This window comes from Vicia villosa, unplaced genomic scaffold, assembly GCF_029867415.1.
Source record: "Vicia villosa cultivar HV-30 ecotype Madison, WI unplaced genomic scaffold, Vvil1.0 ctg.000530F_1_1_3, whole genome shotgun sequence".
Lineage (NCBI taxonomy): Eukaryota > Viridiplantae > Streptophyta > Magnoliopsida > Fabales > Fabaceae > Vicia > Vicia villosa.
The window spans coordinates 7,188-139,415 of NW_026705245.1; the positions used below are offsets into that span (position 1 = coordinate 7,188).

The 132,228-nt window shown below is 36.6% G+C and overlaps 4 protein-coding genes across 4 annotated transcripts; 1 reads left to right on the forward strand and 3 right to left on the reverse strand.

Annotated features, from left to right (window-relative positions):
- Positions 1-21,957: 21,957 nt before the first annotated feature.
- LOC131629157 (uncharacterized) lies at positions 21,958-22,923 on the reverse strand. The gene has a single exon (XM_058899952.1). It carries the CDS (start codon positions 22,921-22,923, stop codon positions 21,958-21,960), a length of 966 nt encoding a protein of 321 aa, XP_058755935.1.
- A 4,197-nt stretch (positions 22,924-27,120) lies between these two features.
- LOC131629158 (uncharacterized) lies at positions 27,121-28,086 on the reverse strand. Its single transcript, XM_058899953.1, has one exon. It carries the CDS (start codon positions 28,084-28,086, stop codon positions 27,121-27,123), a length of 966 nt encoding a protein of 321 aa, XP_058755936.1.
- Positions 28,087-34,999: 6,913 nt separating this feature from the next.
- On the reverse strand, positions 35,000-39,125 carry LOC131629159 (uncharacterized). Its single transcript, XM_058899955.1, has 3 exons — positions 38,399-39,125; positions 35,939-37,582; positions 35,000-35,853 (listed from the first exon to the last, which is right to left on the reverse strand). The coding sequence occupies exons 1-3, from the start codon at positions 39,123-39,125 to the stop codon at positions 35,000-35,002; spliced, it is 3,225 nt and encodes a 1,074-aa protein (XP_058755938.1).
- A 2,793-nt stretch (positions 39,126-41,918) lies between these two features.
- On the forward strand, positions 41,919-81,935 carry LOC131629160 (uncharacterized). Its single transcript, XM_058899956.1, has 6 exons — positions 41,919-42,433; positions 42,543-42,668; positions 42,754-42,857; positions 43,067-43,624; positions 79,678-80,641; positions 80,768-81,935. The coding sequence occupies exons 1-6, from the start codon at positions 41,919-41,921 to the stop codon at positions 81,933-81,935; spliced, it is 3,435 nt and encodes a 1,144-aa protein (XP_058755939.1).
- The last annotated feature ends 50,293 nt before the right edge of the window (positions 81,936-132,228 follow it).

The window sequence follows — 132,228 nt, forward strand, 5'->3', positions numbered from 1 at the left end:
ATTGGGAAGGCCCCTATCGTGTCCGAGCGAGGACAGAAAATGGGGCATACTACCTGGAGAGCTTGCAAGAAGAAGAACTCGCTCGACCCTGGAATGCTGAGAAACTCAAACAATACTGTCGCACACTCGCGAAAATGAACAGAGTCGCCACCAATATATTTATCCCATAAGGGAAAGGAATATCAGAAAACCTAGAATAAGGATAAGAGAAGGTCTTGCGACCAGAGAATCAAGGTACGGGAGTCGGTTACGCAAGGGGAAGGTATTAGCACCCCTCGCGCCCATCGTACTCGATGGTATCCACCTATGTTTGTTGCTATCTAAAGGGTGTATAAATCTAAAGCTTAATTACTAAGGGAATGCATGCAAATGAAGGAAAAGAAACACGGGGAAAATAAGGTTTTTAAATAATTGTGCTCGCTTAGGCCCCGCGACCTAATGCCTACGTATCCTTTTCAGGAATCAGAGCGCCGTAGTTCGGCTCTATATTTTTGTTTGTTTTTGTGTTTTTTAGTGGACAAAGTTACATTCGCACTCCGCTGCTCGACCTCTGGAGTCTTAAGCTGGGAATGGAGCGGCAATAACGTGTCCGATTAAAGAATGCCTCGGAGGCGAGATAGAGAAAAGAGTTTGAGCGTTCAAGTGGCACCCTAAAGCAAGGGAGACTCGAGTTGCTCTTTGGTTTGTGTTTTTTAGAAGTTGGGAACTTACGCCTGAATGGAACCCTAAAGCAAGGGAGATCCAAGCACTCGAACGTTCCCTAAAGCAAGGGACATTCAAGCTTCCATTCCCTTTTCAAGAATTTTCACTTTTTTATTAGTGTTTTTTAAGTGTTTTCTTTGTATTTTTTAAAGGGATTTAATTCAAGCATTTGTTAAGTATTTTAAAGTTGAAAAGGAAAAGAAACTAGCCTAAGCATGAAGGGAATTTCTAGATCCTAATGTTATCATGGTTTCTACCTAAAGGTTAGGAATAAAAGAACATGAAAATAAAGTCACAATTAGAAGTCAATAGTGAGTAACACAATGGTGCAAAGCTATACACAAGCATGAAGTAGCAAGTCAAAAACATAGTACAAAATGAATTAAAAATACTACTATTTTTTATGTTGATTTTTATGAGGGAAATTGAATTACAAGTCAAGTAAAAAGACTAAAAAACAAAATAGCCTAAAACTACTACTTTTTAGTGATTATTTTTATATGTCAAAAATCATGTGTTAAAAGTCTAAAAAGAAATAGAGGAAAATTAGTGTTTTTATTGTATAAAAGAAAATAGTAAAACTCTAATTAAAACTTAAATTCTAACAATGAACAGGGGGTGCAATACTGATATTGTGGTGTGAAGAGCAATTAGGGCGCAGGGCCCAGCCCAAGGGCGTTTTTGTTACATGTCTCCTTTCAGCCAAAAAACCTGAGTGTGATGCTGGGCTTAAGGGGTGTGGCTAGCAATTTGCGCGTGGCCCAACATCATTATACCCAGATTTTGTTATTTACCATTATTATTCAAAAAAACAATTAAATAAAATAATGAAATGAAAATAACAAAAAGAAGAAATAGATTGGGATTAGGGTAAAGGGATGTGACGGTTCAAATTACTCAGCTCTTCTTTCTCCCTCTCATCTCTCATACTTCGCCGGAAATCGCTCCGCCGCGCCGGAGGCGGCGGAGCTCAACCAAATCTCGAGATCCCGACCTCATTCTAATCCTCTCTTCGCCCTCTATCACAATCTCTTACCTAATTTCTGCAGATCTTCCCTAAAATCGAAACCCTAAAATACTTTTAAAAACCGAATTAGATGATGAAGACGGAGTTACAGGCTAGGAGACCTTAGGGGAAAGACTCAGGGGTGCTTGCTCTATGTGATGCTAACAAGAAACGAGCGAAGAAGATGAAGAACGGAAAGCTCGTAAATCTTACCTGAGGTGCGGATCGTGAGGATGTAATTGGCGAATTTCGTCGGAGAACTTCAATTAAGGTAATCTCACTTCTTTTCTGCTTTCTTCCACTATCTGCTTCTTCTTCTCGTCTTCAATTTTGGATCTTTGATTTGCGATTCTGGACCGACTTTGCTGATTGCGTGATGCTGTTGTTCAGTTGAAGACGATGATGACTTCGAAGCGTGATTGAAGATTGAAGATTATTGATACTTGTTGATGTTGTTCTTGAATGGAAGAAGGCTTCGAAGGTGAAGAAGGTATGAGATGCTGCGAGGTTGAAGTTGAATGAAGAATCGCGATAACTGAAGTGAAGGTGTGTTTCAATGGAGTTCTGAAGATTGGAGGGATTGGAGGCTGAAGAATGTGAAGGTGATGGAGAAGATGAATGTGAAGGTGAAGAAGATTGTGGTGAAGATGCAGAGAGGTTGAGAGTGATGGATGCTGAAGAATGATGGTGGAGGGAGCTAGAAATGAGAGAATGAATGGAGAGAATGGGGAGGAAAGTGATGAATTTGTAGAAAATGGTGTGGAATGATTGTGTGCGTCGAAGGGAAGAAGAGAGAGGAAGATCTGCATTTATAGGTAAGAATCTCTTCCACTTTTCTGTTATGCAGTTAGCTGAATCTGTTAGCATTTGTAACTGAATTTAAGAGTTTGTTAGGAGGTAGTTAGGAGTTGTAACTGACTTTTGAAGTTAGTTGGGTCAGTTACAAAATCAGTTAGAAGGTTAGTTGAAAGTCTGTTATAGGTTGGTAACTGAATCAGATTGGGTTCTGTTAGGTTGTTAGAGTTTGGTTCTGTTATGATTTGGTTTTTTGCTATTGGTTAAATCGGTTAGGGAGAGTTTGCTGAATCAGTTATGGTTGTTATGTGGTTAGTTAAGTTCTGTTTTTTCTGTTAGGAATTAGTTAAAGGGAATGGAGAGTTAATTATGGTTTGTTTGAAACTGAGTTTGATAGTTACTTGAGAAGAGGGAGAGTTAGTTATAGGACAGGTTTAAAATTCAGTTAGAAATGGGGCTGAACTGAAAAAAGCTTGAATCTGAATGTGGTTTTTTCCCTTTGTTTTCAGTTTTGAAGATTGGTTGGAAACAAATATGTCGTGGCTAGCTGATAATTGAATAATTTGGCTTCCTTGTTGATCCATGAATGCAGGTTGCAGGGCTGTTTTAGTGGGTTGGATTTGTGGAATGCAGCAGATACATCGGCACTGTTTTGAACCGCATATGGCTAGCAACCGACATAACTGAATCAAATGCTGCAGAGTGTGGTGTCTGTTTGGTTTATGCAGGGTTGAATATGGATTTGGTATGGCTATATGATACAAATGATGGGGCAAAGATGAAGAGAATGAGAATGTCCAAAATGTATTTTTGTGTAAATGTGGATGAATGGTGTAATGTAATGAACTTTTGTGATCTTTTTGTAATGGATATTGATTCATAGATAGACTTTTATTTTAAATATGAACTCATGAATGAATGGTAAGTGATGTAGCTGTATTGAGATTTTTGTAATGAAACGTAGTTTTGATGGAATTTTCTTGAATCACCAATGACACTTGTCTAAATCTTGAATGAAAACCTTTGAATTGAATTTAGTCCAAACTCAATATTGGTGTCCTAATTGAATCTCAGATCCATGATATTTTGTACTTGAAGTTAACTTGATATGCATAAGACTTTGGCTTGATGCGTTCACCCTTTCTTCAATGGTACCACAATATTAATCTCACGACTTAGACAAAAAGATTTTGAATTGATCGCTTTGTAAAGATCCAAGCCTTAATTATTTGGAGAATATATCAAAACCTCCTTAAGAAAGCCCACATACGCAAATTTGATAATTTACTGAAAGTGAAGTCCATAAATCAGATAAAACTCCAGCTCTTCAAGATTTTTGATCCTGATGCCAAATTTATTAATTAATGATGCATGTGTTATGCCAATGACCTAATGAAGGTATGCGAATGAAATGTGCAGCTTAAGCCAATTAGAAATAAAATTAGATGGGCAAATTTTGGGGTGCAACAGCTGCCCCTATTTAATCGTCTTAAACCTGAATGAGATTGGCGTCAGCTTTTCAAACATTCAAGGTAGAAGATGATTAAATATCAAGTGAACCTGAAAATTTGCCTTATGAGAGATAGAATCCACTGGGGAAAGTGATAGTGTCATTTATTGAGGAAAACTGCGTCAATTCTGGATTGAACGAAGTAACTCTGGGTTAGAAATGAAATAGAATTCAACTCTGAGTTGAAGAAGAAAAGTGGGTCAACTCTGGGTTGAAGAACGGAGAAAAGTCAACTCTGGGTCAGATAAAAGATAAACATCGATTCTGGATCGAGAAGGGAAAGAAGAACATCAACTCTGGGTCGAAGATAAGATGAGGATATCAACTCTGGGTTGAGAAAAAGAAAGAAGAACAATTAGGGATGATCATCAACTCTGGGTTGAGAAGAAAATAAAGAAAGAAAACCGTCAACTCTGGGTTGAGAAAAAAATCAGGAAAGAAGACCGTCAACTCTGGGTTGAGTAGGAGAGGTAAAAGATAACTATCAACTCTGGGTTGAAAGGGAAGAGAAACAAGACAACCATCAACTCTGGGTTGAGTGGGAAAACAGATAAGGGATCAACTCTGGGTTGAATAAAAGATAACTGTCAACTCTGGGTTGAGTGGGAAAGAGATAAACATCAACTCTGGGTTGAATAAAAGGTGACCGTCAACTCTGGGTGAGTGGGAAAGAAACAAGACAACCATCAACTCTGGGTTGAGTGGGAAAAAGATAATTAACTCGGGGTTAAAAGATGAAAGGAAGGTCAACTCTAGGTTGAACACAAAGACACCAACTCTGGGTTGAAGCAAGATGAACATGATTGACTTGAGGAGATGGCACCACAATGGTAACTCTGAGTGCCCCAGTGGAATATCAATTGATTGCTTGTAGGGAACACATATGATGAGTAACTTGGCTTATGCTTCACATGCAAATGTTTGATTTATTTGTGCACTTCTGGAAATGCAATGCAAGGGATTCTATATGCAGTGTACTGATGCATTGTTCAGGGTTTCTGCTTTGATGTGGAATAGATTAGGTGGAGTTCTGAACTCTGCTTGATTCAAGATGGGGTGGATGGCCCTGCTTTGTTGATGATTAGATCATGCAGGTGAAATGATAATGAGAATGCAATGATATGCATGATGATTGTATGATTATGAATGGGATGATAGTCTCCAAGATACCAGGAGTGGATGGAGTATGCCCTTGTGGAAGGTTGTTGCTTGAAGGACAACACTTGTGAAGGTGAGGTGTTTAGTTTGACTCCTCGACACTTGTCTTGATATCTGACACTTGCTTGGGGATGGAAGAAAGAATTGTCACTAGCTTGCCCCAGCTTGTATGACCTTTTGAGGTAGAATTTTGACATGCTTGAATCATGGAGATGTGCAATGGTCTGCCCCAGTGTTGATCATGGAATGAATGCCCCAGATTGAAAGGAACTCTTCCACCCAATGGATTTCTTCCGATATTTGCTCAGTGGATGACCAACCTTTGCCTTTGTAAGATTACTCGATGGAATTTCAATGTTGAACTTTCCTTGGTATCAAGTACTTACTTTCAAGTTTAGAGACAATTCTGTTTTGAAAAAGATAATGAGAATGCAATGCACATGTTAATCTCAAAGAAAAGTTTTTATTTGACACAATGTTATATTGATACTAACACAAATGACAAGCAACATTAGGAGTCAGTTTGACATGATTTTACAGTTTGTATGCTTTCGGAACGAACCCTACTTCAATTAGGACTTTTGAGGGTTGTGACGTGGCTGGGTTCACGGTTTGAGAAACAAAGGATAAAGGCTCAAATTCTACTTAACCCACCCCTCTTCGTGATGTCCTCCAGTCCTACGTTCAGCTAGTTCGACACGAGTATTCGCCTTTCAGGAAGGATTGTGATGGACGAGGATCCTTTATGGCTTTGATGGAGGTGGCAGTCACCCTTTGATGCTTTCGTTTGGTCATAACAACTTTTCCCTTGGAGGATTTCTTTTGCTTTTGCCTTTTGTTTTCCCTAATTTTTGCCTGGACAAAAAGTTTCTTTTGATTTTAGCTTCCGTTGTCCAGCGGGATATGCCCTAATTTTTGCCTAAGTCATTCGCTTCAAAGCTTTTCTTTTTGACTTAGCGGGCTATTGCTTCTTTCTTTTTGATCATGATTCAATACTTTCTTTTCGTTCTCTTTTTGCCTCGTTCGGGAACAAGTTGTATGACTTTTGTGATTGACTTGAAGGAAAGGTTGTGATTGCCCTCTTCTTAGTGAATGGGAGACATCCATTGTGGATTGTGCTCTTATGTTGTGAGATATGAGATATGATTGATCCTCTGATGGAATACCTGAAAGTTGAGCGCTTGGTCGCACTAACTGAAGATTACCCTTCCCCTTGGTTAAGATTGAGGGTTTTGTATTTTTGAAAAAGAAACTACTTCTCCTTTGGCTCAAAAGGGTTGACGAAGGTTTCACTCCCTTATAACTCCAGTGTTTGGGAATCGAAACAATGCATGTACATCATCAGCAGGATCTTGTTCCAAAAGCATACAATTAGTGATTCATGTGTTTTTGATTTTCCATCATTCTCCTTTTTTAGTTGCTTAAGACAAATGAGTGAAGTATCAATGAACATAATGACAAAGATGAAATGATTCGAGAAAAACACGTATATTACATTTTATTTATTCAAACAGAAATGAGTTTCTTACAATGGATAGTACTTGATAACAACAAAAGTAATACAATTGAAAATACTAAAGAAATCTATACAATGGCAAGTTTGGCCTTATTCTAATGCAAATGAAATGTTCTCTGACAAACAGAAGAGTCTTCATGTTCCACTGGCGGAAGCTCCATTGTGAGGTGGCATGGGGTTGTTGACCACATTAGGTGCCACAGGTGTGAATGTAATCTCCTTTGCATCAATCAGATCCTGAACCTTGTCCTTGAGAACTCTGCATTCTTCAGTGGTGTGACCAGATCCTCCAGAGTGGAATTCACACTTGGCATTAATCTTGTAATTTGGAGGGAGAGGATCAGGAGGAGGCCTCGCTTCAGCTAATTGAATCAGTTTTTGATCAAGCAAGGCGGCGAGAAGTTGGCTATAGGTCATTGGTACACGATCATACACCCTTTTAGGCCTATTCTGCCTCTGTTGACCTTGTCTCTGCTGATAACCTTGTTGTTGGAAACCTTGTTGTTGTTGTTGGACATATTGTTGATAAGGGACCCAAGGTTGTTGACCAACAGGTGCCACATAAGCTTGAGGAGCGGTGGCGTTCACTTGATAGTAGGGAGCTTGATCTTGAGCAGAAGCAGCACTAGTCTCACCTTCTTTCTTTTTGATGAAATTACCTTGAGGTTTTTTGTACCCATATGGATTAGCAGCAGTAGCATTGGTGGGATTCTGAATCTTACCAATTTTCAAGCCATTCTCAATTCTTTCACCAATCCTAACTAGATCGGAGAAGCCAGAAGAAACACTACCCACCATCCTTTCATAGTAATGTCCTTGAAGAGTGTTCATGAACATATCAACCAGCTCGGATTCAGAAAGTGGTGGATTAACTTGAGCAGCCATTTCTCTCCACCTTTGGGCATATTCTTTGAATGTCTCATTGGTCTTTTGTGCTTGATTCTGAAGTTGCAACCTAGTCGGTGCCATGTCGATATTGTATTGGTATTGCTTGAGAAAGGCATCATACAAATCCTTCCAAGATCGGATCCTATTACGCTCCAGATTCATATACCAGTTCAGAGATGCCCCAGACAAGCTATCTTGAAAGCAATGGATGAGCAATGGTTCATTGTGAATGTGAGAAGCCATCTTACGACAGTACATGATAATGTGGCTCTTCGGACAGCTTAAACCCTTGTACTTCTGAAAGTCGGGAGTCTTGAACTTGGGAGGAATAACCAAATTAGGAACCAAGCACATTTCTTCAGCGTTCATCCCATAGGCACTAAAACCTTCGATAGCTCGGATCCTTTCCTCAAGAATCTTATACTTCTCAGCAGATCTCTCAACAGGTTGAGCTCTTTCAGCAGTTGGTATTGGATGCATTTCTGGATTAGCAAACTGAGGACCACAAAAAGCAGGATGAGGAACTTCTGAATGAGGAGGTGGAGTAGGAAATGGGAAAACAGGCCCATTCATAGTTAGCACTCCAGAGGTTAAGGGCATGGACCCTCCTTGGTTTGAAGCTCCAAGAGTATCAGCAGTCATGAAGCTAAATGGCATCCCAAGAGTAGCATTAGTCCTTGGTTGGAACTCAGGTGGATTAGTAGAAGGTGGAATGACATCAGGTTGACTAGCAGCAGCTTGATTAGCATCAACAGGAATCTCTTGTGCAACAGGAATCCTTTCATTCCTCAAAGCTTGGAGGGCTTCCAAAATAGCATCAACCTTGCCCTTCATTTGGTCCATCTCTTCTCTAATGGCAGCTTGATCTTGTTCATAGTTCTCCATGATTCTTCTTCCGTGAGCTCTTGTCAGATATCGGTGTGGAGGAATCGTCTTGACTGATCTGAGGGAGAGGAAGAGTGGTAAGAGTCTCAGTAACCATGAATGCATATGCATGAATGCAAAGATGTTAATGAAGATGCGAATGTATTAGGATCAAGGATCAAGGCTTCTAGGACAACAACTTTTCATGGCCAATAAGATATGGTCGACCCTCCAGATTCAGAGGTTCGACGTTGCTCTCTGGATAAATAGCTTGTGCATAAGTCAAAGATGGTCGAACCCTCCAGATTCAGAGGTTCGACGTTGATTCTGATAGATAACTGATGTAGAACTTCTGTATAAGTCAAATGTCCCAGGATCAAAGGTTCGACGCCTTTTATTGAATAGCAGAAATCCGGGTATGATGGAGGTCAAGTTTCCTGTCCCACCCCAATCTCACGGGTATGTAGTCTAGACACGGACAAGTGGTCCCTAATGGTCACTAGGGTCTACAGTTCCCATGGGGTACAAAGTGTTTGAGGCAGCAAGGGTGCCAGACACAGTGTTCCATGAAAGAACCTCGCCCAGTTGTGGTACCCCATGTTGAACTCGATCGTAGCAAGGGCCACGGGAGTCAACATGAGCATCCACGCTAATCCTATGTGTCACTGGCCTGGGTAGTGGGCCTTTTACCTCACAAAAATCCCCACCTGCAAAACAGAACAGAAGACCCCAAGGAACACAAAATATAATCCATATGCATGATGTGCAAGCAGAAAATAAACATGCAAACATATATACAAGGTATAGACATAAAACAAGTAAACACCCAGTAAATAAACAAACAAACGCAGGCTAGGATCGACTCGCTAAGAATGGACCCGCAATAGGTCTAGCAACTTCCCCAGTGGAGTCGCCAGCTGTCGCACGCTCGCGAAAATGAACAGAGTCGCCACCAATATATTTATCCCATAAGGGAAAGGAATATCAGAAAACCTAGAATAAGGATAAGAGAAGGTCTTGCGACCAGAGAATCAAGGTACGGGAGTCGGTTACGCAAGGGGAAGGTATTAGCACCCCTCGCGCCCATCGTACTCGATGGTATCCACCTATGTTTGTTGCTATCTAAAGGGTGTATAAATCTAAAGCTTAATTACTAAGGGAATGCATGCAAATGAAGGAAAAGAAACACGGGGAAAATAAGGTTTTTAAATAATTGTGCTCGCTTAGGCCCCGCGACCTAATGCCTACGTATCCTTTTCAGGAATCAGAGCGCCGTAGTTCGGCTCTATATTTTTGTTTGTTTTTGTGTTTTTTAGTGGACGAAGTTACATTCGCACTCCGCTGCTCGACCTCTGGAGTCTTAAGCTGGGAATGGAGCGGAAATAACGTGTCCGATTAAAGAATGCCTCGGAGGCGAGATAGAGAAAAGAGTTTGAGCGTTCAAGTGGCACCCTAAAGCAAGGGAGACTCGAGTTGCTCTTTGGTTTGTGTTTTTTAGAAGTTGGGAACTTACGCCTGAATGGAACCCTAAAGCAAGGGAGATCCAAGCACTCGAACGTTCCCTAAAGCAAGGGACATTCAAGCTTCCATTCCCTTTTCAAGAATTTTCACTTTTTTATTAGTGTTTTTTAAGTGTTTTCTTTGTATTTTTTAAAGGGATTTAATTCAAGCATTTGTTAAGTATTTTAAAGTTGAAAAGGAAAAGAAACTAGCCTAAGCATGAAGGGAATTTCTAGATCCTAATGTTATCATGGTTTCTACCTAAAGGTTAGGAATAAAAGAACATGAAAATAAAGTCACAATTAGAAGTCAATAGTGAGTAACACAATGGTGCAAAGCTATACACAAGCATGAAGTAGCAAGTCAAAAACATAGTACAAAATGAATTAAAAATACTACTATTTTTTATGTTGATTTTTATGAGGGAAATTGAATTACAAGTCAAGTAAAAAGACTAAAAAACAAAATAGCCTAAAACTACTACTTTTTAGTGATTATTTTTATATGTCAAAAATCATGTGTTAAAAGTCTAAAAAGAAATAGAGGAAAATTAGTGTTTTTATTGTATAAAAGAAAATAGTAAAACTCTAATTAAAACTTAAATTCTAACAATGAACAGGGGGTGCAATACTGATATTGTGGTGTGAAGAGCAATTAGGGCGCAGGGCCCAGCCCAAGGGCGTTTTTGTTACATGTCTCCTTTCAGCCAAAAAACCTGAGTGTGATGCTGGGCTTAAGGGGTGTGGCTAGCAATTTGCGCGTGGCCCAACATCATTATACCCAGATTTTATTATTTACCATTATTATTCAAAAAAACAATTAAATAAAATAATGAAATGAAAATAACAAAAAGAAGAAATAGATTGGGATTAGGGTAAAGGGATGTGACGGTTCAAATTACTCAGCTCTTCTTTCTCCCTCTCATCTCTCATACTTCGCCGGAAATCGCTCCGCCGCGCCGGAGGCGGCGGAGCTCAACCAAATCTCGAGATCCCGACCTCATTCTAATCCTCTCTTCGCCCTCTATCACAATCTCTTACCTAATTTCTGCAGATCTTCCCTAAAATCGAAACCCTAAAATACTTTTAAAAACCGAATTAGATGATGAAGACGGAGTTACAGGCTAGGAGACCTTAGGGGAAAGACTCAGGGGTGCTTGCTCTATGTGATGCTAACAAGAAACGAGCGAAGAAGATGAAGAACGGAAAGCTCGTAAATCTTACCTGAGGTGCGGATCGTGAGGATGTAATTGGCGAATTTCGTCGGAGAACTTCAATTAAGGTAATCTCACTTCTTTTCTGCTTTCTTCCACTATCTGCTTCTTCTTCTCGTCTTCAATTTTGGATCTTTGATTTGCGATTCTGGACCGACTTTGCTGATTGCGTGATGCTGTTGTTCAGTTGAAGACGATGATGACTTCGAAGCGTAATTGAAGATTGAAGATTATTGATACTTGTTGATGTTGTTCTTGAATGGAAGAAGGCTTCGAAGGTGAAGAAGGTATGAGATGCTGCGAGGTTGAAGTTGAATGAAGAATCGCGATAACTGAAGTGAAGGTGTGTTTCAATGGAGTTCTGAAGATTGGAGGGATTGGAGGCTGAAGAATGTGAAGGTGATGGAGAAGATGAATGTGAAGGTGAAGAAGATTGTGGTGAAGATGCAGAGAGGTTGAGAGTGATGGATGCTGAAGAATGATGGTGGAGGGAGCTAGAAATGAGAGAATGAATGGAGAGAATGGGGAGGAAAGTGATGAATTTGTAGAAAATGGTGTGGAATGATTGTGTGCGTCGAAGGGAAGAAGAGAGAGGAAGATCTGCATTTATAGGTAAGAATCTCTTCCACTTTTCTGTTATGCAGTTAGCTGAATCTGTTAGCATTTGTAACTGAATTTAAGAGTTTGTTAGGAGGTAGTTAGGAGTTGTAACTGACTTTTGAAGTTAGTTGGGTCAGTTACAAAATCAGTTAGAAGGTTAGTTGAAAGTCTGTTATAGGTTGGTAACTGAATCAGATTGGGTTCTGTTAGGTTGTTAGAGTTTGGTTCTGTTATGATTTGGTTTTTTGCTATTGGTTAAATCGGTTAGGGAGAGTTTGCTGAATCAGTTATGGTTGTTATGTGGTTAGTTAAGTTCTGTTTTTTCTGTTAGGAATTAGTTAAAGGGAATGGAGAGTTAATTATGGTTTGTTTGAAACTGAGTTTGATAGTTACTTGAGAAGAGGGAGAGTTAGTTATAGGACAGGTTTAAAATTCAGTTAGAAATGGGGCTGAACTGAAAAAAGCTTGAATCTGAATGTGGTTTTTTCCCTTTGTTTTCAGTTTTGAAGATTGGTTGGAAACAAATATGTCGTGGCTAGCTGATAATTGAATAATTTGGCTTCCTTGTTGATCCATGAATGCAGGTTGCAGGGCTGTTTTAGTGGGTTGGATTTGTGGAATGCAGCAGATACATCGGCACTGTTTTGAACCGCATATGGCTAGCAACCGACATAACTGAATCAAATGCTGCAGAGTGTGGTGTCTGTTTGGTTTATGCAGGGTTGAATATGGATTTGGTATGGCTATATGATACAAATGATGGGGCAAAGATGAAGAGAATGAGAATGTCCAAAATGTATTTTTGTGTAAATGTGGATGAATGGTGTAATGTAATGAACTTTTGTGATCTTTTTGTAATGGATATTGATTCATAGATAGACTTTTATTTTAAATATGAACTCATGAATGAATGGTAAGTGATGTAGCTGTATTGAGATTTTTGTAATGAAACGTAGTTTTGATGGAATTTTCTTGAATCACCAATGACACTTGTCTAAATCTTGAATGAAAACCTTTGAATTGAATTTAGTCCAAACTCAATATTGGTGTCCTAATTGAATCTCAGATCCATGATATTTTGTACTTGAAGTTAACTTGATATGCATAAGACTTTGGCTTGATGCGTTCACCCTTTCTTCAATGGTACCACAATATTAATCTCACGACTTAGACAAAAAGATTTTGAATTGATCGCTTTGTAAAGATCCAAGCCTTAATTATTTGGAGAATATATCAAAACCTCCTTAAGAAAGCCCACATACGCAAATTTGATAATTTACTGAAAGTGAAGTCCATAAATCAGATAAAACTCCAGCTCTTCAAGATTTTTGATCCTGATGCCAAATTTATTAATTAATGATGCATGTGTTATGCCAATGACCTAATGAAGGTATGCGAATGAAATGTGCAGCTTAAGCCAATTAGAAATAAAATTAGATGGGCAAATTTTGGGGTGCAACAAATACTACAGCTAATAAGGTGCGGCCCAGTACGAGCCGAGCACCTCTAACTGAAACAAAACAACGGGAGCCCGCTCTCTTAATCGAGCAGACTCTTTGTTCTTCGAGGGGCCCTAAATACAGAGCATCCTCGTCGTAAGAACGTACCATGACGGCAGAACGCCCCTGTGGACCGTCCTTTCGGGCCATACCCCTCCGTGGGTGGGATACGTGAACTGACTCTTTTTTGTCGATCGGACGCTTTCGCGTCACTTTTGAAAAAGTTTACAGAGTCGCCACCGACCTTTTATTTTATCCAATGAAGGAAAGGTTTATAAAAGAAACAGAAAAAAGACCTTTGAGAGATTCTGGGTAAGGGGGTAGGTTATACAAAGGGAAGGTGTTAGCACCCTTTGTATCCATGGTTATCCATGGGCTCTTTAGTTTGCTTAGCTCATTTGCTTTACTTTTCAATTGATTCGGAATGCTTTACCTGTGTTTTTGAAATACCTTTGCAAATAGAATTTGTAATGATCCTTGTGCGGATATATACAAATGCTTGTTTATCTTTCGAAAGATGTTTTGAAAAGATCGTTAATTTTGTAATGATCCGTGTTTGGATGTATACAAAATATTGTCTTTTGGAAAATTCGTTTTAAAAAAACAACAGTGTATGAGAATTTTGTTTGTTTTGATTTTGAGCAAGCAAACTAGGAGGTCTACCCTGAGTTAGGAGGTCTTTATCCTTGTTCCCTTTAAAAATCTATCCATTCGTCGGATATAAACAAAAGGTTCGATTTTGTACTCGAAACAGTAGAAATGTAACTTTGATTTTGAAAAGAGTGAAAAGGGGTTACCCTAGGAGGTGCAAATGTGATTGTGATTGAATTCAGATATTTATCTTTGAAGTTAGTGATCTGACGGTTCAGTTTTATCTTTGACATACACGCAGTTTATATGGGTGCTGGAAATTAAAATGCGGAAATGTAAAGTGCAGAAAGTAAATCTACGCTATTACATCGATTGTGCGGGAAATGTAAACTAGCCTATTTACATGAATTTGACATCCTATACATTTATCTAGGAATTTTAAATTGCAAGAAATAAAAGGCATATTTTTGTATTTTTGTGATTTATTTTAAATATAATTAATGCATTATTAATTAATTTAAAATAAAGAAAAGACGGAAATATGATTAAACCTAGCAAATAAGTTTAAGAATATGTACAAAATGTTTGTTAATTGATTTTAGAACAAAACTAATTTTTTTGGAATTTTTGAAATTTGTTTTTGGATATTTTAAGTTAATCAAAACATAATTATACAAATAATTACACAAATAATTAAAACTTAAAGAGAAAATTATCCTAAATATGTACAAAATTAGTTTATGATATATAAACAATATTTAACACAAAGAACAATTTTTTTTATGATTTTTTGACTAATTAAAATAATTAATAAGCAAATATACAAATACATACTAATTAATTATGAAAAATATTGAAATTTTGAAGAAAAATAAAATATTTTTGTTTCATAAAATAATATATTATTTTAGAAGTTTAAAATATTTTTTGTGGAATTTTTGGAAGTTTTTAACTATTTTTAATTAATTTATCAAAGAAACTAAAATAAAAATAGAAAATAAAATTAAAAATATAAGGATACTGATCTGGTGTGGCAATTAATGAAGGAGCATGGTGAGCTTGCATGTGTGAGGCGTTGGATTGGCTTTGAGATTGATCCAAGGGCACAGATTTGTAGGTGCATGGTATGATGGTGTACACTGAATCCAAGGGGATTCAAAGTCTTTGCAGGGGCCCACGCTGGATTGACCAGCGAATAAGATTTGAGGGAAGGGCCACCTTGGCGCGCTGAAAAGTCAGACGAACCACGCTTGGACGCGTGGTCGTCTTCAACCTCCAGAAGTGAGGTTTTCAGCTTCAAATAGCGGGGGTTTTTAACCTCCCCTATTTGGACGTTAAAATTCCAGTTTTTTAACAACCTATGAACCTGCAAAAAATACGAGTTAGCAATAGAAACAAGTGACCCAGATCCACTAATTAGAGTGTCCTGAATCCAAATATGTCATTTGTTTTAAGGTTTGAAGCTCCTAGCTATGGATACGAAGAAGATGAAGCTTAAACACTCATGGACTCGTTTTAATGGTGGAGCCTGATCCTCACGTTGGAACACTCATGCTAAGGCCCAGATCACACATATAGGTCCCCATAAGGATGTTAGGGTGGTTAGTTTGCAGTGAAATTAGTTGCATATACAAAAACGAAAATAAAACTCATATGTACATGAAGAGCTTTAAGTGCTTTATACGACTCTCATATGTCTATATTTAGAGCTCAATCTTACTCTATAATGTTTGAGGAGATGATTAGAAGTGTTTATTGGTATTGATATTGATTGGAAATTTGAATTTGAAAATTACAAAGTATATGCAAATTTTGAGAATTTTTGTGATATTTCTTGCTATACTCTTGCCCTATTTCGTGTGTCCCCCTTTTGCTGAAGTATGATGCTTCTTTTATAGCCCAAAGTTGCTTGGAACTCAAGCTAAGAAGCTTTGTTGTCTTTGTTGAAAGTTTGATTTTTAAAATATTAAAAATCTTTGAATTGTTGACCAAGCTTGACTCCATTCAATGCTCTTGTCTTGCTCTTCAATTCTTGCAGAAAAAATGAAGATTCCTTGAAGTGAGTCATACTTGGAGGCCAAGCAACCATTATCCATGCATTTTCCTTTTAATTTTAATCTTAAAGTAAGATAAAATTATGCAAAAAATGGCCAATAAAGATGTGGGCTTTGTCTTGGTCGTGGGAGGCCCATAGTAACATGGCAAAGATGTTTGGACCATAAAAACTTGGACTCATTTGGAAAAAAAACATTTTTGAGCAATGTTGATTTCATGCATTTTCCCAAAATTTAGCCAACTTCAACAAGGTGTAAATCCTTCAATTTTTGTCATATGAAGGAGATCTTGCACTTTTTGGAAACCTCAAAGAGTCCTCTAACCAATGTCTTTGGTCTCATGTCAAAATGATTTTTGGTTCTCCTTGTGTGTCCATTTGAAAAAAGTGTCTTTTTGTTGACTTTGAAAATGACCTGTAATGTCTTTGGCCATATTTTTCAAATGGTGAATGCTATGACCATGGGATCAATTGCATTTGAAAGATAATTGAATTTCCTTCAAAATGAGCTTTGGTTGACATTTTTTGGATGAAGGATGAGAGAGTTATGATCAGTCAAAGTTGAGTTGACTTTTCAGGCAAAAACCCTAATTTTGAATCTTAGGGTTTTGTTGATTTTTGATCTTTCCTTGATGAATTGTGATCATCCAATGATCAAATGTTGAATCCTTTGACAAAATATGGACTTTGACAAAAAATTTCATTTTTGACTGTCAGTTGACTTTTTTGGTCAAACGGGTCGTCTGTTGACTGTTTGAGCTGCTGACGGTGCGTCTGAGTGAATTGAAGTTTGAAAATTTGTATGATGGTACTTTGAGATGTATGGATGTATATGAAATCCATTTGAGCTCTCAAAACTTGTTGCTCCTGTTAAAACAAGAAAAACCCTGATTAGGGACTGTTTGTATAGGAGGCAGTTAAGCGTACCTGATTTTTGTGCAGTGTTGAGTTTCTGCTAATCATGTGATATTCAGAAGACTTCTAACACAAAAATCTTGGAAATTTGAATTGTGAATGATTGATTTGATTGATTGTACAAATCACTGTGAATTGTACTGTCTGCAGTTTGTCTGTCAACCGACTGTTCGTGTACTGAAGCAGCAGTTAAAGTGAAAAATCAACCGTCAAAGTTAATTTTCTTTTTTTTTTTTTTTTTGTTGTTATTTTTGTTTTTGTTTGGTGTGAAGCATGAAAATTTATTTACATGACTTGTTAGAAAACAGAAACATAATAAATAACTGATATTTACGGTATGCGGGCAAAATTACCGATAATAACCTGAAAATTATTTAATGCACAGAAATAGAAATATATGACTGGCAGAAAATACACAAAATATTATCTTAGTAATTAAGCAATATTATGACAACTAGTACAACATTTAATACTGACAGTATAAATATTACATACTATATTGAAAAGTACGACGAATAAACGGTACGTTTAAGAAAATAAGAAACACGACAAATTGGTGAATGTGGAAATAGCTGTCTTTGCATCCATGAATCGGTTGTGAGAAAAGAATCTGCTAAGGAAGTTTCTCTCTAACACATTCCAATTGGTCATGGTTTCTGTTGATTGATCAAGGTACCAATCCTTTGCTTTGCCGATCAAAGAGTGCGGGAATAATCTCATGAAAACGGCTTCCTCTTCAGCTTCTGGTGCACCTAATGTACCAGCTATTTCGTAGAATCGGGTGAGGCGAGTGTATGGATCTTCATGATCCAAACCTGCAAAAGGATTAGCATAAATAATTTGCAGCAGTCCTGTTTTCATCTCAGCTCGTCTTGCGGCTGGATTGTTGGTGAGATGGGCGAACCGCCTTGGGCTACTTTCACAAGGACCATTAACAACTTCAGCCATTGTTTCTTTTGATGAATTTGATGAGGAAGTTGATGTAGATGCTCCTTTCTTTTTCTGTTTGGATTTTTGTTTCTTCGTTTGCCTTTTATTCTTTCGGATTGTTCTTTCGATCTCGGGATCAAAAAGAAGTTGCTCCTTTGAACTTTTGCCTCGAAGCATAAACAGAAATTTTTCCACCTATCCAAACACTTGAGCAAACGTTGCAACAAACAGAAAAATGTATACAATATATAAACAAATGCACAAAGCTTAAAAGTATAGAAACGATTGCGATGTTTTAATATCTTAAACGCCAATCCCCGGCAACGGCACCAATTTGATGTTGTAGAAAGTACAATTCAAATGTAAGTATTTTATATTATCGTATCCACAGGGATTGGAGCGATATCAAAACCTTTCAACAATTTCTATAGTTCTAAGCATAAGGTTTCGAGTTTGTTTGGTTTAAAGTTACGGAAAGTAAACGTGCGTAAATAACGAAAGATAAGTTTCAGAAGAATAGACTTGTTGGGAATTGGTTTTCATCCACCGATTCAATAAGCAAATCTTGGATCAATTATACACAATATATGCTTGTTTCATTATCATCACCTATTGCTCACAACAAAGTTCATGTCTAAGCGTTTGTTGAGATTTCTACCTTATAGTTTAATCGACGATCTCTCAACCTATTAAACGATACGGTAGCATTAAGATTCAATACTTAAAGTGAATATTAAACCTAAATTTATGTCTAGCATTTAGAGTTTAATAGATGTTATCTTGGATCAAGATTAGAATTGTATTTGTCAATATCAATTCAATCCATGAAATAAACGGTAAAACAAAGATAACAACGATAATGATTCAAACATAAATTATATATAATGCCATGATCAAAGAAAATACATACTGTTTCGGTGAACTACGACCAATCCCAATAAGAGAGGGATTTAGCTACTCATGGTAGCTTGATGAACAATGGAAGATTCGAGTTGGAATGACATCAACGAAGATTTCCCGACTCTTGATGTGTATCCACCTCTCTCTACCTAAAAACCTCTATTCCTACTTCTATTATATCAGTAATACAAGATAAAAGTGAATGAATGATTTCTGAAATGAGTTCTTCTCCTTTTATAGCAGTTCTGGCCGCCTGAGTTCGCTATGCGAAAGGAGTTTCGCTGCAGCGAATGCCTTGCTTCATTGTTAAGTCTTTGTTCTGAACGCCAGAGTTCGCTACGCGAATGATATTTCGCTGCAGCGAATGTTTTCTTCAGCTTTAAGGAATTCAAATCTTCTAGAAACCGCCAAAGTTCGCTACAGCGAAATATGGTTCGCTGCAGCGAATGTACTTCGCTTCTGCTCGCTGCTAGCAAAACTGGAAAGTTTGCTTCTGACTTCGTTCGCTACAGCCAAATATGGTTCGCTGCAGCGAATCGGGCCTTCGCTACCATTCGCTACCTTTCGCTGCAGCGAATGCTCTGTTTTTTGGACTTTTGCCTTTGAGTGCCTGGAGTACGCTACAGCGAAATATAGTTCGCTGCAGCGAAAGCCCTGTTTTCTGGTTTTTGCTTTAATACTATAACCTGCACAAATGCAAACTAAACCAAGTAATTTTGCACAATGATACTTTATTCAATAGTTGAGGGTTTTTATGTGAGAAATATGTCAAATAAGCAAGATAAGTGCTATGTTATTATAAGTCATTTTAGCATGAATCAAGCACTTATCAAACTCTCCCCAACTTGAATCTTTGCTTGTCCTCAATCAAAGTAAAAACAAAAGCAAGAGTTTCTAAACCAATCTTCACATGATTAACCAAATTTCTCAATGAAGTATAGGAGGCACATGGCTCTTTGAAGTTTGAACATCCAAGGATAAATGTTTTATGACTTTCTTTAGTACTTAGACATATTCATGAAACAAGTCTTCCACATAAAAACCATGTCAATCAATCCAAAGCACTAAACATGTTAATCATGAATCACACTTACCACACTTTTTGTATAAGTGAAAATGATGAGGTATGTTGATCTCTCACATGACAAATTTGCTAACATCTAGATCAATTCATACTTTCATCCAAGCAAGATATGTTGATAAGCAAGAACATAGATCACTAAGGTCTTTCATGGTTGTAATGTGGCTAAGGTACCAAGGAAGTGTTGTTTCTAGGGATAATGGAAACAAAAAGTTTGTTGATTTTTCTTTTTAGAAGAGCATTCATAAATTGTGATTCTTCTACACATATTACTCATCTTACCTTCCTTTCTTTCTTTCTTTCTTTTTTTTTTTTTTTACATTCTTTCTTTTTGTTCATTTCTTTTTTTCTTACTTTCTATTTCTTCTTTTGATTCTCAAATCTTTTTCTTTCCTTTTGAAGAAAATCTTTTTCTCTTTTCTCCCCAACTTGAACAACACCTTATTTTCTTTGAATGCTCATTATGATTTGGCAAAAGATATCACGGTTTCAAGGTTTTATTCAAGGAAAAATAGAATCTATCATATATGAACTTTTTATGATTTTCAAAGATATAGAACAATATCCACTAAGTTGTTTACTTAATGTTTTGTTCAGTTCATCAATGATAGATTCATTGTAATATGGCTCAAAAAGGGGTGCAAAAGATCACTCACTCACAAGGGACAATGAGGCTATATTTGGCTTAGTAGTTATGCTCAATTTCAAAGAATTGCCTTGATCCCTTCTATGTCTTTGCAGTTACCAACATAAATGCAAGACTAAGCATGAATCAAACGAGTTAAAACAAGAATTTGTCAGTCTCCTTAGCATATAGTGAACAATGGAAGGTTACCTCACTTTGTATGATTTGGAACTAAATGATTCATAAGAGAACATGTCATGGCATAGGATTGAATGAACTGGTTTTATGCAGTCTACTCATGTCATGTATATGCTAAATTCTAAGAAAGCTATAAACATGTACCTTGGCTATTTTTATCCTCTCAAGTCATAACCTTCCTCTTGTATCTTTAGTTTATGTGGAATTGGTCCTTTACTCCATGCTTCTTCTTTCAATTCATTGTTAGAGGATTACCAGTATCATGAATTGGTCATAAGTCACCCATAGCTCATAATGAAAACACACAAAAATTCAAAATGAAGAAGATGGCATGATTGTCAAGGGTTTTTGCTGAACTTGTTGCATTCGCTGCAGCGAAGCAGGGCTTCGCGTAGCGAACTCTGCATAATTCTGTTTTCTGCAGAATTTTCTTTGCTATGTCATGCCATTTTCTTCCTACTAATCTATTAACTATGCATAAAGGAAATGAAAGCAATGAAAATTTGGGTTACCTCCCAACAAGTGCTTGTTTAACGTCATTAGCTCGACGCCTATTTCGAGTAAGCTTTATGGTGGTTTGTATGAATTCGTCAAAATGTTCTTGCCACCATTATTTGGCCTTTCTTTCTTATCCATTCCTTTCAATGCTTCCAGGCCTACTTCATCAGGAGCTTTATCTTTGGAATCCTCTTTGTGTTGAAACAATGTGAAATTGATTTCTTCATCTTTGTGCCTTATTTTCATCTTCCCTTCATCCACGTCAATCATCATTCGGGCTGCTTTTATGAAGGGACGGCCTAAGATTGGAGGACTATCTTCATCATTGTTCATGCTTATTACCATAAAATCAGTTGAAAATCGAAAGCCCTCCAGTTTGACCATTACTTCTTTCATTACGCCGATTGGTTTTGTGGTTGATTTGTCAGCAAGTTGCAACTTCATTGTCGTAGGGTTCAACTGAAGATCTTCAATTTTTCTCACGGCGGATAATGGAAGAAGATTGACGCTTGATCCAAGATCAACCAAAGCGTTATCAAAATAGATATTTCCAATGGTAACCGGTAAAGTAACTTTTCCAGGATCCGCATTGTTTTCTTCCTCCTCCTTACGTTTTCTTTTTTCTTGATTTTTATCTACCAAGATACCTTTTGAATTCTCCCCAACTTTGTATTGAACAATGTCATCGCCTTTCGTCATGATTGGATTACAAGTTTCCTTGGGATTAACTTGAGTGGTGGCAGAAAACGTACCTCTTTGTTGCTCACTTAGTTGCTTCGCAATTTTCCCAACTTGCGTTTCAAGATTTCTAATCAACGCATCGGTGTTCTTTTGTTTTGCCATGGATAATTGCATGAATTGATTCAAGGTATCCTCGATCTTTGAAAGCTTATCTGGCTGCGTGTAACTTTGGTACTAATTCGGTCGGTTTTGGCCATAGCTTGCGTAGTTGTTGTGTGGATAACCTTGATTGTACGGAACTTGCCTTTGTTGTTGATTTCCCATATATTTTACCTCTTCGTTGATTGGGGGACAGAAACCAGTTGGATGATCACCCGTACAAAGTTCACAAAAAGCTACTTGTTGTGATGCGTTTGACGAACCGTGCACATCTTTGAGTTGTTGAGGAAGCTTGGACAGCTGTTTTGTCAATTCCTCTACGGTTTGAGTGAGCAATTTGTTTTGTGCTAGGATTGCATCATTTGTACCCAATTCTAAAACTCCAGGCTTCTTTTGTACGGTACCTCGATTGTGTTGAACTTGGTGATCTGTGAGAGCCATCCTATCAATGATTGAAATTGCTTCTGCTGCACTTTTTGCTATCAAGGAACCTCCAGCTGTTGCATCAAGTAAAAGCTTCGGTTGAGGTAATAATCCATTACGGAAAATGTGGATTTGTGACATGTCATCGAAACCGTGGTTTGGACACTTCCGTAGCATGGATTTATAGCGTTCCCAGGCTTCACACAAAGTTTCATTTGAAAATTGGGTGAATGTGGAAATAGCTGTCTTTGCATCCATGAATCGGTTGTGAGAAAAGAATCTGCTAAGGAAGTTTCTCTCTAACACATTCCAATTGGTCATGGTTTCTGTTGATTGATCAAGGTACCAATCCTTTGCTTTGCCGATCAAAGAGTGCGGGAATAATCTCATGAAAACGGCTTCCTCTTCAGCTTCTGGTGCACCTAATGTACCAGCTATTTCGTAGAATCGGGTGAGGTGAGTGTATGGATCTTCATGATCCAAACCTGCAAAAGGATTAGCATAAATAATTTGCAGCAGTCCTGTTTTCATCTCAGCTCGTCTTGCGGCTGGATTGTTGGTGAGATGGGCGAACCGCCTTGGGCTACTTTCACAAGGACCATTAACAACTTCAGCCATTGTTTCTTTTGATGAATTTGATGAGGAAGTTGATGTAGATGCTCCTTTCTTTTTCTGTTTGGATTTTTGTTTCTTCATTTGCCTTTTGTTCTTTCGGATTGTTCTTTCGATCTCGGGATCAAAAAGAAGTTGCTCCTTTGAACTTTTGCCTCGAAGCATAAACAGAAATTTTTCCACCTATCCAAACACTTGAGCAAACGTTGCAACAAACAGAAAAATATATACAATATATAAACAAATGCACAAAGCTTAAAAGTATAGAAACGATTGCGATGTTTTAATATCTTAAACGCCAATCCCCGGCAACGGCACCAATTTGATGTTGTAGAAAGTACAATTCAAATGTAAGTATTTTATATTATCGTATCCACAGGGATTGGAGCGATATCAAAACCGTTCAACAATTTCTATAGTTCTAAGCATAAGGTTTCGAGTTTGTTTGGTTTAAAGTTACGGAAAGTAAACGTGCGTAAATAACGAAAGATAAGTTTCAGAAGAATAGACTTGTTGGGAATTGGTTTTCATCCACCGATTCAATAAGCAAATCTTGGATCAATTATACACAATATATGCTTGTTTCATTATCATCACCTATTGCTCACAACAAAGTTCATGTCTAAGCGTTTGTTGAGATTTCTACCTTATAGTTTAATCGACGATCTCTCAGCCTATTAAACGATACGGTAGCATTAAGATTCAATACTTAAAGTGAATATTAAACCTAAATCTATGTCTAGCATTTAGAGTTTAATAGATGTTATCTTGGATCAAGATTAGAATTGTATTTGTCAATATCAATTCAATCCATGAAATAAACGGTAAAACAAAGATAACAACGATAATGATTCAAACATAAATTATATATAATGCCATGATCAAAGAAAATACATACTGTTTCGGTGAACTACGACCAATCCCAACAAGAGAGGGATTTAGCTACTCATGGTAGCTTGATGAACAATGGAAGATTCGAGTTGGAATGACATCAACGAAGATTTCCCGACTCTTGATGTGTATCCACCTCTCTCTACCTAAAAACCTCTATTCCTACTTCTATTATATCAGTAATACAAGATAAAAGTGAATGAATGATTTCTGAAATGAGTTCTTCTCCTTTTATAGCAGTTCTGGCCGCCTGAGTTCGCTATGCGAAAGGAGTTTCGCTGCAGCGAATGCCTTGCTTCATTGTTAAGTCTTTGTTCTGACCGCCAGAGTTCGCTACGCGAATGATATTTCGCTGCAGCGAATGTTTTCTTCAGCTTTAAGGAATTCAAATCTTCTAGAAACCGCCAAAGTTCGCTACAGCGAAATATGGTTCGCTGCAGCGAATGTACTTCGCTTCTGCTCGCTGCTAGCAAAACTGGAAAGTTTGCTTCTGACTTCGTTCGCTACAGCGAAATATGGTTCGCTGCAGCGAATCGGGCCTTCGCTACCATTCGCTACCTTTCGCTGCAGCGAATGCTCTGTTTTCTGGACTTTTGCCTTTGAGTGCCTGGAGTACGCTACAGCGAAATATAGTTCGCTGCAGCGAAAGCCCTGTTTTCTGGTTTTTGCTTTAATACTATAACCTGCACAAATGCAAACTAAACCAAGTAATTTTGCACAATGATACTTTATTCAATAGTTGAGGGTTTTTATGTGAGAAATATGTCAAATAAGCAAGATAAGTGCTATGTTATTATAAGTCATTTTAGCATGAATCAAGCACTTATCAAACTCTCCCCAACTTGAATCTTTGCTTGTCCTCAATCAAAGTAAAAACAAAAGCAAGAGTTTCTAAACCAATCTTCACATGATTAACCAAATTTCTCAATGAAGTATAGGAGGCACATGGCTCTTTGAAGTTTGAACATCCAAGGATAAATGTTTTATGACTTCCTTTAGTACTTAGACATATTCATGAAACAAGTCTTCCACATAAAAACCATGTCAATCAATCCAAAGCACTAAACATGTTAATCATGAATCACACTTACCACACTTTTTGTATAAGTGAAAATGATGAGGTATGTTGATCTCTCACATGACAAATTTGCTAACATCTAGATCAATTCATACTTTCATCCAAACAAGATATGTTGATAAGCAAGAACATAGATCACTAAGGTCTTTCATGGTTTTAATGTGGCTAAGGTACCAAGGAAGTGTTGTTTCTAGGGATAATGGAAACAAAAAGTTTGTTGATTTTTATTTTTAGAAGAGCATTCATAAATTGTGATTCTTCTACACATATTACTCATCTTACCTTCCTTTGTTTCTTTCTTTCTTTTTTTTTTTTTACATTCTTTCTTTTTGTTCATTTCTTTTTTTCTTACTTTCTATTTCTTCTTTTGATTCTCAAATCTTTTTCTTTCCTTTTGAAGAAAATCTTTTTCTCTTTTCTCCCCAACTTGAACAACACCTTATTTTCTTTGAATGCTCATTATGATTTGGCAAAAGATATCACGGTTTCAAGGTTTTATTCAAGGAAAAATAGAATCTATCATATATGAACTTTTTATGATTTTCAAAGATATAGAACAATATCCACTAAGTTGTTTACTTAATGTTTTGTTCAGTTCATCAATGATAGATTCATTGTAATATGGCTCAAAAAGGGGTGCAAAAGATCACTCACTCACAAGGGACAATGAGGCTATATTTGGCTTAGTAGTTATGCTCAATTTCAAAGAATTGCCTTGATCCCTTCTATGTCTTTGCAATTACCAACATAAATGCAAGACTAAGCATGAATCAAACGAGTTAAAACAAGAATTTGTCAGTCTCCTTAGCATATAGTGAACAATGGAAGGTTACCTCACTTTGTATGATTTGGAACTAAATGATTCATAAGAGAACATGTCATGGCATAGGATTGAATGAACTGGTTTTATGCAGTCTACTCATGTCATGTATATGCTAAATTCTAAGAAAGCTATAAACATGTACCTTGGCTATTTTTATCCTCTCAAGTCATAACCTTTCTCTTGTATCTTTAGTTTATGTGGAATTGGTCCTTTACTCCAGGCTTCTTCTTTCAATTCATTGTTAGAGGATTACCAGTATCATGAATTGGTCATAAGTCACCCATAGCTCATAATGAAAACACACAAAAATTCAAAATGAAGAAGATGGCATGATTGGCAAGGGTTTTTGCTGAACTTGTTGCATTCGCTGCAGCGAAGCAGGGCTTCGCGTAGCGAACTCTGCATAATTCTGTTTTCTGCAGAATTTTCTTTGCTATGTCATGCCATTTTCTTCCTACTAATCTATTAACTATGCATAAAGGAAATGAAAGCAATGAAAATTTGGGTTACCTCCCAACAAGTGCTTGTTTAACGTCATTAGCTCGACGCCTATTTCGAGTAAGCTTTATGGTGGTTTGTATGAATTCGTCAAAATGTTCTTGCCACCATTATTTGGCCTTTCTTTCTTATCCATTCCTTTCAATGCTTCCAGGCCTACTTCATCAGGAGCTTTATCTTTGGAATCCTCTTTGTGTTGAAACAATGTGAAATTGATTTCTTCATCTTTGTGCCTTATTTTCATCTTCCCTTCATCCACGTCAATCATCATTCGGGCTGCTTTTATGAAGGGACGGCCTAAGATTGGAGGACTATCTTCATCATTGTTCATGCTTATTACCATAAAATCAGTTGAAAATCGAAAGCCCTCCAGTTTGACCATTACTTCTTTCATTACGCCGATTGGTTTTGTGGTTGATTTGTCAGCAAGTTGCAACTTCATTGTCATAGGGTTCAACTGAAGATCTTCAATTTTTCTCACGGCGGATAATGGAAGAAGATTGACGCTTGATCCAAGATCAACCAAAGCGTTATCAAAATAGATATTTCCAATGGTAACCGGTAAAGTAACTTTTCCAGGATCCGCATTGTTTTCGTCCTCCTCCTTACGTTTTCTTTTTTCTTGATTTTTATCTACCAAGATACCTTTTGAATTCTCCCCAACTTTGTCTTGAACAATGTCATCGCCTTTTGTCATGATTGCATTACAAGTTTCCTTGGGATTAACTTGAGTGGTGGCAGAAAACGTACCTCTTTGTTGCTCACTTAGTTGCTTCGCAATTTGCCCAACTTGCGTTTCAAGATTTCTAATCAACGCATCGGTGTTCTTTTGGTTTGCCATGGACAATTGCATGAATTGATTCAAGGTATCCTCGATCTTTGAAAGCTTATCTGGCTGCGTGTAACTTTGGTACTAATTCGGTCGGTTTTGGCCATAGCTTGCGTTGTTGTTGTGTGGATAACCTTGATTGTACGAAACTTGCCTTTGTTGTTGATTTCCCATATATTTTACCTCTTCGTTGATTGGGGGACAGAAACCAGTTGGATGATCACCCGTACAAAGTTCACAAAAAGCTACTTGTTGTGATGCGTTTGACGAACCGTGCACATCTTTGAGTTGTTGAGGAAGCTTGGACAGCTGTTTTGTCAATTCCTCTACGGTTTGAGTGAGCAGTTTGTTTTGTGCTAGGATTGCATCATTTGTACCCAATTCTAAAACTCCAGGCTTCTTTTGTACGGTACCTCGATTGTGTTGAACTTGGTGATCTGTGAGAGCCATCCTATCAATGATTGAAATTGCTTCTGCTGCACTTTTTGCTATCAAGGAACCTCCAGCTGTTGCATCAAGTAAAAGCTTCGGTTGAGGTAATAATCCATTACGGAAAATGTGGATTTGTGACATGTCATCGAAACCGTGGTTTGGACACTTCCGTAGCATGGATTTATAGCGTTCCCAGGCTTCACACAAAGTTTCATTTGAAAATTGGGTGAATGTGGAAATAGCTGTCTTTGCATCCATGAATCGGTTGTGAGAAAAGAATCTGCTAAGGAAGTTTCTCTCTAACACATTCCAATTGGTCATGGTTTCTGTTGATTGATCAAGGTACCAATCCTTTTCTTTGCCGATCAAAGAGTGCGGGAATAATCTCATGAAAACGGCTTCCTCTTCAGCTTCTGGTGCACCTAATGTACCAGCTATTTCGTAGAATCGGGTGAGGTGAGTGTATGGATCTTCATGATCCAAACCTGCAAAAGGATTAGCATAAATAATTTGCAGCAGTCCTGTTTTCATCTCAGCTCGTCTTGCGGCTGGATTGTTGGTGAGATGGGCGAACCGCCTTGGGCTACTTTCACAAGGACCATTAACAACTTCAGCCATTGTTTCTTTTGATGAATTTGATGAGGAAGTTGATGTAGATGCTCCTTTCTTTTTCTGTTTGGATTTTTGTTTCTTCGTTTGCCTTTTGTTCTTTCGGATTGTTCTTTCGATCTCGGGATCAAAAAGAAGTTGCTCCTTTGAACTTTTGCCTCGAAGCATAAACAAAAATTTTTCCACCTATCCAAACACTTGAGCAAACGTTGCAACAAACAGAAAAATATATACAATATATAAACAAATGCACAAAGCTTAAAAGTATAGAAACGATTGCGATGTTTTAATATCTTAAACGCCAATCCCCGGCAACGGCGCCAATTTGATGTTGTAGAAAGTACAATTCAAATGTAAGTATTTTATATTATCGTATCCACAGGGATTGGAGCGATATCAAAACCGTTCAACAATTTCTATAGTTCTAAGCATAAGGTTTCGAGTTTGTTTGGTTTAAAGTTACGGAAAGTAAACGTGCGTAAATAACGAAAGATAAGTTTCAGAAGAATAGACTTGTTGGGAATTGGTTTTCATCCACCGATTCAATAAGCAAATCTTGGATCAATTATACACAATATATGCTTGTTTCATTATCATCACGTTTTGCTCACAACAAAGTTCATGTCTAAACGTTTGTTGAGATTTCTACCTTATAGTTTAATCGACGATCTCTCAGCCTATTAAACGATACGGTAGCATTAAGATTCAATACTTAAAGTGAATATTAAACCTAAATCTATGTCTAGCATTTAGAGTTTAATAGATGTTATCTTGGATCAAGATTAGAATTGTATTTGTCAATATCAATTCAATCCATGAAATAAACGGTAAAACAAAGATAACAACGATAATGATTCAAACATAAATTATATATAATGCCATGATCAAAGAAAATACATACTGTTTAGGTGAACTACGACCAATCCCAACAAGAGAGGGATTTAGCTACTCATGGTAGCTTGATGAACAATGGAAGATTCGAGTTGGAATGACATCAACGAAGATTTCCCGACTCTTGATGTGTATCCACCTCTCTCTACCTAAAAACCTCTATTCCTACTTCTATTATATCAATAATACAAGATAAAAGTGAATGAATGGTTTCTGAAATGAGTTCTTCTCCTTTTATAGCAGTTCTGGCTGCCTGAGTTCGCTATGCAAAAGGAGTTTCGCTGCAGCGAATGCCTTGCTTCATTGTTAAGTCTTTGTTCTAACCGCCAGAGTTCGCTACGCGAATGATATTTCGCTGCAGCGAATGTTTTCTTCAGCTTTAAGGAATTCAAATCTTCTAGAAACCGCCAAAGTTCGCTACAGCGAAATATGGTTCGCTGCAGCGAATGTACTTCGCTTCTGCTCGCTGCTAGCAAATTTGGAAAGTTTTCTTCTGACTTCGTTCGCTACAGCGAAATATGGTTCGCTGCAGCGAATCGCGCCTTCGCTACCATTCGCTACCTTTCGCTGCAGCGAATGCTCTGTTTTCTGGACTTTTGCCTTTGAGTGCCTGGAGTTCGCTACAGCGAAATATAGTTCGCTGCAGCGAAAGCCCTGTTTTCTGGTTTTTGCTTTAATACTATAACCTGCACAAATGCAAACTAAACCAAGTAATTTTGCACAATGATACTTTATTCAATAGTTGAGGGTTTTTATGTGAGAAATATGTCAAATAAGCAAGATAAGTGCTATGTTATTATAAGTCATTTTAGCATGAATCAAGCACTTATCAGACTCACCCTTACATGTTGTCATTTTCAGATTGAGGAGTAGCGGCATTAGTTCTTGGTGAGGATGACTCATAGAGTTTATCCGTTTATGTTGGGTCGTGTCGGTCATGCTCTGATCTGTAACATTGGGGAACGATAGTTATAGAAGTTTTTTATGAAACTATCCATTTTATTTGATGTTGAATTATGATTCCATTTGGTTGTATTTGATGATGTTTAGTATTCCGCTGTGATAAACATGATTTATGTTTTGGTGAACCGTTTCCTAATGAAGCATGACTTTGACCTTAGTTGATTTATTTACTTTAAATAATTGTGGCACCCTTGTGCATATGTTTTTACTCTGATTAATTTTTAAAATTGCCGCGGGGTTTAGATGGGTGTTACATGGGTTAAATAAATTTTTGAGCCTTATATCCTTTGTTTCTTAAACCATGAACCAGGAAAAGTTACAACCTTCAAAAGTCCTAATTGAGGCAATCTTAACTACGAAAGCATATTACGCAGGATTTTGTTATACTGACTCCTAGGGTTGTTGAAAATGTTCCTAACCACTACGTTTCTTCAAACATTCATTTCTAATCATCAAATTCATAAAGGACTTCGATTTCAAAACTTGCATGCGCATCGCATTGGAGTTACTTCTCAAAGGGCACGACATCATCCACGAATACACACTTAGCATCAAGGAAATCTCGAAATTGGTTTAATCAGAGGCAATCATTTCTAATAAAGACTCTTGAATGGGGGAACCACGTCGAGAGGGTTCTCCTAAACAGGGGAAAAATTTCAAGGATTACAAGGGCATACAATTAAAGATCCTATTTACTAGGGGCATTCATCCTAAGGTTTAATCGACTTGGGTTACATATTGAAGCAATAACAATCAGGTTCATGTCAAACATGGGAGAAATTTAAACCAAATGGATAGAACACAATGGGTAGCCCTCCATATCTTGGAGATCAAGGGCATACCCTTCAATCTACACGTCGAAGCATATGTATCGCATTTGTATGACAAGGTTATCTCTCGAGATACTTCCTTCATGGCTTGGAGATCAGAGGCATCTTTTTCCGCAAAACTAAATATTTGGGCAATAGATATCAAATCCATAGGGTGAACAATTCAAAAGGTTAAAGGGGTGGAGAATTTAAAAAGTTTAAAGGCGTGGAGAAATTCAAGAGGTTAAAGGTGCGAAGAATTGAAAAAGGTTAAAGACATGGAGAAAGTCAAAGCCGTGGAGTAATTTAAAAAAACCAACCTAGGGCAAGATGAACAACAAAAGGAAAAGGCATCCTCACACTTTACTACCTCTAACAAATCTTTCTCCTAACCGCGATCTTCAAGTTCAAAACAGGTATTAGGAAGTCATGTTAGCATCATATTCATTCATACATGAAATAATTCCAAGGTACAAACATCCTTTTACCCGTTATCTTTTGAGTTTACACATTGATCTCTTTGTTATACTCACTTGTTTACTTTGTGATACATATTATCACACTTGCACTTGAGGTATCCATGATTGATTTCTTAGGTTGTTGTTGAAATATCCAAAGGAAATGGGAATGGTATTGACTAAAATTGTCACAGTACTCAATCTCTTTTCCAGAATCTCTTTTATTTGTGTGGTTAGTATTATTAAAGCTTTGCACCCCACTTGTTTTTTAAATAGTTTTGTATTGTTAAAGCTCAACCCTTTTTAAAATCAACCCTTGGTTTTGTGTTTTTAAAGTTCAACCAATCCTTTTCAAACCTTGGTACTAAGAGGTGCATTATTCCCGGTGAAACTGCTCTTAGACCATTTGGCCTTGTATTGTTAAAATTTGGTTCCTTTTATTAAACTTGTTAAGTACTACTAAAGCTTAACATTTTAAAAACCCATTGAGTATTTTTAAAACTCAACACCCAAAAAGATTTTGGCCACTTGGATTTTTTATTTTCCTTTTAAGAGGAACTACAATAGCTTTGACTTCTCTATTGTTAAAGGGGTATGTAGGCCTAAGATGTGATGTCTTATCGAGCTCACTTTTAAAACCTTCTTTTCTCATCCTCCCACTCTATTTAAACAAAAACACAAATGCATTTTAATAATATATATATATATATATATATATATATAATAATAATAATAATAATAATAATAATATTTTCAAAGAGGTTCCTACGGAGTACCATAGATGTGAGAGGTGCTTAAAACCTTCGCCTTGCATAACAAACCCCCCGTACCCAAATCTATGATAATTTTATTAGTTTTGATTTTAAAAAATTATGTGGTTTTATTCGCTCTTTCTCCCATTTCCATTGGAAACAATAAAGCGCCGTGGCGACTCTGTTTAAAACATATGGGCTAATTCAATTCAATGGCTTTATTCTCACAAATTTTACTATTATATTTGGTACGAGGTGTTAAGAGCCCGTTATGGCGATTTCCATGAGGGTGTTTTGCGGAGACTTTAAGGAGAAAGACTCATTATCTAAATCCGTGTGGTGGTAGGATATTATAAAAATAGGTTCTTTTTCTTTTAAAGAATCTATGGTAGATTATTGTAAGTTTGATATTGGTAAATGTTATAATACTCCTTTTTGGGAAGTTAAGTGGTTGGGGGATTTTATTTTAAGGGAGGAATTTCTGGATTTTTTTTTGTTATCTTGTTTTAAAAAGGTGTTGCTTGGTAGAATGAGAGGGTGGAGTAGTTGTATGTGGTGTTGGGGAGATTTTGGTTTTGAATCCGGATCTCCATAATTCTATTTCATCTCTTCGTTTGAAATTTGTGAATGTTGACATTGGTTTGGAAGATTTTGACAAAGTGAGATGGCGTGTGGAACCGGTGTTTTTTCGGTAGCTTCTTGTTATCTTTTTTATGCTAGTTGGAGGTGGAGGACAAGCTTTGGAAGATGGAGGTTCCTTTCAAAATTAAAGCCTATTCTTGGAGATTTTTTATGAATAGACTACCTACTAAAGACCTTTTAAAGATTAGAGGTATTTCTTTCTTTTTAAACTATTTAAAGTCTTTTTTTTATGATATAGAGTTTGAGTGTAGGAATTATGCCTTCTTAAATTGTAAAGTGGTGAAGTTAATTTGGAATGATATTGCTCTTTAGATTGGTAAACCAGTTGGTTTTGAGGAGGATTGCCTAGTAAATTTTTTAGATTGGTATTTGCTTTGTAAGGGTAAGAAGATTAAGGAGGGGAAATGGGAAGTTGTTTGGTTGGCAACAATGTGGTCCATATGGTTATTACAGAACGAGATTTGATTTCAGAATGATGGTTGGAATGTTGATAATACGGTGAGGAATATTAAGACTTTAGTTTGGAAGTGGTCTTTTTTGGAGAAATTACTAATTCCAATTATAGTTTTTATGAGTTTACAAAGGATCCAATGCTTTTCCTTTCGTAACTCAGTATTGTTGGTAATTGGTTGGTAATTTTTCTTTTGTTTTTGCCGGGTTGTTTTGCCTCGGTTCTTCGTGTAAACAAGTTTGGAGAACCCTTAGAGTGTGTTTGGATGGAGCATTTTAATGAGGGAAAGTAATGTTTTGAGGGAATTTAAAATGATTTGACCAAAATCCATTGTTTGGATACAAAAATGAAGAATTGTTAAAATGATGGAAATTTATGGAGTATTTCATCTAAGTTAAATTTAATCATTTTGAAATGACACCAAAAACCAAAGAATTTGAAATTCCTCTCATTTCCATATAATGTATTTGTTATTATTATTTCTTCAAGTTTTACAAATTGATCCTCATATTTTTCAAAATTATAAAATTGACCCCAAAATTTTTTTAAAAATTGCAAATTTGTCCTTAATAATTTTTAAAATTTATAATTTGGTCCTTCAAATTTTTAAAAATTGCAATTTGGTCCCTACTTTTCAAGTTTTTAAATTGGTCCAAAAAATTTATATTTTATAAAAAAATACCCAAAAAATCTAACAATGAATTACCTTAATATTTCATCCAAACAAAATAATTTAAAATGAATGGATTTCAATTGAATCATTTGAATTGCTTTGAATTTTAAATTCCCTTAAAATTTCTAATTACCTCATCCAAACACACTCTTAGTTCTCCCGTTTATGTATTCTTGATTACACAAAAAAACGTTATTATTGTTACTAGCGTCCAAACAGACACTCTCGTGCCAGTTTGTCCACTTTTTAAATGTGCATAACGTCAAAATATATGCGTATCTTTTATTTAATTTTAGTTTTTATTTTCATTATTTATCTTCTTAATTTTAATTAAACTAATTATATTTAAATAATAATGTTTTTAATGGGATATATAACAAAATTTGGATGAAAGAGGCGCGCTCTCTCAATAGAACTTTATTAATTTAATACTTAAGAATAATAAAATTACTATATCTAATAAATTTCCTAAAACACTTTTAAAACATACATTTATCATGTTGATTTTAACTCTACTTATTCAAATAATATTATTTTTAAAGCGACGTACAATAAAAACCTTATAAAAAGATATACACATATTTCTCTCTCCCTCTAGGCTCTAGCCTTTATTTTTATCTCTTATATATTTCTCTCTCCCTCTAGGCTCTAGCCTTTATTTTTATCTCTTATATGTTCTATCCTTTTTATATCTTATGATCTTTGAATCTTAGTTTCCCGATTCCCTATAAATAAGAGTTGTTGCTTTTCTTTTATTACATTGGTGTTAAATATGCTTTTGTGTTCACCTAACTATTTTTTTTAGTTCAACTTAGTTACTGCATAAAATCTTAGGATTACTTTACTCATTAATGTTAATTTCACTTCATCAAGAATTAAAACTCATAGTAGTGCACTCCATCAATGTTGAAAGGTAACCATGATATGCTTCAATTCTAAGTGTACTTTTATTTTTATTTTTTTTGGTACAATTCTAAGTGTACTTTAAACTAATAATAACAACAATGTATTAGAACCTTGTTTTTAGTCTTAAAGAATTTACAAATACATTAAACAGGTCCAAATTAAAATCAATCGTTTTAAAATTATTTGTATTTTAATTTTAATTACTTATTTTTCCATTTAAAAATAAAAACCTCTCATAACATCTCAAGTTTTATTTGGTCTAAAATTCGTTAAATTAGAAAATTTGTCAAAATATTTTTGAATCAAATTACTTATATAATAATTCAAAAAAATCTGTTCTTACAAAGCGACCATAAGGTCCAGCTATCAAAACAAGACTATAGCATCAAAATAGCCATATAAGATCTAAGTCCAGGGTTAGTCCAACCCCTATACACAATCATATCAAGAATACTCAAGAGAACACTTTTTGAATCGACCACTTGCCCAAAGCTAACAGCATTCCTATAATGCCACAGCCCATAAACAACTTCAGCAATAGCCATCTTCAAAACACTAGCTTTTGTTGATTTTCCATTGCACATTTGGATCATCCATTGTATTTCAAATGCCCAGTTCTGAGGAGTTCTATCAATACCCAACCATTTTAAAACCAGTTGCCATATCACTTTTGTTTCATTGCACTCAAAAAATAGATGATGTTGAGTCTCTTCCTGCAAGCAAAAACTGAATTGAACATAATCAACAAACCCAAATCTATGTAATCTACTTCTTGTTGCCATTTTCTCATGACAGGCTAACCAAAGTGTGAGGAGAGCTCTAGGCCTTGCACTATTGCCACAAAACATCTTGTACCACGACACTTGGATCTCAGTAGCCCTCAGCTGCTTGTAAACCTGTTTAGTTCTAAACTGCCCCATACTTGACCAGTTATGCACTTCTGCAGTTACTTGTCTCTGCCTTAAAATAGCCTTAAAAACCCAAGAATATTGACTTCTCTCCTCAATCTGCATAATATCTCTGCCTTTCAAATAATAGCAATTCATCCATTTCACACATATGGTATCCTTTTTCTTGCTAATATTCCATAACAGTCTCAGCATAGCCAGGTTATTCCAAATCTTCAAATCTATTATGTTTAGGCCTCCACATTTCCTAGGTTTACAAATATCTTTCCATGCAACAGGGATTTTTTTTACTAATAATAGCACTACCAGTCCACACAAAGGATCTGCAGATGGCATTTATATGTTGAATGACATTTTTAGGTAGAGGTACGCATTGAAGCCAATAGTTAGCAGTAGAGAAACACACACTTTTTACTAACTGTACTTTCCCAGCATAACTCAAAAGTCTACTGCTCCAATGGGTAATTCTAGATGTAATCCTATCAATTAAAGGACAAAATTGGTGAATCTCTAACCTCTTGCTTGACATAGGAATACCCATATACTTGAAGGGTAGAGTGCCCTCTTGGAAAGTAGTCAAATCTTTAATTCTAAGACAAGTGTCAGCATCAGCACCTCCAATGTAAACCTTGCATTTCCTTGGGTTTACCACCATTCTAGTTGAACAAGAGAAATCCTGGATCACTTGCAGCAGCATCCTAACAGATTGTGTATCAGCCCTAGCAAACATAAGAACATCATCAGCAAAGGTGATATTGGTGAGTTGCAGCTCCTTACATTTATGATGATGTTTGAAATCAGGATTTTTTTGCATCTTATGGAGGAGTCTATGGAAATACGCCATCATAAAGACAAAGAGAATAGGGGATAGGGGATCCCCTTGTCTTATCCCACGTTTTTCTTGTATATGACTAGTATATAAACCATTCAAATTAAATCTGTATGATACAGATTTCACAGTGAGCATGATCCAGTTTATAAACAGATTAGGTAGACCTAGCTCCTTCATTATCAGTTCCAAGGCCCCCCAATCTACCATGTCATAGGCCTTTTGTAGGTCTAGTTGTATCATACATCTAGGAACCCCTCCCTTTGTAGAGTAACCCCTCAATAGCTCATAGGTTAGTAGGATGTGATTGTGTATTTGTTGCCCAGGTACAAATGCTGCCTGATTGTGAATGACGATGGATCCAATCACTTTTGCCAATCTACAAGTGAGAATCCTAGATATTATCTTGTATAGAGTTGTACAACCTACTATGGGCCTATAGTCCTTTATAGTCCTTGCTTTAGCACTTTTTGGTATCAGTGTCACACTAGTACAGTTCACTGCCTTGTACAGATCACCTTTATCAAAAAAGTCCCTCACAGCATTCATCACATCCTGTTTGATAATCTGCCAGCTTGCTCTATGAAATTTTGCTCCAAAACCATCAACCCCTGGTGATTTTAGATCTCCAATACCCTTCAAAGCCTGTGTCACCTCCTCCTCACTAATAGGACCAACTAATCTTTGTCTTTGCTCAAAGGTAAGTTGTGGGCCTTCTCTTAGAGCACTGATATCTACCTGTATGATGTCTCTTGCAGCTGTACCCATAAGTCCTTTGTAAAAGTCCACTAATGTCTGCTCAATTTCATTTTGATTAGTGATAACAGTACCATCATCCTTATGAAGAATATGCATACCTTTGGCAGTGTGTTTGGCTTTAATAGTAGCATGAAAGTATGAATTATTCCCATCTCCTAATTTAAGCCATTCAATCTTCGATCTTTGCTTCAGAATTTTCTCTTCAAGTTCATTCAGAGCTATCACCTTTTCAGTACACTCCTGCATCCTTTGAACTTTGCATTTATCCAAGGGATCATCATTGACATCATGATGGGCACAAGCTAACTCGTCTCTGGATTTAACAATGTCCTGCTTCAGTGTGGTCAACAGCTTATTTAGTTTCCTCATAAGGGGTTTCAGTCTTTTCAATTTTTCCCACACCACATACATAGCTCTACCTGTTAATGGCACATTCCAATTATCTCTCACAGCCTCCTCATACCCTGCCATATCCATTATACAATTAATGAATTTGAAATGAGAACTAGGCTTGGGGGCATTCTCCTTATTTTTTAGCCATAGCATAGCATGATTAGATACTCCAGGGTGCATAGTATGTAAATTAGTGTCCAGGTGGAGTTGGAACCAATCTGTGTTAGCTATCACCCTATCAATCCTAGAGTAGGTAGGGTTCTCAGCTTGTCTGTTGGACCATGTATAGTATTGTCGTATGCTATCCATCTCATTCAGATCACAATTCTCCATCATATTACTAAGGTCCTGAATCTCAGCTTGTGTCACTTTCTTTCCTCCTATTCTGTCATGAAACTTTGCAACATTATTGAAGTCGCCAAGAAGTACTCAAGCGCCATTTTGATCCCTATGTAATTTCTCAATATCTCTCCATAATCTACGTCTCTCCTGAATGTTATTGACAGCATATATAGCAGTAAACCAAAAAAGGAAATCACCCTTAAGATCATACAATGCACACTGAAGAAGTTGGCTAGTACTATGGTTAACATGTAGATTAATCATATTGTTGGCCCAATTAATCCAGATCCTACCATTATAGTGATTAACATAGTTATCAACAAAGATACCTCCATGAAAAAGCTGTTTCCTGATCTCCTGTGCCTTATTTTCCTTGACTCTTGTTTCCAGCAAAAATAGTTATTCTAGGATTGAGACTCTTGAGGCGGAAGCTAACCTCTCTTAGCTTACCAGCTTTATTTATCCCCCGTACGTTCCAAGCTACAATCATGAGGCATAATCCCGATACACTAAGGGATTATTCAAGTCCCCTAATGCAGCCTAACCATTCCAACAATTTGTGACAACCTGTTCTTGTATGCTCCTCTTACCCCTATCTCTTCCATTCAGAACCGTTTCCCATTCCTTTCCTATATCTTCAAGTCTAACCTCTACAGGTTTGATAGCTTCATTCGTAGCAGGCTTTGGGGTCTCCTCTACTACAAGCACAGGATCTTGCTTCCCTTCAGGCAGAGGAATCATTGGCTGCCATTTTTTTAGCACTTTCTCCTTACAGTTGTGACCAAACATTTGGCCCTTTCCACAAAAAAATGGTTTCCATTCATACTCTACTGGTTGTATCAATATCCTACCTTCAACATCCTTAATGTTTATGCAATTCCTCAGTTCTTGAGTGACATCCACCTCCACTAGAATACGTGCATACGAAACACGGGCCTTACTCGCAGTGCATTCATCCGTTAACAGCGGATTCCCCAGTGCACTCCCAATCTTGTTCAAACTTTTGAATCCCCATATATGTAATGGCAAGAGTGGCAGCTTCACCCAGATTGGTAGCGTGCGTAGCATATCTTCTTTCAAGCTAAAACCTGGCCTCCAATCACAGAGCAAAATAGGCATATTCCGCAGAGTGTATGGGCCTTTCATCAACACTTCCTCATTATAACTCTGAGTTATGAACTTTAGGATGAAGTATCCTTCCTCATGGTACACCATTTCAGGTAATTGCACAAAGTTCCACATCCTTTCCATATAGTGCTTCAACATGTTCATACTTATGTCGCCCCCAAGCACATACAGAATCAAAGCTGAATCCCAGTAGAGCAATTCAGATTCGATATCTTTCTCTTCAATTTAAATTTCAATTTCTCCATCAACCAATTTTGGTGCTACATACTCCATGGTTAATCCCTTCTCCAGATTACGATTATCACTCAGAACATCCACCCATAGCTGCTTTTCAGGCTCGTCCCCTTTCTCTTTACCTTTGATTAGGGTTTCGGTATTGGTAACAATTGGAACTTCAGTGCTCTTCTTCTGTTTGGAAACAACAGTAAAAGATTTACCTCCAGATTCTTCATCACTTTACACTAGCATCTCCAATTGCGCTTGTTCACCCGTGCGAATTTGCGGTGACGATGACACCGATTTTTTCGGTCGTCCTCGTCCTCGACCCATCGTAGTTCTGTTAACTTGTCAAAATATTACTGTTACAAAATCTCAAAACAATTTTATTTTTAGTTTAAAAATCTTTTATTTTATAAATTATTATTTTTAGTACTCTTTTTAAAAATGTGTCTGTCTAAATTTAGCATTTTTTTAGATAATTTTTTCTCCCCACTCTTAATTTTTAAAACTTTATCGCTTAAATATCATATTCTTGTAAAAAAAATCATATTCTTACTTTTAATAGTACAATTAAAATTTTATAAGAAAAATTTAACTTCATAACATTATCTTTTTTATTTTGATTTAACTTGTTTAGAAATTTATTTTTCACAAATTTTATTTATATTAACTAAGAAAATTTAAATTAATAGATTAGGTTAAAAATAAAATTTATTAGAAATAAAATTGAACTATAATTAAATATAAATGTTGTATAAAAAAATTGAAAGTTTTTCTAAAAATTTATCTACAACTTTTAATTTAATCTCAATAATGTAGATAATTTTTTAAAACAAATTTTAGTACGTGGTTATTATGGCTATGTAAATACAACAATAACCAATCAAATCAACTTTATCATCATTAAAAGAAACATTCTACGGTTAAAAATATGTTAATTTTCTAACATGCAATTTATAATTTAAATAATTAAGAAAAAAGAATTTCCCCAAATGCATGAGAACCAATTATTTTTTTATTATTATTATTATTATTATTATTATTATTATTGTTATTATTATTATTATTATTATTATATATATATATATATATATATATATTGGTAATAAAGAGGGACGAAGCCCGAAAAAATAAAAAACTACACAGAAACGGCTCTAGCAGTCAAGAGACCTCTAGCGTCTTCATATAGGCGACGAAACAAACTAGAAGGAGGAGAAACAAAACAAATAAAATCTTCCTGAGCCTTGCAGTGAATCTCAACCAACACATCCGCACACCGGTTGGTTTCCCTAAAAGAATGAGTAACACCAACATTTTCAAAATCTCCCATGAGTCTACAGATTTGGGAGATCATTATTAAGCTCTTCCAAATGCATGAGAACCAAGTTATTCTATATAAGATTTAATGAATATGCACTGACAGTGTAAAATAGTTTTACACTTTCATTCAATAGAAAACAAGCAGTTTGTCATGTCATTAAATTTTTTTAAATAAAAAGGTAATATAATTGAATACATAATTGTGATTGGTTGACAGTGTAAAATAATTTTACACTGTTAGTGCATCACCCATTTTCTCTTCTATATATAGTTTAAATAGAATTAGCAGAGCATTTACAAAACAATTTATAACTTTTGAAAAATCACTCTCATACGTTTTATATCTGTTAAAATTTAATAAAATATATTACACTTTTATTTGTAAGTGGTTCAAACGGTGAACTAATGATATATCATTTTTGTGGTTTCTCATCTGCAAGTCCAAGTTACTTTTATCATTCGTATAGAAATGTGTCTCACTACCACATTTGTTATGACTGATAATGGCTAGTTTCTCTGCGGTTGTCGACCTTCTTCTTCCCCCCCCCCTCTTCTCTACTCTATTCTCTTCCTCCCATCACAATGGATGTGTCTATGCTATTTCCTGAAACGCATCTTATTGCAAATGTTAGCAACGATAACATGTGCAATTCGACCAACAACAACAACAAAAATATTGCTAATACAATGAAGACGAAATCATTTGCTTCGGTTGTATCCAACAATGTTTGTGATATTCCACTAAGCCAACTGCCCATTAATTCCATGTCTCAAAGGGGATAGGCTTTCAATCACAATCCCTGAAGAAGAATACGCTCTTGGCGTCGAAGCCTGCAAGCATCATTTGCACGGGCGTGTGGTTTGGTCCAAGGGCGCTCAGCCGCTCACGATGGCGAATCTTAGAATCAAGCTTCTTGAGCTTTGGCCTTCGATTGGAAAATGGGGAGTGACATCTCTAGGATAAGGTTTCTTTGAATTTGCGTTCTCTTTGCTTGACGATTTACAAAGAGTCAGATCTGTTAATGATTGATCTCTTCCAAATGGCATTCTAAAACTCTTTCCTTGGACGAAAGATTATGTACCTGCTACTCTGAAACAAACATCAGCGCAGGTGTGAATTAGATTACATAGGCTCTCTCAGGAATACTGGAGACCCAGAATACTCTTTGCTATTGCAAGCAGTATCGGCACCCCGATTTGTATAGATTCAGCATCCAACAAATCTGCGTTTGAAAGACCATTTGGTCATTTCGTTCGAATTTTGGTGGATCTTGATCTTACAAAAGATCTAACTTATAAAATCCTAGTTGAAAGAGTAGGGTTCGCATTCTTTGTTGATATTGAATGTGAGAAAATCCAGATTTTTGTTGCTAATGCAATTGTATTGGTCACTCTAACATGAACTGCAAAAGAAAGGAAAAAGGTTGCGTAAAGGGGTCTGAAACTTTGCAGAAGCAGGACAAAGGCGTTTTTATTCCTACTGGTAGAAGGTTTGTTGCTCGAAAATCATCTAAAGCTAATTCAGAGCCTATACCAGTTGAAGAGGTTGGCACTGAAGGAGATGGGCACACTCAAGCTAATTTGGTGGATACAACAAAGAAAATACACAAGGTCATTACTAATGTGGTGAATGAAAATACAATTCTTGTAACTATTCTACAACCTTCTAATTTGAAATTGGAGAATACCAACCTGGTCTTAATCCCTCAACCTCAGCATTCTGATAAGGAAGTCGAGGTTTCCTCAGAGAGTGAGTTTGTAGATGCCACACAATTGGTAGATTTTGTGCCTGAAACTCAACTTGAGGCAAGGCATAAGAAACAAGTCACAGACTTTTGGAAGAAAGTTTGGGATAACATGGCTGATCATGAAGACACTGGAGTGGATCTGCTCAGCAGAAGGATTTCCAACTTGTCACTTACAAAAGAATAAGGAATAAGAAGACTAGTACCACAAAGAATACCAAACTGATGTCTGATCACCAAAACTTGTCTCTATGAAGTGCCTTTTTTGGAACATCAGGGGACTTGCCAATAACTCTTCTAGACTGGCTCTAAGAAAACTGATTCAAAATAACTCTCCTAATTTTGTTTTCATTGTTGAACCATGGATGGGTTTTTCTAAATTCCCTCAAACTTGGTGGCTCAGGTTTGACCTTAAACCCTTTGCTTTTAATAAAAGAGATGATTTTGGTTTATTCTACCATTTACGCTTCCACTTGTTATTCTGTTAGAATAAACCTATGGCAGAACCTCCACAACCTTATATCAAATAACAAGATTCCTTGGTCCTTTATTGATGATTTTAATGCTATTATCAGTGCTGAGGAATATAGAGGTATGCATACTCCTGCCACCATTCCTATGAGAGTTTTCTCCTTATTGTGGACTCTTAATGAAGATTTTGAAAGAGTCATTAAGGAAGTTTAGAATAGCAAAGTGTATGGATGTCCTATGTTCATTTTTGACAAGAAACTTAGACTTCTTAAAAGCAAGTTAAAGTAGTGGAACAGGAGTACTTTTGGAAATGTTAAAACTAAAGTCTAGAGGTTGAGAATGTTCGGAAGGATATTCAACATACCATTAGTGTGTCTGGTTATACTCAGTGCCTCCAGGTGAGGGAGGCCAAGGACCAACATGAGCTTGAGAAAGCTCTTATTCTTGAGGAGTTTGATAAAGAGAAAGCTAATATGAAGTGGCACACTGATGGAGACAGAAATACTAGATTTTTCCACACCTATGCCAGGATTAAAAGAAAGAATAATATGATTTCGTCTTTGAATTTTAATGATGTGGTGACCACTGACCACAATATCATTGAAAACCACCTGGTTAAACACTTCACCAATTTGTTCAATAAATTAGTTAAAAAGGACACTAATGCTTTGCTGACTTTAATTCCTAGTGCTGAGGAAATTCACAATGTTGTTAGGAATTTAAAATCTGACTCTGCTCCTTGTATGGATGACTTTGGATCTATTTTCCTCCATAAATATTGGAACATCATTAAGGAGGATGTTACTAAGGTTGTCACTCAGTTCTTCCTGCAAGATTGGCTGCTCCTTAATTATAACTCTAACACCATCATCCTTATCCCTAAGAACCGTGAGCCCAATTCTTTAAATCACTATAGACCTATTGCTCTTGGAAACCATTTTTCTTGTAGTGTGATTCCATCATATGTAATAAAATTTATTAATAAGTTTATATGTGCATATAACTTTAAAATTAAAATTCAAAAATTAGAGAGCATAGTATATAAAATCATTTATAAAAGCTTTTAAGATTTAACTAGTGGTATTTATTATAATTATTATTATAATGTTTAATAGTTATGTTACTTCCATTGAATATTTTTGTATTGTATTAGTGTTTGAATAGAAATACCATTCTATTCAACATTGGAGACTTTGGCTTTTAAGATTGATTCAATGAATAGAAATGACTCAAAGAATCTTTGTAATCAATTCGGGTCCAAAAAAAAGTGCAATTGAATTATATTCTCAGTCTCAGACTCACAAAGCCAAGTTCCTACTAATATTAGACATACATCCTTTAAACATTTCGAAGTCACTTTTCCCATTTTTAGATATTTTAATCACATGCATGCACACTATATTAGAATATTAGTAAGCCAGTACTATTACCTTTTAATCATTCTAAGCTTGCTCATTAGATATACATTTATAAAAATTAATAAAAGCCAATATGCATATACATATTAATTTGAATACATTAAATATATTTTTAGTATAGTTAATATTTAGATTTAAATACTTATATTAATATACAATTAGATGTATGAAAATTAAACTATGAATGTTATATATTGAGAGAAATAAAAATCAGATTAATTAAAAAAAAAACCTATACAAGGCGATCGTGAATATCTAGCTCAAAATGAATTTTGATTTAATAATGACATTTAAATTTAGTTATAAATTTTTTAAGTTATATATTCAATAAAAAAATTATGAAGATAAGAAGCATTAGATACCTAAGTTGTCAAAGTACAGTCTTTTTAATTGTTGAAATTAGAGTTAGCTATTATAATTTTATAAGTATAATATTTTATAAGTATATATAATGTTCCATAAATAAATATAATATTTATAAAGAAAACGAACCTTTAAAAATTTATATATAATAGTAGATAAAAAATAAATGTTCAATTAATTATATCACACTGCCATTAATAAAATAGTGAGTTTTCTTAGAGAATATTAGGCTTTTTCTTCTTTTTTAGTACTCCATGGTGTTGCCAGCTGTTGTACATACTTGTAGCAGCTACTAGTTAGGGGAGGACACAAACTCATTCCTAGGCATTTGCAATCACCACAACCACAATTTTTTTATCCACCATTTTCAATGAATCAATGGTACTAGTACAATTTATTTTTGAATTTTTTATAGGAATCATGAAGAGTGAAGACAATCATTTTAAAATAATTCATAATTTTATTTCAATATAATAATTTTTTTTTAGGTCCCACAATTTTACTTTATATATTAATATTTTATTTTATTTGAAATAATAATTTAAATTAAAAATTTAAGAGAAAATAAATGTGCGAGAAAAAATTGTGTTTCAAATAAATTTATTAATTTTGTAAGTATTAATTTTATTATTATCATATTACAAAGCTACATTGTGGTGCAATGCAACGGCTGCTCAACTTCAATGGGGGAAAAAATTGAAAAGTATGTTTGCCACTTTGGAGAACGGGGGAAAAATCTACAGCTGGAGTTATTCTTAGACTATGTACAATGGTTATATTATTCAACACCCTACTTTTTCACTTTTTATCTTCCACATCATCTTCTCTCTCTTCCACCTAATAATTCAACACCTATTCAATTTTTTTTCACTACAATAGTTTTGTTTAATAAAATTCAACACCCTACCCCACATCATATTCTTATTTTCTTTTAAAGTTTTGTTTTTATGATTATATATTAATATCTATTATCAATTAAAATTAAATTAAAATAATTAATATTTAAACTTTATTTATTTTTTCTAATTTTCTATTCTTAATTTTTTTTCTTGCAAGTAATAAATAAGAGATGTAAAAATAGTTATTTTTTAAAAAAATAAAATTATAAAAAAACTTTAAAATGCAATAAATACACTAAACACACAACACACTAAAAAAGAAACACACAAAAAATGAAACACACATAATTTAATTAGTACAATAGACTCGGCTCACAAAAAATTGAGAGAAAAAAGTGAATTTTTTTTTATGAGTCCAAATCAAATGAACCAAGTCTCTATTTATAGAGGAAAAAAATAATGAATTTTGATAAAAATAAAAATAAATAAAAAATTTATTTACTATGAAATAATTAATTTTAAATGATTAAAAGAAAATAAAATCTAAATAATCACAACAACCAATAAAATTGTGTAAAGTGTTGCATGTGGCCCCACTTTTTTCTCATTCAACATGTTGAATCTTTTCAACACCAATTAATCCACATCACATTAAACACCTCATTCAACAAACCATTGTAGACATTCAACTATTGAATAATTTTTTCAACACCCCATTGTAAATGGTCTTATTATTAGACTATATATAATGGTTTTATTATTCAATACTCTTTTTTTTCATTTTCTATATTACACATTATCTTTTTTTTCCATCTAATAATTTAACACACATTCAATTTATCCTCACTACAATGATTTTGTTTAATAAAATTTAACATCCTATTCCACCACCATTCACAACACACTAAAAAATTTAAACATTCAAAACAACCAATAAAATTTTATAAAGTATTTTGTGGATCTCACTCTTTCCATATTCAACATGTTGAAAACTTTCAACACCAATTAATACACCTCACTTTAAACACCCTATTAACACTCTCATTATAAAGATTAAAGTATTAAATTTGTTTTTCAAACACTTCTGATGAGATACAAATATGACTACCATTAAGTCTGTAACTTTACCATTATGATTCTAACGATTTCTTTTCTCTCTCCAAAAATCTCATCTGCATTGGTCCATCAAAAAATATTCAATCTCTTTAAATTTGTATTTTTTATGATTGTGACAAACTATAATTTTTTCAAATTTTTAACATAATTTTATCTTTTTACTCTTTATTTTTATAAATATTATTTTTTGCTCTTAAGAGTACACATAAATTTTTATTTTTGACCATAATTTTTAAAAATAAATTCCATTCATATTAATAAAAATGTATTTAATAAATATAGTTAAAATACTTATAAAAACAATATTTATAAAAATTACTTTTTCCGTTCATTTTTAAGTGTCATTTTAGATAAATCTTTTCAACCAATATAGTGGATTATTAGAGTTATTTTTTCCTATTATATCCTCATTTATTTTCTCTTTCTAATGAAAATCATTCATATATTCTCTATTGTTCCAATAACTAATAGAGAAAATAATTAATTTTATGAAAATTGTGAAATGAAGTTATTAAGAAAGTAAGAATGTAATTGACAGTATATAACATTAAACCATAAAAACGACACTTAAATGAAAACAAAAAAATTAGTCTAAAACGACACTTAAAAAGGAACGGAGAAAATACTATTTATATCGATTCAAGTATCTTCAATTTTGTGTAAGTAAATGAAATCAATGTTAAATTTGTCTATTATAACCTTAAGTCAAAATCTAAATTTCATCACCTAAAAGAAAAATGCCATTTTAAATTAAAATTAAGGGGGTGGGAGATATGGAGACCTTTAAAAATGGACCCCATAACTTCACATAGTAGATGAATATATTCATACGGTGGAACATATTCATTTCTAGACCATAAAGATTAGGGCCGGTCTAAAGTCAAATTATCAAAACTAGTGCTTTAGAGTTTAAAATTCTCAAATTTTTTTATTTAGTTATTAAAATATATAATCACATTTGATTTACGTATATTATTGTATTTGAGTTGATAAAATATAAGTTTTATTTTTAGTCTTGAATTTAACTCTTAGTAACCATAAATTTAATATTTTAAAATATATTTTAAAGATCTGATTTAAAAATTTGTTTAAGCCTCTAAACAGAATAAGCCAGACCTGATAAAGATGCTTGAAACTCAACAAAACTTTGGCCTTAGAACATTAAACCAAAAGTATTATACCGTAGTTCCTCAGTTTCATTTTAGCTGCAGCATAAATTTCAATTTTCATAATAATAAATAAATAATATAAAAAGGTAGATACTATCTAATGAAAATACGGGGCAATGCAAGTGTTAATTTTGATGTCTCACTACAAAAAAAACATCAATTTGTCAGGTGAATAGCACCCCGCAAATGCAAATATCACCCTGCAATGTAACAATTGCGGGGTGGACAAAACACCTCGCAAAAACGTTAGTCGCAACTTTTTGCAAGGGGAAATGCACTTCGCAAGTTTGCCAGGTGGTTTTCACTTCGCAATTTTGCCAGGTGAAAAGCACCCCGCAAGTCCTTTACTAGAATTGCACGTAAAACAGAGCAGAGAGTGCACGTGCAGGGTGGTTCAGAGCAGAGCAGAAAAAGATTAAAACGTGCAGGGTGGAAATCACCTGGCAAACAGTAAATAAGCTAATAAAAAAATAATATATTTACATTATTCTAAATATTAAATTATTAATATTCAAAATAATATAAATATAATAAATCATAACTATCATAAATATATTAAAAATAGTAATAAATGTTAGTAATACAATATTTATGCTTAGCTTAATAATAGTGGGTAATAATATTTTGTTTCCTAAAATATAATATTTAATTATTTAACATATAATAAAATATATATTCTGTTTTAGCAAATAATAATAATATTTTGTTTTTTTTATAATAATAAAATATTCTGTTTTATAAAATAAATAAAAATTCAGTTTACTAAAAATAAAAAGTATATTCTATTTTTACTAATTTCAGCATATATTTGTTCCCATTTCAACATATATTTGTAATTAATTTCAACATACAAAAATCATATAGCATATTTTTATACCCATTTCAACATATATTTTCACACAAGTTCATAAAACATACAGACCAATTATTTCTATCATACAAATCAATTAATTTTTTTTTTAAAATAACAAACAATTTATAAATATGTGTACCTTTGTAAATGGATTTGATGAAAATATAGAAAGCAGATCCGAATCCAACAATTTTTTTGAGTATTTGGATCTTGATTTTGTATTAAAATGGAGAGAATAGAGAGATATAGAGAAGTTGGGAAAGGGTTGGAGAATGAGAGAAAATGGGTTTGAGAGAATAAGAGTTTGGGAAGTTTTGAAGAATTGTTTAAGTTTACTAGTGGACAAAAGAGAAAGACGCATGTGATATATAAAGGAAACTTGTGAGGTGAATATCACCCCGCAACTTTTCTGACTGTTGAGATTTGCGAAGTGCAAATCACCCCGCAACATTAATGTCAGAAATTGTACATAACGTTCACCTACCCCTCTGTCAATCAATGACTGCAATTAAAGCTTTCCACCCACTTTTTCAAAAAAAACTTGCGAGGTAGCTTTAACGCTGCAAATATTATTTTGTTGGAAGTTGCGACGTGGGGTTCACCCCGCAAATTCTTTTTCCCTTTATGACATTAAATTTCTCCTGCCACTACTGACGCATCAATAATTGTACAAATAAATTTCCCCCCAAAATTTTTAAAAATAGTTGCGGGGTGTTTATCACTTCACAACATTCTTTTGAAAAAATTTAAATTTCCCTCTAACTGTTGCGAAATGGAAAAAATTATAATATATTTTTTATAAAAAAACTGTGTTGCGAGGTGAATAACACCCCGCAAGTACGTTTTTTTGCGAGGTGATTACCACCTGGCTAATGAGCTGTTTTCTTGTAGTTCTATATCATTTCTCTTAACCAAATGCAGTCATAATTTTCTGGTTATAGTAAATAATAATAATAATAATAATAATAATAATAATGATAATAATAATAATAATAATAATAATAATAATAATAATAAAAAATATTATTTTGGTGTCTCTTATATTTGTTTAGTTTGGTTATATGAATTTTTCTTGCACATTGATGCCATCTTATTAGCTCATTTTATATATTTAGAACCCTTTTATAAATTATTTCTCTTTGTAGATGTTGTTGATTGGCTGTAATTTTTGGTAAAACTAACTGTGGTTCTATCTTGTCAAACCTGGTGTCATGACATGCATTCTACTGTTGTGAAGTCTTTTCTTATGCAGGCCTTTACCTGATGTCAAGGCCGAAGTCATGACATTCGCAGCTGTTGCGTTCTTTTCTATTACTATTTATGGTTTTGTGATTTGATAAGATCCTATGCGCTTTATTTGGTAATGATGGATTCTGATCTGATTCAAGGACGTCTTTGATGGTTATTATTTTTAGTTCCTTGATTTATGGAGATTAGTTTTATTGGGGTTAAAACTATTTTTGGATCCAAGGCCCAGTTGCTGTATTTTATGAAGACTATATATTCTACGTAGGAGCTGCTGTGCACGATAGGGTTTTTCGTTGAGAAGCTTTAAGAGTTCTTTGTTTTAACTTTTCGTTCTAGCTTTCTTGTAAGCCAAACTATCATCATGATGATTGTCTTGGTCTAGGTGTTTTGTTTTGAGTTGTAAGAAGTACTCAAAGCTTTTAAGCAAGAGTACTATTGTACTTGATCAAAGCTTTTAAGCAAGATCAAGTTGTGTCTTAGAAGTGTGTCTTCTTTTGTTATTCGTTGACTGTTTTTCATCACTGCTGTGATTGAGGGGGAGTGAGTAGGATCTCTGATCTAAGTTGTTTAGATTGAAGTTGCATTGGGTAGATATTAAGTGAAAGGAGTAATCTTGATATGTATTACCTTTAAATTGATATTACTTATAGTGGACTTCCTCCCTGGCTTGGTAGCCCCCAGATGTAGGTGTGATTGCACCGAACTGGGTTAACAACTTTCTTGTGTTGTTATTCTGTTTATTTCTTGTTCATTTGTTTAAAAGCATTCAGATAGTAATGTCGTAACATCCTATTCGACATCGCGTGTCTGAGTCCAGAATTTCACTCTTTTATATGTATAATTATTTATCTTTAAAAGAAAAATCAGAACCATACAAATAATATATGAATTGTATTTTTAATTTTAATTTAAAATGCCATTTTTCTTTTAGGTGATGAAACTTAGATTTGACTTAAGGTTATAATACACAAATTTAACATTGATTTCATTTACTTACAGATAAAATTGAAGATAATTGCAGATATCTGTCGATATAAATAGTATTTTCTCCGTTCCTTTTTAAGTGTCGTTTTAGAATGATTTATTTGTTTCCATTTAAGTGTCGTTTTTATGGTTTAATGTTATATACTGTCAATTATACCCTTACTTTCTTAATAACTACATTTCACAATTTTCATAAAATTAATTATTTTCTCTATTAGTTATTGGAACAAGAGAGAATATATGAATGAATTTATTTAGAAAGAGAAAATAAATGAGGATATAATAGGAAGAATAACTCTAATAACCCACTATCTTAGTTGAAAAGGTTTATCTAAAATGACACTTAAAAATGAATGGAAAGAGTAATTTTTATAAATATTGTTTTTATAAATATTTTAAATATATTTATTAAATATATTTCATTAATATGAATGGAATTTATTTTTAAAAATTTGGGTCAAAAATAAAAATTTATGTGTACTGTTAAGAGCAAAAAATAATATTTATAAAAATAAAGAGTAAAAAGATAAAATTATGTTAAAAATTTGATAAATTAAAAAAAAATCAAATGAATCTCTACTAACACTAGTGAGTTGTCTAGAAAAATCAAAGCAATGACGAAAGGAATAGCTAAGCTAAGGAGACCTAACACTTGAAACCAACAAAAAGAAATATAGGAATAAAAGCGAAATGCATTGTTAGGCAACTGTAACCTTTATTACTGCTGATGCATTGTTAGGCAGTTGTAACATTTATTGTTGCTAATGGTGCTACGTGTCAAAACGTGTCAAAACGACCCCATGAGACCTTTTTAGAACCACCTATGGGAAGAGTAGACTACCTTGTGCCGTCATACCCAACTTATGAACTTAGGGTTAGGTGCTTATTATATGTTTGCAATTTATATACTACGAATATTTGTGTTTTAATTCTGCAGGTCTTTCTACGTGTCCCCTAGCCTGTAGGGATTCTATTTCCAAGATCATGTCCTTCCCACGAAGGACATCTCCATTAATGCATGTCAATTAGCCTCTCTATGGCCATGAGACCTAGTGGTTGTCTTGAACAGTCACCCTATGCGTATATCTACGCACTCTCTAGCTAGTAGGGATTCTACTTCTAAGATTACATTCTTCGCACGAAGGACATCTTCATTAGCATACGTCAATTGGCCTCTCGATGACCATGAAATCTAGTGACTGTCTTGAACGGTCGCCCCATGCTTGCTCCCGCACACCCCCTAACTTGTAGGGTTTGGATTTCCAATTATACATCTTTCATCCCTAGCCTGTAGGGATTTCACTTCGTCCGGTATCATCCTTAGATAGGTTGTGTTCCGCATAGAGAACCTTCCCACGTGGGACAACTTCGTTAGCATACGTCAATTGGCCTCCCGATGGCCATGAGATCTAGTGACTGTCTTGAACGGTCACCAGCTGCTACTTTCTGCGTACTCCCTAATCTAAGTGATTTCCATTGGCGCGTCATAACATCTAGCTTGCAAGGATTTCACAGGGTCTAATGTCACCTCTAAATCCGCATAGGCTATCCTTAGCGTTATACCTGTCGCACGTCTGCAATGCATTACATATAAGGAGTCACAATATACACAAAAAGAGGAGTCTTTTGCATACGCATGCATTTGCATTTTCATACATTCATACATTTGCATTTGCATTTCTACCTTCGCTTGTATCCATACTTACCGTGCTAGCCGATTACCTGAGACTCACGAAGAAAATCAAAAGGATCACAAACTATGGAGAGAGAATGATAAATTATTGAGAGATGAAAATGAACTTGGTCTTACAAAGAGAAAAAGGATGTCTTTCACCATGCCAGTCACATGTCCAGGCCTTTTCGTAACAGGACTTTAAATACAATAAAGGTTATCATCGAGCAAGGATTAGCTCATCAAAGAAGTTTCTCCATAGATACACTCAAGAGATATCTAGTCATAAAAGGGTTCATCTTAGAACATAGCAAAGCTTACAAGGACGCTCTGCGATAACTTGGGGGGCAAGAATCAGTCCAACTGGGACAATATTTTGAACAAAGATGCATAATTACGATGGAGGGAAGGCGACATATGTTAACTCCCCACCAAGGGGAAAAAGGGTCGTAGGTTTTCAATATCAATTTACAAACACTGAAGGTTGCAAACGGTGCGATGCTACCCTTAGAAAAAGTGAAAGAGGTTCAGTCATAGAAAACTCATGAAGTTCTGGACGACGAAAACCCACCGCTAACAATTTATTCCCGACAGGTTTGACATGCCCAAAGAGAGTTCAAGGTTACCCTTTACTTCTACAAGTCTAGGGACTAAGGAGAAAAACAAGGTCGGTGGATTTACAAAGAAGATTGCCCCTAGGATCAATAGGTTTTATCAGCTTAGAATTTCAAATCTCTAGGATCGCTAAGTGTTACCTAGGATAAAAGTTGTACCTTTTGATTAGCAATTCTAATGGGATAACCATGCACGTTTTGGAGTCAATTCATTCGCTTCATTCTATCACTACTACGACTTTCCACTCGCACCCTTCTATTCTAATTCAATTTCAATTTACAATTATTAACAAACTTAAAGGAGAATAACAAAACACAAATAACTAAATTTTGTTAAACATATGCTTTCAATGTAAGACTGAGCTGATGAGGTAAGACATTGTTTCAATCCCTAAACAGTGGAGAAATAAGGAGATAATCCGTAGTCAACCCCCTTGAGCCAGGAGTTGGAGTTTGTTTCTATTTTTCAAATAAACCTTAATTTCAACCAGGGGTAGGGTAGATTTCGATTAGTTCAATGGTGTATTTTGTGCTCAAGAGAATTAATCAAGCAAAGAAAAAGTTCAAGAACATCTTCTTCCTCGCATTCATCAAAAAAATGAGGAAGCAATGGAAACAATATTCACAACATCTTCTTCGTCAATACAAACTAAAGTCATCATGGCAGTCACAATATTCAAAATCCAAGGAATAATATTTCAAAAGGAGCATTCAAAAAAAAAGGAGGAAAGCGCCCGCTAAGTCAAAATGGAAAATTCCATAAAATAAAATAAAAATGACTTAGGCAAAAATTAGGGCATCCCGATGGATCAAATTCAAAGGAATTGGCTCATGCAAAAATAAGGGATCGAAAAACAAAAGCAAAATATGAAGGATAATCTAGTGACTAGTAAAATCATCGAAGCTTCAATCTTAACAACATTTTTCATCGGGGCTTGGATCTTCACTAAATGCTTCCGCTCATCATCCGAACTGAAACAATTCTCTTGCAAACGAAACACATTCATTGGATTAAACAAACTTTAGGATTGGAGAACATAAAGGAGAAAGGGGTGGGTTAAATAATTTTTTTATCCTTATATCCGTTGTTTCTTAAACCATGAACCGGGCAAAGTTACAACCTTCAAAAGTCCTAATTGAGGCAAGGTTAACTACGAAAGCATATTAAACAGGATTTTGTTATACTGACTCCTAGGGTTTTTGAAACTTTTCCTAACTACTACATTTCTTCAATCATTCATTTCTAATTATCCAATTCATAACGGACTTCGATTTCAAATCTTGCATGTGCATCGCATTGGAGATACTTCTCAAAGGGCACGACATCATCCACGAATACACTCTTAGCATCAAGGAAATCTTGAAATTGGTTTAATCAAAGGCGATCATTTGTAATAAAGACTCTTGAATGGGGGAACCACGTCGAGAGGGTTCTCCTAAACAGGGGAAAAATTTCAAGGATTACAGGGCCATACAATCAAAGATCCTATTTACTAGGGGCATTCATCCTAAGGTTCAATTGACTTGGGTTACATCTTGAAGCAATAACAATCAGGGTCATGTCAAACATGGGAGAAATTTAAACGAAATGGATAGAACACTATGGATAGCCCTCCTTATCCTGGAGATCGAGGGCATACCCTTCAATCTACACGTCGAAGCATATGTATCGCATTTGTATGACAAGGTTATCTCTCGAGATACTTCCTTCATGGCTTGAAGATCAGAGGCATGTTTTTCCACAAAACTAAATATTGGGGCAATAAATATCAAATCCATAGGGTGAACGATTCAAAAGGTTAAAGGGGTGGAGAATTTCAAAAGTTTAAAGGTGTGGAGAAATTCAAGAGGTTAAAGGTGCGAAGAATTGCAAAAGGTTAAAGACATGGAGAAAGTCAAAGGAGTGGAGTAATTCAAAAAATCCAAACCAGGGCAAGATGAACAACAAAAGGAAAAGGCATCCTCACACATTACTACCTCTAACAAATCTTTCTCCTAACTACAATCTTCAAGTTCAAAACATGTATTAGGAAGTCACGTTAGCATCATATTCATTCATACATGAAATAATTCCAAGGTACAAACATCCTTTTACCCGTTATCATTTGAGTTTACACATTGATCTCTTTGTTATACTCACTTGTTTACTTTGTGACACATATTATCACACACGCACTTGAGGTATCCATGATTGATTTCTTAGGTTGTTGTTGAAATATCCAAAGGAAATGGGAATGGTATTGACTAAAATTGTCACGGTACTCAATCTCTTTTCCAGAATATCTTTTATCTGTGTGGTTAGTATTGTTAAAGCTTTGCACCCCACTTGTTTTTAAAATAGTTTTGTATTGTTAAAGCTCAACCCTTTTTAAAATCATCCCTTGGTTTTGTATTGTTAAAGTTCAACCAATCCTTTTCAAACCTTGGTTTTGTATTGTTAAAGTTCAACCAACCCTTTTTAAAATCATCCCTTAGACCATTTGGCCTTGTATTGTTAAAGTTTGGCTCCTTTTATTAAACTTGTTAAGTACTATTAAAGCTTAACATTTTAAAAACCCGTTGAGTATTTTTAAAACTCAACACCCAAAAAGATTTTGGCCACTTGGCTCTTTTATTTTCCTTTTAAGAGGAACTATAATAGCTTTGACTTCTCTATTGTTAAAGGGGTATGTAGGCCTAAGATGTGATGTCTTATCGAGCTCACTTTTAAATCCTTCTTTTATCATCCTCCCACTCTATTTAAACAAAAACACAAATGCATTTTAATAAAAAAGAACAATAATAATAATAATAATATTTTCAAAGAGGTTCCTACGGAGTACCATAGATGTGAGAGGTGCTCAAAACCTTCCCCTTGCATAACAAACCCCCCGTACCCAAATCTATGATAATTTTATTAGTTTTGATTTTAAAAACTTATGTGGTTTTATTCGCTCTTTCTCCCATTTCCATTGGAAACAATAAAGCGCCGTGGCGACTCTGTTTAAAACATATGGGATAATTCAATTCAATGGCTTTAGTCTCACAAATTTCACTGTTATATTTGGTATGAGGTGTTAAGAGCCCGTTATGGCGATATTTCCATGAGGGTGTTTTGCGAAGACTTTAAGGAGAAAGACTCGTTATCTAAATCCGTGTGGTGGAAGGATATTATAAATATAGGTTCTTGTAACACGGTGAACTGACTTTTTATCGATCGAAATGTCGCGGTTAGCAAGAGTCGCCACCGACTTTTATTTTATCCAAATTAATTAGAAAGGCTAAAAGAACAGGAAAAACCTTTTAAATAAAATAGGGTTCGGGGGGTAATTATGCAAAGGGAAGGTGTAAGGCACCCTTTGCATCCATGGTTATCCATGGGCTCTTAATTGCTTAGCTCACTTGGTTTGTTTGAATTGTTTGAAAAGTGTCGTGTGTGAATAGTAAAAAGATTTCGTTCAGGACTTTAGCTTGTAAATAAGCGTAGCCTTGTTTTGAAATTGTTTTTGAAAGGAGGTGTGAAAAGTATTTTGAATTTGTTTGAAGTGAGCAAGCAATTAATAGCTACCTACCCTACGTTGTCTTTCTTGTTCTTTAAGTCTTTCGTTTGAAAGGGTCTATCCATACCATGAGAGGGCAGGAAGTCTTTCAATTGGATGTTAAGGGTCATCGAGAATAATCGTTCGCCATAAGACTGTCCCATGCCATAAAGAGGGCAGGTAGTCTAAGGGAAGGATATAATAGTCATTAATCTTTTTAGGCATCATGCGAGGATACCTTAGCAATTGGGACAATCATCATTACCGAGGCAACATCGAGGGACAAGATCATTTACTATTAAGGCAACTTCGAAGGGACTATGATCTTATGATGATTTTTAATCTCTGTAGGCAACCTTGCTTTAGGTATCCTCGGAATCGAGAGACTTGACTATTTAGTACAATTTAGAGGCAACAGGCTACAAGGCAACAGAAGAGGTTACCCTAAAGGTGAGTGTGTGCACCAATCACGTGATTGTATTCAGATATTTATCTTATAATTAGTTATCTAATTCTGTTAAAGGCTTGCACTCCCTAAGATTACTAACCACGCAGTTTATGATATCACAATTTAAGTGCCTTCAAGGCCAATCAATACAAGCCAGGAACAGATACATAATAATATGGGGAAAGGGACAATGAAACCAGCGGATCCCTTAATAGGGTTTGACATAAATAATAATTGAGATAGAGTTTAAGATTACCAACATTCGTAGCTTTGACAAACCTTTAGCTTCGATTGATGAAGGTAGATAGGTAGAGGTTTGCCTTGAGCATGAAGCATTGACCCTGACCATTAAAGAGTTGACAAAAGAAAAAGAAGCAGTGAGTGTAGGCGAAATTCATTATATTTGAATGCAACATTAATTTTAGGCAAAAGGCAAAAATAAAATTAAAACGATATTTTAAAGAAAAAAGGAAATGGAAACTTAGCTTTTGATTTGACGGCGCGTAGTCGGAGCTTTGACTAACCCTGAAAATTAGGCATGAAAGAGAAAAAAGGTTAGTGCATGAATGATCTATAAACCCTAAAAGGTTTACAAACCCTGAAGGTTTATTAAGAAAACTGATTGTGGCCTACAAGGCTTGTAAGGCTAAAATATGGTTAGTGGAGGACACCTACCAACAGTGATTAGTTGTCATATTAAAATAAGGATTTTAAGGCATAAACTAAATTATTTAATTTGCTCCAAAAATAAATATAAATTTTAATATTATAGGGAAAATCAAGTTATCGATAAAAAATAAATTTATGAAAAAAACATTATTTATTTAGTAGAAACAAATTTTTTTAGAAAAATAAATAAATTAAAAGATAAAAAAAAACAGTTTTCAAATGAATTTAAAAATAAAAAGAGAATAGGATTTATTAGAAAAAACTTAGCTCTGGGGCGCTGATCTGGTGTGGCAGGGGCCTTGAGGGTCCATGATGGTCTGCAGAATGAGGAGCGTTAGATCTGCTCGCTAGTCAGATCGTATGGTTGAGATTGGGGGTCCAGCGTGGTCAGGCGCATGAGCGATGCATGGAATCTGTAAGTGACCTGAACATGTGAATAAATTAAAAAATTTTACACGCTGCTGGGGCTCGAACACATGCCCTATGGATTACTAGTTTCACTCCTTTGCCATCTGTACCAATGGTTTCATTCGATATGCAATCAAACAGAAGAAATAAATAACAAACGAATATTGATTTTGGGACTTAAAAGGAGAAGGTCAAAAGTGGGTCCCTGGATATTGTGCCAGCCAATAGCACGCGGAGGGAGAAAGCTGACTCATTGACTGGCGAATCATATCGTTTGTAGATGCCACGCAGATGCTTGACGGGTCCACTCAAACCAGGTCGCCGGAACCGCCATGATTCCGATCACTTTCTCCGGCCGAACTTCATCTTTCCCGGCAAGGCATTCTCAGAAAAACCTGCAAATCTCATCAAAAGAGAAAAACAAAATACCCAGACCCACTAATTTGGGGGTCACGAGTTCAATGGACGTATTCTTTTTGCCTGGAGATGCCTGTATCGTGACTTACAATCTCGAGCTTTTATTTGCCCTAACAATGGCAAGTGATCATTCGGTCATCAAAAGCTACAAGTGAGTGATCAAATCGCTCCCAATACATCATGTAAACACGTTAGAGACAGTAGCTTGCATTGAAATCCGAGGAATCATGACATACGAACTATAAGAAACATGAATGAATATGAAGAGCATGAGATCATAGTTATACGTGTTATGGCCATGGCATTCGATTCATACCTCTTCAAACTTACCTCAGGAGCACGAATGCAAGGGTGGAATCTGTTGGAAGCGGCTATGGAGGGAGTTCTTGTATGCCCTAGCTTCTTGATGTTTTTGGAAGAGTGGAAACCCTCCTTCTTTCTCAATTTTCGTCCTCCCCTTATTCTGATATTGTGGAGTGTATTTATGTGTGAGAATTAGGTCATGAATGGGCTTGGTCCTTGAGTTATTGGAAAAAGAAAATATTTGTTTTAAAAATCATTCTAAATCTTTCCAAATTTGCATGATATCTTTTCCATGGTGTTTCCCACGAATTTAGACTCTCCCATGTGATTATTTGGATCATCTTGATTGATTTCAATTGATTAAAAATCAAATCTTTGATTAAAACTAATTTTTATATTTTATAATAATTTATTCCATATTTAAATGAACTAAAATTCAAGTAAATGAAATAAATATTGTAAATATAAAATAATTAATTTAAAGATTATTTTAAGGCCCGTGGACAAGTTTGGAATGCATCTTTTAGGCCCATTAGTCCAACAACATCAATTTGTGCAATTAGGGCTTGAAATATGGCATGAGGATTATTTGGAGCATGTGAGAGACCATGAAGTCCATTGGAGATATCAGAACCTGACTTTTCTTTGAGAAAAGCAGAACCCTAGTTCATAGACACTTGTTTTAGGAGATAGGTAGCTTGAGCAATTGGAGATCTTTTGAGCATTTGAAAGGTGAAATGAGATGGGCAAATTTTGGGGTATGACAGCTGCCCCTGTTCAATCTTTTTATACCTGAGGATGTAGATTGGCTTGTGTGCCTGTCGGAATCTGAAGGTAGAAGAGGATTGAACACTAGAATACCCAGGAATTTGCCCTAGCTGAAGTATGGACTTCTTGTAGGAGATGGGCTTAAAGATGCCATCTATCTCGATAAGTTTTGAAAGTCAGAATGAATCGTACGTTAGATTATATCTGAATTTGAAGTGTTGAGAAGTAGTTGTTTGAGTGTTAATTGTTACGCAATTTCTGCTTTTGTTGTCTTCCCTCTTTTGAATGTTGAGGAACCGTCAAAGGTATCGACTCAAATCTGTGTTGGGTTATTTAAGGAACCGTCAAAGGTATCGACTTAAATTTGAAGCATATTGTTGAGGCACCGTCAAAGGTATCGACTCAGATATGCAGATAGATTGTATAAGGAACCGTCAAAGGTGTCGACTTATATCTGAAGTGTGTCGTTAAGGAACCGTCAAAGGTGTCGACTTAACTCTTGATGTGGGTTGTTAAGGCACCGTCAAAGGTGTCGACTTAACTTTGCAGCATATCATTGAGGCACCGTCAAAGGTATCGACTCAGATATGTAGGTAGATTGTATAAGGAACCGTCAAAGGTGTCGACTTATATCTAAAGTGTGTTGTTAAGGAACCGTCAAAGGTATCGACTTAACTCTTGATGTATTAAGGAACCGTCAAAGGTGTCGACTTAATACTTGAGAATAGATTGTTAAGGAACCGTCAAAGGTGTCGACTTAACTCTTGATGTATTAAGGAACCGTCAAAGGTGTCGACTTAATACTTGAGAATAGATTGTTAAGGAACCGTCAAAGGTGTCGACTTAACTCTTGATGTATTAAGGAACCGTCAAAGGTGTCGACTTAATACTTGAGAATAGATTGTTAAGGAACCGTCAAAGGTGTCGACTTAACTCTTGCAGATAGAGATAGTAATATCCTGAAAAATAGAGGTTAGTTTTCTTATGTCATGATGCATGCGTTTATGTAATGAGTATCTCAAAATAAATGAGAAACTTCGTATGTTATGGATTTGTTATATAGTGATGCATGCGATGTATGAATATGTTTATGTCATATGGTATGCAAATATGATTTATGTTGTCTTAGTCGAGAGAATAAATCTTCAGGTCTTTGTGATTTTGATGTTTGATTTCGCCTTGAAGATGCTCAGCTGGGGATTTATAATTTCTGTTTGGGGATGATCAATAACTTGATGTACCCCGATTGGGGATTTGGAGAAGAGAAAAGTTGGAGAACCGATAGTGTTGAAGATGTAGACTTTGTTGGGGAGCCATGTCTTTGTCGGGAGCATTTGAAGGTATCTTCTTAGTGATTACTCTGTGGGGATATGATCTTGCGAAATCAGCTTTGTGGGAAGACGTGGATGTCTTGAATGTTGCCCCCAGTATTATAGTACCTACCATTCCTGGATTTTAATTAAGACATGCCAGTGATGCCACTGAATGTTGATCAAGATGTCAAACTGGACTTGCATAGATTTGCCCCAGTTAGTAGGGACTTTGGAGAGATTCGCCTCGCGAGGACTTTATGAGATGTGCACTACGGGCGACATGCCCCTAGTAATCATAGGCCAAAGACATTATCCCATGTTAGTTGGGAAGTAGTTTCAGATCTATTTGGATGCATGGCCCTGGTTGCTTTTGGCATCCTTGAAAGATTCTCGGAATCTTGACTTGATTGCCCCAGATTGATCGGGAAATATTTGAAACCCATTTGAGATGTAGGCCTTTGACTGTTTGGCATTTGAGAGATTCTTTGAATCTTGACTGGATTGCCCCAGATTGATTGAGCAAAACGTGTCATGCCCCTTGTATACGCAGGAGACATTGCTTCTAGAGTGATCTTGTCTGTCGGGATAACTGTTAGTCATTAGTTATAACCTGTGCAAGTTCTTTCTGATGCTAACATTTGAAATTATGTAGCAGAATATGTTTAATAATGAATTCATGAGATGCAATGCATACGTTTGTCTTGAGTTTTTTTTTTTTGAAAAACATTAAAGCAGGAGATGTAAAATCATGGTATTTATAAAAACACGACGTTTGTAAAAAATAGGATATCAACTTAACATTTGTAGTAAACCTTAAGGAGTCGGGATACCTTTTTGGTGACAGTATGCTTTCGAACTAACCATGCTTCAGTTAGGACTTTCAAGGGTTGTAACGTGGCTTGGTTCACGGTTTAAGAAACAAAGGATAGAGGCTCAAAGTTTATTTGTACCCACCCCTCTTCGTGATGATCTTCAGTCCTAAGTTCAGTAAATTCAACTTATGCATTCAGGTTCCGAGAGACTTTTGGATTTGCACCTTTGATAATGATGATGGTTCACAAGCAAGGAAAGCTTTTGAGATGGCAGTCGCTTCTTCCTTTGGTAGTCACAACATTGTGTTGTATATTGACTTCTCTTTTTTCATCTTTTTGATATCCCTAACTTTTGCCTGAACTGTTTATTTCGGAGCTTACAGTCAGCGGGATGCCTTGATTTTGCCTAAGTCGTCTTTTGATTTTTGACTTAGCAGGCTTTTCTTTGTATATATATTTTTCATTTTTTCTTTTGAAGATATTGACTGTCTTGTTTGATGATTGACGAACCATCATTGTCTTTTGATTGACATCTCCAACACTTCTTTGATGTGTGCGGATGACCGTTTGTGATTGAAGCCTTTGTTGAAAGGTGTACTGAATGATTCTCTTAAACTAGAATGCACAGCCAAATTAACTGAGAACTACCATGCCCCAGGTTATGATCAAGGGTTTTAATTAGTACAAGAAATAAACTTCTACTTCTTAGGCTCAAAGGGGTTGACGAGGGATTAACATCCTTATATCTCCACTGTTTAGGAATTGAAACAATGCCTGTACATCGTCAGCATAGTCCGCTCAAAAGCATACTGTATGAGGTTGCGGTATCGTTTTCGTCATCCTCCCTCAAAAGGTATACAGCTTTAGCCAGAGTTGAGTATCATAAAACATATGCAAAGTAAAGACGTAATTTAAAATGAGCGATAACGAAATAATTTATTCAAGACAAATATATGCAATGCACTGATGATGATTATTAAAACAGATAATGTCTATCATAATTCGAATGTTTAAACAAACAGAGAAGAAACATGCAAATGAAAGTAGATCTAATGATCCAAAAGTTCGTTCGTCGAGATGTCAATCAATCTTGTCATGACTAGGCATAGGAGCGGTGATCACCACAGGGGTTTCAAGAGGGTTGGATTTGATTTCTCCGTCATTGATCAGATCTTGTATCTTATTCTTTAATGTCCAGCAATCGTTTATGTAATGTCCAAGACTGTTGGAATGGCACGCGCACCTCGCATTGGGTTTATAGTAGGTGTTAGAATTCTTAGGAGCATCCCTCAGAATAATCAATCTGATTTTCAACAGATGTTGTAATGCTTGAGCCAACGATATATTGATCTTGGTGAATTGACACTTAGGTGCATCTGGCTTGCGTTGTTGTTGTGGAACTGGTGTAGGACATCAGAACGAGTTATTCATGAAACCATATCTGAAGAGGAATGCCAGAACGGGTCGTACATTAGACCATATCTAGAAGTAGGAAATCAGAACGAGTTATTCATTAAACCATATCTGAAGAGAACATCAGAACGAGCCATACACTAGACCATATCTGATGGAGGGTGTCAGAACGAATCGTACATTAGACCATATCTGATAGAGAATACCGGAACGGGTCGTACATTAGACCATATCTGGAAGTTGGAAATCAGAACGAGTTATTCATTAAACCATATCTGAAGAGAACATCAGAACGAGCCATACATTAGACCATGTCTGATGAAGGGTGTCAGAACGAGTCGAACATTAGACCATATCTGATAGAGAATACCGGAACGGGTCGTACATTAGACCATATCTGATAGAGAATGCTTGCTTGTTAGAGTCGATGAGTTATTCGACGAAGTTTTGGAATGTAAAAGGGCTTGTCAGAATGAATCTCCAGCTCGATTATATTTGAGACGAATGATTGTCGAGGCGGAACCTGAAAACAAAGTTAGAAATATGCAATGTCATGAATGCAAATGAAATGTTTTCAAGGATCTTTAAGGAATTTAGTTAGCAGCATTGGAGAGTGATTCGGTCGCATATTTGTTTGAAGAATTACGACTTTTGTCTTTGAACATCCTTCTTTGAGAATCAAGCTCACCATATCGAGTGGGTCATCGCCTCTGATTCAGGATACATGGCTAGAGGAAAATAAATCCTCTTGCCCCTTTGATGGGTACGGTGTCTTTGAATTGGAAGGTACGTGGCCAAAGGAAAGTAAATCTTCTTGCCCCTAGTTAGGAATTCCGTCCTTGATAAGAGATTGTGCACTTTGAATCCCTAAGATCCTTGAAAGGGTTAGTTTACAGGTGATGTTATGATGTTATGATGTCATGCAGATGCAATGCATTAAGTAAGGCATAAGGTCATAAGGACGAGACGTCCTACAGGAAAACCCTGCGAGGAAATAAAAGGTTAGAGCATAAGGTAACGAGGACGAGATGTCCTACAAGCAAATCTTGCAAGGAAATAGAAAGGTAGAGCATATGGTAATAAGGACGAAATGTCCTACAAGCAAATCCTGCAAGGAAACCAAAAGGTTAGATAACAAGCAAGTCACACAAGAGTCCTTAAGTTTAAAGGCTTGCATGAAGTATGACCAGGTGACTACCCTTCCCCCAAAGGTACTTCTAGGGATAAGGATGATATCAGCAACGGGTTCTACCAGGTGACCCAGAATTGTCAGCCCTTCTAAAGCACCCTCGAACATGGTACATGCATACCACGCAATGATACTTTGAGAAAGAACCTATCTGAGCTGTAGTATCGGGTAGCGACCATAACTTGGCATGCACCAAGAATAGCCCTCCCACTACGTTCCTAAAAGCCAGGATGGGTTAAAGGTGACTAAAGGTCCTTGAGCTCCGACGCACCCAAAGATACATGCATAAACCTCTCTCATGCAAAAGAGGTACACAATAACCAGTGGAGGCCTAACTCAAGCGCGAACTTCATTTTGACCAACCCCAAGCATGCACAAGGGGGGTCTCCATGACTATGCCGCTCCTAATCTTAAGTGTTCTTGAATCCGGGAATAGGATTCGTCCTTCAATTTTCCCAAAACAGCCCTGAAAAATAAAACAAGCAAAGCAAGCAATAGAAAACATTTAATTGATTCCTAAACTTTTAAGGTAACCCCTCTTTTAATCATAAATCCCCAGCAGAGTCGCCAGTTCTGTAACACGGTGAACTGACTTTTTATCGATCGAAATGTCGCGGTTAGCAAGAGTCGCCACCGACTTTTATTTTATCCAAATTAATTAGAAAGGCTAAAAGAACAGGAAAAACCTTTTAAATAAAATAGGGTTCGGGGGGTAATTATGCAAAGGGAAGGTGTAAGGCACCCTTTGCATCCATGGTTATCCATGGGCTCTTAATTGCTTAGCTCACTTGGTTTGTTTGAATTGTTTGAAAAGTGTCGTGTGTGAATAGTAAAAAGATTTCGTTCAGGACTTTAGCTTGTAAATAAGCGTAGCCTTGTTTTGAAATTGTTTTTGAAAGGAGGTGTGAAAAGTATTTTGAATTTGTTTGAAGTGAGCAAGCAATTAATAGCTACCTACCCTACGTTGTCTTTCTTGTTCTTTAAGTCTTTCGTTTGAAAGGGTCTATCCATACCATGAGAGGGCAGGAAGTCTTTCAATTGGATGTTAAGGGTCATCGAGAATAATCGTTCGCCATAAGACTGTCCCATGCCATAAAGAGGGCAGGTAGTCTAAGGGAAGGATATAATAGTCATTAATCTTTTTAGGCATCATGCGAGGATACCTTAGCAATTGGGACAATCATCATTACCGAGGCAACATCGAGGGACAAGATCATTTACTATTAAGGCAACTTCGAAGGGACTATGATCTTATGATGATTTTTAATCTCTGTAGGCAACCTTGCTTTAGGTATCCTCGGAATCGAGAGACTTGACTATTTAGTACAATTTAGAGGCAACAGGCAACAAGGCAACAGAAGAGGTTACCCTAAAGGTGAGTGTGTGCACCAATCACGTGATTGTATTCAGATATTTATCTTATAATTAGTTATCTAATTCTGTTAAAGGCTTGCACTCCCTAAGATTACTAACCACGCAGTTTATGATATCACAATTTAAGTGCCTTCAAGGCCAATCAATACAAGCCAGGAACAGATACATAATAATATGGGGAAGGGGACAATGAAACCAGCGGATCCCTTAATAGGGTTTGACATAAATAATAATTGAGATAGAGTTTAAGATTACCAACATTCGTAGCTTTGACAAACCTTTAGCTTCGATTGATGAAGGTAGATAGGTAGAGGTTTGCCTTGAGCATGAAGCATTGACCCTGACCATTAAAGAGTTGACAAAAGAAAAAGAAGCAGTGAGTGTAGGCGAAATTCATTATATTTGAATGCAACATTAATTTTAGGCAAAAGGCAAAAATAAAATTAAAACGATATTTTAAAGAAAAAAGGAAATGGAAACTTAGCTTTTGATTTGACGGCGCGTAGTCGGAGCTTTGACTAACCCTGAAAATTAGGCATGAAAGAGAAAAAAGGTTAGTGCATGAATGATCTATAAACCCTAAAAGGTTTACAAACCCTGAAGGTTTATTAAGAAAACTGATTGTGGCCTACAAGGCTTGTAAGGCTAAAATATGGTTAGTGGAGGACACCTACCAACAGTGATTAGTTGTCATATTAAAATAAGGATTTTAAGGCATAAACTAAATTATTTAATTTGCTCCAAAAATAAATATAAATTTTAATATTATAGGGAAAATCAAGTTATCGATAAAAAATAAATTTATGAAAAAAACATTATTTATTTAGTAGAAACAAATTTTTTTAGAAAAATAAATAAATTAAAAGATAAAAAAAAACAGTTTTCAAATGAATTTAAAAATAAAAAGAGAATAGGATTTATTAGAAAAAACTTAGCTCTGGGGCGCTGATCTGGTGTGGCAGGGGCCTTGAGGGTCCATGATGGTCTGCAGAATGAGGAGCGTTAGATCTGCTCGCTAGTCAGATCGTATGGTTGAGATTGGGGGTCCAGCGTGGTCAGGCGCATGAGCGATGCATGGAATCTGTAAGTGACCTGAACATGTGAATAAATTAAAAAATTTTACACGCTGCTGGGGCTCGAACACATGCCCTATGGATTACTAGTTTCACTCCTTTGCCATCTGTACCAATGGTTTCATTCGATATGCAATCAAACAGAAGAAATAAATAACAAACGAATATTGATTTTGGGACTTAAAAGGAGAAGGTCAAAAGTGGGTCCCTGGATATTGTGCCAGCCAATAGCACGCGGAGGGAGAAAGCTGACTCATTGACTGGCGAATCATATCGTTTGTAGATGCCACGCAGATGCTTGACGGGTCCACTCAAACCAGGTCGCCGGAACCGCCATGATTCCGATCACTTTCTCCGGCCGAACTTCATCTTTCCCGGCAAGGCATTCTCAGAAAAACCTGCAAATCTCATCAAAAGAGAAAAACAAAATACCCAGACCCACTAATTTGGGGGTCACGAGTTCAATGGACGTATTCTTTTTGCCTGGAGATGCCTGTATCGTGACTTACAATCTCGAGCTTTTATTTGCCCTAACAATGGCAAGTGATCATTCGGTCATCAAAAGCTACAAGTGAGTGATCAAATCGCTCCCAATACATCATGTAAACACGTTAGAGACAGTAGCTTGCATTGAAATCCGAGGAATCATGACATACGAACTATAAGAAACATGAATGAATATGAAGAGCATGAGATCATAGTTATACGTGTTATGGCCATGGCATTCGATTCATACCTCTTCAAACTTACCTCAGGAGCACGAATGCAAGGGTGGAATCTGTTGGAAGCGGCTATGGAGGGAGTTCTTGTATGCCCTAGCTTCTTGATGTTTTTGGAAGAGTGGAAACCCTCCTTCTTTCTCAATTTTCGTCCTCCCCTTATTCTGATATTGTGGAGTGTATTTATGTGTGAGAATTAGGTCATGAATGGGCTTGGTCCTTGAGTTATTGGAAAAAGAAAATATTTGTTTTAAAAATCATTCTAAATCTTTCCAAATTTGCATGATATCTTTTCCATGGTGTTTCCCACGAATTTAGACTCTCCCATGTGATTATTTGGATCATCTTGATTGATTTCAATTGATTAAAAATCAAATCTTTGATTAAAACTAATTTTTATATTTTATAATAATTTATTCCATATTTAAATGAACTAAAATTCAAGTAAATGAAATAAATATTGTAAATATAAAATAATTAATTTAAAGATTATTTTAAGGCCCGTGGACAAGTTTGGAATGCATCTTTTAGGCCCATTAGTCCAACAACATCAATTTGTGCAATTAGGGCTTGAAATATGGCATGAGGATTATTTGGAGCATGTGAGAGACCATGAAGTCCATTGGAGATATCAGAACCTGACATTTCTTTGAGAAAAGCAGAACCCTAGTTCATAGACACTTGTTTTAGGAGATAGGTAGCTTGAGCAATTGGAGATCTTTTGAGCATTTGAAAGGTGAAATGAGATGGGCAAATTTTGGGGTATGACAGTTCTTTTTATTTTAAAGATTCTATGGTGGATTATTGTAAGTTTGATATTGGTAAATGTTATAATACTCCTTTTTGGGAAGCTAAGTGGTTGGGGGATTTTATTTTAAGGGAGGAATTTCTGGAATTTTTTTTGTTATCTTATTTAAAAAAGGTGTTGGTTGGTAGAATGAGAGGGTGGAGTAGTTGTATGTGGTGTTGGGGAGATTTTGGTTTTGAATCCGGATCTCCATAATTCTATTTCATCTCTTCGTTTGAAATTTGTGAATGTTGACATTGGTTTGGAAGATTTTGACAAAGTGAGATGGCGTGTGGAACCGGTGTTTTTTCGATACCTTCTGTTAGAACAAGATTTGTTCTGATCAATTATCTTAGTTTTGATGATAACAATAATATGAATTTTGCTTAAGATAATATGGTACTCTAATCCAATGCAATTTCCTTTTTCAGGAAATATATAAAGAGTATGCATAATTCAGCGCTCAGAAGCTTTGTCTCAAGGGTTCAGCATGCAACATCAGAACATGGTCTGGCAAGACATCAGAAGATGGTCGAAGCAGAATCAGAACATGGGTCTATGGAAGCATCAGAAGAACATGAGATCAGAAGCACTGAAGTTCTGATGGTATCACGCACATAAGCACTTCAAGGTCAGAAGATCAGAAGATGCTTTGCACCAAGCTGTTTGACTCTGATGATATTCAAACGTTGTATTCACAAACATCAGATCAGAAGGAAGTACAAGTGGCAAGCTACGCTGACTGACAAAAGGAACGTTAAAAGCTATTAAAGGCAACGTCAGTAGACACAGCGTGAACAAGGCTCGAGGTAGTTGACAAAAGCGTATAACATTAAATGCGATGCTGTACGGAACACGCAAAGCATTAAATGCACTCAACGGTCATCTTCTCCAACGCCTATAAATATGAAGTTCTGATGAGAAGCAAGTTTAACGATTCTGAACAAAACAACTCATATTAACTTGCTGAAACTCTGTTCTATTCAAAGCTCAGAATCTTCATCTTCATCAAAGCTCACTACATTGCTGTTGTAATATATTAGTGAGATTAAGCTTAAACGTTAAGAGAAATATCACAGTTTGTGATTATAGCTTTTAAGAAGCAATTGTAATACTCTTAGAATTGATTACATTAAGTTGTAAGGAACTAGAGTGATCGTGTGGATCAGAATACTCTAGGAAGTCTTAGAGGGTATCTAAGCAGGTTGTAACTAGAGTGATCGTGTGGATCAGAATACTCTAGAAAGTCTTAGAGGGTATCTAAGCAGTTGTTCCTGGAGTGATCAGTGTGTGATCAGAAGACTCTGGAAGACTTAGTTGCTGACTAAGTGGAGAACCATTGTAATCCGTGCGATTAGTGGATTAAATCCTCAGTTGAGGTAAATCATCTCTGCGGGGGTGGACTGGAGTAGTTTAGTTAACAACGAACCAGGATAAAAATAACTGTGCAATTTATTTTTTATCTGTCAAGTTTTTAAAGCTACACTTATTCAAACCCCCCCCCCTTTCTAAGTGTTTTTCTATCCTTCAATTGGCATCAGAGCGCCGGTTCTAAGGTGCAAGCACTTAACCGTGTTTAGAAAAGATTCAGGAAGAGAAAAACGCTTCAGTAAAAGATGGCTGATGAAACTGCAAAGTCTACACCTAAATCTGGCTCTGCTGAGCAACACAACGGTAACAATGGTTATACTAGACCGCCGGTATTTGATGGTGAAAACTTTGAATACTGGAAAGATAAACTGGAAAGTTACTTTCTTGGTCTAGATGGTGATCTATGGGATCTTCTGATGGATGGTTACAAACATCCAGTAAATGCCAGTGGCGTAAAGCTGACAAGGCAAGAAATGAGTGATGATCAGAAGAAGCTTTTCAGGAATCATCATAAATGCAGAACTGTTTTGCTGAATGCTATCTCTCATGTTGAGTATGAGAAGATATCTAACAGGGAAACGGCCTATGACATATATGAGTCCTTGAAAATGACTCATGAAGGAAATGCTCAAGTCAAGGAGACTAAAGCTCTCGCTTTAATCCAGAAGTATGAAGCCTTCAAGATGGAGGATGATGAAGACATTGAAAAGATGTTTTCAAGATTTCAAACTCTTACTGCTGGATTGAGAGTTCTTGACAAGGGATACACAAAGGCTGATCACGTAAAGAAGATCATCAGAAGCTTACCCAGAAGATGGGGTCCTATGGTGACTGCATTTAAGATTGCGAAGAATCTAAATGAAGTCTCTTTGGAAGAGCTGATCAGTGCCCTGAGGAGTCATGAAATTGAACTGGATGCAAACGAGCCTCAAAAGAAAGGTAAGTCTATTGCATTAATATCCAATATCATGAAATGCACTAACGCTTTTCAGGCTAGAGAAGAAGATCCTGAAGAATCAGAATCTGAAGAAGTAGATGAACTGTCCTTGATCTCCAGAAGGCTAAATCAACTCTGGAAGAACAAGCAAAGGAAGTTCAGAGGCGTCAGAAGTTCAAAGAAATTTGAACGTGGAGAATCTTCTGATGACAGAAGATTTGACAAGAAGAAGGTCATGTGCTATGAATGCAATGAGCCTGGACACTTCAAGAATGAATGTCCAAAACTTCAGAAGGAAAATCCCAAGAAGAAGTTTCATAAGAAGAAAGGTCTTATGGCAACCTGGGATGAGTCAGAAGATGATTCAGACTCTGAAGATGAGCAGGCTAACTGTGCGCTGATGGCGACAGAAGATGACGGATCAGAATCTACATCAGAATCAGATTCTGAAGAGGTATTCTCTGAACTTACTAGAGATGAGTTAGTTTCCGGTCTAACAGAACTTCTGGAATTCAAGTCTCAGATTAGTCTCAAATACAAAAAGCTGAAAAAGCTATTTGAATTTGAAACAAAGAAGCTTGAGTTGGAGAATTCTGAATTAAAAGAAAAACTTTTAAAATTATCCAATAACGTTGGATCTCCTTCTGATTCAGAAAAATCCACTCCTAGTCTAAACCATATTCTGAAAGAATATGATTTAAGTTTCAGGAAGTTCTTATCTAGAAGTATTGGCAGAAGTCAGCTAGCTTCTATGATATATGCTGTGTCTGGAAACAAAAGAGTCGGCATTGGTTTTGAGGGTGAAACCCCATACAAACTTGAACCTGTTGATGAAATGAAATTCACATACAAGCCATTGTATGATCAGTTCAAGTATGGCCACTCCCATGATATTAGGCACACTTCACATGCTCAAAGTTTTCACATAACACACACCAAAAAGCATGTGACACAACCTAGGAAATATCATGAAACTCACATTAAAAATTATCATGCTGTTCCTCCTATTGCTTACAATGTTAAACCCAAGTTCAATCAGAACTTGAGAAAATCTAACAAGAAAGGACCCAAGAAGATGTGGGTACCAAAGAAAAAGACTATTTCTTTTGCAGATTCTCTTGGCGACAAAGAAGATAAAAGTCAACATGTCATGTCACCTGGACTCAAGTTGGTCTCAACACTTGAAGGGAAGAAGGACTGTCTTCCAAGTTCTGGTACTTAAATCTGTTGAAGAAACTATGTTCGTAGGAGATCAGAAAAGAAAGTTTATTAGTCTTGGAACCATCTGTTTTGTTTGTTTCTAAAGCAATGATGTTTCGTTCTTGATTATTCTGAATGCTCTAAATGCTACAGAATATACAATATTGAAACATTAATTGTGGACGAATCAATAAATATCTGGTTTGATGATAAACTTGTTTCTGATGAAACAAAGCAGCTTATGAATTTCTGCAGATACAGTTTTGTCTTATCAGAAGCTGCAGAACAAAGAAGTGAATCTCCAGAAGCTGTGTATATCAGAAGTAATGGATCAGAAGATCATTCAGACTTATATCAGCACACTTCAGAAGGAGTGTTTCCAGAAGAGAAACTTGATCAATTCAGAAGCAGTGATCGGAATCAGAAGGCGTAAAGCCTATTGAATATTTCACACCTGTCATCCATTATCTGATGATGAACACGTGTCTCTACGGTCAGTACGAAGCGTGCAGTTGAAAAGACGCCGACCTAGGTAACTGTATTAAATCATTTCATTTACCATGCTATCTCTCCTAATGTCATTTCTCATTTAATGCAAAATGATTTAAATTATTTTCAAATCTTTTAAATAGCCCGCTTCAACTTCATTCTTTTCTCCTTCTCTCTATTTTGTTGTACATTTTTTTTTCGCTGCATCTGTTTTTCTTTTTCAAACCCTAGTCTTTGTTCTAATCTTACGACATAATCATCATGAACTCTTCCTCTTGTTCATCTTCCTCAAAAGAAAGACTTACTTCTTCACAAATCCTTCTACGAAATTATGAATATGCTCCTTTGAAAACTTGCTTGATACCCACGAAGGACTTGGAGGTTTTATGTGAAACTGCTGTGGACTTAAACAATCTTAAAGCGAATGGCTTTAAGTGTGATGCAAGAATCCTTGAGCAAGGATGGTCCAAGTACCTTAATAGATTGGTTGGTCCAATTTATCCTGATCTTGTGAAGGATTTCTGGGTACATGCAACGGTTACCCCAATGGCCATCATTTCATTCGTGCTAGGGCATGAAGTGGTTATCTCTGAAAAACTGATCAGGAAGCTATACAATCTGAATGATGAAGAAGGTTGGTCTGGTTTTCGACATGCATCTGTTGATTGGTCGATAGTTGAAAAACAAATCTCTCAGTCTTCTGGGATTGACTCGAATAACACAGGCACTTTGAGGCCATTTTATAGAGTATGGGCTGAGATTATTCTGGGTTCTCTTCACCACAGAAAAAGGATGCTCTCCTCTTCTTACATCAGTCCAGATCACAAGCACACTCTTTTCTGCATTGGCAAAAAGACTGAGATCAACATTTCTCACATTCTGTTTGAGAATCTGAAGACTTCAATCCTTGAGTCAAGAGAAGAGGAAAGGGCGAAGTACCCTCATCTTTCAAGAACGACTATTCCGTTTGGAAGAATGATTTCAGACATTCTTACTGAAAGCAAAGTGCTGGACTCCATCAGAAAACTCAATGCATCCCATTTGCTTGGAGTAGTTCAAGGTCCCATTTTTAATGGTGTGGATTTGTTCAGATTAGAACTCATTCAAAATGTACCTTCTGTGTGCCCAAGCTTTCCTGACATTCTCTCAAGAAGAGTTGCTGTTGAAGGTTTTGCCTCCTTGTTTCAAGAAGAACTGCATCAGGTTGTCAAGTCTTACCTGGAAGATTGTGTTAGGAAGCAATCAGATATTGATCCTGCTTGGATCCGTGGCAGAGTACTTCCGTCCAAGGCTGACCTTTTGAAGAAGGATCAGAAGGAACAAAAGGCTAGGATTAAAAGAAAAGCCCGAGAAGATGAGGCTAAGAAAGCCAAGAAGTTGAGAGTCACCTTTGATCCTGACAAGGTGGACTCTGAAGAACGAAGGGAGAAAAGGATTAGAGATTCCTTTCGCAGAACCAGATCTTCTTCTTCTGTGCAAATCTCCAGGCAGGTTTTTACTCCACCTCCCTCTGTCCCTAAACCATCCTTCCAATCACCTCCATCTGAACCAAAAATAAACTTCACCTTACCAAATCTTTCTCCATCAACCTCCTCCTCTCCCATTCTAAATCCCACTCCTCTAAATATTCTTCCCCCAACTCCTTCTGATAAGACTTTCTCACCAATTCCCTTTACAAATAATCCATCCTCATCAATCATTCTCTCAGCTATTCCCTCCTCCTCATCCACCGCACCTCCACCTTCTGTATCCAACCCCTTACCTACCAGAAAATCAAAACCTTTTTGTCCTCTCTACCCGAACTACAAATTCACCCTCAATCCGCCTGAACCTGAACTCTCTACCTACCTGGAACTTTTCAGATATGAAGTAATCAATGGCTTAGACCTTCTGAAGGAAGCCTTCCTAAATGGTCTGAATGATGTTTCTACAAGAAATATCTGGAAAAGATTTCGCAAGGTGTTTCAAGAAGAAGCAATGGGAGTACAGAAAAGACTTGTGGCTGCTGCCCCACGACCTCGTGGAATTCTAAGGAATTATGAAGACTTCTGGTTTGCTAGTCTCAAAGGAAGACATCTGTTGGAAGAGAAGCCCTTTTTGGATGAGATGGAACAATTAAGACTGGCTGCTGAAATGGAAGCAAATCCATGCAGGGATATTGTTATCTTTATTCCTGATTATCCTGTTCTGCTCGGAGACTTCAAGACTCTCTTTGACTATCTGAGGGAAAACCCTTCTGAGAAAGACCCAAGCTTGGTCATTCCAGAAGTTGTTAACCCACCAGAAATTGAAGGTCCTTCTGCTCCCAGGAATCTAGCTGCCATTCTTCAGGCACTTGAGAATGGAGACTCGGAAATTCCTGCTGCAGAATATGGAGATGCTTCTATGCAAGAAGCAGATGCTGAAGATCATGTTGCTGAATCAGATCCTGTTGAGGAAATCCCTGCAAATGATCTATCCATGGAAGCTACAGATCAAGTTGCTATTCCTGTGGTTGAAAGCGGTGAAGCTTCTTCTGATGAATCTTCTCGTCTTGCAAGGACTCTGGAAGAAATTCAGAAGAGACAGGATGAGCAAAGCTCACTCAATGCTGAGTTTAGAACTTTCATGGTGAGGCAAGATGGACACAACAATGAAGGCTCAAGAGATGCTGGCCAAGATCTTGTCAAGGCTAGGGCCATCTTAGATTGAGTCTGTGTTGTTTCTTTCTTTTCGTTGCATCTTTTTTTTTTGTGCATCTGATCTTACTTATCCTCATGTACTTCTGTACCTGATGTTTGAACTTCAATGAAATCATCTTCCTCCTCTGTGTGTCTCTTTTTGTTTGTCTCTGAATCTTTTCTGTTTTTTGATGATATGACAAAAAGGGGGAGAAGATAAATGATAAATGATTTGATTAATCTATCAGTTGTTGGGTAAAGCTCCCACACATTTACTAACAAGAACTGCAAGTTCTATATGGTTTAAGTGTTTTGCAGGTATAAAGAAGTGAAGAGAATCTTCAAAGCAAACACAAGAAGCAAAACCATAAGAAGTGTTATTCTGTAAAAAGAATAAGCTCATGGAAACTGAAGCAAGCTGAGTGCTGTCAAGCTTCAGAAATCAGAAGCAAGAAAGAAGAATGAATCAGAAGCACTGATAATAGAATTTGATCCATATTTGTCTATTTGCTCTGACAAAATTCTATTTGCTCTGATACACTATTTTAGCCTATATGGCTCTGATACATATCATGTGTTCGAATATACATTTTATGTTCTGACTCGTTCATGCTGACTTTTGTCGTTTAGTTTTTGTTCTGTAACATTTCAGGATGTAGAGATGCTCTGATGATGCTCTGGTACATTCAACAATGTTCTGATACAAATCTAGCATGAAGTGATGTTGGTAGAAATTCAAAGCTCTGAAGCTATCCGAGGGAAGCAGAAATCAGAAGCTGTGAATGTTCTAAAGATCCAGAAAACTCAAGTTCTGAAGCTGTCCTAAATGGAAGCAGAAATCAGAAGCTGTGAATGTTCTGAAGATCAAAGAAATTCAAGTTCTGAAGCTGTCCTAAATGGAAGCAGAAATCAGAAGCTGTGAATGTTCTGAAGATCAAAGAAATTCAAGTTTTGAAGCTGTCCAATGGAAGCAGGAATCAGAAGCTGTGAGTGTTCTAGGGATCTAAAGAAATTCTAGTTCTGAAGCTGTCCAATGGAAGCAGAAGTCAGAAGCTATGAATTCTCTGAAGACAGAAGCTTATGTGATCCTCTCTACCGAAATAATCAGGGAAGTCTTTTATTAAAGTTCTTCGAGTATTTATTTCAGGGGGAGATTATTTATCTCAGGGGGAGATTGTTAATCTCAGGGGGAGACATATTCATATGCTTATGCTATAGCTGTGTAATTTGTCTTTTGCCGTCTGCTCTTTCTGATCGCAAATTCATATCATTTATATATGTTTTTGTCATCATCAAAAAGGGGGAGATTGTTAGAACAAGATTTGTTCTGATCAATTATCTTAGTTTTGATGATAACAATAATATGAATTTTGCTTAAGATAATATGGTACTCTAATCCAATGCAATTTCCTTTTTCAGGAAATATATAAAGAGTATGCATAATTCAGCGCTCAGAAGCTTTGTCTCAAGGGTTCAGCATGCAACATCAGAACATGGTCTGGCAAGACATCAGAAGATGGTCGAAGCAGAATCAGAACATGGGTCTATGGAAGCATCAGAAGAACATGAGATCAGAAGCACTGAAGTTCTGATGGTATCACGCACAGAAGCACTTCAAGGTCAGAAGATCAGAAGATGCTTTGCACCAAGCTGTTTGACTCTGATGATATTCAAACGTTGTATTCACAAACATCAGATCAGAAGGAAGTACAAGTGGCAAGCTACGCTGACTGACAAAAGGAACGTTAAAAGCTATTAAAGGCAACGTCAGTAGACACAGCGTGAACAAGGCTCGAGGTAGTTGACAAAAGCGTATAACATTAAATGCGATGCTGTACGGAACACGCAAAGCATTAAATGCACTCAACGGTCATCTTCTCCAACGCCTATAAATATGAAGTTCTGATGAGAAGCAAGGTTAACGATTCTGAACAAAACAACTCATATTAACTTGCTGAAACTCTGTTCTATTCAAAGCTCAGAATCTTCATCTTCATCAAAGCTCACTACATTGCTGTTGTAATATATTAGTGAGATTAAGCTTAAACGTTAAGAGAAATATCACATTTTGTTATTATAGCTTTTAAGAAGCAATTGTAATACTCTTAGAATTGATTACATTAAGTTGTAAGGAACTAGAGTGATCGTGTGGATCAGAATACTCTAGGAAGTCTTAGAGGGTATCTAAGCAGGTTGTAACTAGAGTGATCGTGTGGATCAGAATACTCTAGAAAGTCTTAGAGGGTATCTAAGCAGTTGTTCCTGGAGTGATCAGTGTGTGATCAGAAGACTCTGGAAGACTTAGTTGCTGACTAAGTGGAGAACCATTGTAATCCGTGCGATTAGTGGATTAAATCCTCAGTTGAGGTAAATCATCTCTGCGGGGGTGGACTGGAGTAGTTTAGTTAACAACGAACCAGGATAAAAATAACTGTGCAATTTATTTTTTATCTGTCAAGTTTTTAAAGCTACACTTATTCAAACCCCCCCCCCCCCCCCCCCCCCCCCCCCCCCTTTCTAAGTGTTTTTCTATCCTTCACCTTCTTGTTATCTTTTTTATGCTAGTTTTCGTATTCCTTTCGACCCCCGGAATAGGAATGATGCGGTGTTGGACAAGCTTTGGAAGATGGAGGTTCCTTTCAAAATTAAAGCATATTCTTGGAGATTTTTTGTTAATAGACTACCTACTAAAGACCTTTTAAAGATTAGAGGTATTTCTTTCTCTTTAAACTATTTAAAGTCTTTTTTTTTTTATGATATAGAGTTTGAGTGTAGGAATTGTGCCTCCTTAAATTGTAAAGTGGTGAAGTTAATTTGGAATGATATTGCTCTTTGGATTGGTAAACCGGTTGGTTTTGAGGAGGATTGCCTAGTAAATTTTTTAGATTGGTATTTGCTTTGTAAGGGTAGGAAGATTAAGGAGGGAAAATGGGGAGTTGTTTGGTTGGCAATAATGTGGTCCATGTGGTTAATACAGAACGGGATTTGATTTCGGAATGATGGTTGTAATGTTGATAATACGGTGTGGAATATTAATACTTTAGTTTGGAAGTGGTCTTTTTTTGGAGAAATTACTAATTCCAATTATAGTTTTTATGAGTTTACAAAGGATCCAATGCTTTTTCTTTCGTAACTCAATATTGTTGGTAATTGGTTGGTAATTTTTCTTTTGTTTTTGTCGGGTTGTTTTGCCTCGGTTCTTCATGTAAACAAGTTTGGAGAACCCTTAGTTCTCTCATTTATGTATTCTTGATTACACAAAAAAACGTTATTATTGTTACTAGTGTCCAAACAGACACTCTCGTGCCAGTTTGTCCACTTTTTAAATGTGCATAAGGTCAAAATATATGCGTATCTTTTATTTAATTTTAGTTTTTATTTTTATTATTTATCATCTTAATTTTAATTAAACTAATTTATTTAAATAATAATATTTTTAATGGGATATATAACAAAATTTGGATGAAAGAGGTGCGCTCTCTCAATAGAACTTTATTAATTTAATATTTAAGAATAATAAAATTACTATATATAATAAATTTCCTAAAATACTTTTAAAACATACATTTATCATGTTGATTTTAACTCTACTTGTTCAAATAATATTATTTTTAAAGCGACGTACAATAAAAACCTTATAAAATGATAGACACATATTTCTCTCTCTCCCTCTAGCCTTTATTTTTATCTCTTATATGTTCCATCTTTTTTCCATCTTATGATCTTTGAATCCTTAGTTTCCCGATTCCCTATAAATAAGAGTTGTTGCTATTCTTTTATTACATTGGTGTTAAATATGCCTTTATGTTCACCTAACTATTTTTTTAGTTCAACTTAGTTACTGCATAAAATTTTAGGATTACTTTACTCATTAATGTTAATTTCACTTCATCAAGATTTAAAACTCATAATAGTGCACTCCATTAATGTTGAAAGGTAACAATGATATGCTTCAATTCTAAGTGTACTTTTATTTTTATTTTTCTGGGTACAATTCTAAGTGTATTAGAACCTTGTTTTTAGTCTTGAAGAATTTACAAATACATTAAACAGGTCCAAATTAAAATCAATCGTTTTAAAATTATTTGTATTTTAATTTTAATTATTTACTTTTCCATTTAAAAATAAAAACCTCTCATAACATCTAAAGTTTTATTTGGTCTAAAATTCGTTAAATTAGAAAATTTGTCAAAATATTACTGTTACAAAATCTCAAAACAATTTTATTTTTAGTTTAAAAATCTTTTATTTTATAAATTATTATTTTTAGTACTCTTTTTAAAAATATGTCTGTCTAAATTTAGCAATTTTTTAGATAATTTTTTCTCCCCACTCTTAATTTTTAAAACCTTATCGCTTAAATTTCAAATTCTTGTAAAAAAAAAATCATATTCTTGCTTTTAATAGTACAGTTAAAATTTTATAAGAAAATTTAACTTCATAACGTTATCTTTTTTTATTTTGATTTGAATTGTTTAGAAATTTATTTTTCACAAATTTTATTTATATTAACAAAAAAATTTTAAATTAATATATAAGGTTAAAAAATAAAATTTATTAGAAATAAAATTGAACTATAATTAAATATAAGTGTTGTATAAAAAAATTGGAAGTTTTTCTAAAAATTTATCTACAACATTAAATTTAATCTCAATAATGTAGATAATTTTTTAAAACAACTTTCAGTAAGTGGTTATTATGGCTAAGTAAATAGTTTTTCGATTGATTTCTTCAAAACTTTCTGGATGATCCTCAAGGATGACTTGTTTAAATTCTGTTCTGATTTTTATTCCAAAGGAAAGCTGGTCAAGTCTATCTCTTCGGCTTTCATTGCCCTTATTCCCAAAAATCAAAATCCCCAAGATTTATCCGAATACAGGCCGATTTGCTTGGTTGGGAGTCTTTACAAAATCCTTTCGAAGATGCTGGTAGCTAGGATCAAAAAAGTGTTGGGAAGTCTTATTTCGTGTAATCAATCAGCGTTTGTGCCCGGAAGGAATATGCTGGATGGTGTCTTGATGGTAAACGAAGTAATTGACTGGGCAAAACGGAATAAGTTAGGTTGTCTTCTTCTGAAAGTCGATTTCGAGAAAGCCTATCATTCTTTATCGTGGAATTTTCTTAGAGATTTGTTGGTGAGGATGGGATTTGGCAAGAGGTGGTTGATGTGGATGGATGCGTGTATTTTTTCAAGTCATTTGTCTGTGCTTGTTAACGGGAGTGCCACTCAAGATTTTAAGGTCCACAGAGGGTTGCGTCAAGGAGACCCGTTGTCCCCGTTCCTCTTTATGATAGCAATGGAAGCCCTTACAGCAATGGTTAGAAATTCTGTTGAGGGAGGAAATTTCAAACCGTTCCAGCTTGGGAATGACGAGGGCGTGGACATACTTCAGTTTGCTGACGACACCGTGATTTTTGGGGAAGCGTCTACAGCAAATTTGTGGAATCTGAAAGTTATTCTGCGAGGTTTTGAGTTAATTTCAGGTCTGAAAATTAACTTTTCTAAAAGCAGAATTATGGGAGTAAATGTGGGAGATTGGATCCTGGATGCGGCTACAAAGTTCCTAGCTTGCAAGAGAGGTAATTTTCCTTTTTTGTTCCTTGGAATAATGGTGGGAGTTAATCCTAGAAATAAAAAGGTGTGGTCTAAAGTCCTTGATAATTTTAAGAAAAGGTTGGATACTTGGAAGGGTCGGAATATATCTATCGGAGGTCAGGTGACGCTCATTAACGCGGTGCTAAATGCTATTCCTTCTTTTACGTTTTCATTTTATAAAGCTCCGATTATAGTCCTGGAAAAAATCAGAGGAATCCAACGTAATTTCTTGTGAAACGGGAATGCAAATAAAAGGAGCATAAACTGGGTGAAGTGGGATACGATATGTAGGTCAAAGGATAAAGGGGGTTTGGGAGTTAGAGACGTCGGAGAATTCAATAGAGCGCTTCTTCTAAAGTGGAAATGGAGGTTTTTGAAGGACGATGGGGCTGTGTGGAAGAGTTTTGTGAAGTGGAGGTACAATAATTTTAGGCTAAAGGTGTTCCTGCCAGCGGGGGAAGGGTCTAATGTGAAAGACTCGATTTGGTGGCGTGATGTTCTTTCCATAGATATTTTCAGGGACAACGCGGAAGAAGGTTTCAGCTCCTGCGTTCAATGCACGGCAAACAATGGCGCAAGCATTTCCTTTTGGTACAGTATTTGGTTGGGAAATCAATCGCTCCGAACTTCTATCTCGGATTTGTTTGATCTCTCAACCAAAAGATATGCATCAGTTGGGGATATTGTGGAGTGGGATAATGGTACTCAAAGGTGGAAGTTTGAATCTCTGTTCGATTCTGTTTTTCTGTTTCAGGTTTTAAACTCAGAGGGAGGGCTGCAATCGGCTAACTGGAAGAGGTTTTTGGATATGGTAAAATCGTGTTTGCTGGTTCCTTCTGCTGAGGATGGTTTCGAGTGGATTCCCATCCATGAAGGTGTTTTTTCAGTAGCCAGCGTGGCTGTTTTACTTGAGGAGCATAAGGAGCCAGCTTGGGGTACTGTCATTAATAGGAGACTGAGCACCATGTGGAAATCGTCTGTACCGCTAAAAATTAAAATTTTTGCTTGGAGGTTGTTGATTTCTAGGCTGCCCTTGAAAGATATGTTGCTCCGTAGAGGTTTGGTAGCGAACACCATAGATCCTAAATGCCCCTTTTGTGACAGCCTTGAGGAATCCTTGGAACACTTGTTCTTCTTGTGCCAAATTTCTAAGAATATATGGGAAAAGGTTCTTCAGTGGATTGGTTTTAGCTCAGGCTTTTTAAGGGAGGCGCTTTTGGGTCTAGATGATATTCAATTCAAGGTGTCAAAATCAAGTAACTGGGATAAAGTTAATATTATTTGGTTGGCGACTACTTGGAGTTTATGGCTTATGAGGAATGACAATGTATTCAACAACGAACCTTTTAGTTTTGAGACGGTGTTTAACAGAATTGTGTTCCTGTCGTGGCGGTGGTCGGAGAGTAGTGTTTTGTTTCCTAGAACTAGTTTCTACGATTGGTATAAGTTACCAATTTAGTGTTCTAGTTCTAGTTCTTTGTTTTTTCTTTTCCCGTTTGTAAGGGTTGCACCCCTAGTGCGTTTTCCTTTCAATCAATTGCTTATTGAAAAAAAAAAACAACAATAACCAATCAAATCAACTTTATCATCATTAAAAGAAACATTCTACGGTTAAAAATATGTTAATTTTCTAACATGCAATTTATAATGTAAACAATTAAGAAAAAAGAATTTCCCAAATGCATGAGAACCAAGTTATTATATATATATATATATATATATATATATATATATATATATATATATTGGTAATAAAGAGGGACAAAGTCCGAAAAAATAAAAAACTATATAGAAACGGCTCTAGCAGTCAAGAGACCTCTAGTGTCTTCATATAGGCGAGGAAACAAACTAGAAGGAGGAGAAACAAAACAAATAAAATCCTCCTGAGCCTTGCAGTCAATATCAACCAACACATCCGCACACCGGTTGGTTTCCCTGAAAGAATGAGTAACACTTACATTTTCAAAATCTCCCATGAGTCTACAGACTTGGGAGATCATTGTTAAGCTCTTCCAAATGCATGAGAATCAAGTTATTCTATATAAGATTTAATAAATATGCACTGACAGTGTAAAATAGTTTTACACTTTCATTCAATATAAAACAAACAGTTTGTCATGTCATTAAATTTTTTTAAATAAAAAGGTAATATAATTGAATACATAATTGTGATTGGTTGATAGTGTAAAATAATTTTACATTGTTAGTGCATCACCCATTTTCTCTGCTATATATAGTTTAAATAAAATTAGCAGACCATTTACAAAACAATTTATAACTTTTGAAAAACCAGTCTCATACGTTTTATATCTGTTAAAATTTAATAAAATATATTACACTTTTATTTGTAAGTGTTTCAAACGGTGAACTAGTGATATATCATTTCTGTTGTTTCTCATCTGCAAGTCCAAGTTACTTTTATCATTCGTATAGAAATGTGTCTCACTACCACATTTGCTATGACTGATAACGGCTAGTTTCTCTGCGGTTGTCGACCTTCTTCTTCCCCCCTCTTCTCTACTCTATTCTCTTCCTCCCATAACAATGGATGTGTCTATGCTATTTCCTGAAACGCGTCTTATTGCAAATGTTAGCAACGATAACATGTGCAATTCGACCAACAACAACAACAACAACAAAAATACTGCTAATACAATGAAGACGAAATCATTTGCTTCGGTTGTATCCAACAATGTTTGTGATATTCCACTAAGCCAACTGCCCATTAATTCCATGTCTCAAAGGAGACAGGCTTGCAATCACAATTCCAGAAGAAGAATACACTCTTGGCGTCGAAGCCTGCAAGCATCATTTGCACGGGCGTGTGGTTTGGTCCAAGGGCTCTCAGCCGCTCACGGTGGCGAATCGTAGAATCAAGCTTCTTGAGCTTTGGCCTTCGATTGGAAAATGGTGAGTGACATCTCTAGGAAAAGGTTTCTTTGAGTTTGCGTTCTCTTCGCTTGACGATTTACAAAGAGTCAGATCTGTTAATGCTTGGTCTCTTCCAAATGGCATTCTAAAACTCTTTCCTTGGACGAAAGATTTTGTACCTGCTACTCTGAAACAAACATCAGCGCGGGTGTGAATTAGAATACATAGGCTCTCTCAGGAATACTGGAGACCCAGAATACTCTTTGCTATTGCAAGCAGTATCGGCACCCCGATTTGTATAGATTCGGCATCCAACAAATCTGCGTTTGAAAGACCATTTGGTCATTTCGTTCGAATTTTGGTGGATCTTGATCTCACAAAAGATCTAAATTATAAAATCCTAGTTAAAAGAGTAGGGTTCGCATTCTTTGTTGATATTAAATGTGAGAAAATCCAGATTTTTGCAGCTAATGCAATTGTATTGGTCACTCTATCATGAACTGCAAAAGAAAGGAAAAAGTTTGCGTAAAGGGGTCTGAAACTTTGCAGAAGCAGGACAAAGGCGCTTTTATTCCTACTGGTAGAAGGTTTGTTGCTGGAGAATCATCTAAAGCTAATTTAGAGCCTATACCAGTTGAAGACGTTGGCAGTGAAGGAGATGGGCACACTCAAGCTAATTTAGTGGATACAACAAAGCAAATACACAAGGTTATTACTAATGTGGTGAATGAAAATACGATTCTAGTACCTATTCTACAACCTTCTAATGTGAAATTGGAGAATACCAACCTGGTCATAATCCCTCAACCTCATCATTCTGATAAGGAAGTCGAGGTTTCCTCAGAGAGTGAGTTTGTAGATGCCACACAATTGGTAGATTTTGTGCCTGAAACTCAACTTGAGCCAAGGCATAAGAAACAAGTCACAGACTTTTGGAAGAAAGCTTGGGATAACATGGCTGATCATGAAGACACTGGAGTGGATCTGTTCAGCAGAAGGATTTCCAACCTGTCACTTGCAAAAGAAGAAGGAATAAGGAGACTAGTACCATAAAGAATACCAGATTGATGTCTGGTCACAAAAACCTGTCTCTTTGAAGTGACTTTTTTGGAACATCAGGGGACTTGCCAATAGCTCTTCTAGACTGGCTATAAGAAAACTGATTCAAAACAACTCTCCTGATTTTGTTTTCATTGTTGAACCATGGATGGGTTTTGCTAAATTCCCACAAACTTGGTGGCTCAGGTTTGACCTTAAACCCTTTGCTTTTAATAAAAGAGATGATATCTTCCCAAACTTATGGTGTTTTTGTAACTCTCATCTAAACCCTAGTATTTTGTTTATTGATTATCAAAATGTGTCTTTTTTTGTTAATATTAAGGATAGGATTTTTGGTTATTCTACCATTTATGCTTCCACTTGTTATTCTATTAGAATAAACCTATGGCAGAACCTCCACAACCTTATATCAAATAACAATATTCCTTGGTCCTTTATTGGTGATTTTAATGCTATTATTAGTGCTAAGGAATATAGAGGTATGCATACTCCTGCCACCATTCCTATGAGAGTTTTATTCCAGTGGTATGACTCTAATCTTCTCATACACTTGCCTTCTGTGGGAAATTTCTTCAGCTTGGGTAATGGGAGAAAGGGTAGACACCTAACTGAGAAAAGGCGTGATAGGGTCATTTGTAACTCAGACATGGGGGATGCTTGCACCATTGTGGTATGTCACGCCCTCTCTAGAATTAAGTTAGACCATTATCCTCTTTTATTTTCTTGTGATTTTGACAATCTTAATTTCAAATCCCAGTTTAAATTCCTCACATTGTGGACTCTTAATGAAGATTGTGAAAGAGTCATTAAGGAAATTTATAATAGCAAAGTGTATGGCTGTCCTATGTTCATTTTAGACAAGAAACTTAGACTTCTTAAAAGCAAGTTAAAGGAGTGGAACAGGAGTACTTTTGGAAATGTTAAAACTAAAGTCTTAGAGGTTGAGAATGTTTGGAAGGATATTCAACATACCATTAGTGTGTCTGGTTATACTGAGTGCCTCCAGGTGAAGGAGGACAAGGACCAACATGAGCTTGAGAAAGCTCTTATTCTTGAGGAGTTTTGGAAAGAGAAAGCTAATATGAAGTGGCACACTGATGGAGACAGAAATACTAGATTTTTCCACACCTATGCCAGGATTAAAAGAAAGAATAATATGATTCCGTCTTTGAATATTAATGATGTGGTGACCACTGACTTCAATATCATTGAAAACCACCTTGTTAAACACTTCACCAATTTGTTCAATCAAGATGTTTTGAGTTAGGATTCTGGACTCATTCAAAGAGTCATTCCTAAATTAGTTAAAAAGGACACTAATTCTTTGCTGACTTTAATTCCTAGTGCTGAGGAAATTCACAGTGCTGTTAGGAATTTAAAATTTTACTCTGCTCCTTGTCTGGATGGCTTTGGATCTATTTCCTCCATAAATATTGGAACATCATTAAGGAGGGTGTTACTAAGGTTGTCACTCAGTTCTTCTTGCAAGATTGGCTGCTCCTTAATTATAACTCTAACACCATCATCCTTATCCCTAAGAACCATGAGCCCAATTCTTTAAATCACCATAGACATATTGCTCTTGGAAACTATTTTTCTTGTAGTGTGATTCCATCATATATATATATATATATATATATATATATATATATATATATATATATATATATATATATATATATATATATATAAAATAAAGTTTATTAATAAGTTTATATGTGCATATAACTTTAAAATTAAAATTCAAAAATTAGAGAGCATAGAATATAAAATCATTTATAAAAGCTTTTAAGATTTAACTAATGGTATTTATTATAATTATTATTATAATGTTTAATAGTTATGTTACTTCCATTGAATATTTTTGTATTGTATTAGTGTTTTAATAGAAATACCATTCTATTCAACATTGGAGACTTTGGCTTTTAAGATTGATTCAATGAATAGAAATGACTCAAAGAATCTTTGTAATCAATTCGGGTCCAACAAAAAATTGCAATTGAATTATATTCTCAGTCTCAGTCTCACAAAGCCAAGTTCCTACTAATAGTAGACATACATCCTTTAAACATTTTCAAGTCACTTTTCCCATTTTTAGATATTTTAATCACATGCATGCATGCGCACTATATTAGAATATTAGTAAGCTAGTACTATTACCTTTTAATCATTCTAAGCTTGCTCATTAGATATACATTTATAAAAATTAATAAAAGCCAATATGCATATACATATTAATTTGAATACATTAAAAATATTTTTAGTATAGTTAATATTTAGATTTAAATACTTATATTAATATACAATTAGATGTATGAAAATTAAACTATGATTGTTATATATTGAGAGAAATAAAAATCAAATTAATTAAAAAAAACAACCTATACAAGGCGGTCGTGAAGATCTAGCTCAAAAGGAATTTTGATTTAATAATGATATTTAAATTTAGTTATAAATTTTTTAAGTTATGTATTCAATAAAAAAATTATGAAGTTATGAAGCATTAGATACCTAAGTTGTCAAAGTGCATGTTTTTTATTTGTTGAAATTAGAGTTAGCTTTTTTAATTTTATAAGTATAATATTTTATAAGTATATATAATGTGTCATAAATAAATATAATATTTATAAAGAAAATGAACCTTAAAAAATTTATATATAATAGCAGATAAAAAATAAATGTTCAATTAATTATCACACTGCCATTAATAAAATAGTGAGTTTTGTTAGAGAATATTAGGCTTCTTCTTCTTTTCTAGTACTCCATCGTGTTGCCAGCTGTTGTACATACTTGTAACAACTACTAGTTAGGGGAGGACACAAACTCATTCCTAGACACATGCAATCACTCACAACCACAATTTTTTTATCCACCATCTTCAATGAATCAATGGTACTAATACAATTTATCTTTGAATTTTTTATAGGAATCATGAAGAGTGAAGACAATCATTTTAAAATAATTCATAATTTTACTTCACTTTAACAATTTTTTTTAAGTCCCACAATTTTACTTTATATATATTAAATTTCATTTTATTTGAAATAATAATTTAAATTATTTAAATTAAAAATTTAAGAGAAAATAAATGTGCGAGAAAAAATTGTGTTTCAAATAAATTTATTAATTTTGTAAGTATTAATTTTATTATTATCATATTACAAAGCTACATTGTAGTGCAATGCAACGGCTGCTCAACTCCAATGGAGAAAAAATTGAAAAGTATGTTTGCCACTTTGGAGAACGGGAGAAAAATCTACGGCTGGAGTTATTCTTATTATTAGACTATATATAATGGTTTTATTATTCAATACTCTTCTTTTTCATTTTCTATATTACACATTATCTTTTTTTTTTTCATCTAATAATTTAACACGCATTCAATTTATACTCACTACAACTATTTTGTTTAATAAAATTTAACATCCTATTCCACCACCATTCACAACACACTAAAAAATTTAAACATTCAAAACAACCAATAAAATTTTATAAAGTATTTTATGGATCCCACACTTTCCATATTCAACATGTTGAAAACCTTCAACACCAATTAATACACCTCACTTTAAACACCATATTCAACACTCTCATTATAAAGATTCAACTATTAAATTTGTTTTTCAAACACTTTTGATGAGATACAAATAGGACTACCATTAAGTCTATAACTTTACCATTCTGATTCTAACGAGCTCTTTTCTCTCTCCACAAATCTCATCTGCATTGGTCCATCAAAAAATATTCAATCTCTTTAAATTTGTATTTTTTGTGATTGAGACAAACGATGACAATCAACTTGCACTTTTGTTTTCCAACTATACATCATTTTGACACGTAGCACCATAAGCAACAATAAAGGTTACAAGTTACAACTGCCTAACAATGCATTAGCAGCAATAAAGGTTACAGTTGCCTAACAATGCATTTCGCTATTCCTTTCTTCATTGCTTTGATTTTTCTAGACAACTTTTTTTTTGAAAAGAGGACTAAATATATATCAAAGGAAAAAAGAGTACAAAAAGAGGGGGGACATAAGACCGAAACCCTCAAAGATTAAGCAAAACGAAAACAGGGGAAACCTAGCCTATTACGAACTAAGTCGTCAAAAACAGACACAGGAGCTTCGTTCCACCAAACAAAACCTTGAATGGATAGGCCTAATGAAGCTAGTTTGTCTGCACAGTGGTTCCCTTCTCTGTAAATAAGAGAAATAATAAAAGACATATTGTTCGTTCTATATATAAAGTTGAGCCATCTATTTCTTAATGAAGTGGGAACAGAGTTTAAATTGCTAAAAGCTTGTGTGACTATCAAAGAGTCGGTCTCTACCCACAAGGAATTCCAATTTCTAATTGATGCTTCTTCAATTGCTCTCATTACTCCAATAAATTCTACATTTAAAGCATTGTTCTTACCAAGATTCTCCACAAAACTGCCAATAAATTTAGCGTTGTGATCTCTGTAAACTCCTCCGCAAGCTGCAAGACCCGGGACGTCGTGTGAGGTTCCATCCGTGTTGTATTTCACCCAGGAAATTAGAGGAGGCTTCCATAATACCTCTATTAATCTAGTTGTTCTAGGAGGATGAGAAGATACTTTGAAAGCTTTCAGAATCAAGAAATCCTTCATATCACAGGTGGAAGAAGCTTTGGTACAGTTACCTGAGAGATGGACCTGAGCAATAATTAGATTTATGGCCCGCCTCCAATGAATGGTCTTGCTTTGAAATTTCCTCTGATTTCTACAGAACCAAATTGTGTTAAAAATATTGACTATGGCAGAAATAATAACTACCATTCCTTGTTGAGACTAATTTTTGTTACACACATCCCAAATGTCCTTAAAGTTTAGTCTAAAGGTATGCTGTGAAATGCTGGAAAACCAGTCTCAAATATGTTGTGCAAACCTGCAAAAAAAAAAGATGCGCCATATTTTCTTCATGGAAGCCACAGAGTACACACATCGAGGGAAAAAGCATAATGCCTCTATTAGTTAAATTCTCGTCTGTTGGAACCTTTGAGAATAGAAGCTTCCACACTAACAATGATTTCGAGGGAGGGATACAATTACTCCAAATCAGCTTTGTCCAGCTAAGGTTTGCATTAGAGGGGATTTAAATTTGTAAGCTTCTTTGAGAGTTAAATTACCTGCTGCAGAGTATTTCCACCGTAGCTCATCTGGTCGAGACTCAATGCGGATAAGAGACTGGTTGATAATACCAATAAGATTAGGAAACCAATTTGCTAAATCATCTGGAATCGACCAATTAGAGTTATGGATGAAGTAAGCTACACTAGCTTTTAGGTTAGAATGGAGAGTACAAGGAATATCCAGTTGGTCCACTAAAGGCTCTCCACACCAAGAATCAGTCCAGAAGTTGATGGACATTCAATCACCAAGAATCCAGTTGGAGTGTTCTATCAGCTCAAGGAAGCTTCCTTTGATACTAGACCATATGGAGGAAGAAATATGATAGTTGACCGGTTTATTGGATCTCAGCACCCTTCTTTTTAGCAGCATTGACCATTGTTTTTGAGAATTTATGAATTCCCAACATAGCTTTAGATTGGCTGCTTCATTGATTTTTGAAATTTCTTTAATCCCAAGACCACCTTCATTAACGGGTCTACAAACCTTATGCCAGGCAATTGTTAACAGCTTTCTTTTGTTTATATCACGACTCCAGACAAAGTTTCTTATACATTTCTCAAGGTCCTTAATGAGATTTGTGTGCCAAGAATAGATTAAGAGGTTATACAAGAGCATACTATGAACAACACTTTTAACAAGCTGTACTCTACTAGCCATACTCAAAAGAGATGCTTTCCATTTGGAGAGTTTTGATTTTACCTTGTCCACCAAAGGTTGAAAATGGAAGGATTTTGGCCTACCTTTGGAAATGGGAACACCAAGGTAGTTAAAAGGTAGAGAGCCTTCAAGGAATCCCAGTTGATGAGCCATATCAGATAATCTTTGTTGATTTATATTATTTGCATAGATGATGGATTTCTGGGGGTTGACTTGTTGCCCGGAACAGCTGGCGTAGGATATGAACAGATTTTTGAGGGCTTCAATATTGGAGTTTTTGCCTTTGCAGAATAACATAATATCATCTGCGTATAGGACATGTGAAGGGATGGAGGTTTTCTAAGGGCCTTTAATTAGCTCCATCTTACCTTGCTCAACAAGCATTGTAATAGCTCTACTAAGAACGTCTTCTGCAATACAAAACAGTAAAGGAGAAAGAGGGTCTCCTTGTCTAACGCCCCTTTTACATTCGAAATATCCAGCCTGAGCATCGTTTATAGAAACAAATAGCCTTGCAGAGTTTAAAATGGTTTTGATCCAAGAGCCAAATTTTTCAGAGAAGCCAAATTTCTGTAACACTTTTAACAAAAAAAACCCAATCCAAAGTGTCAAAGGCTTTACTAATATCAATCTTGACAGCTATATTACCACCAAAGGATTTATTGTGCAGTATATTTATAGCTTCTGAGGTTAAACAAATACAGTCTGCAATGGATCTCCCTTTGATAAAACCTATTTGTTCAGGAGAAATCAAAAAAGGCATGATTGAGGCTGTCGCACGCTCGCGAAATGATGAACAGAGTCGCCACCAATATATTTATCCCATAAGGGAAAGGAATATCAGAAAACCTGGAATAAAGAAAGGATAAGAAAAGGTCTTGCGACCAGAGATAGGGTACGGGAGTCGGTTACGCAAGGGGAAGGTGCTAGCACCCCTCACGCCCATCGTACTCGATGGTATCCACCTATGTTTGTTCTATTCTAAGGGTGTATAAATCTAAAGCTTAATTACTAAGGGAATGCATGCAAATGGAAAAAAAGAAACACGGGGAAAATAAGGTTTATAAATAGTTGTGCTCGTTCAAGCCCCGCGACTTGATGCCTACGTATCCTTTTCAGGAATCAGAGCGCCGTAGTTCGGCTCTTTAGTTTTTGTTTGTTTTTGTGTTTTTTAGTTGAACAGTTACATTCGCACTCCGCTGCTCGACCTCTGGAGTCTTAAGCTGGGAATGGAGCGGAAATAACGTGTCCGATTAGGAGAAAGAATGCCCTGAAGGCAAGAGAAAGAATGCCTCGGAGGCAAGAGAGAAAAGAGAGAAAATTTGTTTGTATTTTTTAGGGTAATTCCATGATGAACAAAACCCAATACAAGGTTCCGCACCACTTCATTACTTTGATTTAGGTCTGAGCCCTTATTAGATGTTTTAGACGTTTTTGGTTGGTGATTTTTAAGGGATTTTAATCTGCGAGTTGAATCACATAGAATGTATGATGTCAAAGAAACAGATTAGGGAATGAATCCCACTCATTTCTCTACATGGATAGAGAAACAGATTAGGGAATGAATCCCACTCATTTCTCTAATAATCGAGAAACAGATTAGGGAATGAATCCCACTCATTTCTCTTTGTAGTGATCGAGAAACAGATTAGGGAATGGATCCCACTCATTTCTCTCTCACTAAGTGTTCGAGAAACAGATTAGGGAATAAATCCCACTCGTTTCTCTCCCACTTTTAATGTGATTCGCCTCTTCCTTTGTTAAGTGTTTTAAAGTTGAAAAGGAAAAGGGAAAGAAAACTAGTCTAAAATGAATAACTAGCCTAAGTATTATGAAGGGAACTTCTAAGTCCTAATGTTGTCATGGTTTCTACCTAAAGTTAGGAGTAAATGAACGAAATTACAAGCACAAGCAAAGATCAAAATTACAAGTAAAAATTACAAGTAAACAAGGATACAAAATTAGTGCAAAATGGCTAACATAAACACTTGAAAATATGGTACAAGACATGAAAGTGAACAATGCAAAATAGTACAAAACTCGAATTTAAAATACTATTATTTTTATGGTTTTTTATGAAGGAAATTGAATTAGAAATCAAGCAAAAGAATTAAAATAAAAGCCTAAACTAATTATTTTTTTTGATTATTTTTATATGTCAAAATCATGTATAAAGTCTAAAATTAGTAGGAGAAAATAGTATTTTATCATCTAAAAGAAATTGGTGAAAAAACTAATTAATCTAGATAAAAAAAGATGGAATCAGGGGGTGCATACTAGATTAGTGGTGGTGAATAGAAGCTGGGAGCAGGGCCCATTGAATCAGCCCAGCAGGGTCGTTTTTGTTCAGTTTTCTTTATGTAAAAAACAAAAGGAGTGGTGTATGGGCCTTTGGAGGTATGGCAATAGCAAAGCGCAGGCCCAGGTGTTAATGATCTATCAAATTTTTGTTTCAATTAATCTCAAATCTCCACACTTAGTTCTGATTAATATTAATTAGATTCAATTGAAAGATAACGTTAACTAATTAAACTTATTAAAAAACGTTAATTAAAATGAAATAGGGTTCAGAAATGTGATGGTTCAACTCCTCAAACGTGAAAACTCGACCTCTCTCCCTCGTTCACTCTCACTCTCGCCGGATATCGCCTCCGCCGGCGGTGGAGGTCGAAACGCCCCAAATTAACGGCCACTACCATAAATCAAACGTTCTCAATCCCCCCTCTCCAAACCTTCATCTTGATTTCACCGATTCACCCTCAAATTTTCTTAATCAGGCCAAACGGAAAACCCTAAAGCCGATCGGAAACGAAATTAAACGCAAACAACTACGAATCACAGAGCAACGCTATGGGGGAAATATTCGTGGAGCCTTGCTCCTTACAACAGTATCTAGAATCAGCGAAGAAGATGAAGAATGAAGGTTCATAGAACTTACCTGAAGTGAGAGTCACGATGGCACCACTGGCGAAATAAACGCGAGGAAAACTTCACGTTAGGTATGCTCGTTTGCTCTACTCCTTCTTGCGCTATCTTCTTCTTCTCTCAGATCCTGAATCTTTTTCTTGCGTTCTTGTGAGATGTCGTTTTATTCTGATTGTGTGAGTTGTTGCGTTGAGCAGTGTTGTTGATTTTGCTATGAAGGAGAATGTGAGATATTGATGATGAATACCGAATTGCCGCTGGTATAGATGAAAGCTTTGCGTCAATGGAAGAACAAAGGTTGGAGGAGCTGTGGGGATGATTGAAACTGGTTGCGGATGGAGGCTGAAGTATTGTTGCAGGTTAAGGTTGAAGGAGGTTGGAGAGTTGAATTCAGAGGTTGGAGAATGGAAGCAGAGAAATGGTGGAGTGGAGATGTGAAGAATGGGTGAGAAAAGTTGAAGAATATGAATGGGGAAGACTGAGAAGTGATGAAGGTGAATGAGCTTGAAGATTGGAGGGAATTGATGGTTGATGAAGATGGAGAAAGAATGAATGAATCGAAAAATGGAGGAGAATGAAAGTGAAGAGAGATTGAAGAATTGTGGAGGAAGTGAAGAGAATGAATCGGGATTTTGAAGATGAAGAAAAAATGGAGAAGTGGTTGAAGAATTCGTGGAGGAATTGAAGATGGTGATTGAGGTGAAGAATGGCTGAAGATTATGGAATGGTGATTGAGGTGAAGAATGGCTGAAGATTATGGAATGGTGATTGAGGTGAAGAATGGCTGAAGATTATGGAATGGTGATGAAGATTATATAGAGGTTGAAGGTTAGTTAAGCTCCTTGATTTTCTGATTCTGTTAGAAGGTAGTTAGGGACAAGTAACTGATTCTGTTAGAAAGTAGTTAGGGACAAGTAACTGATTCTGTTATTTCAGTTTTGGTAGTTATGAGTTGGTTAGAGGTGGTTATGTGAAAGTTTGTTGTTAAGTTAGTTACAAGGTAATTTGATAACTGATTTAATTGGAATGTTGCTTTGGTAGATATCTGAATTACTATGAATTAGAACAGGTCTGAATAACTGAATGTGTGGGACTGGTTTTGATGGGTTAAATACTGAATTGAACCTGATGATGATAGATATAAGTACTGAGCTGTGTGTCTGACCGTTTCTGTTCACCCCCTTTTGCTGATAGTTTTTTTTCTGTTTTTGAACTCTTCTGGTTATGCTGATTCGGTTCTCAATGGAACAGGGGTTTGGTTTGATTTATGCAGGGCTGGAAGTGTGCAAGCTCTTAAATTGATTCTGTGTGAACGAATTGGATGAAGATTCAGTGCATTTGATTTGCACGTAACTTGCTCGGTTCAGTTCTGAACATGGTGTGTGAAGATGTAAAAGCTTGGAAGGGAAAGATACAAGTAGACTTTTAGGAACTTATGCTTAGGACAACCATTTGTGTAGTTTTTTCCTCTGACTTTGAAACGGATGTATTTGAGATGGATTATGTAAGTAGTGAAACGAAATGTAGCCTTACCTTGACTTTGTTGAATTTTGTAACATGTAATTGAATGGTCTCCTAAAAGAAAACTTGCATCTCCTTTTCTTCCAATTTATACTTTGTTAGAACTTTTCCAATCCTTTACCACTTCTTGCAATATTTGAATAAGTGCCAAAAGATGAGTACCAGCAGCACATCAAGGACTTTGGTCAAAAGTCAACCTTCCATGTTGACTTTGACCAAAAGTCAAAGTTTTGGCAAATGACTCATTGATCTTGGAAATAACCTACCATACTCCATGTGATACTTTCCAATCTTGTATGCTTGAGAACTTTGATCCATCCAATTAATGTGAGTGCAAATTTGAATTCAAAGCCTTAACAAATCCTTGAAAAGGCATATGGTTTGAAACCTATAAAAAATGACGACCATATAACCATAAATCTAATCATCAATTGACGAATCCCAATAAGTTTAAACATAAAAATCCAAAACCCTAATTCTTTTTGAGATGTCCTTTGGTAATTTGATTTGAGAGAGCTCTAAAGCGCTAGTTCCAAATAAACTTGTTTAAATCCTTGGTATTTTGAGAAGTCCAGACGAAGATGCTATCGTAGCCTGACAACCTTGAATAAAGAGGATAGCCTCAAAACCATAGAGAAACTTTTATTAATAAGATCTTTGATCCCGATGCCAAGTCGTTGATTAATGATGCATGATGTGTGAAATGACCTAGTGGATGAAAATGTGAGATGCATAAGAATGTGAAACTTAGCCAGTTAGGAATAATTAGACGGGCAAATTTTGGGGTGCAACAGCTGCCCCTATTTAATCGTCTTAAACCTGATAGTGAGATTGGCGCTAGCCTTTCGAGTATTAAAGGTAGAAGAAGATTAAATACTGGAAGAACCTGAAAATTTGCCTGAAGAAAGATGAGATCCACTGGAGAAAAGATATCAACTCTGGGTTGTAAGAGAGGCAAACATCAACTCTGGGTTGAGAGAGGAATTGAACAATGATTATGGATTGAAAGAGGAAAGATGAACAATTAGAAATAACCGTCAACTCTGGGTTGAATGGGAAGATAACCGTCAACTGTGGGTTGAGTGGGAAAGAAGGAAGATAACTGTCAACTCTGGGTTGAGTGGGAAAGAAAGAAGGTAACCGTCAACTCTGGGTTGAGTGGGAAAGAAAGATAATCAATTCTGGATTGAACAAGGGATAGCCGTCAACTCTGGGTTGAGTGTGAAAAGAGAAAAGATAACCGTCAACTCTGGGTTGAGTGGGAAAGAAAGAAGGTAGCCGTCAAAAAAGGTGAAATCAATTCTGGATTGAATAAAGGATAACCGTCAACTTTGGGTTGAGTGGGAAAAAGAGAAAAGATAACCGTCAACTCTGGGTTGATTGGAAATGATAATCAATTCTGGATTGAACAAAGGACAACCGTCAACTCTGGGTTGAGTGGGAAAAAGGAACTAATCAATTCTGGATTGAATAAAAGGTAACCATCAACTCTGGGTTGAGGAAAAAAGAATCAATTCTGGATTGAACAAAGGACAACCGTCAACTCTGGGTTGAGTGGGAAAAAGGAACTAATCAATTCTGGATTGAATAAAAGGTAACCATCAACTCTGGGTTGAATGGGAAAGAGATCAACTCTGGGTTTGAATAAAAGATAACCGTCAACTCTAGGTTGAGTAGGAAAAAGATCAACTGATGACCGTCAACTTTGGGTTGAGAGGGAAAGAAAAATTAACGAGGAATAACCGTCAACTCTGGGTTGAGTGGGAAAAGAGAAAAGATAACCGTCAACTCTGGGTGAGAGGGAAAAGGACAAAAGATAACCGTCAACTCTAGGTTGAGAAAGAAATAACCATCAACTCTGGATTGAGTGGGAAAGAGAAATAATCAATTCTGGATTGAACGAAGGATAACCGTCAACTCTGGGTTGAGAAAGAAATAACCATCAACTCTGGGTTGAGTGGGAAAGAGAAATAATCAATTCTGGATTGAACGAAGGATAACCGTCAACTCTGGGTTGAGAAAGAAATAACCATCAACTCTGGGTTGAGTGGGAAAGAGAAATAATCAATTCTGGATTGAACGAAGGATAACCGTCAACTCTGGGTTGAGTGGGAAAGGACAAAAGAATCAACTCTGGGTTGAATAAAAGATAACCGTCAACTCTGGGTTGAGTGGAGAAAGACAAATGATGACCGTCAACTCTGGGTTGAGAGGGAAAGAAAAATTAACAAGGAATAACCGTCAACTCTGGGTTGAGTGGGAAAAGGAATAGAAGTCAATTCTGAATTGAACAAAGGATGACCGTCAACTCTGGGTTGAGTGGGAAAGGAAACAATAAGAAATATCCGTCAACTCTGGGTGAGAGGGAAATAGAAGGATCAACTCTGGGTTGAATAAAAGATAACCGTCAACTCTGGGTTGAGAGGGGAAAGATAATTAACTCGGGGTTAAAAGATGAAGGGAAATCAACTCTGGGTTGAACATAAAAACATCAACTCTGGGTTGAAGAAAGGTGAACATGATTGACTTTGGGAGATGACACCACAATGGTAACTCTGAGTGATCCAGTGGACTATTAGTTGATTGCTTGTAGGGACCTCATCTGACGAGTAACTTGGCTTATGCTTCACATGCGATGTTTGATTTGTTTTATGCTCTTCTGGAGATGCAATGCAATGGATTCTATATGCAATGTACTGATTGATTGTTCAGGGTTTCTGCTTTGTATGGTATAGATTAGGTGGAGTTCTGAACTCTGCTTGATTCAAGATAGGGTGGATGCCCCTGCTTTATTGATGATTGGATTATTAAGGGATAAATGCCAATGAGGATGCAATGACATGTATGATGAATGTATGAATGAAATGATTGTTTCCAAGATATAAGTGGATGGAGGATGCCCTTGCGGAAAGGATCATAGCTTGAAGGATAGAACTTGTGGAGGCGAGGTGTTTGGCTTGACTCCTCGACACTTGTCTCGATATCTGAAATTTGTTTGAAGATGAAGAAATGACTTGTTTCTATCTTGCCCCAGCTTGTATGATCTTTTGAGATGGAATTTTGATATGCTTGAATCATGGAGATTTTGCAATGGTCTGCCCCAGTATAGATCAAGGGATGAATGCCCCAGATTGAAAGGAATTCTTCCACCAAATGGATGCTTCGGGTATTTGCTCAATGGATTGACCAACCTTTGTCTTTGTAAGATTACTCGATGGAATTTCAATGTTGAACTTTTCTTGGTATCAAGTACTTACTTTCAAGTTAGAGACAATTCTGTTTTGAAAAAGATAATGAGAATGCGATGCACATGTTAATCTCAAAAGAAAAGTTTTATTTGTCAAAATGTTGTAATGATATTAACACAAGTGACAAGCAACATTAGGAGTCAGTTTTGACATGATTTCACAGTTTGTATGCTTTCGGAACGGACCCTGCTTCAATTAGGACTTTTAAGGGTTGTAACGTGGCCGGGTTCACGGTTTAAAAAACAAAGGATAAAGGCTCAAGTTCTACTTAACCCACCCCTTCTTCGTGATGTTCTCCAGTCCTACGTTCAGCTAGTTTGACACGAGTGTTCGCCTTTCAGGAAGGATTGTGATGGATGAGGATCCTTTATGGCTTTGATAGGTGGCAGCTACCTTTTCGTGCTTTCGTTGATGGTTACAACAACTTGTTCCTTGGATTTTTTTCTTTTGCTTTGTTTTTTTTTTGCTTTCCCTAATTTTTGCCTGGACAAAAAGTTTCTTTTGATTTCGGTTTCCGTTGTCCAGCGGGATATGCCCTAATTTTTGCCTAAGTCATTTGCTTTCGAGTTTTTTTTTTCTCTTTGACTTAGCGGGCTATTGTTTCTTTCTTTTTTTGATCATGATTCATAACTTTCTTTTCATTCTTTTTTGTCTCGTTCGGGAACAAGTTGTATGACATTTGTGATTGACTTGATGGAAAGGTTGTGACTGCCTTATTCTCAGTGAGTGCGAGACATCCATTGTGGATTGTGCTCTTCTTCTTTTGTTGTGAGATCTGAGATATGATCGATCCTCTGATGGAATACCTGAAAGATGAGCGCTCGGTCACACTAACTGAAGACTACCCTGCCCCTGGTTAAGATTGAGGGTTTTGAATTTTTTTTGAAAAGAAACTACTACTCCATAGGCTCAAAGGGGTTTACGAAGGTTTCGCTCCCTTATAACTCCGGTGTTTAGGAATTGAAACAATGCCTGTACATCCTCAGCAGGGTCTTTGTTCCAAAAGTATACAATTAGTAGTTCATGTGTTTTTGAATTTTCATCATTCTCCTTTTTTAGTTGCTTAAGACAAATGAGTGAAGTATCAATGAACATAATGACAAAGATGAAATGATTTGAGAAAAACATGTATATTACATTTTTATTTATTCAAACAGAATGAGTTTCTTACAATGGATAGTACTTGATAACAACAAAAGTAGTACAATTGAAAATACTAAAGAAATCTATACAATGGCAAGTTTGGCCTTATTCTAATGCAAATGAAATGTTTTCTGACAAATATAAAAGTCTTCATGTTCCACTGGTGGAAGCTCCATTGTGAGGTGGCATGGGATTATTGACCACATTAGGTGCCACCGGTGTGAATGTAATCTCCTTTGCATCAAGCAGATCCTGAACCTTGTCTTTGAGAACTCTGCACTCTTCAGTGGTGTGACCAGATCCTCCAGAGTGGAATTCACACTTGGCATTAATCTTGTAATTTGGAGGGAGAGGATCAGGAGGAGGCCTCGCTTCAGCTAATTGAATCAGTTTTTGATCAAGCAAGGCGGCGAGAAGTTGGCTATAGGTCATTGGTACACGATCATACACCCTTTTAGGCCTATTCTGCCTCTGTTGACCTTGTCTCTGCTGATAACCTTGTTGTTGGAAACCTTGTTGTTGTTGGACATATTGTTGATAAGGGACCCAAGGTTGTTGACCAACAGGTGCCACATAAGCTTGAGGGGCGGTGGCGGCCACTTGATAGCAAGGAGCTTGATCTTGAGCATAGGTGGCACTGGTCTCGCCTTCTTTCTTCTTGACAAAGTTACCCTGAGGTTTCTTGTACCCATATTGGTTTGCAGCAGCAGCATTGGCGGGATTCTGGATCTTACCAATTTTCAAACCATTCTCAATTCTTTCACCAATCCTGACTAGATCGGAGAAACCAGAAGAAACGCTACCAACCATTCTCTCATAGTAATGTCCTTGAAGAGTGTTCATGAACATGTCAACCAGTTCGGATTCAGAAAGTGGTGGATTCACTTGAGCAGCCATTTCTCTCCACCTTTGAGCATACTCTTTGAATGTCTCATTGGTCCTTTGCACTTGATTTTGAAGTTGCAACCTAGTTGGTGCCATGTCAATGTTGTATTGGTATTGCTTGAGAAAGGCATCAGACAAATCCTTCAAAGATCGGATTCTATTACGCTCCAGATTCATATACCAGTTCAGAGATGCCCCAGATAAGCTATCTTGGAAGCAGTGAATGAGCAATGAGTCGTTGTGGATGTGAGAAGCCATCTTACGACAATACATGATGATATGGCTCTTCGGACAGCTCAAACCCTTGTACTTCTGGAAGTCGGGAGTCTTGAACTTAGGAGGGACAACCAGATTAGGAACTAGACACATATCCTCAGCATCCATCCCATAGGCGCTAAATCCTTCAATGGCTCGAATTCTTTCCTCAAGGATTTTGTACTTCTCAGCAGATTTCTCAACGGGTCGAGCTCTTTCAGCAGTTGGTATTGTTTGCATTTCTGGATTAGCAGAACGAGTACCACAGAAAGCAGGAATAGGAATCTCTGTTTGAGAAGGTGGCACAGGGAGTGGGAAGACGGGATCAGCCATAGTCATTGCTCCAGAAGTCACGGGTATAGTCCCACCTTGGTTTGGAGCTCCAAGGGTATCAACAGTCATGAAGTTGAATGGCATCCCAAGAGTAGCATTAGTCCTTGCTTGGAACTCAAATGGAGTAGAAGAAGGTGGAACGACCTCAAGTTGGCTAGCAGCAGCTTGGTTACCAACAACGGGAATCTCTTGTGTAGCAGGAACCCTTTCAGTTCGCAAGGCTTGGATAGCTTCCAGGATAGCATCGACCTTAGTTTTCATTTGATCCATCTCTTCTCTAATGGCAGCTTGATCTTGTTCGTAATTCTCCATGATTCTTCTTCTGTGAGCTCTTGTCAGATATCGGTGTGGAGGAATCGTCTTGACTGATCTGATGGAGAGGAAGAGTGGTAAGAGTCTTGATAACCATGGATGCACATGCATGAATGCAAAAATGTTAATGAAGATGCAAATGTATCATAAATCAAGATCAAGGATCAAGGCCTCTTGGATAACAACTTCTCATGGTCAATAAGGTATGGTCGAATCCTCCAGATTCAGAGGTTCGACGTTGCTTTCTGGATAAATAGGCGGTGCATAAGTCACAGATGGTCGAACCCTCCAGATTCAGAGGTTCGACGTTGATTGATTCTGATAGATAACTGATGTAGAACTTCTGTATAAGTCAAAGATGGTCGAATCCTCCAGATTTAGAGGTTCGACGTTGATTCAAGATAGATAACCTTTGCATAAGTCACATAAGGTCGAACCCTCCAGATTCAGAGGTTCGACGTTGATTATGATGGATAGTCTGAATGGGCATGGGGTAGGATGGAGGCATGTTTTCCTGCAAAACAAAATTTCCCAACCCCTCTCTCAGGTAGGATCTAGTATATGGTAGGTCAAAAAGGTCACCAGCGTTAACAGTTCTCCTGAGACACCATCATCGTTGCAAATACATGCCAACGATGGTATCCCATTTGAACCTCGACTGGTCGTGGGTCTCATGATCGCAATCAACAGAACCTGACATTCTGTTGGCGTCATGACTATCCACTCTATCCTAGGTAGCCTAAGTATCACTCTGGCCTGGGTATTGGGCCTTTTACCTCGTAGAACATCCCATCCCAACAGACAGCAGAATAATAATCATAGTATATGAAAATAAAATGCGATGCATAAAGAAATAAAGCAATAAAGCAATAAAGTAATAAAGCAATAAATAAACACCCAAAGAAAAGAAAACAAACACAAGCTAGGATCGACTCGCTAAGAATGGACCAGCACAGGTCTATCACATCCCCAGCAGAGTCGCCAGCTGTCGCACGCTCGCGAAATGATGAACAGAGTCGCCACCAATATATTTATCCCATAAGGGAAAGGAATATCAGAAAACCTGGAATAAAGAAAGGATAAGAAAAGGTCTTGCGACCAGAGATAGGGTACGGGAGTCGGTTACGCAAGGGGAAGGTGCTAGCACCCCTCACGCCCATCGTACTCGATGGTATCCACCTATGTTTGTTCTATTCTAAGGGTGTATAAATCTAAAGCTTAATTACTAAGGGAATGCATGCAAATGGAAAAAAAGAAACACGGGGAAAATAAGGTTTATAAATAGTTGTGCTCGTTCAAGCCCCGCGACTTGATGCCTACGTATCCTTTTCAGGAATCAGAGCGCCGTAGTTCGGCTCTTTAGTTTTTGTTTGTTTTTGTGTTTTTTAGTTGAACAGTTACATTCGCACTCCGCTGCTCGACCTCTGGAGTCTTAAGCTGGGAATGGAGCGGAAATAACGTGTCCGATTAGGAGAAAGAATGCCCTGAAGGCAAGAGAAAGAATGCCTCGGAGGCAAGAGAGAAAAGAGAGAAAATTTGTTTGTATTTTTTAGGGTAATTCCATGATGAACAAAACCCAATACAAGGTTCCGCACCACTTCATTACTTTGATTTAGGTCTGAGCCCTTATTAGATGTTTTAGACGTTTTTGGTTGGTGATTTTTAAGGGATTTTAATCTGCGAGTTGAATCACATAGAATGTATGATGTCAAAGAAACAGATTAGGGAATGAATCCCACTCATTTCTCTACATGGATAGAGAAACAGATTAGGGAATGAATCCCACTCATTTCTCTAATAATCGAGAAACAGATTAGGGAATGAATCCCACTCATTTCTCTTTGTAGTGATCGAGAAACAGATTAGGGAATGGATCCCACTCATTTCTCTCTCACTAAGTGTTCGAGAAACAGATTAGGGAATAAATCCCACTCGTTTCTCTCCCACTTTTAATGTGATTCGCCTCTTCCTTTGTTAAGTGTTTTAAAGTTGAAAAGGAAAAGGGAAAGAAAACTAGTCTAAAATGAATAACTAGCCTAAGTATTATGAAGGGAACTTCTAAGTCCTAATGTTGTCATGGTTTCTACCTAAAGTTAGGAGTAAATGAACGAAATTACAAGCACAAGCAAAGATCAAAATTACAAGTAAAAATTACAAGTAAACAAGGATACAAAATTAGTGCAAAATGGCTAACATAAACACTTGAAAATATGGTACAAGACATGAAAGTGAACAATGCAAAATAGTACAAAACTCGAATTTAAAATACTATTATTTTTATGGTTTTTTATGAAGGAAATTGAATTAGAAATCAAGCAAAAGAATTAAAATAAAAGCCTAAACTAATTATTTTTTTTGATTATTTTTATATGTCAAAATCATGTATAAAGTCTAAAATTAGTAGGAGAAAATAGTATTTTATCATCTAAAAGAAATTGGTGAAAAAACTAATTAATCTAGATAAAAAAAGATGGAATCAGGGGGTGCATACTAGATTAGTGGTGGTGAATAGAAGCTGGGAGCAGGGCCCATTGAATCAGCCCAGCAGGGTCGTTTTTGTTCAGTTTTCTTTATGTAAAAAACAAAAGGAGTGGTGTATGGGCCTTTGGAGGTATGGCAATAGCAAAGCGCAGGCCCAGGTGTTAATGATCTATCAAATTTTTGTTTCAATTAATCTCAAATCTCCACACTTAGTTCTGATTAATATTAATTAGATTCAATTGAAAGATAACGTTAACTAATTAAACTTATTAAAAAACGTTAATTAAAATGAAATAGGGTTCAGAAATGTGATGGTTCAACTCCTCAAACGTGAAAACTCGACCTCTCTCCCTCGTTCACTCTCACTCTCGCCGGATATCGCCTCCGCCGGCGGTGGAGGTCGAAACGCCCCAAATTAACGGCCACTACCATAAATCAAACGTTCTCAATCCCCCCTCTCCAAACCTTCATCTTGATTTCACCGATTCACCCTCAAATTTTCTTAATCAGGCCAAATGGAAAACCCTAAAGCCGATCGGAAACGAAATTAAACGCAAACAACTACGAATCACAGAGCAACGCTATGGGGGAAATATTCGTGGAGCCTTGCTCCTTACAACAGTATCTAGAATCAGCGAAGAAGATGAAGAATGAAGGTTCATAGAACTTACCTGAAGTGAGAGTCACGATGGCACCACTGGCGAAATAAACGCGAGGAAAACTTCACGTTAGGTATGCTCGTTTGCTCTACTCCTTCTTGCGCTATCTTCTTCTTCTCTCAGATCCTGAATCTTTTTCTTGCGTTCTTGTGAGATGTCGTTTTATTCTGATTGTGTGAGTTGTTGCGTTGAGCAGTGTTGTTGATTTTGCTATGAAGGAGAATGTGAGATATTGATGATGAATACCGAATTGCCGCTGGTATAGATGAAAGATTTGCGTCAATGGAAGAACAAAGGTTGGAGGAGCTGTGGGGATGATTGAAACTGGTTGCGGATGGAGGCTGAAGTATTGTTGCAGGTTAAGGTTGAAGGAGGTTGGAGAGTTGAATTCAGAGGTTGGAGAATGGAAGCAGAGAAATGGTGGAGTGGAGATGTGAAGAATGGGTGAGAAAAGTTGAAGAATATGAATGGGGAAGACTGAGAAGTGATGAAGGTGAATGAGCTTGAAGATTGGAGGGAATTGATGGTTGATGAAGATGGAGAAAGAATGAATGAATCGAAAAATGGAGGAGAATGAAAGTGAAGAGAGATTGAAGAATTGTGGAGGAAGTGAAGAGAATGAATCGGGATTTTGAAGATGAAGAAAAAATGGAGAAGTGGTTGAAGAATTCGTGGAGGAATTGAAGATGGTGATTGAGGTGAAGAATGGCTGAAGATTATGGAATGGTGATTGAGGTGAAGAATGGCTGAAGATTATGGAATGGTGATTGAGGTGAAGAATGGCTGAAGATTATGGAATGGTGATGAAGATTATATAGAGGTTGAAGGTTAGTTAAGCTCCTTGATTTTCTGATTCTGTTAGAAGGTAGTTAGGGACAAGTAACTGATTCTGTTAGAAAGTAGTTAGGGACAAGTAACTGATTCTGTTATTTCAGTTTTGGTAGTTATGAGTTGGTTAGAGGTGGTTATGTGAAAGTTTGTTGTTAAGTTAGTTACAAGGTAATTTGATAACTGATTTAATTGGAAACTTGCTTTGGTAGATATCTGAATTACTATGAATTAGAACAGGTCTGAATAACTGAATGTGTGGGACTGGTTTTGATGGGTTAAATACTGAATTGAACCTGATGATGATAGATATAAGTACTGAGCTGTGTGTCTGACCGTTTCTGTTCATCCCCTTTTGCGGATAGTTTTTTTTCTGTTTTTGAACTCTTCTGGTTATGCTGATTCGGTTCTCAATGGAACAGGGGTTTGGTTTGATTTATGCCGGGCTGGAAGTGTGCAAGCTCTTAAATTGATTCTGTGTGAACTAATTGGATGAAGATTCAGTGCATTTGATTTGCACGTAACTTGCTCGGTTCAGTTCTGAACATGGTGTGTGAAGATGTAAAAGCTTGGAAGGGAAAGATACAAGTAGACTTTTAGGAACTTATGCTTAGGACAACCATTTGTGTAGTTTTTTCCTCTGACTTTGAAACGGATGTATTTGAGATGGATTATGTAAATAGTGAAACGAAATGTAGCCTTACCTTGACTTTGTTGCATTTTGTAACATGTAATTGAATGGTCTCCTAAAAGAAAACTTGCATCTCCTTTTCTTCCAATTTATACTTTGTTAGAACTTTTCCAATCCTTTACCACTTCTTGCAATATTTGAATAAGTGCCAAAAGATGAGTACCAGCAGCACATCAAGGACTTTTGTCAAAAGTCAACCTTCCATGTTGACTTTGACCAAAAGTCAAAGTTTTGGCAAATGACTCATTGATCTTGGAAATAACCTACCATACTCCATGTGATACTTTCCAATCTTGTATGCTTGAGAACTTTGATCCATCCAATTAATGTGAGTGCAAATTTGAATTCAAAGCCTTAACAAATCCTTGAAAAGGCATATGGTTTGAAACCTATAAAAAATGACGACCATATAACCATAAATCTAATCATCAATTGACGAATCCCAATAAGTTTAAACATAAAAATCCAAAACCCTAATTCTTTTTGAGATGTCCTTTGGTAATTTGATTTGAGAGAGCTCTAAAGCGCTAGTTCCAAATAAACTTGTTTAAATCCTTGGTATTTTGAGAAGTCCAGACGAAGATGCTATCGTAGCCTGACAACCTTGAATAAAGAGGATAGCCTCAAAACCATAGAGAAACTTTTATTAATAAGATCTTTGATCCCGATGCCAAGTCGTTGATTAATGATGCATGATGTGTGAAATGACCTAGTGGATGAAAATGTGAGATGCATAAGAATGTGAAACTTAGCCAGTTAGGAATAATTAGACGGGCAAATTTTGGGGTGCAACAGAGGCTAATCTATCAGCTAAGATCTTGGTAAGAATCTTAAATGTGATGTTGGCCAGAGCTATTGGTCTATACTGGTCCACTGTGATAGCATTTGATACTTTAGGAATAAGAATAATAGAATTAGCATTCCAATTGGGGAGAATCCAGCCTGTGGAAAAGAATTGCAGAGTTGCATTTATCACATCATCTTTAATGATGTCCCAATAGTGTTGAAAGAAAAAACCACCGAATCCGTCCGGACCAGGACAACCGTCCTTGTTCAAAGAAAATATTGCAGAATATATTTCCTCATAACTAGGCAGTGCAGTTAACAAGGCATTGGTATGATCAGATACGAGTTTAAGTATAACCTCTTCTACCAGACTGTTATCAATGCATTTATTACTGGAGTTGAACAGTTTTTCAAAGTGACTTGAAAAAATTCTGGAAATCTCTGCAGGGTCAATGATAACGATATCATCATGCTTTCACCATAACTAGCTTTCAAAATACTATGCCAACGAGAATCAGTGCCTTGAAGAATCTTCCATCTCCATTTGTTAAGGAGGGCTAAATTAAACAAAGCTATATTTTTGACACCCGAACCCCCCTTATCAAAAGGAAGATTGACATCCCTCCACTTAACCTAATGAATTTTCCTTTTGTTCTCCACTCCCCCCATAGAAAATTTCTTTGAATAGAAGTACTCTTTTAAACCACTTTCGGAGGCATTTTGTAAAAAGACATGGTAAAGATAGATAAAGAACTAAGCACGGACTTTAGGAGAGTGATTCTACCTCCCAAATTGAGAAAGCGATTAGTCCACCCCTCCAAACGGTTCTTCAACTTCACCACGAGAGGATTCCAAGTAGATTCCTTCCTAGGATTAAAGCCAATAGGTATACCGAGGAAGAAAAAATTACTATCTTCCAACTTGCAAGAAAGAACATGAGAAACTGCTTCCAAGAAATGAGCATTAGAATTAATCCCAATGAGTTTGCTCTTTTGGAAATTAATTCCAAGGCCCGAAATAACTTCAAAAGCATGAAGAACCACCTTAATCTCCCAAATTTGCTTCCAACTACCTTCGCCCACAAGAAGAGTGTCGTCCGCAAATTGGAGAATATCAACCCCACAAGATCTCTTAATCTCAAACATTTGGAAATCCCCAACTTCAATAGATCTTTTAACCAAGCCCGCTAATCCTTCGGCCACCAAAACAAAAAGAAAAGGAGAGAGAGGATCTCCTTGTCTCAATCCCCTAAAAATGATAAACTCCTTAGTCGGACTACCATTGACAAGAATCGACATGTTACTATTAAACACCAATAACTCCATCCACTTCAACCACCTTTGGCCAAATCCCATCCTTTTCATTATGTACCTTAGGAAATTCCAACTAACTTTATCATACGCTTTCTCAAAGTCAACTTTAAAAAGAATGCATTTACTACCTTCTTTTCTAGCATAGTCGACCACCTCGTTAGCCACTAAAACTCCGTCAAGCAATTGCCTACCGGGAACAAACACACTTTGGCAATTAGAAATGATCGATAACAACACCTTTTTAAGCCTCCCTGCCAAAAGCTTTGTAACCACTTTATACATGCAACCAACCAAGCAAATGGGTCGGTATTCGGCCAAAGACATTGGATTTGGTTTCTTTGGAATCAAAGTCAAAAAAGAAGAGGTGATTGCCTTCGAAATAGATTTTCCTTCAAAGAAATACTCGAAATACCAAATAAAGTCTTCTTTAAGAAAATGCCAACATTTCTTTATAAAAAGAAAAGAATAGCCATCCGGACCCGGACTGTTATCTTCGCCACACTCCCACACCGCCTCTTTAATTTCGGCCTCTAAAAAAGGCTTCTCAAGATCCGCCGCTTCCAAATCGTTGATAGAATTAAAAGAGATACCATCCAAGACCGGCCGAGTCTCCCCCGTTTCTAAAAATTTATGCTCAAAGAAAATAAACACCGCCTCTTTAACATCTTCAACCGACTCCGCCACACCATCCGGGGTGATAATGGGACCTAAATGATTTATCCTTCTCCTTTGTTTCATCATCTTATGAAAAAAATTGCTATTAGAATCTCCCTCCTTAATCCATTTCACTCTAGATTTTTGAAGAAGCATATTCTCTTTTAGCCTTAAATTCCTCCAAAACTTAGCACTAGATTCCTTCCTAAAAGCAAGATTAACATCAAAATAAGAATCGTTAAAAGAAACTAACCTTTCATCGGTAATATTCAAGTCCCAGACTCCATTTTCCATATCCAACTCTATCTTCCCAAAGACCTCTTTGTTCCCCCTTCTTAATTTATCTTTTAATAAGCGGAGTTTTTCCTTTAGAATGAAATCGCCTCTTCCTCCCACCTCCAGACTTTTCCATTCTTTCTCTACAAATGGAAGGAAAGAATCAAGAGAGAACCACTCATTGTTGAATCTAAAGGGATTTGGTCCCCAATCCAATTTATCCTTCATAATCCAAACCGAGCAATGATCCGAGATGTCTCTATCACCGATAAATTGACCAACCACACCCCAATTAGAAACGATACTACTAGAAACAAGAAAGCGATCTAGACGACTCATTGATTTGCCGTCACCACTGAACCAAGAGAACTTTTTACCTTTACACGGGACATCCACCAATAGACTTTCATCAATGAATTCCGAAAAAAGTTCCATTTCAAAATGATTCGCCACCACCGACCTCCCCTTCCTTTCTCTAGAATTTTTGATAGCGTTGAAGTCCCCTCCCATAATCTATTCACCGTCTTTGAAAGTATCTTGCAACTCTAAAAGCTTCTTCACAACTCCTTCTTTTTACTCAAAAGACAAGAAGAATAAATGTTAACAATGTAATAAAAAATATTCTTCCACTCCACCTTAGTGCCCAAGTACCCATCACCTTTAAAACTACTCACAACCTCCACATTGTTTCTATCCCATAAAGTGATCAATCCTCCCGACCTACCCAAAGAGTTTGAAAAAGAAAATCCAATCTCCGGAGAGTTCCAAAAACTTTTTGCCCAACCATCCTCCATGTTAGTGATCTTTGTTTCTTGGATCAAAAACATGTCCGCCTTAGATTCTTTGATAATAGCACTAAATCTCTTCCTCTTAAGATAATTGACCCCCTCTTATGTTTAAAGAGCCGATGATCATGAGACTCCTTAAGAAAGCACCTTCCGTCCTTCCCGATTCTCGCTATCTCCGTCTATGATGTCACGCTTCGAACATATTTTTTTTCTACACCCCTCCACATCAACCACACCCAATGCCGCTATAGCATCCCACAAGTTCCCAACAAAATCATTTTTCAAATACTTCCATTGGCGCCCGTTACTTCTAACAATATCAGATTCCTCAATGTGGTCACCATAAAAAACAGAACATTGAGACCCTTCAAGGCTCCCCGAACCTGCATTGAAATTCACCAATAAAGTACCTCTATGTTCCCCACTATGAACACCATTCCGGCTTAGGATCTTGCTACTGTTATTAGACTTTCCTTGCTTCTTACCTCCACTACAACATAATAAATTTCCTCCACCCATTCCAACACTACCCCACCCATTTACAAACCTCTTCCTAATATTCTTTAGACACCATTTTTTGAACAAAACAGGTTGAGGATCTGCAAAAGAACATTTGACAGCAGACTGTACAGAAGCCGAAACAGCTTCTACCGCATGCTCAGAACTGTAATTCGCGACTAACGGCAAAGAAGGTTCTGTCCGGATTTGAGAAACAGCCTCGTCAAAACTTCCCACTTCTGTATTATTCCCAGCAACCACTACAACACGGAAGGGCTATAAAAGCGCTTTTTTTGGCTACTAAAGCCTACGCTACCGTAGGTAAAGAAAGCGCTTTTGAAAGCGCTCTGGTAGCCCCCCTATAAGAGAGTTTTTTCAGGAAAAAGCGATCTGGTAGTCCCCCCTATAAGAGAGCTTTTTCCAAAAAAGCGCTCTGGTAGCCCCCCCTATAAGAGCGTTTTTCCATAAAAATCGCTTTGGTAGCCCCCCTATAAGAGCGCTTTTTCTGGAAAAAGCGCTCTGGTATCCCCCCCTATAAGAGCGCTTTTCCAAAAGCGCTTTCGTAGGTTGCGTTTTTTTTATTTTTTATGCTTTTTTTTAATCTTAGGCAGCGCTTTTAGTAATAAAGCGCTTTAGTAGGTGGCCCTTTAAGAGCATTTTTAAAAGCGCTGTCGTTGCTAAATGAGGTATTTTAAAGTGCAACCTGTAATTTCAGCCTCCCAGTTCGACCTGTAATATTTTCGACCTGTAATATATTTTCAACTTGTAATATGTTCGACCTGTAATATATTTTCGACGATATATTTTCAACCATAGGTAGGACAGTATATATATATATATACTAATATAATACCATTATAATATCCAAAATTATATATATACATCATTATAGTTCCTGTTAAACAAACTAAATCATGTAAACTATGAATACAGAAAGTTTCAACAATATTATACTTCAAATATTGGCAACAGTATGAATAAAGTTAGTAACCATCCTAGAGTACTATAATATTATACTTCAAATCGACCCAAATCCTACATGAATAGCTGATGAATATTAAATTGACACAAATCCTCTTTGATTTCTTCCAACTTAAGTCTCGTGTAAGAAGCAGCATAGAAGTCGTCAAAGTACTATAGAACAAAAACATATTATGAATGATTTAGTTAAATGTAATAAATTATAAGAAGTTATCTAATTAAGTTATAAATCCATACCGTGATTGGAATCTCTAATTGATTCGTTTGAAGGATTTCTTTCATAAACCTCAAAACATAGTATCCGCAATCTGAACTGTTTCGCTGTATCGGACACTACATAGAAAAACAAAAAAGATTTTATAGTTGTCTTGTTTTATCAAGTAGCATAAATATTATAAGCAAAATTGTGAAAATTAATGTACCTGCACTTTTATCCAAGTAATGTTGTTTGATTTAATCCGGGATACATGTGCGTCTCGTTGACTTCGGAACACTTGTATTGATCTAACAAAAATATAAAAGCATATATTTAGATCAATCTCACAAATAATTAAATATACAAATATACACAAATATTTAGAACGATCCCACTTACGTATCAATCATTATCTTCATAGCCGGATAATTAGTCCACTCACCATCTACCGAATTCAGAAAATATACCACTTCTCTTATAGGGTTGATAGCAAGCAACAACCAGTGTGCTCTATAAATTAAAACAATAGGTTATATGAAAATTTTGCTATGCAAAAGAAACAAAGATTAGATGAACCAAGAATGAGAAACTAATCCTACTGGTCGGGTATTATACGCCCAAAAAATCAGACTTTCTGTATTGCCGGTGGACATGAATCTATCGACTAAGCGCTGTCTAACTGATTCCGGTTCCGTAGCAATTGCCATTCCGCTACAATGGGCGCAAGGTAAATCAAAGTTTAACACCTACTTAGAAACCGGGGCAGCAACTACCCATGTCAAAACATCGTCGTGAAAACGACCACAAATCATAGTCGAGTCATACAAATGGAGAAATCAAGGTGGAGCAATTATATCTCATGAGAAAACAACAATTTAGCATGTATTTTTATAACGGGGCAGCATTAATGTATAACGAGAAAGCACACAAAAAGTTGTCGCAAAAGCGAGCAAATATGATACCATCACACTAGCATTAAAGGCTTTAGGTGTTAAAACAATGTCAATGGTCAATATAAATATGATCAAGATAAAAGCTTCATGAACATATCAATATGACAGTAGAGAAGTCAAGTATGCATTGAGTTGAAATTAAGTTACATTGTACGAGCAAAACAAAATACGGGACAACATCGAATTTACACATGGAATGCTCGAAAGGTCGAGCCAAAATCGCACGAACATGCTACAGTACTCACCAATTATCAACACAACCACATATAAATTTTTATGAACATATACAAGCTATCCACTTAATTAACCACATAGAATAAGTCATGCAGCTAGCATAACATTACTCAAGAATCAAGAACTTAAATAAAAGAAACAACAAATAAAGTTAATCATAAATTTGGGAACAAGCTGTCCATTGAGAAGTCTAAAAATTTATCCTTAAGACTCAAATAAAATATAGAAACATATGGCATAAATTAATCATAAATTTAAGAATAAGGTAGAGATGGTAGACTTCTATTAAATAAGATGTTGATTGTCAATTTTTAAAAGTCATAACTTGAAGCTTTTAGCTATGTAAGGGTGCACTTCAAAATTTGTTAATACATTTCATCAAGAGCTAACACTACAAGAGTTATGCAAATGAATATTCTTTTAGAATTTAGATTATGGACTTGAATAATAGTGCAGCAACTACTTTGAAGTTTCCATGGTTCTTTGCCTCTTACACATGCAAGAAGGCTGTTAAGAGTAAAAGGGCTGGTTGTGAATTGTTTCATTGGTTTTACAGTGGCAAGTATTGCAAATATTAGTACGAATTGTGCAAAGCATTGGTCTAGTTTTATAGATTGTTCAGTTTCTTATAGGCTATAGCATAATATCATATTAATATGTATTCAAACTAATGATAGAGCTGTTTACCAAGAGCTCAATGTATTAATCATAGAGAAATAAAAGTACAATTTTTCAAAATAAGTTGTTGAGGCATGACAAGTCATTTGTACTAAATCGTAAACATGTCTTATTTCCTCAATGTTCATTCAAAAATAACATGATTCCTTGTTATATAATCAAATTTATAACATGTATAAAGTTGTTGAGGCATTTTCACAAACAACTTGTGAGTGCACATTGCAATCTTTCAACAAAACTACTGGAGTACTGACAACAACACTGAACTACAACAGAACCACAACAAAGACAACAGAAGCACAACAACAGTAATAACAACTAGAATCCTTAAGAAACATACCTCTAAGGTGGCTGATATGATGAATCTTCTTCCTCAACAACATAACCAAACAATATATTAAGTCTTCTTCTCCGGTGGCTCACGGTTTTCTGATTTGGAATGGTGCAGGCAACGAAGACAGTGGCAACAAAGACGGTGGTTTTTCTCCGGTGGTGAAATGGTCTTGGTCTTCTTCTCCGACGACAAAATTTTGGGTTCTATGAGAGAAAGAGGGAATTAGGGATTGGGTCAAACGCGCGTTCTGTCTAATTTTGTTTTCAGAAATTTTAATTTTAAAACATCTATGAAAGCGCTTTTGAAAAGCGCCTTAGTACACATGGCTATACCAGCGCTTTTAAGGGTAAAAGCGCTCTTGTACCCAACCCCCTATAGCAGCGCTTTTGAAAGCGCTTTCATAACCCAGCTATAAGAGCGCTTTTGAAAAGCGCGTTCGTACCAGTCCCTTTACCAACGCTTTTTGAAAGCGCTTTCGTAACCCCCCCTATTAGAGCACTTTTTTTGCGTGATTTTTAATTTTGTTTTTAGCGAAACCTATACCAGCGCTTTTTCCTAAAAGCGCTTTCGTAGGGGTACTGCTAAAAGACAAATTTGGCATAGTGAACCTGACTGATTTATTCTCTTCCCAACAATACTGGTACTGAAGACGAATCCTGGCAGTTATCCTCCCCTCCTACTCCTCCTCTCGACGATACTCCTATATCAATATCAACCTGATCCCTGGACGAGACGCCGACGCCAAGGTTCAATTTTTCGGACGAGGAAAATTGTTGGATAGAATCAGTTGATACTTCGGTCCCAAAATCCTCTTCATCGACTCCATTTGCATCCTGCCAATTCCTATCAGAAAATGATGAAGAAGACTCAGAATCTCCCTTACCCAATGGCTCTGCGCTATTTCTAAACTGCACCAACGCATCCTCTCGCACCACAAGATTGAACCTCTTGTTGTCAATGTTTACAGAAAAAGTATCAGGGATTTTGATATTCAAATTGACCTTCACCATAATCCTAGCAACATCAAAGGCTTCACCTTTCGATGTTCTCTCATCCACGCAGATAAATTTCCCCCATACCTCCGCCAGTGATACAAAAAATTCAGACTTCCACACATGAGCCGGAATACCGTATATTCTTAGCCACACATACCTACTCACGAAAACCATTTCTTCCTCCCATTTCTTGATCTCAGAGAACCAACTTTGCCACCAAGTTTCACCTTCAGCAATCAATGCTTCAATAAAACCCGGCTCCATATCCTCTAGCAAGCAAAGTCCCCTCCCAACGGAATAATTCGCACAGCAAAGACACCCTCCATCTCTAAGTAAGATTGAATGTTGAAGGCAGAACCTGGAATGAGAACTCTCCCGACATACGCTTAAAGAAATCTCTCTTTATCTTCGACTTTTGACTTGAAGCAGAGAAGAGGGATCAGATCCCCGACGACGTCGCTGCAGCTCGAACCTCCCTTGACCACCGTCGCAAATGACCTAGAGCCCCTACTAGCACCCCATCCTACTCTGACACTCCCCTCCGCTGCCTCATTGCCACCTTTTAAACCCCCACCTCCGTTGCACTGAAACGGAACCCATGAAACCCCCGCGACACCTTCCAGCTTGCCCCTTTGGAAACGAGGGAGATTAGCGTGAATCTTCCTCCCTGCTATCAAGATATTGTCGAGCCTAACCGCGAATAATCTCCCATCCTCTATTCCTACGAAACGCGCAAAACCAAAGCGTTTACCCTTGTTGTTCCTCCTCGGAGAGATTGAGACTTCCACCACATTCCCTACACATCCAAACAACTCAAAGAGATCCTTCGCGCAAGAAGAGTCTGGGAATTCTGAAACGTAAAAAGAAGTGAGCTCCCCTCCAGACGATAGGTGATTTCTGTTACCCCCCCCCAAAGGTGAATGTATCCCATTTGGAGCGCCAATGCCTCTGATTCCGACGGCCAATGACTGTCTTCCAACCTTCGTTATCCCTATGTTGCCGGAAGCCGCTCATGAAGAAATTGCAAATTCCTAACCCGCTTCTAGAGAGAGGTTTTTTTTTTTTTGACGAGAAACGATTAATTCATTTCATTAATAATAATATTTTGAATACATGTTGGACTATCAAAGAAATTATGAAAACTAGCAAGAGATGGAGCCACCCGTGCAAGAGCATGAGCAACCTCATTAGCTTGTCTTCGTACGAACTTAACATGAGAGTTCCTAAAGAAAAGAGCCATCAACCGGTTACATTCTCTAATGATAGCTCCAAGGTCCGAGTCATCTGGTCTCAAATTGGTCACGCTATCCACCACTCGCTTGGCATCTAATTCAAAATCCATATTGTCGTATCCCAAATCATGGACCCAATTTAAAGCTTTCAAAAGGCCTAGAGCTTCTCCAATAACAACATCGGTACACAGCGTAAACCATTCAGTCCGGGCTGCAATGAATTTACCCGTATCATCTCTAATGCACGCACCCAAACCCACTTTATTTTGAGAAAAAGCTGCATCAATATTGCACTTGAACCAGCCCCTCTGAGGTTTTTCCCATCTGATAACAGCTAACGGGGAATTTATAATCCCATTGTTGGGACGCTGATGTTGAGCCTCTCTCCAATCGGTCAATAACTGATAAGTCCTCTGACATATATGTATCGGAGAGTCTTCCACCTGGTTCCAGAGATGATTATTTCTCCCTTTCCAGATACTCCATAAGGATACTGAGAAAAGCGCTTTTTGGTCTTGATTGGATACCTGCAAAACGGAGAAAAAAACAAGTATTTACGCATTTTAGTAATTTTATTATTTAATGTCAAAATATAAAATAATTTTGGGTTAAATATACGATGCCCCCCTGCCACTAGGGCGAGTTTTGATTTTGCCCCCCTGAAGTTTTTTTTTTGTAAACTGGCCCTTATAAAACACAGATTCTGTTTTCAGAAGCCCCTATCCCTTGTTTGGCTGACTGGACGTGGGGGATTTGGCTGACTTGGCATTTGAAGTCCTTGTTTGGCTGACTGGACTTGCTTACTTATTGTATAAGATGTTTAATAAGCAAAAATCAATTAAAAATTTTGACACAACCAAGGATCAAACCCACCACTAGCATGTTAATGAGAAACTCCTCAACCAACTCAACTACGCATTTTTGTTGTAACTAAATGTTTTTTATTTGGTTTTCTTATTAATTGTTTAACTGAATAAAAACTAAACATATTAATGTATATATTCTTAGTGTTATAATATAAAACGTTATATATAAAAATGTATATATTAATTGTTTAACGGTATATATTCTTAATGTACATATTTTCGTTGTAACCAACTCAACTACGTTTTTTTATAAATTCTTAAATTAATTGTGTTATAATATAAAACGTTATATATAAAAATTAATTGTGTTAAATTTTTAATATATATACTTTTATATATATATATATATATATATATATATATATATATATATATATATATATATATATATATATATATATATATATATATATATATATATATATATATATATATATATATATATATATATATATATATATATATAGGGGACGACTCAGGTGAGAACACTTGGTTATTATGAGAAATGAGAACAATGAATCACGACCATTAAATTTTGATTTTGTTGATTTTAATGGACTGGATTGGTTTCTCTTTCTAGAATCCTTAATATTTATTTTAAATCAACATAGAAAGAGAAACCAATCTAGTTCATTAAAATCAACAAAATCAAAATTTAATGGCCGTGATTCATTGTTCTCATTTCTCATAATAACCAAGTGTTCTCACCTGAGTCGTCCCCATATATATATATATATATATATATATATATATATATATATATATATATATATATATATATATATATATATATATATATATATACTTTTAAATTAATTGTGTTATAAAGCATTTATAAATATTTTTATAATGATTCTAATATATATTAATTGTGTACAGTTTTTTTATATGTACATTTTGTTAGTATATGTACAGTTTTTTTTAATATGTATAGTTTATTTATTTTGTTAGTATATATTATATTATGTACAGTGTTATAATATATAGTTTTTTTATATGTACAGTTTTTTATAATGATTCTAATATATATTATATAAATCATTTTATATGTACAGTTTTAATATAAATATATTTTATATAAAAGTATATATATTAAAACATTTAACAGTTAGTATATTAAAACGTTATATATAAAAGTTAGTATAACTAATATAAATTAATATTGTTTAATTTTTTATAGGAATTGCTCAGTTTTTTTAGAAATTTATAAATTTGAGATGTTAATATATTATATAAAAAAATAAAACGTTAATATTTGTTAGGGATTTATTAATTATTACTCAGTTTTATAATTGAAAAATATAATTAGTTTTATAATTATTGAATCATCTATATTTATTTTATTTAGTTAGTATATATAATAAATAAAAAACGTAAACATTCAGTATATATAATTAGTTTTTTATGTAACATATATACTAAATTTTTTTATTTTATATGTTAATTAAATTTAAACATTCAGTGTATATATATATAAACGTTAATTAAAAACAATATTAAAGTTATAAAAATTTAATTTATAAAAGAATTATCAATTTATAAAAACCAAAAACTTTAAACCAAAAACAATATAAAGTACATTAATATATTAATGTTTTATAATATATTAATATTTTTTATAATATATAAAGTACATTTTAAATATACATTAACGGTTTTTTATAATATATTAATGTTTTTAATACATTAACGTAAATAATATATATTAAATAGAGTTTGAAACGAAAAAAAATCAATAAGATGTACCAGTTCAGTTGGTGGGAGATGTATCATGGCAACATGCAAGAACCAGGTTCGATTCCTGGGTTTGACAAATATTTTGAATGATTTTTGCTAACAGAATCTTTGTTTTATAGGGGGCGGTTTACAAAAAAAAAACTTCAGGGGGGCAAAATCAAAACTCGCCCTAGTGGCAGGGGGCATCGTATATTTAACCCAATAATTTTTTATCTTAACTTTCGTCTTAATTTATTAAAAAAAAATTGTATTTGAATCCAATTTAAATATGAGAAAAGTATCTAATATTATATAATTAGTGTTTTTTTTAATAAGCAAATGATTGATTGATTGAAAAGCTCGCACTAGGGGTGCAACCCTTACAAAAAACAAGGCACTATGGTATACGATATTCGGATAAAGGAAGTTTAAACCATTCGTAGTAGTTTGGTTTAAACTTCGTATATCCACAACCTAACCATCTCCAAGAAAGAAACACAATGTTAGTACACACCACCTCAAAACTAAAAATCTCCCCCCTAAAAATCATGGCATTTCTCATAAGCCAAATACACCAAAGAGTAGCTATCCAAACAAAATTGATCGCAATTCTACGCTTGCCACCTAACGCCTTTTCTTGGATGACTTCGAACCTAAGAAAATCATCCACAGTAATCTCCTCTGCTATATCAAGCCACGTGAATACATAGTTCCAAACCGCTTTCACCTCTTGACAAAAAAAGAATAAATGGGAAGAAGATTCAAGAGAGGAGCCGCACATCACACAATTCGGACACACAACACTAGTCACACCTCTTTTCAACAAATTATCTCTAGTAGGAAGCCGGTCAATAAAAAGCCGCCAAGTAAAGACCTTAATCTTGGGAGGAAGTTTAAGATCCCACATTACCTTCAACGAATTAATCACATGATAATCCCAAGCACAAGACTTCGCGCTATCAATCACGGAAGCAATGCTCGCAACGGTGAACTCGGCGTTATCGTGTAAGGACCACACAAAAGTGTCGGAGGCAGACTCGCTGGGGCTGTATGCGCTGATGCAGTCACGCAGCCTAGCCCAGCTGCTGCCAGCAACAGCCGCGGCTGCCATCGTCTGGCCGTGAGAAGGGTCGTTCGAGAAAAGGCGTTCCAACTTCCACCTAAAAACTCCACCATGCCAATCTATAACCTCCTCCACCGTACAATACTTTTTTGTAGATAAATCATATAAATCCGGGAAGTCGAAACAAAGAGATTGTTCTCCCAACCACCTATTATGCCAAAAAAGAATGTCCTTACCATTCTTGCACACACATTTGAAGAAACCGGAAAAACCGTTATCGATAAATTCATCCAACACATTTATGTTGCACATATCTCTCCACCAAATTGAATCGTCACTTCTATGCAAAATTCCTCCATTAATTTGAATCCTAACTTTAGGACAAACATACCTCATTTTGATAAATGTATTCCAAATTGCATCGGCATCATGAAGAATTCTCCACTTCCATTTCAAGAGAAGAGCGTTATTCATTTCTTTGACATCTCTAATCCCCAAACCCCCCTTCACCTTCGGCTTGCACACCACCTCCCATTTGACCCAATGAATGCACCTTTTATCAAGACTACCACCCCATAAGAACTCGCTTTGAATTTTCCTAATTTCTTTTGCAATTTTTCCGGGAATCTTAAAGAAAGATAAAGTGAAAATAGGGATAGAATTCAATACCGAGTTTATAAGCGTAACTCTTCCTCCCATTGAGATATTTCTCCCCTTCCATGAGGATAAACGCCTCCTAATGTTGTTCACCACTTCCAACTAAACTTTCTTTCTTCTAGGATTGTCCCCCACAATAAGACCAAGGAATTTGAAAGGGATCGCCCCTTTCTTGCAAGATAGAAAAGTCAAGGCGGCATTTATGTACCACTCTCCCACATTAACTCCAAAAATATTGCTTTTAGCAAAATTGATTCTCAACCCGGAAACCAATTCAAAACCTCTCAAAATAACCTTCATATTCCAAATGTTGTCACAAGAAGCTTCGCCTAAAAGAATGGTATCATCCGCAAATTGGAGGATGTCCACACTATCATTGTCCCCGAACAAGAAAGGCTTAAAATTCCCTAACGCTACCGAACTCTTCACTAGGGCGGTCAAACCTTCCATGGCTATCACAAAGAGAAAAGGAGACAACGGATCCCCTTGTCTTAGACCCTTGTGAACCTTGAACTCTTTAGTTGCACTACCGTTCACCAAAACGGACATATGATTACTAAAAATGCACGTTTCCATCCATCTCATCCACCTTACTCCAAAGCCCATCCTCACCATAGTTTCTCTAAGATATTGCCAAGATACGGAATCATAAGCCTTCTCAAAATCCACCTTAAGCAAGAGACAACTTCTCTTCTTCCTTCCCGACCAATCAATAATTTCATTGACCAAGAGAACACCATCCATCATATTTCTTCCCGGAACAAAGGCGGTTTGGTTGTTCGAAACAAGAGTACCAATGACCTCCTTAATTCTAGCCGCTAGAATTTTAGCAATGATCTTGTAAATGCTACCCACCAAACAAATAGGTCGGAATTCACCTAAAGATTGTGGGTTATTGGATTTTGGAATCAAAGCAATGAAAGATGAGGTAATAGATTTCACAAGAGAGCCTCTAAGATAAAAGTCGTTACACATCTTCAAAACGTCTTCCCTAATCACGACCCAAAACTTCTTGAAAAACTCGAGAGAGAAACCATCCGGCCCGACACTTTTGTTACCATCACACGCCCAAATTGCCTCCTTGATCTCCATCTCCGAAAACGGCCGCTCCAACCTCAACCCCTCCGGCTCACTAAGACTCCTCAAACCCACACCACTTAGGTTCGGCCTAATCTCCTCCGTCTCCTCAAAAAAAGACTTAAAATGATTGAAAACAAAGTCTTTTACCTCCATGGCATCCTCAAGAACACCCCTACTAGACACAAGAGAACAAAGAGCATTCCTCCTTCTCCTCTCTTTAAGGGAATTATGAAAGTATCGAGTATTGCCATCGCCTTCGGCAAGCCATAATTGCCTCGATTTGAGCCGGAGAAAACCCTCCTTTTTGTGAAGGTTTTCCCAAAACGCCGTGGTCGCCTGTGATGCGGTGGATGTTGTGCAATTTTTTATATACATATTATATAATGTTTAATTAAATAAAAAATGTAATTAAGGTGTATATTATTTTAATTTTATTAACTTATCTATTTTTCTTTTATAGATTTGCTGCCTTTCTTTATTTGAAATGGCCTTCTAAATCTAAATTTTTATTAAAGACTAATTCAATTTAAAATAATCAGATTTTCTTTGAAACTAATATACAAAGTTTATTTTACAGTTGTACACGTAGCATACAAAGTTAAAAGTAACATAATAATTAACACAACTATTTAATCTATTAATAATATACTAAAATATGCTTATGTTCTCAATAAAAACAGTTTGAAATTGTCACCATGTAATGATGAACCGAATGAAAAAACAGAATAATTTCAAATGTAAACTACAAAGAACTAAAGGCATCCAACAAAATCAATGGTGACAAAGAATACATCACAATCAAACACATTTTTTTTCTTATTTATTATAAAATCATTGTAAAATAAATAAATAGAAGTACACTTTAATGTCTTTAACAAACAACTTTAATGTCTTTATACACTTTGTGTATCTTTTCCAGCCTATGACATTTCCTAATTTTTTTTTTAATATGTACAAGTACATGGTCATATCATCTCATAACTCCAACTGCTATCTTTGCAATAAACCATGCTGCTACCAGTATATATTGAAAGTTTTCCTTAAGGTATAATTATTTTTTCTATAGGTTGGATAAATCCATACTAAACATCAATTGTTAGCTATTTTATAGCATTGTATGTGGTTCTAAATTTTGAGGATGCATGCTTGACCAACATCCAAACAAACATGTAGATCAACTAAGACTACTGATAATAACATTAACTCACATAAGTATTAAGAGATAGCACAATTCTTTTAGCACCGGTGCATAAGCTATTACAAATTGACGAATGAATTCAATTGTTTATTACATATTGATTTTTCTTCTAAAAAATCTATTGTTCTTTTTGGGTGTATATACATATTGAAATGCAAATAGTAAAACTACTGATATATAACATAATTAATCACATAGAGTTTTAGCTTTTAAGGGTGATTGAGGAAAGCTTCATGATGAAGTAGTACGGGAAACAACAAATTAGCTTTGAACAATGAAATCATGCAAAAATATTGCCCTCAATGATAAAAAGTTTGAAATCTTGATGACTATGTATATAAATATTTTGGCTAAATTACAGTTTTGGTCCCCTATTTTGGCCAACTCATAAAATCAGTCCCCCAATTTATTTTTTAAACAGTTTTGGTTCCTCATGTCCATTTTTCATTCAAAGAACACTGCTGTGTACTATTTTTTAGATACGTAGCATACTTTTATTGATTTGAAATAAGAAATATTAATTATTGACGACGTTTTCTTCCTTTAATCGTCTTCTCTGATCGTCGTCTTTTTCACCCAGCTTGTTCGTTCATCTCTTTCATTCTCCAAAAAACGCTCTCTACGTTCTCTCTCGTTCAGAAAATATCCCACGAATACAAAAAAATTGAAAAATCAACATTTTTTGGACGAAAAATACACATGGGGGCAAAACCGTTTAAAAAATAAATAGGGGGACTGATTTCGTGAATTGACCAAAATAGGGGGACCAAAACTGTAATTTAGTCAAATATTTTCACTGTAATATGATTAAAAAAATATATTCATTCTCACTATTGTTATATGATTAAATAATATATTTTTTCTAACTATTAAGACAATTTATTATAATTTTGTATGTCTTGGATTATCACGTACTTGCACTTATTTGTAATATTAAAAGTTTGATGGAATATTTCTAAAAGAGACACATAACACGACAGTTAAATATAACAAGAAAGCATGCATAAATATTTCTCTCAATGTCCACTGAAATGACTATATTATTTAGGTTCCAGTTAGGATTGATTTTGTTATAATAATATGCCGATGGTGTGGCTGTTTAGCATCTTCAAAAAATAGGTTTTTTCTTTATCCACCTCTCTATGGAGTCATCCCAAGCGAAAAACTCTGTTTACCCCTGCTTCGGAATTAACTTCCGAAGTAATTTTTTTTTATAAATTTTCTCAGACTTCGGAGGTTCATCTCCGAAAACATCAAATGGGGGTGTTTTCGGAGATGAACTTCCGAAAACACCTTTTTTTCAGATTTTGGGGGGTTTCGGAAATGAACTTCCGGATTATGCAGAAACTGTGTTTTTTTTTATGATTTTGGAATTAAAGATAGACGGCAAATAAAATAATCGATATATAAACAGAAAATACTAATATACTAATATGATAAGAAAAATGATATATACAAACCGATCTGATCCAAATCCAAATAATAATAGTGTATGAAAGATACAATCCGAAAACAACAAAAAATAAACCCGACCACTACTCGGTATGCCTAACCCTCTCACCCTGGGCCCTCCTCTGCCGCCTGTATGCCGCCGCACGGCCCGCATCAGTGACGATCATCTCCATCACGGCGGCTGCCTCTGGACCGCCCTGATGAACGACACCTCGATCAACCGCGTCCCGCCCAAGCATCTCTATCCGCTGGCAGATCGGCAGGAGATCAATGGCGTGGTCATCCTCGGCCTGCTGGTTCTCCAGGATCTCCTCGTGTACTGGCCTAGGAGCGCCGGGAGCGTCGGGTGTCAGCAGAGGATGAGACACCCGATAGAACCATGTGACGTACCCTTCCACACTGTGCCAGTCCTGGGTGACCCGCATGCGACGGTACTCCTCCGGTACCACATGATGCTCCCAATCGTCAAACATGGCAGTGAGCTGCACTCTGGTCACTGTGTCGGGAGCAGCCTCGAAGGGTGACTTGGGTATCACCTGCAGGAATCCGAACTGCCGCATGCACCGCTCAGGGAGATACTGGACCATGATGGTAGTCCCGCATGCCAACCAGCCAGAATATAGAGATATGCCGTCAAAGGGGACAATCTGAGTGTAGTCGCTGAACGGCCTCCAAGTGACGTCGTCGTGCATCGTGCGGTCCAGGTACCCATGGTATGGTCCCACCGCATTGTTCCCCCTTTGGAGAATGTATCTGGCGGCCCTGGGCATGGCGTCAACGTACGCAAGATCGATGTGGAAGCCGTGGATGCGAGAGAAGTAGGAGATGATCCAGCTCTGAAACATAAATAAATACAAAACATAAGTAAATACGAAACATAAATAAATACTGAACAATTAAAATGAAACGTACCGTGAGTAGTGTGCAGGATCCGGTCAACTGTCTCGTCCTCCAGTTGGAGGCCTCATTCAGCTTCTGGTATAGGTATGCCAGAGTAGCTGCCCCCCAGTTCCACTGGTGAACGGTGGTCAAGCCCATGAAGTAGCGGAGGTAGGTCATGTCGACGTACCTCGCACTCTGGTCGACAAAGATCGCAGCGCCTACCACATGCATGTACCAGCATCGGAGAGCACAACCACGGTGATAATGTGTAAATAGCTCGTCTCCCTCAGCCTCAGCCTCAGCCTCGGCCGCCGCCACCAGGTGGTGCTCGAAGTAGCGGCTTAGTGTGATGAACTGGATATGAGGCCCAGATGTCGTGGCGCACTCAAAGTCTGTAACTTCGGGCTCCATACCCAAATAGAGCACCATCCACTTAGTGGCTTCGACCCTCTGGATCCGGGAGTGGGTCAACAGTGGCCCCCTGATCGGCAGGTGGAGAAGACACTACACATCATGCAAGGTGATCGTCATCTCCCCAACCGGCAAGTGGAAAGAAGGCGTCTCCTTGTGCCACCGCTCCACAAAAGCCCCCTGCATGTCGTGGCTGATGGTGGTGTACCCCGTCATGCAGAGCCCACTGAGCCCTGAACCTCTCATAGCATCGTTAAACCACTCGGCAGTCGGTTTAAACAGACTGAAAATCTTTCGGGTATTGTTCACCATTTTCAACGGCTCTCTCTCCTGTTACAAAAAAACAAATAAAAAAGTATGTTAAATAGACGGTTAATAAAATATTGAATAAACGTCTAAATTATAAACGGTTAAATAATGTAGTCGGGCAAATTATAAAAAAATACCTCTCCCTCCCAGATCCGCCGAGCGACGTGCTCGCGGTAGAATATCAGCACAGAAGTGTCTCTAGGCCCTCCCGGGTAGCCCTCCTCCTGCTCGTCCTCCTCCCCGAGTGGAGGGTCAACATCCGGTACACCCTCCGCCTCGTGGTATGATACTGCCACCTCCGTTACCTCCACCTCCTCCTCCTCTTGCTGGCGGGAAGAAGATACCCCAGCCAGATGACTCCTCGATCCAGATGTGGACGTACCCTCGTCCATCTCCACGGGAACTCGCACACGTCGTCCCCGTCCCTGCCCCCGTCCACGTGTCGACGCCTGCTGCGCCGCCCGCTTGCGTCTATCCGATGCAGTATGGGTCTCTCTACCCTGTCTGATGCGTGCTACGTTGTCTGACATGTTCCTGAAAACAATTGAAATCGATTAATATGCGAGACAATATAAAGAACTAAAAAAAATTAAACTTCTGATACAATTCGGAAGTTCATTTCCGAAACTAGGAATGGAGGTGTTTTCGGAAATGAACTTCCGAAACACCCCTGCGAAGAACTTCTCTGTAACCTCCAATGGCAGACCCCAAAATCCTAAAACATAACTAATTTTACTCATTCTAAACAACCGAAATAGCAGTTTAGAGTTTATCTAATGGATCTAAACAACCTAAACAACCCTAATAGAGATATAATAATGGATCTACAAATTGAAAAAAATGCACTAAACATACCACTAATAAAGTTTGGGAGGATTTAGATTGAGATTGGAATAAGATGTTGGCTATCTCTGATACTTCACACTTGCTTTTTGAAGAAAATTTGAAGAGAGGTTGTGTTTAGAATAGGATTAGGGTAAAATGAATGGGGGAGGGGGGCTGTTTTGATTAATCTGCAGAACGCCCAGTATTTCGGAAATGAACTTCCGAAATACTGTTTTCGGAAATGAACTTCCGAAATAAGACAATTTTTTCAAAAAAAATGGTGCTTTCGGAGATGCATCTCCGAAAACACCTTTTCTTCCATTTCGGAGATGCATTTCCGAAGTCAGGGGTAGTTTGGGTTTTTCAGCAGAGGTGGGCTAGAAGGTTGGGAGGTGGCCAAAGAATTTTCCAAAAAATAACGTTTTGACCAAATTATGAGCATTGAGTTTTCCATGTTGTTGAAATGGATTATTTTAATATTTACCATTTTGTTTTTTTTTTAAACTATTGGTGTGCTCTTATCGAGTAACCGTAGGCGAAACCCAAACCTCTAGATTATTAGTAGCAACGGTTCAAACTTATCTCTAGCTAAAAACCAATCGTGCCAATTGTGGTAGGCTTGTAAACCAATCCTCATAGCACCTTCTAGAGTATCTCGTCACACCACATTATTACGACTTCTCTAAAGAGTTTCAAGCAAAACCGCAAAACTCCCCGCATCCCTACGATCCTCTCGGCTACTGTTAGCAGAAGATTTCGTTTTATAAATTGGTTCTTCGAAGAAGTAAAAATTCGAAGGAAAGATGGTTACTGATGACCATCCCTTAAAAATAAAAGAATGGCTCCTGATGGCCATGCTTCGAGAATGAAGACTTCTAAGTTCGTTATGAAGATAATGAATACTGAAGCTAGTAGAAGTGTATGTCTTCGAGGACTTAGACAAAATTTATGAAATATCTTCAAGTATTACTACTTAGCGTGTTTTCGTAGTGTTTTTAAATACACTGCCACGCGTCGAAGAAGGACTCAGGCGGGAAGATTTGAAATTCGAAGACGGTTTCGTAACTGTCTAAATAACAGATGGCGTCCCTGGAGTTCTTATGAGAAACGTGGCATTAGATTAGCGTAGGGCCGTTAAGGTCGAAATTAGTATAAATAGGAGTCTTAATGTTAGGATTCTGTGTGTTCATATTGTACAAATCACTCACATATTACTCAAGTATCAAGTGTTAAGAGAAAGAGTTCGCTGAGAAAATGTACGTATGACACCACCATTTTAATACATGTGTATTCTCTTTCGTTTTCAAATATCTTTCAGTATTATTGCATTTCATTTACTTCTTGCCATTTACATTTCTGTATTTTTACTTTCATGTCATTTACTTTTGAAGTATTTAATATTCCTGCATTTCAAGATTCTTTACGCTTTAACAATACTTTCGTTTCATATGTTATTTTACTTATCCTTTCACTGAAATTATACTTACGTATAACCAAGTGATTGTCAAGATTACTCGTTTTATTCGAAACAATTCTTATTAACGAAGACGAATCATGACTATGGTTCGAATGACCATTGATAACAATCTTTTTGACTATGTGTCCTAGGATCAATCTAGTCGATCCTGCGAGTAACCAAATCATATTTATTATAGTTTGGAAGACTAGCGGTTGTTTACCGGAAATCACCGTAAACAAATCGGCACGCCCAGTGGGACAGTGTCAAACAGATTGTTTTAATCAATTGTTTTATTTTTGTCTAGACAATATCAAGACCTTGTATGAACCTTAGGAACGGTAAGTTAACGAACAGTGCACAACCGATTCCCAAACGAAGGTACAACAAGAAAATGGTCGTTACGGCCAGTGCAGGGGGTGACCAAGGTCCCCCACAAGGTTCAGGATCAGGAGCGGCAAATTCGAATTCTAGTCAGGGAACACGGGATACACCGGGTCCAAATGGATCGAGACCTGCAGATAATTCCCAGGCTATGCCTGAAAATAATACAGGACCTTCAGGGACTATTCCAGTTTCAGTATCGACAACCGCACCTTCATCCACAAGCGCAGAGGAAATACCATTTTCCTCGACAAATGCTGCAAATAACTTGTTTGGTCAAGGCACGAATTCTACTTTCGAGTGGAGGCCAAATAATCCATACGGAATGCCATATCCATTTGGAACAGGCGTACGAGGGGCAGGGCCCACATATGCCACAACTAACAATGCGACGTTTTCACCGAATGTTGGTTCAGTGGGTCGAAGTGCACACAACACTAGTTTTTCTACCCAGATGCCCCATTTTACCACAAATAACCAAGCAGCATTTCGGCAAGAAATGGATGCAAGCAACCATGATATGTTAGGGGTCTTGGCCAAAGAATTGGCTTCAATTTTGAACCCACTAGCGACAAATATTGCTAATACAAATCGGGATAATGTGGAGACTTTCCAAAAGATATCATCCCAAATGAATCGAATGGCAGATTTCATGGGAGTGCCACAACCAAGAAGGAAAGACAAACAACCTTCGAATCAAGAAGAGAGGCCCATTTTGGAACGTATACAAGATGTGGTTCCACCATCTAGGACAGCCACTAGAGATATAGGCCCCTCACGAAGAACAGAGATGACCGAAGGAACTCCAGTAATTAACTTAGAGACTTCAAATCAAAGAACCGTTCCCGTTCGACAGGAAACGGAAGAAGAGAGACCCAGATTAAGGATCGTGGGTAGGGACGGGCATCCAGATGAGATTGTCCAAAGAGTCAGAAGAGAAAATCAGGCTACAGAAAATAACTTAACTGCCATGATAGAAAGGGTTATGGCCAATAATGGCCTTAGTACTGGACTTCGACGTCCAAATTATACATCCCCCATATCAGATTATATCATGCAGACAGAGTTGCCTAGGGGCACTAAGGTACCCAAATTTACAAAGTTTTCAGGCGAAACTAACGAGTCAACGGTGGAACATATTGCTAGATATTTGACAGAAGCAGGGGACTTAGCAGGAAACGAAGATCTAAGGATCAAATATTTCCCTAGTTCGCTAACAAAGAATGCTTTCATTTGGTTCACTACCCTGCCACCAAATTCAATAGATGCATGGGCACACTTAGAAAGGCTGTTCCATGAACAATTCTACATAGGCCAAACTAAGATAAGTCTGAAAGAATTGGCCAGTATTAAAAGAAAGTTCACGGAACCAATTGATGACTACTTGAATAGGTTCCGTCTGTTGAAATCAAGGTGTTTTACAACAGTCCCAGAGCATGAACTAGTCAAAATGGCTGCGGGTGGTCTAGATTATTCAATTAGAAAGAAACTAGATACCCAATACCTTAGGGATATGGCCCAGTTGGCAGATAGGGTTCGACAGGTCGAACGCTTGAAGGCAGAAAAGGTTAGAGCAAATAAAAGTTATAAAAAGGAAAGGGTAGCGTACGTCGAAGCCGAAGACGCTGATGATGAGTCTTTCAATAACTCGTATAACCCTGAAGAAGTCGAAATAGACTTAGCTGAGTTGAAAGAAGCGCCACCTTATGCCTGCAAATTGCTAAACCCTGCAAATGGGAAAAATCCAGTAGAAAACGATAAGAATGATAGGTTCCCTAAGAAAACTTATACATTCGACGTTACCAAGTGTGATGAAATATTTGATTTACTGGTAAAAGATGGCCAAATGATACTGCCTCCAAATTCCAAAATTCCTCCGTTAGAACAACGGAAGAAAAGAGGTTTTTGTAAATATCATGGTTTTTTAGGCCATAAAACTTCACAATGTTTTCTTTTCAGGGATCTAATTCAAAATGCTATCAAAGATGGAAGGTTGAAGTTTGCTGACAAGACCAAGAGTCACATGAAGGTCGATACCAATCCCCTGAACATTGCTGACGCTAGCCTCTGTGAGCTAGAAGATATCAACATGGTGGAGGCATCTGAAGTCGAAGTTGCGGAAACCAAAACAATGTTCAATGGAAAGCAGGCTACTGATAGCCTAAATAATGATATAGTCTTCAATACTGATGTTGAAGAGTCTTCCAAGACAGAGATACCTGAAGAGTCGAAGGGAGACAACAGTGAGGCCACTGAAGACCTCAGAATGAAACTCCAGAAAATCCAAATCTCTGAAGTTCCTCCAGCAGTTGTTAACATGGTCAGCGCTAGACGTTCAGTGTCTGAATTTGGCAAATTAGAGACATGGCTGACGAGGCAAAATGGGGGCATCGAAGCTCCTCCAAAAGGTGAAAGCCTCAAAGACTACCTTTGGAATTGCCATGAGAGGAATGGTGGAAAACAATGGATGTGTCCAAGGTGTTCGATCATGCTGAATCGAAGGGTCGAAGCTAACTTCGAAAGGGCTCGACGCGAAAGATGGGAACACCCAGGGAGAGAACCAAGTCCCCTACTACAAGTGTACCCAAGGATGGAGGAAAGCTTAGTAGGATTTTTGGTCAGATGCCACAAAGGGAACACTGAAGTTGCACTATGCCCCAGATGTGGGGCAGTCTATGATGAAATGCTGGCAAGATCATTCGAACGTGTGTACTGCTACATGGGTCGAGAAACTCAGGGGTTGCGTCCTAACCTATACGGTTTCGACACATGGACTCCAACGAAGAGGCCTGATAGCCCACACCCCAGAGCTCGAAGGGTAACATTCAAAGTCCCTGCAGATGCACCCAGGGATAGATGGGTGCAAGCTAATGCAAGAAACAACAAATGGCGAAGTTGGGACCAAGGAGGAAGAACTGCAATGGCATATAGGAAGCAATTTCAAAAACCAAATCGAGAGGTGTATCGACTGGAGAATTACAAAGGAAAAAATCCTATGTCCCGATCCCAGTGGAGAAGGCATCAGAGAATAAAAAAGGCTCAAAAGGAATACAGACCAAGAGAAGTTGGAGAGTCTAGTAGCAACCAAGTCCCACACCAGGGGGCAAAGTCAAACAAACCTCCGGTGGAACGCAGGCTATTCGAAGCTGAAAAGATCTTGGACGAAGAAGAAAAGATGCGCTCCAATTCCTGGAAAGAAGAGGATAGAATGACAAATGATTTCGATTCTGATGGAGTGTCGTCTATAAACCTCAATTGCAACGTTGTATTCGTACTCCCTCATGAGTTTAATCAAGAGACTGAAGTTGAAGACTGCGAAGAGGCTGATATCGAGGAAATGGCGAAGCACAGGCCTGTGTGTTATTATGTGCTGAATAATGGTGCAGTTGAAGAACAGAACGCTTTCTTCGAAAGGCCTGATGAGGGTATGCGAAATCATTTGAAGCCACTCTATATCAGGGCTAAAATTGAGAATGTTGGCATTAATAAAGTCCTAGTCGATGGGGGAGCAGCGGTGAACCTAATGCCTCAATACATGCTAAAGAGAATTGGTATGTTCGATACTGATATAAGGCCACATAACATGGTCTTATCTAACTACGAAGGCAAGATAGGACAAACATTGGGAGTCGTTCAGGTCAATCTGACAGTGGGCTCAGTCACAAGGCCAACTATGTTCATGGTTATACCAGCAAAAGCAAATTACAACCTTTTGCTTGGTAGGGAATGGATTCATGGGGTAGCAGCTGTGCCCTCGACAATGCATCAAAGGGTGACAATATGGAGGGAAGATGGTATAGTGGAGAATATCGAAGGAGATCAGAGTTACTATATGGCTGAAGTTAACCAGGTGAATAAAACCAACTTCGATAGGAACCTGGCAAATATAAGTCCTTGTCATGCTGCAGAAGAGATGTATACCCCAAATAAGAATGCATTGTACTATTTAACTTTACACCCAAATGGATTTCAGTGGGATAGAGAGATCATGGATGGTCCAGCAGATACAGCACCATTGGAGAATTATCCAGCAGTACGGCCAACAGGCTGGGACGATGACATTAATAATGTCTGAGTTTTCGTTCTTCGAAAAGATTTCGGTTTACGTGGCCGAGAACAAAAGGAAGGCGGCTCTCGAAGCCGAACTATCAAATGAAAATATGGACGCAGTTCTAACCAAAAACGGAGTAACAGAGTTAGAGATACATACGAGTTTCGAATTCTCTGAAGACCCGGTTCAAGTCGAAAAGATCGTGAGAGAAGAATCGAGTCAAAGGTTAGACGCAATTTACGACGAAGAACCTTTGGGATTTGAAAAAGACCCAATGGCGTCGAACATAAAGATGTTGGCTCAGGATCCACTTGAAGAAGTAAATCTTGGAGACAAGGATCAAAAAAGAATAACATACATCAGCGCGAAACTAGAACCAGAACTAAAAGCAACGGTCATCAAAATGTTGAAAGAAAACAGAGATTGTTTTGCTTGGGATTATGATGAGATGCCTGGTCTAGG

Bases quoted from the DNA above. Each gene is read 5' to 3' on its own strand.
- LOC131629157 (XM_058899952.1), bottom strand. From the start codon at position 22,923: ATGGCTGAAGTTGTTAATGGTCCTTGTGAAAGTAGCCCAAGGCGGTTC.
- LOC131629158 (XM_058899953.1), bottom strand. From the start codon at position 28,086: ATGGCTGAAGTTGTTAATGGTCCTTGTGAAAGTAGCCCAAGGCGGTTC.
- LOC131629159 (XM_058899955.1), bottom strand. From the start codon at position 39,125: ATGAACATGTTGAAGCACTATATGGAAAGGATGTGGAACTTTGTGCAA. The intron at 37,583-38,398 runs GTTAGGCTGCAT...TGGATATGGCAG, and splicing joins TGTCACAAATTGTTGGAATG to GGTATGAGGAGGCTGTGAGA. The intron at 35,854-35,938 runs GTGTGTGTTTCT...TGCCATCTGCAG, and splicing joins GAAAGTACAGTTAGTAAAAA to ATCCTTTGTGTGGACTGGTA.
- LOC131629160 (XM_058899956.1), top strand. From the start codon at position 41,919: ATGAACTGCAAAAGAAAGGAAAAAGGTTGCGTAAAGGGGTCTGAAACT. The intron at 42,434-42,542 runs GTCACTTACAAA...TTGGAACATCAG, and splicing joins AGCAGAAGGATTTCCAACTT to GGGACTTGCCAATAACTCTT. The intron at 42,858-43,066 runs GTATGCATACTC...ACTAAAGTCTAG, and splicing joins CAGTGCTGAGGAATATAGAG to AGGTTGAGAATGTTCGGAAG.